Genomic DNA, 103,803 nt, shown 5'->3' with positions numbered 1-103,803 from the left:
CATAAACTCAACGTGACACAGAGAAGAGTGAGAGTGTTCAGAGTGGTAGTTTACGAACGTATAATACCCTAGGCTTGAACACGCACTCCATAACCAAAGAAGATAGAAGCAGCAACTACAGCAACATATCGCTTATCCAACAGAAGACATGCATTGTGGAGCAATAGTCAAACATAAGCTCATAAGTTACAGTCAATTTCCAGACTAAACTCCGTTTAACAGAGCGATGCTGCATGCTTTTTAGTTTTGTAGCGCAGATTACCTGGCTAACTGCAGGAAGCGGTTAGCTGCACAGCTAATGTAGCCATTGCTAGGCTAACGTGGCACCGATTTTAAAACACGGCAAAACGACCAGTTATGCACTTACTTGTTCGGTGTTTGAGGCTGATGCGGCAGGGATGCTTGGCACAGACCCAGGCTTCAGTAACAGTTGATGTGCAAAACCTGCCCGGTACTGTCCCAAGTTGTGGAAACATTAATCAGTAAAATGCTTCCGACAAACATACACCGTCTTAGGTAGACTCGACGGCGTATTATTGAAGTAAATAAAATTAAGCCACTGCGTCTTCAGGGGCTCTCCCGTCGGCAGTAAAAACAGACTCCTTTCTGTGTTGTCACATCCATGTACAGCACAACTTCCATGTTTCGCTCGCTTAGGTGGTGCCATGTTGTGTAGTCTATGGTCTCCTCACAACTGGGCGGGCAATCCATACGGTGGGTGGGAATCCGGGGGGGGCGTGGGGATCATCTCCCTTGCTGACGTCGGCAAGGGAAGAGCTTCTCAACGTGCCGTTTTGACGCGCCATTCTCAAATATTGGGCATAGTTTGGTTTACACATTATGAAATTTCTGGCCACTGGGGTGACTTAAGAAGGTCAGAGGAACCCATTTTAACGTTAAACCTCAAAGTGAAAATTTCATGCCATGGGACCTTTAAAAAAATTAAAACAGAGAAAATGCAGTGAGAATGTACATTCCAACATCTATGTAGGTAACACTAGGCCATATAGCTACATTGTCACAACAACTGTTTCGAGGAATTTTGTACAGATCATAACTACTAAAACTCTAATTTCCGCGCGAGATCACCAAATTTTAGAGAAAGTTCCCGACTGACCATCTCAGATTTTGTTCATTTTTTTATTTTAATGTCCTTGTTACTAATAACTGCTGTGCAAAATTTTAGGCCAACATCTCCACTAGTTTCGGAGATATTAAGCCTTCAAAAAGGGGGCGTGGCCCCATATTTAGCATAAAAACAAGTGTTACAGCTAGCCGCTGTGTCCAGGGATCAGGTCGTCGAGGCCCCTGCCTTCGACTGCCGCCCAATCCACACTGCACCGGCTCCCTACGGCTACCTCTGTGGGTGGTGAACCCACAGAAGGTCGGGCCCACGTCACCGCTTCGGGCTGAGCCCGGCTGGGCCCCATGGGCAAAGGCCCGGCCACCAAGCGCTCGCATACGAGCCCCAACCCCGGGCCTGGCTCCAGGGTGGGGCCCCGGCTGCGCCATACCGGGCGACGTCACAGTCCTTGACTGATTCTCCATAAGGGTTTTGGTGAATGCCTCCCAGGCGTTCCAGGCATGTCCCCCCGGGAGGAGGCCCCGGGGAAGACCCAGGACACGCTGGAGGGACTATGTCTCTCGGCTGGCCTGGGAACGCCTCGGTGTTCTTCCCGAGGAGCCGGCCGAGGTGTCTGGGGAAAGGGAAGTTTGAGCTTCCATGCTCAGACTGCTGCCTCCACGACCCAGCCCCAGATAAGCAGATCGAGACAAGTGTTGCAATCAAACATCCATAGTTTGATGGCTAATAACTTTTGAACTGTTCACACTAAATGGCTCAAATTTGCACACATGATTCTTTGATAGGCGGCACGGTGGTGTAGTGGTTAGCGCTGTCGCCTCACAGCAAGAAGGTCCTGGGTTCGAGCCCCGGGGCCGGCGAGGGCCTTTCTGTGTGGAGTTTGCATGTTCTCCCCGTGTCCGCGTGGATTTCCTCCGGGTGCTCCGGTTTCCCCCACAGTCCAAAGACATGCAGGTTAGGTTAACTGGTGACTCTAAATTGACCGTAGGTGTGAATGTGAGTGTGAATGGTTGTGTGTGTCTGTGTCAGCCCTGTGATGACCTGGCGACTTGTCCAGGGTGTACCCCGCCTTTCGCCCGTAGTCAGCTGGGATAGGCTCCAGCTTGCCTGCGACCCTGTAGAAGGATAAAGCAGCTAGAGATGATGAGATGAGATTCTTTGATATAATAAAGCTCTGTATACAGAAGGAGAGCTTTGTATGTGACATATTTGCAGATTTATGGCGTGCCAAATATGGCTTCCTGGAATGTACATTTGTCCATGGTAGCACTTTTGGCTCTCTGTATCTCCAGTTTTAATGACACCAGATGTCTGATTCTTTTTAATATACTAGACATGTTATAGTATTATCAGGAAAACATGTTATATCTGTGACAAATTATATTTGTCTCATATACAGGCCCCTAAAAATGGAAAAAAGCTTGTCGCGTCTGTAATTTGAATGCTTATAGCAAAAATCTGACAAGGTCTACCAGAAAACAATTTAGATCAGTCAAAAGAGCAAGGTCTAATTGATATATGTACCAAATATGAAGTTGGTGCTGTGAAGAAAACTATTTCATTCAAGCTGTTGAATCTAGAAGGTTTTATGACATGCGAAAATGCCATTCACAAGGTTACATCACATGCTACATCATTATTAATTCAAATTCTCTTGACTATACATATATGTAGTATATTTGTAAATATGACAAATGATTTACAAATCTCACAAAAGTCAATTACACAAATTTAATTCTATGTATGTAGACTTGGTATGTCTATTTGGAGCGTTTGAGTAACTGGTCAATTTCTTTCACCACACCAGATGGAACTACATATTGTCTACCAGTTGATGTGATTGGTGCATCTATGATCTTTATGATGTGTATCAGTGGAACCCAACGGATATCTTCTCTTCTGGGCCAACTGTAAGACTTTGCAGGACCATGAGGGTGCATAAATTGTACTTGCCCACCTGTTCCTCCTCCGATATTGCACAGATATTACCAATCCACCATTGCTGGTCATACAAACATGCAACATATTTTCCTGGGATCATGTCTGACAGGGTGTAACCTTTCACAGCATCATCTACAACCTGGGGATGAGTGCCACTCATGTCCACAATGAAGCTTGGTCCACCAGACACTCTGCTGATCTGCAACTGGCTCTCTGAGATGGGAACAAATGAGTGGTTGTCCCTTGTTCCTGGTATTGTTGAGGACTTTGAAAGTCTCTTCTGAAGAACTTTTCCATTGCTTGTTACTTCCCCCTTTTCAATCCAAATGAAATGGATGTTTTTTATGGTTTTTTCTGCCCACACAGAGATCTCGTGGTGTCAGTATGTGTTGTGAAGTAACTGCCTGTAAGCTGGCTCTAGCTGCAGAACGCTTCACGGTGCTACCTATCCTGTCACAAGGTGATTTTTCCATAGGGAGTAGCAAAAAAGTGCCATTCAGCTGTCATACCCAAGTCGTCCTGGTGATGCAACAGATTTGTACAGTTTGTGGTTGTGTACTGGGCAGCTGATCCATCACTAAAATATACAAGTTTAGAAATTTGGGGACTGAGTTGTTGAATGTATGGAATCGCTGCTTTTAAGAATGTGTGAATGGCAGTATCATGCTTCAGGCAGTCACTTATGACACGTAGATATGAATGTTGTTTCATATGTCCCATCATCTCTGCTCTTCATGTAAACAGCAAATGGATGAAGGGTGCACTGGCTGTTGTTCCAGTGGTACCCCTGCGCTGCATCCTGTACCAAGAAAGAGTAGTTCTCAGCGAAATCCAAAAGTACAATGATGTAGCATGTGATGTAACCTTGTGAATGGCATTTTCGCATGTCTTAAAACCTTCTATATTCAACAGCTTGAATGAAATAGTTTTCTTCACAGCAGGGTCATTCCATGCCAAATCAACAAGAGGTTATGCTCGACCATCTCAGATTTCAATGAAATTTGGAGGGCTCAGAGATACTATTAAAAGAAGTTAATCCCCAAAATTTGAGCTTCCTATCTCCAACGGTTTCAGAGATGCAGGCAAATTCAAATTTTTTATATTTTTTCATATAACTGATATTTGAGGGTTAATAAATGCTTCAGTAAGGCTCAAGTAGGTTAGGAGACATGTTTCTTCCTCAATTTTAAATGAAATTTCAATTAATGCTCAGTATTATTTGTAAATTGATTTTAATCTAAGACTGTGTAACATTAGCAATCAATGACCAGCTATTGTGTACCAGTCAACAGCCAGCCTTATCAATATCAACACAGCACAATAGGTGACCTTTGATACCAGAACAGGTGGCTCATATCTTAGTTTTAGAGTCTGTAAACTGCATACTTGTTCAGATAACATTATATTGCTTGGATGATATTAAATACATTGTAATACAGAGCACTGAGAGAAATTACCAATGTTAACTGAATGTGTTTCTTTGCAAGGATTGGATATTTTGAATAGTTGACTAGGGAATTTAATTGTAGTTGCTTTCAATTTGAGATCAGTATAAATGAGTTTGTTCTTAGACATCTAGAAATGGCTGAACTTCCTCCCTGTTCTATAGGAGTTGGACTAAAGAAAGATTCTGACTGCCATAAACTAACATACAACAGAAATTGTAAGTTAAATACACTCTCTCAGTTTGGAGCAAATACATTATTATGATCCAGAATCATGTTCAAGTCTCCTCCGATTACGATACCAGTGTTTGGAAACTTATTCAGAGTATATTCAGTGTGAGTCTCTCGCACTTCAAGCAACTTATTATTCTCAGATTTTGAGTTTTAGCCAAAATATTCACAATTAAAAAAGTAAACCTTTCAATGCGAATAACCTGGTAAAGAAACTGTCCTGCTGTGTCACAGTCTGTAGAATACTACCAGAGAAAGTATATTTTAGCGTGTCAACCCCAGCAGTGTGTTCAGGTCCATGAGCCAGCCAGAGATCGTTACCCCACTGGGCCCTCCATAATCTTACATCACTGGAAACTGAGTGTGACTTGAATAAAACAAGTCAGTTTTATGCTGTTTTGAGACAAAAAAAATTGCATTATGCTTTGCAATATTTCTTAACTCCCTGGCATTGAGAGTAATATCAGACAAGAACGTATTAGCAACAACAATAATAAAATGAGAACAGAATAGGTTCAGAAGAAAACAGAATACGGGAACCCACTGTCAAGGGCAGCACCATTCAAATTTTTATGAAGTATCTTAGTTAAACATAAATTAACCACAGTTCCTTAAGTTTTCTATTGCAAATCCAACCTGCATCAGGTATTAATCACTCAAAACAATTAACCAAAGTCAGTGACATTGAACTGAGGCTTTGTGTAAGAAGAAAATAAAAAATAAAACCCCCAGCTCAATCAACATAAATTCACCTGAGCAGTTTGTGCTGATCAGACTTATCGGGTGGTGACCCATGCTATGAAAGAAACAAACTCAACAGTATATTAACTATTTAAAGCATCATGGTCAGTGCGACTTATACAGTCATGGTAGATGTTCATCAGGCCTCAGGTAGCTGGAGTCAGTTCAGTCCCGTTGACAAAAGCCCAACCACCAATGAAGTATGCCGTTTCCCTTCTTGGTGTCTCTTGGCCACCAAGGGCCAGAGCTGCCATCGTCTCTCTCTCTGGCAGTCTGGGACAGGTCCTCAGCAAAACAGTTTGTTGTTTTGGAGGAGAGTTGATTTTTTTTTTTTCCTGTTTTCCAGACTGCATCCCGGTAGCTGTGTGAGGTGAACTGGAGGATAATCGCTTGAGGTTTGGAGTCGTCTTTCCATTGGCTGACCGAGCCGATGTACTGTGTTGATCACCTCAGGAAACTTGGCCTGGTACTCGGGTAAGACTGTCTGGCAGATCTGCATCACCTCTTGAAGTACATTTTGATCCATGTGTTTGGCTACTTCATAGAGTCACAGGTTCCCACGCTGTGAGTAACTCTCCAGCTCAGCTATCCATTGCTCCATCAGGTGTAGTTTCTTCTCTACTATGCGGGTTCATTCTTCAACACGTGTCACTTTCCCTTTCACATCACGGATCTCAGCTCAAGCAAAGTCAACTGTTTTCTTTCGTCCTTCAATCTTCATTCTCTTGTCTTTTATCAGCTCCTCTATGTTATTCTCAAGTGTATCAATTCTACAATTAAACACCAGTGAGAGCTTCTGCACAATGTCTGTGCTGTCCATATCAAAGAGTATTGTGACTGACTTTTCTTTGATACCAGAGTTTTGCTCAGTGTCACAGGTGAGGGAGGAAGCTCTGAATCCACAACCACCAGCACAAATTGGTCTACCAAACAGTAGTCGTGTAAGTTGTTCATAAGCAGGTTCTTTCGTGTCTCTATGCTGCATAGCTAACAGTGCTAATGCTATTAGCACAGCCAGTCCACTCAGGTAGGTGCAGGTGTATAAAGGTAACGCTGCCACTGAAGGGAGGTTACTGCTTCAGAATGCTCATAGCACTGTCTTACTAATTGTAGGATGTTAAAGTAGTGTTTCACTTGTTCTCTAACGTCTCAGGTGCGCGGCTCCAGATAAAGCGTGCCCTCACATCGTTATCTTGGTCAGCATCCGCCACCAATTCACTCCCTTGTATTTTTTTTTTTTTTACACAGCATGAATGTGGATTGAGCCTATGATCTTCGGTTTGCGAAACCGACACCTTCCCACTTGGCCACCATGCCTGAGTACAGATAGTGATGGACCGTCGGAAGCCGACACTCCAAAGCGCGTATTGAGTATAAGGGTTGATGAAGCCCCACTTTGAGGCATGTATCGTTTAGAAAAAAAAAAACAATGTGGCCGATGACAGGCGAGGCCTCGGTTTGTTTGGTTCGCATCAGCATTTCATCCTGAGTGTTCATTCCCAGATAAAAGCCAGCAAAACAGCTGACACTTTGTGGGTTGTTTGGTTGGAGAGAATCTCCCCCTCTCTATTTTTTTGATCAAAGTTTTTATATCATTCCAACATTGGGAATCTGTATTATTAAGTAGTAGTGATTGTGTTGTCAAATAATATTCATCTCCTGATTGTAATAGTGGTAATATCCACTCCCCCCCCCCCTTCTTGTCTTTATTCAAAAAATGGAGCTTACACATAAGAGGAAATATTCACCCATGTGGAACATTTTGAAATGGTTCCTCCCAATGAGGTTTGTCACTGTAAATTATTATTATTGTGATTATATCACCATCATGCACAAATATATTCAGATTGCATATTCATGGTTTAAGGTGAAGTGCTTGCTGTGCCAGAAGGAACGAGTGTAGAACAAGAATATATCATCAGTGCTGAGGCATTATAGAGCTTTTCATGAGAATCAGCAGCCTGCCAACAGACCAGACACAAGCGACAGTAAGAATCTTTTTCTGTTTCAGTTGTGTCATCAAAATCAAACTATGTTTAACTTAAATATATCATCTTTGTGTCATAGATTCCAGAAAAACAAATGATGGATGAGGCCTTGGTTAATATGATAATTCCAGACACCCAGCCATTGTCAGTGGTGGAAGATGTGGGTTTGATGGAGCTCATGCACATACTGGAACCCACTGATCTTCTCCCTACTAGGAAGATGTCAGAATGTAGTGACAGTCAGCCTCACCTCTGATATCTGGACATCCATGAATATGGAGACTTACCTTCCAGTAACCTGCCACTTCATTGATGACAATGACAGACTTGGAACAATTTTGCTTGGAGCAGAACATTTTCCAAGTCGTCACACAGCAGAAAATATGGCTCTGGCAAAAGCAAAATTGATGGAGGAGTGGGACATAAAAGAAAAGGTGAAGTGTCTCATCACTGATGCTGCACCAAATATGATAAGCTTGTGCCAAGGCATTGCCTGTGAGACATTCTGTTTGCATCACACACACTTAATTTAATAGTGCAAAAGTCATTTGACCATGTCCCAGCCCTTAAAGGTGGAGTATGAGATTTTTTTCAGGAGTATTTTTTTACCATATTGCTTGAAAAGCTCCTCACACCCATGTTGCAAGCAGTACAATAGAAGGTTTGACCCAAAAACGAAATATTTTAATCCAGTCTACAGTGTAAAAGGAAAAATGCCATCCAATCATATCGAGGTACCACCTCAAAATGATTGGATACTGACACGTCAATCAGACTGAAGCCCGAGCAGCCCGGCCCTTCTGTGTGTGTGTGTGTGTGTGTGTGTGTGTGTGTGTGTGTGTGTGTGTGAGAGAGAGAGAGAGAGCAGTGTCACACAAAAAGCACAGGATTCTCTCAGTGCGCTTCCTCCAAACAACGGGGATTTACACGAAAACGGAAGGAGATATTCACAAAATTCTTTCACAGTGAGTGCCACAAGGCTTCCCTGAACACACTGATGTAATTTTTTTTGTCTGTAGTGTAAAAAATGAGGTCACGAGAGCGAGTTAAAAACGAGTGACTTTTCTGGCAAGTTTTATAATGGAAGTCTATGAGCTGGGCGGCTGTGCTCTCCTCACCTTCAGGCTTCTCATTCAAAAACTGCAAGTCCTATCGTGTAGGTAGACACATTGTGTGAATCAGGACAAGTGTGGCTGCTACTTTTGAGAAAATTGTGTGTGGAGTGAAAATTGGGGCTGAAAACACAGTTTAAATGAGAAAGTTTGAGCTATTTTTCCAAGCTCTCTACACTCTGCTCTAAGGGGGAGGAGGGGTGGAGACGCGGGGGGGAGCATGGTGAGGGCGGGCGTGTTTCTTTTCAAAATATGGCTTGCAGGAACCGTTATTCCAAATTCTCGTACCCCACCTTTAATGACATGCATCCCAAAGCCAGAAAAATCTCTGTTTTTCTGGACAAGTCCTACAGTAAAAGAGAGACTGTGCCAGGTACAGAAGCAAATGGGGAGGCAGACTCTGAATAGAGGTAGATACACGCTGGAACAGCACTTTCCACATGCTGGAACTCCTTTATAATGAGACAGAACCAGTGGGAGCAGCCCTGGCATCTTTAAAGACCAACATCTCCCCAGTTAATGCTCATGAACATGAGGCTGTTGGAGATACTTTACATATTCTGGCTCCAATCCATCAGGCTACTGTAGAACTATCTGAGGAGAAAAGGGTATCTGCTTCAAATACCTGTCTACAATGGAGTCACTTAGTGCGATGACAACGACAACCATGCTCGACCCGAGGTTTAAAGCCACTGGGTTCCTACGCCAAAATAAGATGCATGAAGCAGTAAAGCAACTGAAAGTAGAGTGGGCCAATAGAATTACAATTGCTGAATCTGCTAGATCGAGTGAGCCCTTAATCCAGCAGCCAGCCTCCTCTGAAACAGCTGGGATGCAAACAGCTGTAGTAAGTATAAAATGGTTCTGTTGATTTGTGTTATTATTCTGCTAATGATATTTTAAAATGTAATGTGAAGTATTTTAACCACTCAAGTGTTTACATAAAATTGTCCTTAGTTGTCTTGTAGCATCTGCTGGACCCCACAGTGAATCAGAGCAGAAGAAGCTCAAATGCCACTGCTGATGCAACAATAGAAGGGGAACGTTACTTGGACGAGGCCAACCTTCCAAAAATTGTAGATCCACTTGTATATTGGAGTCCACAAAAACATGTTTACCACTACCAGCTGGCACTTCAGTTTTTATGTTCACCAGTATCCTCAGTACCATGTGAAAGGGTGTTCTCCGAGGCTGGGGAGGGAATTTCTAAGAAATGAACCGCCTCAATCCAAATACAGTAAAACAATTACATTTATTTATTTTAAGAACATGATCAATAAAGGTTCCCCTAAATATGACTATGTATCCTGCATGGAGCACTCACAGTCCATCACACACGCAATAAACACAAACATAAAGAGGGTAATGTTTATGGACACCTTTTTATTGTGCAGATACAATTATTCTGAGCATAAATTCACACAAAAAGTGTGTGAGAGACAGAGAGAGAATAAAAAGCATAGAGACCAAATAAAAGGCACATAAAACACTTATGTAATAAGTTATTTTCAAACAGAACATTGTGTAAAGTCCATGTAAATAATAATGGGCCGTGTCAGAACACTGCTGTGATGTAGATATTGAAACATGCTGTACACGTCTCTGAGCAGTAGGTATCGCTAGTGAACTCGAGTGAGATTTCAAGTCATGAATCTTCATCTGCCACGCCCCTTTATACTCCATACACACTTCAGAGCCTCAGTTAGCCATCACTGATCACTATACTGCAAATCATTAACATTTATTACAGAGAAAATGGCAAATAAACTACTGAATATTAAAGATTTATTATGGACTTAAATTTGTTAGAAATGACCACTAAGTTGTGTGTGGAATTTTTGTTTTGACATTGTGTTTTGTTGTCTCAGGAGCCTAAATATGATTTATGTCTAATCTTGGCTAAGGAGCTGACTATCATACCAGTGGTGTTGGGTTGCTCACGAAGAATTTAACAGGTTTAGTTTGTTAGTGACATACATGTCAACCTTTGGTCAATCAAACCTGTATAACCAACCTCCAAAATCCGTATTTCCCTTATAAAATCCGTATAAGATGCAAATTAAAATAATTTACCTAAAATTTGAATGATAATTAACAATGATGTATCCCAGTTACTTTTTATTCAATATTAATAACAATAAACCTTCAGAATGAATACAAAGCTCCAATGTTTGACAAAAACACAAAGTGTTATCAGCGAAGTTACGAAGGAAATACTTCGTTGTTTGGAGACAGGTTTCACCGAGCGGCTATTATGCGCGAGACTTCATATTAGCCACAAAGTCAGAAAAATCTGTTCGTAATATTACGTTATAATGACCAAATACAATGAAAAGTATTTTTCCAGTCTCACCTGTGAAAGGTAATCCCATGTGATCTCGTTTGGACGGTAAACCTGTTGGTACAGTTAAACGCAGCACATGAATGAGGCATCTTTATTCTCAGCTACTGTCTAGACGCTATACCAGAGACGGTTGAAGAATCTCCACTTTGCCACATCCAATATGGCGGCGAGGATGACGTATGATTCTACGCAGACGGCGGCGTCTATGTTTATATGTCTGTGACTTCACGGTTGGCGGGATTCTCGCAATGCGGTGTGCCGCTACCACAAGATAACGCGGGATTTCATAAGACTCTTTACTGGCTGTCTGTGGTGTACAGTATGTTTGTAAATGTTATGCGCTCTTTTATCATCGTGTGAATTGATTATAGCTCTAAATAAATATTGAAGTTTTTTTAAAGAATCCGTATAACTTTATTTATACGCCCGTATACTATGTTTATTGAATCAAATCCGTATAAAATACGGACATTCCGTATAGGTTGACATAGGGAGGTGAATAATAAGATGAAGTCGAGGTTATCATTTAAATAGTACTGGCTGGCTTTTTCGTGGTATATCAGATGTATTCCATTCAGCTAGCATGATATTGAACGAGTTGAAGATGAGTAGCTGAATGGAATATATCTGACATACCACGAAAAAAGCCAGCCAATATTATTATTATTATACTACATACACATTTGATGGAACAATTATAGATTTTACAAAAAGTTAAGAACCGGTGGGGAACTTACCAATATTGAGTGCTGAGTCTGATCGAATGTAATTCAATATTCTTTCAATCCAATGTATTGTACAAAGTCAAAGTTCTACTGTAACAATAAAAATGGTGCAAGTCCAAAAAGCCTAAACAACAACCCAACTTATATATAAGCAATATACAGCTTGACGGTTCAAGTTCACAGTTACTTTTGGTCGTAGTTAATTGTTACATTGCAGTTGTTCAAAACAAAAGGGCTTTACTGAGTGAAGTCCACGAGTGAAGTCCTCTTGCAAAAGTCTCCGTCACTTTTCCTCACCTCCAAGTAGGACTTTGACAATATTTCCGCTATTGCTCTCTCTCCCAGTTTTTTGATGTCCGTTGGTCTGTTTTTCTTTTGTAAATATGCATAAAAATATATAATGAAGTTTTGGTTGCCTCTCAGGTGTTCAGCATGTCTTTAGTTTCAGTTTATTTATTTAGTGCTTAATCCGAGCACTGAATTAACCCCGTCTTCTCTCTTTCATGGCTGACAAAGAAATGATTGTGCGCATGCACAGCAGGAAAGTTTTGTAATTGGATCTTCACATGAGCTCTGATGTGAGACATCATGTTGTCTTGACAGCGTGCAATATTATAACAATATTACACGCTCATTCTCCATTGGGTAGAGTGGCGTAATACATGGAGGATAAGCGATATGATAATATTGCATGCCATCAATAAACCCACTAGACGGGAATAGAATATATGTTTTTATTCTGTGGAAAAAGTGGCCCATATGTGTAATAATCACGATATCCACTGAACCTGAGACAGATAATTGTTTTAGTATCAATACACAGGTGATTATTCTAAAAAATAAATCATATTAAAAATTATTTCTTTCAATCTTCAAAAGTGTTACGCAAATGTAATAAAGTCACAGCGCAGACTTGTGTCACTTATCTACGCCGACTCACATAAAATACTTTGTTTTGAAATCGATAAATCACAACTCCACCTTACCTTTGAATAGTTTTAGATCAAATTCGGAGCATCTTTAGTGCTTTTAGGAACAGCATTTTCTTTCATTATTTGTAATTCTTCCCCACTTACAGTGATGAAGTGATTGGCCGCCATTTTGCCGAGTCGCTCGAGGTGATTATCGAGAAATAGTCCGAATTTGTCGATAATCAGTGCATGTGATTTTCTATAATCACCTGCGTGTTTATACTAATTTATAGACCGGTTTTAATGTTAATAAATATAGGAGAGTTCGGCGTGACATCAAATGGTCACGTGACATTTCGGTTGGCAAGAAGCTATTTATAAATGGCCGATCGGAGTTATTGGGTCATTAATTAATTATGGTAGTGTCGTGTTATTGGCTGTATATACAGATTTGATAAGAATGATCCCAAGAACTTTTACCGCATACCAAAGAAACCTGAAGCTCGCCGAAAGCTTTGGATCGCAGCAATTAAGCGTGACAAGTGGGAACCTGCTGACAACGATCATGTTTGCTTTCGACACTTTATATCTGGTAAGACACATGATTTTTTTATTATTTTGTTTTGCAGTTTAATATTATATTAGATAAAAATTTCCTCATCAGAAATAATTTGTTGTGCTATGATATTGCTTAGATATCAACCAAAAGCTGATTTGTATGCAGCACACATGAGTACCATTTACGCAAACGCACTTGCAGCAAATGTATGTACTTTTTGCAGTATAAATATTTGACATTAGAAGATTGGTCGAGCTTTTCATGATATGTATTTGAAGATAAATAGCATAGCCTGGATTTAAAACACTGCTTGTGCATTCTAAATGTAGAACTTGCTGAAGTTTAGTACTGTACTGTACATCTTTGGTGTGCGCGTGTGAAGCAACAACATTAACTAATGTTTCAAAGATTATATTGTGCCTATTTAATCTTTGTCTTTTTATTATTAGGCACAAAAAGCAAATATAAATGAGTATTTCAATAAAACAACTGAATAATTAACACTTGTATGCATCAAGAGACTTTCAGGCTTTCATTGATTCTTTTGTGTATATTGAAGGCGTGTCAATCACATACAGTAGATATCACCGAAGGTCAGGCCAGGTGCTTGGATTTGGGTCCCATTTGTCCGTAACTGCGTAAGGATCAGGCAAAACTTTGGTGCCACTGTTGTACAGAAGCTTTGCTGCATATCTCTGCTTAGCATCAGTTGGCAACGAACTTGCATACTGCGATAAACCGCTACGAAAACTAGGTGATGATGCAATTTTGTCAGCCATTGTGAATGGTTCTTGCCAACCAATTTTATGCACATGCGCAATATTACGTCACGCTCTAGTTTGGCGAACTCTCCCATTGAAAACTGTGGGTGGTAAAAGAGAGCAACTGGACTTGCTTGAAGATTCTTGAAGACGTTTCACCTCTCAATCGAAAGGCTTCAGTTCTGTCTGACTGGTAGGGAGCATCAGGTATTTATCCTCTCATGGATGAAAAGCTCATCTAAGGTGTCATTGAGTCATCCTGTTGGTGTGGGTCACAGGGTTTTGCGGTTGTGAACGGCCTCGAGTCTCGTTATGGTGATCAATGGAATGCTGATTCTCTCTGTCCTCCTGTGAGTCACTGAAAACAGCTGGGTTTTGGTGTGCATTCAGTTGTCTGGGAAGTGTGCCAAGGACTGCATTGTAGGTGGCTGATAAATGATGTCTTAGACCCCCACCTCTGTTCGGTGATGGCCGTTCCAGGTTGACAAAAATGGCTTCTTTAACTCCTCGCTCATACTAACGATCCTCTCTGGCTAAAATGCGTACGTTGCAATCCTGAAATGAGTGTCCTTTGTTGTTAAGATGAAGGTAGACAGCAGAGTCCTGGCCTGAGGAACTGGCTCTCCTGTGTTGAGCCAAGCGCCTGTATAGCGGTTGTTTTGTTTCCCCAATATACGAGTCCGTGCATTCCTCACTGCACTGAATGGCATACACTACGCTGTCCTGTTTGTGTCTGGCTATTCTGTCCTTAGGGTGGACCAGTTTCTGCTTCAGGGTGTTACTGGGTCTGAAATGTACCGGAATGCTGCGTTTGTAGAAGATCCTCCTGAGTTTCTCAGATAGACCAGAAATGTAGGGAATGACAATGTTCTTGCGTTTGTTCCTGTTATCCTCCTTGTCCGTTCTGTTCCTTTTTCTGCTCTTGAGGAAAGACCAGTTGCCTCCCATTGCCTTAATCACGCAGTTGCGCGCGCAGCATGGAGGCAAAAGAAGCTTCCGGTTTTGACATGTTTACTTGTGCACTTACCGGACATTGCATTGATTTTTCACGCAAGAGTAAATAAAATGAATCGTACCTTAAATAGTTTAAAGTACTTAAACAGGCTTTCACCTGAGGACACTGCGGCTTATTTAAAGACATTAAGTTGAGGTGAGCAGCTTCAGATCCGCACACAGCTGCTAATGCCAAGTGTTCTAGTGATATTAGCAAGTGGCCAAATATACACACAGCTCACTGACAAACCCAGCGCTTTTACTAAAGAAAGCTTCAGTCTTTGGACGCATATAATTATGTCCTTTATGGACATGTTCAGTCTGTGAAGTGTTCCAGCAGGAGTCAAGGGAATTTAGCATTTTAACAGCCAGGGTCCTGTAATATTCCTCTAATATCACCTACACAGGTTTGGGTCTGTATTAATGCTGTAATAACAGATGGGGTTCGGCGGAATTTCTCTCTCTTACTGAAAGCTGAGGCATCGCTACATTCACAACAACTTCACTGTTACTTATTAGATCTGTATTAAACTACACTGAAAACTTCACCGGATATAAAATACTGCAAACACGGCCATTTTTAATTTGTGTCTCGGTCCAGTTTTCCCGGTTTATTGCACGGAGCCAAAGTCGGTACCGGTTTTGCTGAAAAGGATGCGATCCTGCAGGGATTTGATAGATTACTCAGACTGCTCTAGTTTTACTTCTCGTCTGGTAAAATTAATGATAAACACCAACAGAACAATAACTTCAACAACCCGGATGTAAACAACACTGAATTTGTTTTTTTCACGCGCCTCTTTTAGTGTGCATACGGCACATGAAACCCATCTATATTGTTCCCTGAGATGCTTTTGGAAAGTTGAGTTTTTTTTTTTTTTTTTAATTGGGGTAGGAGAAGAGCCGTGGTTCTTTTTTTTTCTTCATGCTCCCTAGATAAGTGCACTCCGAAGATCAGGTTTGTATGCCCTATGTAGTGCACTTTGTGCTCAGCACAGCGGTTTGGAATTCAGCCACTGACTCGCAGCCTTGACCTGAGAACTGCACAGATTTGATTGGCTGAATCGCATCACGTGAGATGATTTATCAACATATGTAATTGGTTTATGAGTTTCCTGGGCAACTAAACCAGTGCTGTAAAGGCGAGAAAAGCTGCACCAGTTAAAATAAAAACTCTCCGTCAAAATGTAATAATTCTCAATAGCTAATTGATCGGTTATCGATCCGCGGTCCGCCTGTGAGTGACCTTGGCCCGAAAACTATTCACTCATTTTACTCTCATGTTATTTAGGAGTGTTGATAAGAAAGTTCATCTTACAGTGTCGTGGAGAGTCTCAAAACTTAAGATTTATCCATCCCTCGGTGGGAAAATTGACATGTTCCAGCAGCTCACAGATAGAAAAGAGTCAGGAACAGACAGTAACAAAAAGAGTGCAGTCTTCTTCTTTTGGCTGTTCCCGATTAGGGGTCGCCACAGCGGATCTTTCGTCTCCATTGCTCCCTGTCTTCTGCATCCTTCTCTACCACACCTGCCACTTTCATGTCCTCTCTCACCACATCCATGTATCTCCTCTTTGGCCTTCCTAGTTTTCATTTGCCTGGCAGCTCCATCCTCAACATTCTCCTTCCAACATGCTCTGCATCTCTTCTCAGGATGTGCCCATACCATCTCAGTCTCATCTCTCTTAGCTTAATTCCCAAGCTCTCCACATGTGCTGTCCCTCTGATGTTCTCGTTCCTTATCCTGTCCAACCTTGTCACTCCCATTGCAAACCTTAACATCCTCAACTCCGCCACTTCCAACTTTGCCTCCTGTCTCTTCATTAAGGGTACGGTCTCCAATCTATACATCACAGCTGGTCTCATTACCGTCTCATACATCTTACTTTTTACTTTTGCTGGGACTTTCCTATCACAAATGACTCCCGAAATCCTTCTCCAACTGCTCCACCCTGCCTGGACTCTCTTTCTCACCTCACTATCACAGCCCCCATTTTCCTGCACAGTTGACCCCAGGTACTTGAATTCACCAACTTTCTTTACGTCTACTCCTTGCATCTTCACTACACTCTCATCCCCATTCTCATTGATGCACATGCATTCTGTTTTGCTACTGCTCACCTTCATTCCTCTTCGTTCCAGTGCATCCCTCCATCTCTCCAAACCCAACTCAACCTCCTTTCTACTTTCACCACATATCACAATATCATCTGCAAACATCATATTCCATGGTGACTCTTGCCTCACTTCGTCTGTCAAGCTATCCATCACTATGGCAAACAAAAAAGGGCTCAAAGCAGATCCTTGATGGAGTCCCACCTTCACCTTGAACCATTCAGTTGTTCCAACTGCACACCTCACTGCTGTTTCACTGTTCTCATACAACCCCGATTCCAAAAAAGTTGGGACAAAGTACAAATTGTAAATAAAAACGGAATGTAATGATGTGGAAGTTTCAAAATTCCATATTTTATTCAGAATAGAACATAGATGACATATCAAATGTTTAAACTGAGAAAATTTATCATTTAAAGAGAAAAATTAGGTGATTTTAAATTTCATGACAACACATCTCAGGGGGCGGCACGGTGGTGTAGTGGTTAGCGCTGTCGCCTCACAGCAAGAAGGTCCGGGTTCGAGCCCCGTGGCTGGCGAGGGCCTTTCTGTGCGGAGTTTGCATGTTCTCCCCGTGTCCACGTGGGTTTCCTCTGGGTGCTCCGGTTTCCCCCACAGTCCAAAGACATGCAGGTTAGGTTAACTGGTGACTCTAAATTGACCGTAGGTGTGAATGTGAGTGTGAATGGTTGTCTGTGTCTCTGTGTCAGCCCTGTGATGACCTGGCGACTTGTCCAGGGTGTACCCCACCTTTCGCCCGTAGTCAGCTGGGATAGGCTCCAGCTTGCCTGCGACCCTGTAGAACAGGATAAAGCGTCTAGAGATAATGAGATGAGATGAGAACACATCTCAAAAAAGTTGGGACAAGGCCATGTTTACCACTGTGAGACATCCCCTTTTCTCTTTACAACAGTCTGTAAACGTCTGGGGACTGAGGAGACAAGTTGCTCAAGTTTAGGGATAGGAATGTTAACCCATTCTTGTCTAATGTAGGATTCTAGTTGCTCAACTGTCTTAGGTCTTTTTTGTCGTATCTTCCGTTTTATGATGCGCCAAATGTTTTCTATGGGTGAAAGATCTGGACTGCAGGCTTGCCAGTTCAGTACCCGGACCCTTCTTCTACACAGCCATGATGCTGTAATTGATGAAGTATGTGGTTTGGCATTGTCATGTTGGAAAATGCAAGGTCTTCCCTGTAAGAGACGTCATCTGGATGTGAGCACATGTTGCTCTAGAACCTGGATATACCTTTCAGCATTGATGGTGTCTTTCCAGATGTGTAAGCTGCCCATGCCACATGCACTAATGCTACCCCATACCATCAGAGATGCAGGCTTCTGAACTGAGCGCTGATAACAACTTGGGTCGTCCTTCTCCTCTTTAGTCCGAATGACACGGCGTCCCTGATTTCCATAAAGAACTTCAAATTTTGATTCGTCTGACCACAGAACAGTTTTCCACTTTGCCACAGTCCATTTTAAATGAGCCTTGGCCCAGAGAAGTCATCTGCGCTTCTGGATCATGTTTAGATACGGCTTCTTTAAACTATAGAGTTTTAGCTGGCAACGGCGGATGCCACGGTGAATTGTGTTCACAGATAATGTTCTCTGGAAATATTACTGAACCCATTTTGTGATTTCCAATACAGAAGCATGCCTGTAGTATGTGAAGCTAGGGTGTAATTTTGGGTAGGGACGCTAGGGACGTGTCACTACCAATATTCAGCCGCTACTATGTAATCGCGATCAATAAAACCGATGTCCTAACCTGAGCAATGATTATATGGCACACAAAGGGTTAAATGTATGACACTGCTAATAATCCCCCCTCTAACATAGATATACATTCTCTGATTAGCTACCTGTTTCTTGCTAACTTACATGGTTGGCTATCCCAGCTGTCACTCCATCTACTGTAAAAGCAGCACACTTCCCACAGCAGCCGTGACTACCCGCCCATCAACCCCCCGTATCTCACATGTACACACCTGACCTACCCCACGCACCCCCCACTCTCCATCAGCCTACAAATTGAGCTGGACTTTGATGTCCATGCATGCTTGCCCTACGACTCGCATGCTGACTTGAGTATCATGGACGACGGCCCCCCTCCCAAGAAACGAGACATTCGTTCATTCTTCTTCAAAGTCAAGAATGTAAGTGCAGGGTTTCCGTCGAGCTTTAAAAACTCAACAAAATCCTTTTGATGTATGGAAACCCTTCATAAAAGTATTGCTGCGGCTCCTTAGGCAGGTTTAGCAACGTGACAGGACGCATCAGAGCTAGGCTACTGCATAGCTGCAGAGAAAAGGAATGCTGGAGCAATGTAACTTGGTGTTAGATAATATCCTCGATGAATGAATGTTAAATTTATAGACCTAATGGTTTTACAGAATGTAAGTAGTCAGATGTAGGCTACTGCATGGCCATGCAGACGTGCGACTTGCATTTCAGAATCAACAGCTTGACAGCCGCTGAGTCTGCTGCGTTCACCGTTTTACAGAGACATCTTTCTACTACTACTAGGCTAGATACAACAAATCCATGATCCTTTACTGCCACCTACAGACGAATATTGGTAACTGCAGCATGAACATAAAAAGTCACAAGCACATCTGCAGTGAAAATCATAACACACGTTACGAACACAGAAACAGGCAACAAAAAGACATAATATGGAAAATGGAGGGGCAACAAAAAGACAAAAAAATGGGGGGTATACTACAAATGCAATACTAATGTAATCATAATCATGCTATAATAGGCAATCACTAAATTATATATCCAAATATCATTTTAACTAAATTTGAGCTTAATTACAGAATAGAAAATGCCACCAGTAGCACCTATTTATGAGTGTCTCAATAAGGCAGTCAGTGAATTTTGAGACACCCCCCCCCCCATGTCAAACAAGACAGAATTAAAAAAAAAACAATATTTAATGCTAAAAATGCTTCAAGTTTTTAAGTCTTATTTTCATGTATTTCTGTGGAACAGACAGAACGACTGCTTAAACACAAATTAGGAATTGTGTGGTGTAAAAGTAATAAATCATCAGATTCTAGAAGATCATGTGATATTATGCAGCCATGTTTTTGTGGGGAATAAATTATAGTCTGTGTAATAATTTTGTCCTTTTTGGCTAGCCCTTTTTGCTGAGGCTACAACCTTACCATGAAACTCTACAGTCATTCTATCCCTAATCTGTTCATATGTCATGCATCAACATTTTTGTAAGGTGACAGACAGCAGAGAGGCTGGAGGAGATTAAAGACAGTGCAGAGAAGGTAGAGGAAGAGAGGCAGGAAGAGAAAGAGGAGCAGAGGCTGAAGGGGAGGATGGAGGAGGTAGAGGAGGGGAATCCACAGCTGGAGGAGATGGAGAAGCGGAAAGAGAGGTTGAAAATTCACAGGTGAGGTTAATGATGGATATGTCAGTCATGAGATTCAGCCCCACTGTGGCAAATGTTTGTTAGTGTGATGTTGATCTGAATAACAATGCTTCACCCATGTGGCTTTAAAATCAGAGCTTCATGTTTGAGTATCAGTAACCAACACATTTACATTTATGTGTACTTGCATGTTGTAGTTATGTGTTTCAATGTTCTTGATGTATGTTAATTGACAGTATGTTGCACTTTTGCACCCCTTAACATCCTGCATGAGTAAAGCTGAGAACTCTGAAGTTGCCTCCTTGACTTTCATTACATTACATTTAGCTGACGCTTTTATCCAAAGCGACTTAATGTTACTATTTTGGTACTGGGTATTGGTTACAGTCCCTGGAGCAATGTTGAGTTAGGTGCCTTGCTCAAGGGTACTTCAGCCATGGGTGGAGATGTAGGGAGAGGTAAGGGTGGGATTTGAACCTGCAACCCTGGGATCCAAAGACCAACTCCCTAACTATTAGGCCACGGCTGCCCTCGTTAACCTATAAGATCTGCATGACATGAAATTATGATTGCTAATGGAAAAAAAACCACCTTCCGGAAGCTCTGCCTTGGATCGCTTTTGTGTCCCCACCAATGTCAAAATCAAAGTTACTCCCTTGACGTGATGCAGTGCCGTCTAAGGGCCCGAAGATCACGGGCACCCAGTATGGTTTTCCGGCCTTGACCCTTACGCACAGAGATTCTTCCAGATTCTCTGAATCTTTTGATGATATTATGCACTGTAGATGATGATATGTTCAAGCTCTTTGCAATTTTACACTGTCGAACTCCTTTCTGATATTGCTCCACTATTTGTCAGCGCAGAATTAGGGGGATTGGTGATCCTCTTCCCATCTTTACTTCTGAGAGCCACTGCCACTCCAAGATGCTCTTTTTATACCCAGTCATGTTAATGACCTATTGCCAATTGACCTAATGAGTTGCAATTTGGTCCTCCAGCTGTTCCTTTTTTGTACCTTTAACTTTTCCAGCCTCTTATTGCCCCTGTCCCAACTTTTTTGAGATGTGCTGCTGTCATGAAATTTCAAATGAGCCAATATTTGGCATGAAATTTCAAAATGTCTCACTTTCGACATTTGATATGTTGTCTATGTTTTATTGTGAATACAATATCAGTTTTTGAGATTTGTAAATTATTGCATTCTGTTTTTATTTACAATTTGTACTTTGTCCCAACTTTTTTGGAATCGGGGTTGTACATGTTTTGCACCACTCTCATATACTTCTCATTCACGCCACTCTTTCTCATACAATACCATAACTCATCTCTCGGCACTCTATCGTATGCCTTCTCCAGGACTACAAACACACAATGTAGCTTTCTCTGGCCTTCTCTGTACTTCATTAACATTCTTAAAGCAAAAATTGCATCCGACCTGCTCTTCCTTGGCATACACCCATACTGCTGTTCACAGATTGCTACCTCTCTTCTCAATCTCGCCTCCAATACCCTTTCCCATAGCTTCATGGTGTGGCTCATCGATTTTATTCCTTTGTATTTACTGCAGCTCTGTACATCTCCCTTATTTTTGTATATTGGGACTAGCACACTCTTTCTCCATTCATTTGGCATTTTCTCATTCTCTAGGATCTTATTAAACAATCTCGTTAGGAACTCCACAGCCGTCTCACCCAAACATCTCCAAGTCTCAATCGGGATACCATCTGGTCTGACTGCTTTCCCAGTCTTCATTCTTTTCATGGCTGCCCTCACCTCATCCTTACTAACCAACTCTGCTTCCTGATTTGCTGTCTCCAATGAATCTGACCTTTCCTCTCTTGGATTCTCCTCATTTAATAAATCCTCAAAGTACTCTTTCCACCTTCTTAATACACTCTCTTTGTTTGTCAGCACATTTCCATTTGCATCTTTCATCACTCTTACCTGCTGTACATCCCTCGCTTCCCTGTTTCTCTGCCAAGCTAGTCTGTACAGGTCTTTCTCTCCTTCTTTGGTCTCCAGTCTTTCGTACAACTCCTGGTATGCATCTGCTTTCGCCTTCACTACTGCTCTTTTTGCCTTCTGTCTTGTCTCTCTGTATAACCGCCTGCTTTCCTCATCTCTCTGATCATCCCAATTCTTCTTTGCTAGCCTCTTCTCTTTTATCATTTCCTGCACTTCTTTGTTCCACCACCATGTCTCCTTGTCTTCCTTCCTCCTTCCCGATGACCACCCTAGCACCTTCCTTGCTGCCTCTCTTACTAGTACAGCAGTAGTATTCCAATCTTCTGGCAGATTCCATGACCACTCAATGCTTGTCTCGTTTCTTCCCTAAACTCCTTCTGATGTTCAACCCCTTAGTTTTCACCACTCAATCTTTGGCTCCACTATTTCATGCTTCCTCTTTTTCACTTTCAAGCTCATCCTGCACACGACCACTTAACGTTGTCTAGCTACACTCTCCCCTGCCATCACTTTACAGTCTCTAATCTCCTTCAGGTTACCCCTTCTGCAGAGTATGTAGTCCACCTGTGTAGATCTTCCTCCACCCTTAAACGTCACCCTGTGCTGCTCTTTCTTCTCAAAGTATGTATTGACTATTGCCAAATTCATCCTCTTTGAAAAATCAACCACAATTTGCCCTTCTAAATTTCTCTCTCTTACACCATATCTGCCCATCATGTCCTCATCTCCTCTGTTTCCATCGCCAACATGTCTGTTGAAATCTGCTCCTATCAACACGCGCTCCTCCCTCGGTATACTTTCTACAACTTCATCCAGCTTTTCCCAGAAAGACTCTCTCTTCATTCTCACATCTAACCTGTGGGGCGTACGCACACACAACATTGAGTAACACTCCTTGAATCTCCAACTTCATGCCTATCACTCTATCTGACACCCTCTTCACATCAATCACACTGTTGACCAACTCCCCCCTCAAAACAATACCAACACCATTTCTCTTTCCATCAACTCCAGAATAAAACAACTTGCATCCACCTCCAATGTTCTTGGCCTTGCTTCCTTTCCACCTCATCTCCTGCACACACAAAACGTCCAACTTCCTTCTTTCCATCATACCTACTAACTCTCTCGCTCTGCCAGTCAATGTTCCCACGTGCAGTGTTCCTACCCTCAATTCTAAGCTCCTTCCCTTCCATCTTTCATGCTCTTTCCTAACACGCCTCCCCCCTCTCTTTCTCCTTCTCTGTTTTGGGGCAACAGTAGCACACTTTCCACCGGCACCCTGTTGACCAACAGTACCAGAGGTGGTCATTGTTAACCCGGGCCCCGACCGATCCAGTATGGCATTTCTGTTTTTAATCTGCATGTTAGATTTGGCACAGTTTTACGCTGGATGCCCTTCCTGACGCAACCCTCTCCAATTTATCCTGGCTTGGTACCGGCGCCAAGCGTACGCTTATGCATCCCCAGTGGCTGGATTATGTTCTAAGGGGGAACAGTAGAAACATATACAAGGGTGGCTGTAGCAATTACTTTAAGGGGTAAAGAGTTAAAGCAGAAATCTCCAACACACAGCTTGACCATGTGCACGTGTGCTAATGTGGAGATGTGCAGCCAAAACAAACCAAGCCACAATACAGACAGACAGGCAAGAAAGCACTGCAGGACAGACAGACATGATGCAAAAGATGTGGAGCTACAAAAGGGCACAGCTGGCAACAATGCCCAGCAAGAGAAGCAGTGTGTAATCACTGCAGAAAAAAGGGACATTACCCGAGAGTGTGCAGAACAAAAAAGAAACTGTATGAAGTGAGTGTTGCTACTGAGACTGAGGATGATGATGAAGTCACATTACTGGGCTTACTGTCAGCTGAGGCAAAGGCCAGTCCATGTATGACCGACAGAAAGGTGGACAACCACAATGCAGTGTTTAAAATCTACCCTGGAGCGGATGTCACAGCAGTTCCAGAAACACTGTCCATCCAGGGCCAATTCAGCAGGCTGGTGAAGCCTACAAAAATTCTGCAGGGGCCAGGAGGCACGCATCTCAAGGTAAAAGACATGTTCACAGCCACTCTCAGGAAGAACAGTAAAAGCACCACAGAGGACATCTATGTTGTGAAAGGGCTGAGCGTGCCACTGCTAGGCCGAATAGCTGCCACAGCATTGCAGCTGGTCGCTAGAGTGGAGACCATCAGCCTGAGCTCTAAAGAGACTGTAAAAAAGGAGTTTCCAAAGCTTTTTAGTCTGTCTGGCTTTTTAGTCACACTAAAAGGCAAGTGAGTTCTCAAAGAGCAGGATAAAGTTCCTGGGGCAGGTCATTAAGGCATCAGGGGTCAGCGCAGACTCTGATGAGGTGAACACTGTCAGAGCCATGAAGGAGCCAAACAACATCAGCAAGGTGAGATGCTTTCTGGGGATGACAAACCATCTTGGGAAGTTCCTGTTTCACTTGGTGGAGAAAACATGTCCCCTCAGAGACCTACTGAAAAAGTCCAACATGTGGGCCTGGGGGCCACAGCAGCAGCAGGCTTTTGATCACATCAAAGCAGAACTGGCGTCACCTCCAGGGCTGACACTGTATGACCCGAATGCTGAAACACTCGTCTCTGCCGATTCATCCTCATTTGGGTTGGGCACCGTACTTCTCCAGCAGTAGGCAGACACAGGATGGAAACCAGTGGCATATGCTTCGAGAGCCCTCAGCAGCACCGAACAGCAATACGCCCAGATCGAGAAGGAGGTACTCACCTCAACATGGGCCTGTGAGAGGTTTGGTGAGTTCCTTATAGGGAAAAGCTTCCATATTGAGACTGACCACAAACCTCTAGTTCCCCTGCTGGACTCCAAGAGCTTAGATGAACTCCCATCACGCATACAGCATCTGCGCATGAGACTAATGAGGTTCTCCTATACCATCTCACGTGTGGCTGGCAAAAACATCGCAACTGCAGATGTGCTATCCAGAGCTCCTGTCAGCAACATGGCAGACGGTCTGCAAGAGGAAGAACTCATCCTGTATGTTAATTCTGTCATTGCAAGCCTGCCAGCAACAGAAGAGAGACTCAGAGAAATACAGACACATCAGGACAATGACACCATTCTCCAGCAGCTAAAGAAGTTCTGTGTGGAGGGATGGCCAGATAAGTTCTCTATTGAATGAGTGTTCCAGCTCTATCTGCCATTCTCAGGTGAGCTCACAGCCCATAACGGTCTGCTACTCTATGACAGCAGGATAGTAATCCCAGCATGACTCAGAGCAGACGTGCTGTCCAAGCTGCACGAGGGTCACCTGGGAATAACCAAATGCAGGGAGAGACGAAGCACTTGGTGTGGTGACTGGGCCTCAGCAGAGAGCTGACAAAAAATGATCAAGAATTGTGACATGTGCCTGCGAGAGAACAAATCTCAGAGAAACGATGCTACCTACAGAGTTCCCATCAAGGCTGTGGTCCACTGTAGGAGCAGATCTGTTTCAGACAGGAAACAAGCATCATTGTAGACTATTTCTCAAGATACTTTGAAGTGGCCAGACTAACATCCATGACATCAGAAGCAGTGATCAAGTGCTTCAAGTCTATCTTTGCACATCACGGGATACCAGAAGTGTGCTCGGACAACGGGCCACAGTTTGCTTCTGAGCCCTTCAGAAAGCTTGCTCAGGATTGGAGCTTCAGACATATGACATCCAGTCCCCATTTCCCATAGAGCAATGGGGAGGCTGAGCACGCTTTTAAGGACAATTAAAAGTCTTCTCAAGAAATCCAGCGATCCTTACCTCGGCCTTATGGCCTACCGTGCTGCACCTCTGGCGAATGGATATAGTCCCACAGAACTCCTCATGGGGAGGAGAATAAGAACAACTATTCCTGTCATTCCATCCTAGCTCAACCCAAGATGTGCAGACATGTAAACTGAAAACAACAGAACAGAGATACAGACAAAAACAGCAACAAAACTGAGATTGCAGACAGCGAGCACATGACATGCCGCACCTGCGACCTGGAGATCAGGTGTGGGTCAAAGATATGCTCGAAATAGGCACAGTTTTGTCTACAGCAGGCACGCCAAGGTCCTACTTCATTGAGACACCTAGAGGCACCTTGTGTAGAAACAGATACCACCTCTCGCCAACCCCTGGAGGGCCTGAAACACCGACTAACTTACCTGAGACAACACCTGAAAATACTACCCCTGATGCAGTGACTACTCATGTCACACCTGAGGTCCAGCAAGATGGCAGTCAACAGACTCCAGTGTGTGAGCAATGCTTTCCTACCAGAATCAGGGCGTCTCCAGCGTACCTGAAAGACTTTGTTTGTTCATAGATTTAGAATCTGAGTGAGCAATGGGACAGAATAATTCCCACACTCAAGTGGAGGGTTTGGGTCGTCCACCCCATCCCTCGTAGATAGGAGGAGAAGAACAGTTGATTGCTGAAAAGACTCCTTTTAAAGACTATTTCATTATTTTGTTGTTATAATAAGAACCTCCTATAAAGAAACGCTAGATGTGTTTACTGAAGTATACACTGAAACATGTTTCATTGCTTACCAAGCACTTATGCTGAAAGGAGATAAAATGTTTACATCAGCACAGGCTGAAAAGTGTTTTGTTGTTGACTTAGCAATAGTGTTTCACAGCTAAACATTATGGTAAAAGGCAGGGTAAGCCATAAGTGTTCTTATTAATATTGATCCGGTTAATACTTGAGTTAAAACACTGTCATATATGTTACATCTGTAAAGTAAATATTTCTCCATTTACAGTTTTTATACTGTTTACTAAGGTCTACTCATGCATCTTCCCAGGGAAGATCCTGTATTTAGAAAGGGGGATGTAGTATTCGGTAAAATACCTGGGTAGGAACCTTGTGGACTTGTATTGTGTTGCACGGAGGAGCATAATAAAGTATGGAATAAACCGACAAGAGGATGTCAAACGTCCTGTGTCAAGCCTCCAGATATTACTCCAGTGTGAATATAAATAACAGAACAGTGTTTGCTCTCACTTTCACAGCTTTCCATGGAAAAGGGACCTGAATCACCAAAGTCATCACTGCAGTAAAACCTGATGTGGATGAAGGGCTCTGAATTGAGGAGTTTCGCATGAAATGTCTTTGGAAAACGTCTGAAAAAGCTTCTTTCCTCTGACAGTTTTTATCACTCATGTTTTTGTTTTCCATGCAGCCCTACTGTGAAGCAGTCGGTCTCCTCAGTTCCCAAATGTTTACAGAGTGTTATTAAAAGTAGAAGTGATGCTGCACAGTGGTAAACATGCCCCTGTCCCGACTCTTTTGAAACATGTTGCTGACATCAAATTCAAAAGGAGCATATAGTTTTCAAAAAACAATAAAATTTCTCAGTTTCAATATTTGATATGTTGTCTTTGTACCATTTTCAATGAAGTATCAGGTTTCCATGATTTGCAAATTATTGCATTCTGTTTTTATTTACAGTTTACACAGTGTCCCAACTTTTTTGGAAGTGGGGTTGGAGAAAAAAGTTGAAGTATGACATGGACTGCACAAAGGGAACTAATTGCACCACACAGTAGTTCAAAGTAACAGCCTGTGAAACAGGTTCTGCAGTAATCGTACTTGTTGTGAAAGCTGCTGTCATTGTTTCTTTGGCATCTCTCCATGTCACTCTGAACAGCAGCATTCTTTGTGACTCGTTCTGGGAACTGAGTGTTCAGTGGCTGGGGTGTGATCTGATCATATTTCTGATACACCATTTCCAGCTCTGCTTGTTCTGGACTAAAAAGTTGTCTTTATGCAATCCACGTAGCCTAAACACATAATTTTTAACCTCAAGTATTTAATTTGTCCAATGAAATCTGTACAAGAACAGAAAGATTATTACAAGAGTTGGCAACAGGTTCAAATCAAACCATAAATGATACGCTTACACAGATTTACTACTGAACACACATCTGTCTATTGGATAACAAGTTGAATCTTACCATAAGTAAGTGGTACAGGCACTTCTCGAACCACTTCCTCTCCAGGTTTAGATTTGGGAAACTTCACTCTGAAGTACTTTGTCCCCTGTTTAGATAACTTACAATCCTGGTGCACATTTTCAATAAAACGCAGACTTACAAGCACGTGTCTAAAAAGTTGATTATTAAAAGATAATAGAAATGTAATTCTGAGATTTTCATGATGAAAGTGTAGGTATTGTATGTTGAGATACCAATCTCAGTTCTTAATTCAGTAAACTATACATACTGGACCTGCAAAATGTCCCTTACCATGAAAAGCCAATCATCTTTGGGTGCCAGTGATTAAGGGTGGCATGAAAGCTCTCAATGCAGCTTGTCTGTGCATCAGGTGAAAGTTTCTCAATATCACTGAGGAGAGTTGTTTTTGTTAATTTGCTCTTCAGTTTGCCATAAGCAGGTGTTCCTGAGGGAAAAAAGCTCCTCAAATGTGCTCGTGAATAAAAAGGGGTTCCTGGTGTGGACTAAAAACAGCTAAGGAACCCTGTAAATTATGGGAAACTGGTTTTACAAGAAGAAACGAGGGTTAAAATAGAATAAAAACAGAGCAGTTTTAATCCATTTCCTTGGTTGAAGCTCCATGATTACAGTTCTTAAACAGGGGATCAGGGGGATTGTTGTGCTTGCTTGCAACATGTCACATGAAAGCAAGCCACTTTGCTTTGATAAGAACCAGCGCTTTGAACCAGAATTTTTTTCCTATTGGTTCGTTCCGAACAGAAACGGAATTTTAACGTTTCCGGTTTTGGGTTCCACCATTAAATAGACGTTCCCGAACCGGTTAGAACAAAAAAATTTAGTTCCCGGAACGGTTAATTACGTTCCCTGTCAGCTGTTTAACAAATGGCTATAAAATTATGTCTCTGTCTCATCCAGCTTAAGCCAAATGTAGGCTAATTCTATTACAACCTTCATTAAATAAGACAAGAAATAATTCAAAACAATTATTATTTCAAATGTTGGCGATTTGGATTCTCAGTATGTCTTCCCATCTACACAAACAGAAAAAGTGCCAAAAATGAAAGATAATTCGTTTAGTGTGTTACCAAAGGCTAGTCAGGCCCTATAGAGGGCTACCGCATGACGTCACCGCGCCGCGAGATTTTGTTAGGCGCCATATTGGAAGACCAAGTACACATCTATGCAAGTACATACATACATAAAACAAACTACACCTGAAATGTAGCCAGGGCCAGTTCTGCCCTAATCTGGACCCGGGTGCAACATCGTGCAAACCCCCCCCCCAAAAAAAAAACCACCAGTCTAAATCAGGACAACCATCACATAACTATAACTATAAACATTTTCGATCAACTATTTTAACTAAATGGGCTATAATAAATAAGCCTGCAGGCAGCCACGGCGGGCTGCCTCAGAAAAGTAACCATTCAATGACACAACTGAAAGCCTGCAGCCACGGCGGGCTGCCTCAGAAAAGTAACCATTTGTCCTACCTTAACTCGTTTTGCATTTTCTGCCTCCTTTTTTGTATTTTCAACCCTCCGTTTATTTTCTTTCCTTTTCTGAAAACCCGATTTGTGTCCAGACATTTTGTTCTGCTACCAACGAACTAACTCGTCAGGTCTCGTCTCTCGAGCCCGCGATGATTCCCGTGGGAGGGGCAACAATTGATACATTTTTACAAACAGCCAATAGGGAGGTTGCAACGTTCAGGCTCTTCTTTGCTCAGACACTCAGTAATGCACTTACTGAGTAATGCACTTACTCACTTATTATCACGTGGAGACGTGATAGTAGTCCACCTTCCCACTCTCTCCATTCAGTCAGCGAACGTCACACAGGAAGTGAACCCCAGCGGGTCATAAAAACTTGCGCAGGAGAAGAATGACTTTTTTATTTGTAGGCTACGGAAACTTTGAGGAACAAAATAAAAACCGGTATTAACCGGTTAACATTATTTTTAATAAGCGTTTCTGTTCTGGAACATTAAAAATAATAAAGTTTCTGGTTTTGTTTCTGTTCCATGTGAAATAGAAAAAGTTCCCGGTTTTCGTTTTCGTTCCTTGAACCGGTTCAAAGCCCTGATAAGAACACCAAACCCAGGTGCTGTAGATGTTGCACACCAGTACATGTGCCGGCGAATACCCTTCATCCACTCACTAATGTTTTGGCACCTCTTTTCTTTGCTTGTTTGTAGGAGCTTCTTGGTGACTGATCTCGCCACATGCCAGATATCATAAAAATGATTGGTCTCCTTACATTTTTCACTTATCCACTTTTCAAGCCCTCGATGCTGGTCTGATATAAATGTCCTCATGGACACCCCATCATTAGTTAGTGATGCAAAAGACCTTTTTGCTCCTTCCAGTTCTGTCTGTTGACTGCCACCAGTTTCATTTGCCTGTAAAATGTTCAAGAAGGAGCGGCATGGTGGTGTAGTGGTTAGCGCTGTCACCTCACAGCAAGAAGGTCCGGGTTCGAGCCCCGTAGCCGGCGAGGGCCTTTCTGTGCGGAGTTTGCATGTTCTCCCCGTATCCGCGTGGGTTTCCTCCAGGTGCTCCGGTTTCCCCCACAGTCCAAAGACATGAAGCTTAGGTTAACTGGTGACTCTAAATTGACCGTAGGTGTGAATGTGAGTGTGAATGGTTGTCTGTGTCTATGTGTCAGCCCTGTGATGACCTGGCGACTTGTCCAGGGTGTACCCCGCCTTTCACCCGTAGTCAGCTGGGATAGGCTCCAGCTTGCCTGCGACCCTGTGGAACAGGATAAAGCAGCTAGAGATAATGAGAGGAGATGTTCAAGAAGATAAATTATTTGTTGTGGCACATAAATGGAGCATTATAGCACTGATTTGATCCAATTAAAATCATATTATGAAACTGAATATTGCAGTCAGCTGGGATTTGGGTATTTAAAAATGAATATTTTTTTTTTGAGATGGGCTTTTATTACAGGGTCTGTGGTTACAAATAAACCAAAAATAGTGTGTTTTGGTATCTACAGTGGTGCTTGAAAGTTTGTGAACCCTTTAGAATTTTCTATATTTCTGCATAAATATGACCTAAAATATCATCAGATTTTCACACAAATCCTAAAAGTAGATAAAGAGAATCCAGTTAAACAAATGAGACAAAAATATTATACTTGGTCATTTATTTATTGAGGAAAATGATCCAATATTACATGTCTGTGAGTGACAAAAGTATGGGAACCTCTAGGATTAGCAGTAAATTTGAAGGTGAAATTCGAGTCGGGTGTTTTCAATTATTGGATGACAATCAGGTGTGAGTGGGCACCCTGTTTTATTTAAAGAACAGGGATCTATCAAAGTCTGATCTTCACAACCCATGTTTGTGGAAGTGTATCATGGCACAAACAAAGGAGATTTCTGAGGACCTCAGAAAAAGCGTTGTTGATGCTCATCAGGCTGGAAAAGGTTATAAAACCATCTCTAAAGAGTTTGGACTCCACCAATCCACAGTCAGACAGATTGTGTACAAATGGAAGAAATTCAAGACCATTGTTACCCTCCCCAGGAGTGGTCGACCAACAAAGATCACTCCAAGAGCAAGGCATGTCATAGTCGGCGAGGTCACAAAGGACCCCAGGGTAACTCCTAAGCAACTGAAGGCCTCTCTCACATTGGCTAATGTTCATGAGTCCACCATCAGGAGAACACTGAACAACAATGGTGTGCATGGCAGGGTTGCAAGGAGAAAGCCACTGCTCTCCAAAAAGAACATTGCTGCTCATCTGCAGCTTGCTAAAGATCACATGGACAAGCCAGAAGGCTATTGGAAAAATTTTTGTGGATGGATGAGACCAAAATAGAACTTCTTGGTTTAAATGAGAAGCATTATGTTTGGAGAAAGGAAAACACTGCATTCCAGCATAAGAACCTTATCCCATCTGTGAAACATGGTGGTGGTAGTATCATGGTTTGGGCCTGTTTTGCTGCATCTGGGCCAGGACGGCTTGCCATCATTGATGGAACAATGAATTCTGAATTATACCAGTGAATTCTAAAGGAAAATGTCAGGACATCTGTCCATGAACTGAATCTCACGAGAAGGTGGGTCATGCAGCAAGACAACGACCCTAAGCATGCAAGTTGTTCTACCAAAGAATGGTTAAAGAAGAATAAAGTTAATGTTTTGGAATGGCCAAGTTAAAGTCCTGACCTTAATCAAATCGAAATGTTGTGGAAGGACCTGAAGCGAGCAGTTCCCAGAGTTGAAGCTGTTCTGTATGGTGGAATGGGCTAAAATTCCTCCAAGCCGGCGTGCAGGACTGATCAACAGTTACCGGAAACATTTAGTTGTAGTTATTGCTGCATAAGGGGGTCACACCAGATACTGAAAGCAAAGGTTCACATACTTTTGCCACTAACAGATATGTAATATTGGATCATTTTCCTCAATAAATAAATGACTAAGTATAATATTTTTGTCTCATTTGTTTAACTGGGTCCGCTTTATCTACTTTTAGGACTTGTGTGAAAATCTGATGATGTTTTAGGCCATATTTATGCAGAAATATAGAACATTCTAAAGGGTTCACAAACTTTCAAGCACCACTGTACTGGTTGACATTAACTCCACAAGTAGCAGGAAACTCACCTGAACAAGTTCAAAATGTACAGTTTCATTGATGGATGACAATACCTGGTGTAAACACCATATTTTGCCGAGTGTCCCATGGAAATGAAATGGCCATCTCCAGACCATACCACTCTACTCATCCCCTTCACTTTGTCCACAAGACTTTTTCTGTCTGTCCGCCAGTAGTGAAATACAGATGGGAATAGAAGTTGTTTTTGGTGAGCAAAGAATGGACGAGCAGAATACACAGCAAGACCCGTATGTGGAAATATCCACAAAACTTTGCTGATTGATTCTCCAGCCTTCAGCACAGCAAAACTTAGCATGATGTTACCAGCTGGATGTCGCTCCAAAACAAATGGCTGAGATTACCAGACAAAGCTGACAGTGCCGTGTGTACACTGTTGTGTAACGGTGACCATCGTTCCATTCCCTCATCCACACCTTGGGCTTTTCCTCTTTACAATCGAAGCAGAAAAGAGAAAACACCCTAAAAAGCAAACTATAAAGTACATTGAACTTTGGCTCACTGTATTCTGGAATTGTTGGAACAATCCTTAAAAAGAAAAACACTGTATTATTATTATTATTATTATGCCAAAGAGCATGAGAAAAACAATAATTTCTCCAACCAACAAAATTCTTACCTCACATTGTTGTCTCCAGGTTCAGTTTTCCTTCTCTGTCCCATCAGTTTCACTTTATTCATCATCCATGGACTCGGAGTGCGAACACTTGTGCTGGAAAGTGGTGTTTGCCCCAAAGGTGTCAGGGCTTCTCCAAGGGCAGTGGGTGTTGCTTGGGTCTCTGTTGGTGTTGATGTTTAGGGGATATCTCCTGGAAGAGTAGTTGATGGACATGGTTGGGGAGGTGTTGATGTTGTTTCCTTGTCAATGCTACTGCTGGTTTCATCTTCAGGCCATTCTGTCACTGACAATTGAGTAGATTTTTGCTTTTTGTTACCAACCAGACCAGATCCTGTATCTCTCTTGTGCTAAATAAAAGTGCATAGAAATTGTTTTAAATTATATTTCATTGCAAACAAAGTGCTTTGTTCTCACTTGTCTTTCTGGTGAAATTAAGCTACATTTATTTTAATGTTTATGCCATATTACCACTGGCATAACAGCATGAACTACAACATGAAACCCAGCCCTTCATTTTCAGTTTACTTTTAGTGGTACAGATGAAGCTCTTTACGAAACAATACCTAGATTTTTTTTTTTTTTTGCATAATGAATAATAAATGGGCTAGCCTGAATGTTTATTCATTCTTCCAGCTCTATAAGAATAGGTCTTAATAGTCTTACCTGTGAGGAAGATCTGTGAAATGAACAGTAAGAGCAATAAATCATGCGACGCAGATTGTTCACCCACTATTGACATAAAATAAAACATTTTGGTGTATAAACTTATCGTTTTTGGCGTTCACTAATGATTTCGCAGAATGGCCTGTAGTTTATTTTCACCAACCATCAAGGCAGAATACCTTCTTTCATATCAGCTCTCTTTGAAATGTGCTGAGTATAGTGAAGTATATTTGCTCAAAGGTTCACGAAAGGCCAGGAGATGCCCCTGCACAGATTTGACCCATTTTCGTCTCAGATAGGAACTGATGTATCCTTATACCAGGGTAAAAGCTGTGTTCAAACAACTAACATTATTTGGTGCTCCAGTGACACAGTACCAGTTCACCCAATACGCGCATTGCGTAGGGCCCCGCAAACTCATAGGGGCCCAGTGGGAAAAAAAAAAACAAAAAAATGTGATGACGTGACCATCCGTCGCGCTGCTCGGGCATGTCAGATTCCCAGTGCATGTGCATCAACCAAGCAAGATGAAGCGGAGTTATCCCTCGGGGAGTGAAAAAAGGAAAAAGAAACTGCATGAAAATGAACAGCGGGAACAGCAGTCAGGTAACTCTCCTCTCCGGGTGGGAGAGTGGGAGGGACGGGGCTAGTCGGTGTTTGACCTACATAACAGGGCGGTGAGCCCTGGGTGAACCCCGGACGGTCTCCGTGTGCGTCTTGCTGGCTTCTACAATTTAAGTGTTATATCAGTCGTTCTGAGTGTAGTTACAACTGCACTTATACAAAATGGAAGGTAATGGATAAATATTTACTAAGATTGAATTTTGTTTGCTTGGATAGCCCACAGGCAAATATAGATGCAGATATATTAGTGAATAAATAAAACTCGTGAAATATTATGACAAATGGTGCTAAATAGGCTAAATAATAATCTAAATCACCTACATTTTAAGTACAGTATCTGAAGGTAAAACAAGTGCAGCCAGTTTGATGGAGCTGAATTAATAGTAGCTTTATCTATATTTTACAGGTGCTATGCTTAAGTGTCTAACAAGCAGCACAGAGTCCAGCCAGTCAGCCAGTGGAGGGACAGAACCAGATAGGATAGGCACAGATGAGCCACCTTCAACCAGCACAGATGAGTCATATGCAGCTGCCTCAGCCAGTACAAGCAGCAGCACAGGTCCAGTACAGCCACCGTTGTCCAGTACAGATACAGGGGAAGAACAGGCAGCCTCAGCCACTATTCACACAATCACGTGTGCACAGCAAGCATCAGAAGCTAGCTCAGGCCCTAAAGCAACAGTCTCTGCTCCACCAAATGATCCAGCAGACTGGTCCCCAGTCTTAACGGACTGTATGCGGACTGAGTTAGTGTGCAGAGGTCCATTCAAGCCAGGAGTAGATTTTTCTTACCCTAAAGACAAGTCCAGAAGAGGGTTCCATCCAGGATTATTACAGAGGCGGCTGTCAAATGGTGAAAAGATTACCAGGAGCTGGCTTTCACACTCAGTGAAAAACAACGATGTGTATTGTTTTTGCTGTAAGCTCTTTTCCACAAAAAAAAAAACACAAAATAATAGGAGAAGGTGTTAATGACTGGTCAAATACCAACGCCATTCTGAAGCAGCATGAGGGTAGTCCTGAACACACAAGCAATATGATTAAGTGGAGAGAACTTGATCTGCGCTTAAGTCATGGAAAAACACTTGACCACATAGAAATGACAGCTTTGGAGGCTGAAAGAAAGAGATGGCGAGATGTCCTTACACGCCTCATAAGTATCACACAGTCTCTAGCTGAAAGAAACCTAGCATTCAGAGGTTCATCAGATAAGCTCTTCCAACCAGATAATGGAAACTTTCTAAAAGAGGTTGAATTATTAGCTAAATTTGACCGTTTTGGAAAATCACATCAACATAATTAAAGACGGAGAGACACATGCTCATTACCTTAGTAAGGACATACAGAATGAGCTGCTACAGCTTGTGAGTGACAGGATTCTCACAACTATTGTGACTCAAGTGAGAGATTCAAAATACTTCTCCATTATCTTAGACTGTACACCTGACATTAGTCACCAGGAGCAGATGTCCATTATCCTCAGAAGTGTGGCTTTAAAGGGACAGCCAGAGATAAAGGAGCACTTCCTCGGCTTTGTGAATGTTGAGGCTACAACTGGCTTAAGTCTGTCTACAGTCATCTTGGACAAGCTGACTGATCTGAAAATTCCATTTGACAATTGCAGAGGGCAAGCCTATGACAATGGGGCCAATATGAAAGGTAAACACCAAGGAGTACAAGCCAGACTGTTGAGAATGAATCCCAGAGCTGTGTTTGTTCCATGTGGTGCACACACATTAAACCTCGTCATTGCAGATGCTGCCAAATCCTCCAAAGATGCTGTTGGTTTTTTTGGCTATGTACAAAAGCTGTTCACCTTTTTTTCTGCTGGCACACAAAGGTGGAATATCTTGAAACAACATGTGAACATAACAGTGAAGTCATGGACTGACACAAGATGGGAGAGCAGGTTTCAAAGTGTCCATGCAGTCAGGTATCAGGCCTCTGAGATTCGAGAAGCCTTACTGGAAGCCAGACAGAAGATTAATGATCCTGTGGCGAAAGTGGAGGCACAGATACTGTCAAGAACAAATACAGTGAACAAGCTCCTCCAATCTGCTTCAATGCAGCTTGACATAGCTGTGCAGTTAATCTCAAATCCAAAAGCCTCTCTCACTCAATACCGGGACACTGGATTCTCAGATGCCCAGACAACAGCCAGAAGCATTTGTGAGGAAATGAATGTAGAAGCTGTTTTGAAGGACAAGAGGCTGAGAACCAGCAAAAAGCATTTTAGCTACGAAGCACCTGATGAGCCAGTGGCTGATGCACTGCAGAATCTTGAGGTCAGCTTCTTCAACATTGTGGTTGATTCCACAATAGCATCCATTGATGAACAAATTGAAAATCTGCACCAGGTGAAGACTAAATATGGAGTAGTGCTGAACTTCAGCACTGCATGTCAGATGTCCAGTGACTCCTTAAAGGCTCAGTGTATGGAACTTGAGAAAACTCTGACCTTCAACCAAGACTGTGACATCAGTGGAGTTGATCTGGCAAACGAAATCAAGAATTTACCTGACCTACCATCAGCTAATATGACTGCCTTTGAGCTGCTTTCTTTCCTTTGTGAGAAAAATCTGGAGGAACTCTATCCTAACCTTTGGAGAGCCCTGAGAATTGCTGTCACTCTGCCTGTGACAGTTGCCTCAGCTGAGAGGAGCTTCAGCAAGTTAAAAATGATCAAAAACTATCTGAGATCTTCCATGTCCCAGGAACGTCTGAGTGGTTTGGCCATCATGAGCATCAACCATGATGTGGGGAAGCAAATATCATATGATGACATTATTGATGATTTTGCATCCAGAAAGTGCAGAAAGGGACATTTTTAATGGTGAGTAATTTGTTACACATTTAGTTCGATTTGATTTGGTCTGATTTGGTTTGTATTTATTTGGAGTTAGACCAATAGGTGGCGACACTAGTGCAATATGTTTAAAGGGGGGGATGAGTGGAGGCACTGGGTATCAGGTGCGACTATTGAACATTTTGGGGTTCAGTTAAGAGGGCCCCTTAGCAGAATTTTGCCTAGGGCCCCATGGAGGTCTGAACCGGCTCTGCAGGGACACAATATCGACCTCCTCCTTTCTGGCGTTTACTGTCCACCATAGTGAAATGCGATATGTGATGGTAAATTCACAACCAACATGACATTATGGCGGTGTTGTAAAATATGTTTGGCCGCGATACACGAACAGAAAATTTTTTAGGAAACCCATGAAACTTCTTTGCCTCATATAAACGTCAGTTTTTATTGTTGTCATCTCAAACATTGCAATTTTATGATTCAATACTATCTTTATTGAAATACGTCAAACATTTTGCTTCATTTGCAGTTTAAGGGTGCGTTTTCCCTATATAATAATAATAATAATAATAATAATAATAATAATAAGAAGAAGAAGAAGAAGAAGAAGAAGAAGAAAATGATGAAGAAAAGTTTAATTATTATTTTTAAATATTCCAAAAATCTAATTGATGTGTATAACTACATTCAGTCAAGTCAAGTTTATTTGTCTAGTGCTTTTAACAACAGAGATTGTCACAAAGCATCTTTACAGAAAATTAAAGACTTTAAATATGAGCTAATTTTATCCCTAATTTATCCCCTAATTTATTATTTATTAATAATAAGGGTTTGGTGACACGCCTAGTTTTCTGCGACCCAATCCACATCTCAGGTGACCACAAGGTTGAGAACCTGTGATTGAAAATGAAGTACAAAAAAGTGTGCAAAGAGCCAAAACAATGGTGATCAGTCATTGGTCAGTGGGCTCAATGGTGGCCAGTGATTGGTTGTTGAGCAGTGGGAGCTCAGTGGTTAAGACATTTGGACTGCTAATCCAAATGCGAATGATTAGACTACAGTATACTGAAATTTTATATTAATAAATGGTTGCAAACTAAAAAAAATAAACAACAACAACAAAACACTTTAACAAGTTTATTTTGGATTTTTAAAATTATTATTTTTAACTTCTGCCATTCTCATCTCATCTCATAATGAGATGAGAAGATGAGAATGAGAACTTCTGCCATTACTATTTTTTGCCTTGCGCACCCCCTCGAGGCAGTCTGTGCTCCCCCTGGTGTACCTGTACCACACTTTGGGAAACCTGGAAGTAGGAAGAACTTTCTCACTACTTGCCATGGTGACTCATAGTATCCAAGCACCATTGATGATGGCTTTTTATATTCATCATGCATGCACTTGAACATACTCAAGAGTTGACTGAACGAACTCAGATCAGCTGTTCTGGAACCAAAAACATGGAGTTTCCCATCTCAGGGTTCATCAACTCAGAGTTCAGGGTTCGGCTCAGAGTTTGTTAAATATGCTTTCTGAAATAGCCCCAGTTGTATAAATGAGAGGAAAGTTCCTCTGGATAAGGGCGGTGTTGGGAACAGTGGTGCTCAGTGATTGATTGTTGGGGAAAATGGTGCTCAGTGATTGATTGTTCAATACACAACTTGTATAAACAGCAGCTATGATGTAAGCTGTTCACTCAAAGTCAGGAGGCTCTCAGCACCACTGAACACCACTGAACCAATGAACTACACTTCCCAGAATGCTCTGCAACTGAACAACTATAAACCACAACACATGGCTCACTCATGACCACTTTTCACTTTCACAGTGTCCAGACCAGTGAGTGTATATTTGAGTGAACGTCCCAACAGGGGGTCAAAAGTGAAGCCCAAATGTGTCTGAGGTCTGTTCGCTGGTTACAGTACAGTTTTTAACCCCGCCCATTCCCATGTTAGTGAAAGGAGACTGAGCCAAACCTCCATTTTTAGTTCCATCTCCACAAATTATTCTCAGGAATAGTGTCCTGTAGTTTTTCAGTTGACCTTAATATCTTCCCCAACATGATGATAAATGAGTTTTATAGGAATTGTTTTGTGATAAATTAAAGGCTGTGGTTGACTGACGACTTCAGCTTTTGACTTCACCAACGCGCTGTTTTAAGCTGCACTTTAAATCATTCATCATGGACGTGCACGTGGTGTCGGGGTGGATGAAAGGTGGACCAACTGGGTGCTCCTTGAGTTTCAACACATTTTTCCTTTATGTACAAACTGAGATGGGGTCGAAGTGAATGGGTTTTGGGAAGCATCGATAAAATGACTGACATGAGACACATGTAAGCAACCACTCCGGACAGTAACACAGCTTTTTCAACAGGTTTTCTCAGCCACAGTAAAACCTTGTTTGACATTTTTTGTACTTATTTGTACAAGTAAGAAATGAAAAATATTTAAATTTGGACCATTACAATTTTCAACAAAGTTAGTGACCTCAGAGATACAACCTGAATTCTTAGCGTGCTTCTGTAGAAAAAGGGTGTGTTTAATAAAACAGGTTACAGAAATGAAAGCACACCAAACTGAAGTGTGCACAGAGACAAAGAGGCTTTATCTTTTAGCGTCTTCTTATAAACCTTAAAAATGAGTGAGTATTTTGAGTTTTTGACAGAACTGATGTGTAAAATTGTTCACTGAGTGAAAGTTGTTCCTTGTAAATGTAAATGTTATTGATGGCTTGTGAAACAGACTGAAGTAATAATGATAAACTGTCTTTCATTCTGTTTTTGTGTGACTCTCCTGATTCTCTACAGCTTTATGGAATCTCAATCAGATATCTGTGCGTGTGTGTGTGTGTGTGTGTGTGTGTGTGTGTGTGTGTGTGTGTGTGTGTGTGTGTGTGTGTGTGTGTGTGTTAGCTATATACAGTGAATTCTAAGCTCATTTTACTACTTCAGGGTTTATTTCCCTCAGAGTTGTGTACATTTGAGTTATAAAAGCTGTTTTTGAGAAAACTGGTTTCTGGAATTGTAAAGGGCATATAAACTTATGAAAACTCGTAACTGTTTTAATGTAAATGTGAGCAACCTCAAATCAATGGCTTCACTTAACCTTCTTCTTCTTCTTTTGGCTGCTCCCGATTAGGGGTCGCCACAGCGGATCTTTCATCTCCATTGCTCCCTGTCTTCCGCATCCTTCTCTACCACACCTGCCACTTCCATGTCCTCTCTCACCACATCCATGTATCTCCTCTTTGGCCTTCCTCGTTTTTGTTTGCCTGGCAGCTCCATCCTCAACATTCTCCTTCCCACATGCTCTGCATCTCTTCTCAGTATGTGCCCATACCATCTCAGTCTCATCTCTCTTAGCTTAATTCCCAAGCTCTCCACATGTGCTGTCCCTCTGATGTGCTCGTTCCTTATCCTGTCCAACCTTGTCACTCCCATCGCAAACCTTAACATCCTCAACTCCGCCACCTCCAACTTTGCCTCCTGTCTTTTCCTTAAGGGTACGGTCTCCAATCCATACATCACAGCTGGTCTCACTACTGTCTTATACATCTTACCTTTCACTTTTGCTGTGACTTTCCTATCACAAATGACTCCCGAAATCCTTCTCCAACTGCTCCACCCTGCCTGCGCTCTCTTTCTCACCTCACTATCGCAGCCCCCATTTTCCTGCACAGTTGACCCCAGGTACTTGAATTCACAAACTTTCTTTACATCTACTCCTTGCATCTTTACTACACTCTCATCCCCATTCTCATTGATGCACATGTATTCTGTTTTGCTACTGCTCACCTTCATTCCTCTTCATTCCAATGCATACCTCCATCTCTCCAAACCCAACTCAACCTCCTTTCTACTTTCACCACATATCACAATATCATCCGCAAACATCACGTTCCATGGTGACTCTTGCCTCACTTCGTCCGTCAAGCTATCCATCACTATGTCAAACAAAAAAGGACTCAAAGCAGATCCTTGATGGAGTCCCACCTTCACCTTGAACCATTCAGTCGTTCCAACTGCACACCTCACTGCTGTTTCACTGTTCTCATACATGTCTTGTACCACTCTAATATACTTCTCATTCACTCCACTCTTTCTCATACAATACCATAACTCATCTCTCGGCACTCTATCATATGCCTTCTCCAGGTCTACAAACACACAATGTAGCTTTCTATGGCCTTCTCTGTACTTCTCCATTAACATTCTTGAAGCAAAAATTGCATCCGATGTGCTCTTCCTTGGCATAAACCCGTACTGCTGTTCACAGATTGCTACCTCTCTTCTCAATCTCGCCTCCAATACCTTTTCCCATAGCTTCATGGTGTGGCTCATCAATTTTATTCCTCTGTAATTACTGCAGCTCTGTACATCTCCCTTATTCTTGTATATTGGGACTAGCACACTCTTTCTCCATTCATTTTGCATTTTCTCATTCTTGAGGATCTTATTGAACAATCTTGTTCGGAACTCCACAGCCATATCACCCAAACATCTCCAAGCCTCAATCGGGAGACCATCTGGTCCGACTGCTTTCCCAGTCTTCATTCTTTTCATGGCTGCCCTCACTTCATCCTTACTAACCAACTCTGCTTCCTGATTTGCTGTCTCCAACGAATCTGACCTTTTCTCTCTTGGATTCTCCTCATTTCATAAATCCTCAAAGTACTATTTCCACCTTCTTAATACACTCTGTCAGCACATTTCCATTTACATCTTTCATCACTCTTACCCACTGTACATCTCTCGCTTCCCTGTTTCTCTGCCTAGCTAGTCTGTACAGGTCTTTTTCTCCTTCTTTGGTCTCCAGTCTTTCGTACAACTCCTGGTATACATCTGTTTTTGCCTTCGCTACTGCTCTTTTTGCCTTCTGTCTCATCTCTCTGTGTAATCGCCTGCTTTTCTCGTCTCTCTGATCATCCCAATTCTTCTTTGCTAGCCTCTTCTCTTTTATAATTTCCTGCACTTCTTTGTTCCACCACCATGTCTTCTTGTCTTCCTTCCTCCTTCCCGATTTCCACCCTAGCTCCTTCCTTGCTGCCTCTCTTACTAGTACAGCAGTAGTATTCCAATCTTCTGGCAGACTTCCATGACCACTCAATGCTTGTCTCATTTCTTCCCTAAACTGCTTCTGATATTCAACCTCTTTTAGTTTCCACCACTTAATCTTCGGCTCCACTATTTTACGTTTCCTCTTTTTCACTTTCAAGCTCATCCTGCACACAACCACTTGATGTTGTCTAGCTACACTCTCCCCTGCCATCACTTTACAGTCTCTAAACTCCTTCAGGTTACCCCTTCTGCAGAGTATGTAGTCCACCTGTGTAGATCTTCCTCCACTCTTAAACGTCACCCTGTGCTGCTCTTTCTTCTCGAAGTATGTATTGACTATTGCCAAATTCACCCTCTTTGAAAAATCAACCACCATTTGCCCTTCCACATTTCTCTCTCTTACACCATATCTGCCCATCACGTCCTCATCTCCTCGGTTTCCCTCGCCAACATGTCCATTGAAATCTGCTCTTATCAGCACGCGCTCCGCCCTTGGTATACTTTCTACAACTTCATCCATCTTTTCCCAGAAAGACTCTTTCTCTTCGTTCTCACATCCAACCTGTGGGGCGTACGCATACACAACATTGACTAACACTCCTTGAGTCTTCAACTTCATGCCTATCACTCTGACACCCTCTTCACATCAATCACACTGTTGACCAACTCTCCCCTCAAAACAATACCAACACCATTTCTCTTTCCATCGACTCCATAGTAAAACAACTTGCATCCATCTCCAATGTTCTTGGCCTTGCTTCCTTTCCACCTCGTCTCCTGCACACACAAACTGTCCAACTTCCTTCTTTCCAACATACTTACTAACACACCTCCCCCCTCTCTTTCTCCTTCTCCGTTTTGGTGCAACAGTAACATACTTTCCACTGGTACCCTGTTGACCAACAATACCGGAGGCCGTCGTTGTTAACCCGGGCTCTGACCGATCCGGTATGGCATTTCTCTTTTCATTCCGCATGTTAGATTTGGCACAGTTTTACGCCGGATGCCCTTCCTGACGCAACCCTCTCCAATTTATCCGGGTTTGGGACCGGCACCAAGAGTACACTTATGCACCCCCAGTGGCTGGATTAATGGCTTCACTTAACTCGATTTAAAACTTAACTCTCAGTGGAGTCTCTCACACCACAAATGTGAAATAATTAATCACATATAATTATTTTAAATCAGGTTAATGGCTTCATTTAAAATATAAAATATAAAATTATATGTGATTAATTATTTCAGCTTTGTGGTGTGAGAGACTCCACTGAGATCAGCACAAAAAAAGTCATGTCTCATGCCGACCTGCATGGCTCAAAATCTCCTACTGGAACTGCAGGATTTCCTGCACTGTGTTAAAACAAAGCATTAATTCCTGTGGTTTTTTTATGCAGTGGATAAGAAAACATAATCTGTAAATATCTTTAAATATTATAAACATGCATTACCCCACTGTATATGATTAGCTGACATAAAGTGTGTTAATGCGTGAGATTTTCAGTTCTTTGCTCTGTGGCAGTTTTAAAACTTTTCCCTGATACCAGAACACTCGCTGTTACAGTCGTCTACAGACTGAAATATTGCCCTTGTGCTGTTTAGATTATCAGCATAAACATTTTAATTTGTAGTGTTTTAAGATATCATAATTCCTAATAAATGTCCTAATTTAATTTTAAATCGCTGCTCTGTACTCTGTCAGTGTCTGGGGTAAAGTGCACTTGGTGAACATGTGAGCGTGTTGAATGTGGTGTTACAGCAGTCTGGTGTAAAATGGGATTAAGAGGAACTCAGTTTGAGCTTCATGAACACAGGAGGAGGTGAGAGAGCTGGACAAACTAAAGGACTAAAGCTCTGCTGCATCAGTATTTACACAGAGATTAAGTGAGAGTTACAGTCTTTCTGACATCACTATAACCAGGCAGTTGAATGGCATTGTGGGTAATGCAGGATACGATTAATACGATTTCAAATCACCAACATGTACATTCACCGGCCACTTTAATAGGAACTTGTTCTTGATTCTAAGATTCCTGTTCTTGGCTGCAGGACTGGAAACCAGTGTGGTCTTCTGCTGTTGCATGCTGAGATGCTTTTCTGCTCACCATGATTGTAAAGAGTTGCTATGAGTTACTATATTCTTTCTGGCAGCTCGCACCAATCTGTCCATTTTCCTCTGACCTCTCTTATCAACAAGACATTTCCACCCACAGAACTGTCACTTACTTAATGGTTTTTTTTCTCACACCATTCTGTGTAAACTCCAGAGACTGTTGTGTGTGAAAACCCCAGGAGATCAGCAGTTTCTGAAACACTCAAACCAGTCCATCTGGCACCAACACCCATGTCACAGTGAAAGTCACAGAGATCACAATTTTTCCCATTCTGATGTTTGAAGTGAACATAAACTGAAGCTCTTGATTTGTATCTGCATGAGTTTATGCATTGTGCTGCTGTCGAGGGATTGGCTGATTCGAGAAGTGTGTAAAACAGTATGGGTGTTCCTAATAAAGTGGCTGGGGAGTGCAGATGAAAAGATCAACTTTGCATTTCATTCCAAAATAAATCTTGAACTCCACTGAAGCTCAGCTGATAATTATAAAGATTAACATGCAAATCATTCAGGGTGGATTTTTCCTTTAAAACCCGAGTGAGTATTTTAGTATGAATACATTAATAGAGAGATTTGTGCTTGTAGCTTGTTTTGGTGAGTTTCAGTTCAATCCTTGAAACTTATCTTTGCTCACACATCTGCTCTCTGTTTGTCATAAAGCGATCCTGCTCAGTAATTTTCCATCACCCACTGAAGCTCCCCATCACACTCCGACAACTCTGCTTCCTGAGATTACATTTTCCAATCATATCACTCCACCACACTCCTGAATGTGGATATATCCTCATGTTTATCCTTCAATAAACTGAGAAACATCTCTGAGCAGCTGAGTCTGTGTCAGTGACTGTTGCTCCCGGATATCCCTGAGACAGAATCTCCTCGGCAGTAGAGGACTTATATTTCTAGATCACTCACACTTTATCATACATACAGCCTCATACTATAATTTTATATCACACAACTTCGGCCTGGTGCAAGTTGAACCTAAACTAGTTGCTTCAAAGACACCACCTGACCTCTTCTCATGTTTCTTCAGAAAAAAGGTGTCTCTCAAAAGAACAAAAACAAAAGTACACCAACTGAAAGCATGAACTTTGGAACAAAGCGCGTTTACTTTTAGTGTCTTGTGAAAATATTCATCTTAAAATGAGTATTTTGGAGTATTTAGATTTTTTTTGAGAGAAGTGACGTGTTAAATTGCACAAAAACAAGTGTAATGTGTAAAGTGTTATTTATCTTGTGAAACAGACTGAAGCAATAATGAGAACCTTTCTTTCAGGGGTTATTTGTGTGACTCTCCTGATTCTCTCCAGCTTTGTGGAATCTCAATCAGGTATGGAAAAACTCTCTCTCTCTCTCTCTCTCTCTCTCTGTGTGCATTAGTGAACTCTAAGCTTGTGGAATTCAGTAAGTTTAGTGGAGTTTATTGGCGTATAAATTTTGTTTGAGAGAACTGATTTCAGCTCCTCTTGGTGTGTGACTCTCTTTAACTGAACCCTGGGCTGCATCCCAATAATCCGTCCTCTGTCCTTTCCTCACCACTTTTCGTTAACCTTGATGGAAAACATCATGAGCTGAAGGAAAGACGTGAAGGACGGAGGAAAAGACACCCATTATGTTGGTGTATTAACTGAAGAGACTGACAGTTTTAATGAAGAACTTTTACTGAGCACACGAGACTTGCATCAGGTGTTTTCGAAAAAATGGGACAATGCTGTCTCAGGAGGATGTTTAACAAGACAGCGAGGAATCAAGGATCATTAGACACTGATCGAACTTTCTTTTCCTGTCAACCATCATCTGCGTTCGAAACAGAAGGTTGCTGCCTTGTTGCCTCATGGCCGTAATAGACAGGTGTCTCATAAGGCAGGACTTTCAACTAAAGGCATCTCAGGACTTTTGTTTGGAACGACATTTTAGGACAGAATTTACGGTAACGTGTGACATCAGCACGGCATGTAACTAAACCAAATTAGTTAGTTGGCTAACAGATGCCTCACAAATCATATTAAACTCATTTACTTTTCAAAAATCTAAGTGAAAAAAGCCCCAAAACTTTTGTATACAAAATCACTTTTCTGTTAAGTTTGGTCTGCCATCTTTTTTATTTTTTCCACTCCTTGAGAGAGCTGCTGCACAGATTTATAGGTGATGGGGAGCATTGAGGATACATCCATGGAACTATGTATGTAAATATTTTTCCCCAGATAAATTCCGTAGCCTCCCTGTTTTCAAATCATCCCTGTTAGAGCTGTACTTTGAATTACTGACCTCCACCTATAATACGGACTTTTCATGTACTTGGTCTGTGTACCGTGACTGTGGTTGCATGATTTTTCTCTTTTATACCTTCGGGGAAACGCCTTGCATGGGTCGCCCGTTCGCGTTCTCCCCTTTGGGCTGACTTACTTTATTATGTTTATTTCTTTTTATGTTTATTTTGTAACAGTCCAATAAAGTTGGTAAAATTAAATTAAACGTTGCCTTCAACCAGGAGCAGTTTGAAGGCATCTTAGAAGACCGAAAACGAGAGTTCTCGAGATCAGTGTTGAACGGTCCTTGATGCCTCGCTGTCTGAGGAGGGTCTGGCTGCAGACTGGAGCTCCACTCTAGACAGGAAACACATGACCTTCACGTGACCGCCTCACCTTAACCCTAAGTCACATGTCTCATGTCAACAGAACTCCAGCCTGCAGTCAGTGTCTCTTGTTGTTGTCATGTTCGACATCCCTCTGATTGGCTAACAGAACCTGTGTGTGGATGACAATTAAAAGATGTTAGCCAATCAGATAAAAGCTATTTACATATTTAAATCTAAAGGCACAGCCGCAAAATCAGCCCGTCATCATGATTGGGGTTTCATACCATGCTAAAACAGCATGAGAAAAGATCAAAGGCATTTTTTCCCAATGAAAACAACTCACAAATTTTACAAAAGAATTTCAGGGAATAATATAAAATAATTGAAAGGTGTATGCATGTCCCTTTTAAGATAATTTTATAATTCCAGCTACTTTACTGAAAGTTTAGTGCAAATGCATCACAAAAGAAAAAAGTCTTTAATCTGGGAGTCTCCTCTCAACGTTCAGCAAAAAGATCACACTCGATCACACTGATACAGAATTGTTTTGCTCCGGTCTTCATGTTGCTGTTTTCATGATGACATTCAGATGCTTGTGTACATCTGAAACAAATATCCCCAAACTATATACATGTAGGATTTATTTAGCTTGTGTGCCCGATCACATCCATAAAGTTGGGTAAGATACCTGACCAAGCTAACTGACCTAACAACAGCTAACTGTCTGAAGCGAGGGAGTTTATTATTTCCCCAATATTATGGTTAATTCAGATAATGTAGCCGAGAAAATTATGATTGTCAAACAATGTGTTTTATCTAAATTTAGCATCATTTTCATTCCAAAAGGAGAAATCTATGACAATATCTAATACTGAATTTAACATTTTATTTAATTTTTTTATTTTGAATGGTTTATTTACTGTTTGCGGACTCGCAGTCAACTCCAACAGCTCTGTCTTTCAATATAAGCTGTATAACAAAGCCCATCTGATCCGACCCCAAGTTGCTAAAATTGTCTTCAGTGAAATGCACTGAGCACAACACGAATATGTGGCTGAAATTTTCAGGGACTAACCCCAAAAATAAAATGCATCCACATTTTTTGTATATTAAATTCCTTTGGAAAGCTATTGAGACTCCAGTTTTATTTTGTGCATCCTGGAATGGTACTTGCACTTTCTTCCCACATCTCATCTTCTTTCCAATGAACCATTCAGTGAAGAACTAGACGGCTCCTCCCCATCTTCTTGGTTCATATATAGTGTAAAGTTTTTAAAATTAAAATTTTTAAATTAATTCAGACAGTTTTATTCTTACTGTCTTGACCCTGTATCTATTGCATCTATTCATTAAAACCCCATTATGCTCTTGGGCGCCCCCTACAGTTCTATGGTGTAATTCACTTTTATGCCCCTGATGTTTTGAGCTGGGCAGCACGGTGGTGTAGTGGTTAGCGCTGTCGCCTCACAGCAAGAAGGTCTGGGTTCGAGCCCCGTGGCCGGCGAGGGCCTTTCTGTGCAGAGTTGGCATGTTCTCCCCGTGTCTGCATGGGTTTCCTCCAGGTGCTCCGGTTTCCCCCACAGTCCAAAGACATGCAGGTTAGGCTAACTGGTGACTCTGAATTGACCGTAGGTGTGAATGTGAGTGTGAATGGTTGTCTGTGTCTATGTGTCAGCCCTGGGATGACCTGGCGACTTGTCCAGGGTGTACCCCGCCTTTCGCCCGTAGTCAGCTGGGATAGGCTCCAGTTTGCCTGCGACCCTGTAGAAGGATAAAGCGGCTAGAGATAATGAGATGAGATGAGATGAGTTTTATTCTTACTGTCTTGACCCTGTATCTATTGCATCTATTCATTAAAACCCCATTATGCTCTTGGGCGCCCCCTACAGTTCCATGGTGTAATTCACTTTTATGCCCCTGATGTTTTGAGCTGGGCAGCACGGTGGTGTAGTGGTTAGCGCTGTCGCCTCACAGCAAGAAGGTCTGGGTTCGAGCCCCGTGGCCGGCGAGTGCCTTTCTGTGCGGAGTTTGCATGTTCTCCCCGTGTCTGCATGGGTTTCCTCCGGGTGCTCCGGTTTCCCCCACAATCCAAAGACATGCAGGTTAGGTTAACTGGTGGCTCTAAATTGACCGTAGGTGTGAATGTGAGTGTGAATGGTTGTCTTTGTCTATGTGTCAGCCCTGTGATGACCTGGAGACTTGTCCAGGGCGTACCCCGCCTTTTGCCCATAGTCAGCTGGGATAGGCTCCAGCTTGCCTGCGACCCTGTAGAACAGGATAAAGCGGCTAGAGATAATGAGATGAATGAGATGTTTTGAGCTCCCCTCATGGACAGCTGTGCTCATGCATCTGTTTACAAACTAAAGGATATGAAAACAGCAGAAGCCAAAGAAACACATCGACTGACAAGATGGAGTAACATTACAGAATTTTACACAAATATTACTGCATAGTTTTATTTATTGTGACATCAGATATGAATAATAATGTAACAAAAAGAATAACAAAGTTCTAGTTTTGCTGAAATACTCTGTATTTTCAGGCCATATACATTGTTTGCTAACTAGGTGAATGTGGAGTTTGTGTGTAATCGACATGACATAGACCCATATTGTACGTAATCTACGCTGGGCACTGTAATTTATTACAAGCTGAGACAGGCTTTCAAAGTTGCAAACACTCAAGGCGTGAGATTGACAAAGACTGACCCAGTGTTCTGGAGTGAGATGGATTTATTTATTTCTATACTGGCCTGAGACAGGACTGAGGTTAGATGACTTTTGTCATTGAAAAACTACAAATCAGTGTCAGACAGGGGTAACACTGATAAGGTTACAGCCTACATCACCATCTTTCATAAATATTATTAACAGGGATGGAGACTCTGCTGTTGATTGTCAGTATTTTCCCCGTTAGCCGTGAGACATCATTACTTATGTCTTGAAGTAAACATACATGATCAGACCTTTTTTTTTTTGCTGAAATACATGTATTTCAACTCAGAACAGCAGCATGCTAAGCTATCATAACCAGAATTAGTGAAGACCAAATGAGGCTTGATGAAGCAATGAGACTTTCCAGCCCACTGATTCACCAAAAGATTCATAACTCAAGACTTCATTCAACCCAGTGCTCATTGGTGACACCTACTGCTAAACTTTATGAATAGCAGCCAAATCAAGTGACGGCCATGAGCCCTTGGTTAGAAGAAGAACAACTTTATTCATCACATGCTTGTGAAATTCCTCTCCACATTTAACCCATCTGAAGCAGTGAACACACACATATACTCAGAGCAGTGGGCAGCCATGCTAATAGTGCCCACGGAGCAGTTGGGAGTTAGGTACCTCACCCCAAGGCTGTCCCATATGTCTTTGAGGGAAACTGGAGCACCTGGAGGAAACCCACACAGACACAGGGAAAACATGCAAACTCCACACAGAAAGGCCCCTGCCGGCCACTGGGCTTGAACCCAGAAGCTTCTTGCTGTGAGGTGACTGTGCTAACCACTACACCACTGTGCCACCCATATACTCTGGTGCAAAAATTAATGACCAGAGCTGTTCCTTGACTGTTTACATCTGGTTACATTGTTTGCACTTTCGCACATTACTGCCCTTCTGCTGCTATGTCTGATGATTTGCCTTATTTTTGTATTACACTACCTATTTTGCACTATGGCGGCACGGTGGTGTCGTGGTTAGCGCTGTCGCCTCACAGCAAGAAGGTCCAGGTTCGAGCCCCGTGGCCGGCGAGGGCCTTTCTGTGCGGAGTTTGCATGTTCTCCCCGTACCCACGTGGGTTTCCTCCGGGTGCTCCGGTTTCCCCCACAGTCCAAAGACATGCAGGTTAGGTTAACTGGTGACTCTAAATTGACCGTAGGTGTGAATGTGAGTGTGAATGGTTGTCTGTGTCTATGTGTCAGCCCTGTGATGACCTGGCGACTTGTCCAGGGTGTACCCCTCCTTTCGCCCGTAGTCAGCTGGGATAGGCTCCAGCTCGCCTGTGACCCTGTAGAACAGGATAAAGCGGCTACAGATAATGAGATGAGATTTTGCACTACACTTACCTTTATTTTGTACTATACTGGGTGTTTTTTTTGTTGTTGTTGTTGTTGCTTTCTTTGCTTTTATTTTTGCACAATATTGCCTTTATTTTGTATTACTTCTTTTGCCTATTTATTTATTTGTAATTGGCATTCATGGTGGACAGCAAACTAAGAATTTCATTGTGCAAGAGGACGTCCTTACTGTGCAGATGACAATAAACACTTTGAACTTGAACACACACACACACACACACACACACACACACACACAGAGGAAGGAGGGAAATTTTTATTGACTTTTTTTGAAGATAAATTTTGATAATACTACAGTATTACTAGTTTATTACGGTGGCTTGTGTCTTGACTTCTGGAAAGCCTTGCCTTCTCATGAACAGCTCAGTGATGCTGAAGCATTGATGAAGTATTATTGCTGTACACAAGCTCTTTCTGGAACAGCAAACACTTCACCTGAACGACATGAAAATTCCATAAAAGTGCATGATGTGTTATGATGATTATTTTAAACAGACAAAATGACAAACATAAAATACTACTGAACACATTACAAACCTGACTGGTTATAACAATTTGAAAATATTCCCATATCAGGGAAGATTTCCTGTTCCTTTCAGACTCAATTTCAGAAAGAAATTGAAGAAGAAGAAGAAGAAGAAGAAGAAGAAGAAAGGAAAATAAAAGGATAAAAGAAAAGAAAGGATACATTAGAGATAAATAATAAATCTACTACTAGAATAACTACCACTACTAACTATTATTTTATGCTTCTACTATATTATCTTACCATCAAATATATAGTTTTATTCAAAAGTTTCACAACCACAAGGCATCAATACTCCGCTCTGCTACACTGACTTCATCACAAACTAAACCACCATCTAACAAACCACAAAGTACCAGCTGTTTCAAGCGCTGTTATCCCAGAACCGACACTCAAAGTGACACGTTGACGTGTACCACACAAACCGAGGCCTCATTTGTCATCGGTCACATGGTTTTCTGTAAAACAATACAAGCCTTGAAACGAGGTTTCATGTGACACGCCCCTTCCTGCTCAACACATGCCATGAAACCTTGGTGTGAAATTTCCCGACACTAACTAGAACCATGCTAACACACACACACACACACACACACACACACACACACACACACACACAGAGAGATATATCTAATGCTGTAGGATGCTCCCAGACAAAGAACAGTTAGTCAACTAAATTAACCTGATAAATCTTGGATGCCCTGACACAAAATAATGCAAACTTGGGTCACCAACAAAGCTAGACCGCAACCAACACAAGAGCACTTATTAACTGTACCGATGGCTGAGTGCTATCTCACAAGTTTGCTCACATCACCTCAAGATGTAGCTAGCTGCTAAACCTCTGTGGAAAGGGACTGACTTGGCTCATGATCAAAAGCTAGTGAGTCGACAACTTTGACTTGACAACAGAAAGAAACCCAGCTTGGTGTCTGTCTTGAAGCCTTTTATCTCTCTTTGTTCTCAGTAATGAGGAAACTCCATTCAAAGATTTACTCCTGTCTGGCTCGGTCACTCTCTCTTTTTCTGGTTTCCTCCAACAGCATCATCTTTGGTCTTTTCACCTCGACTGCCATGATGTCTGCACTGAGAATATTGTTAAAGCTTATTCTTACAAGAATCTGTTCAGCCATTTTATTTTGAGTTACATAGCGCTATAATAGGCGAACCAGGCGTGGACTCAGAATGGAAGAGAAGCCATTCTCCATATTACATGTCAATGTTCCATCAAAAATGATTTTGAAAGATATTTTGAGGTATTATTCCTACCTAATGTTGGATTAAGACAAGAAACAAAAAATGACCTTGCTTCCACAAAGTACAATTAAAGAAGCTCTGTCTTGTTACACACAGAACAATATACACTAGTGCATCTCAAAACATTTGAATCTTGTGAAAAAGTTTTTTTTTGTAATTTAATACAAAAAGGTAAACTTTCATATCTTCTATATTTATTACATGTAAACTGAACTATTTCAAGCCTATTTTTTGTTTTAATTTTGATGATTATGGCTTATAGCTCATGAAAATTAGAAATCCAGTATCTCAAATTATTAGAATATTTCCTAAGATCAATCAAAAAAGGATTTATAATACAGAAATGTCCAACTTCTGAAAAGTTTGATCATTTATTCACTCAATACTTGGTTGTGGCTCCTTTACCACAAATTACTGCATCAGTGTGGCATGGCATGGAGGCGATCAGTCTGTGGCACTGCTGAGGTGTTACTGAAGCCCAGGTTGCTTTGATAGCAGCCTTCAGCTCATCTGTATTTTTGGGTCGGGTGTTTCTCATCTTCCTCTTGACAATACCCCATAGATTCTCTATCAGGTTCAGGTCAGGCAAGTTGGCTGGCCAACCAAGCACAGTAATGTCATGGTCAGCAAACCACTGGGTAGTAGTTTTGGCACTGTGGGCAGGTGCTAAGTCCTGCTGGAAAAGGAAACCTGCATCTCCATAAAGCTTGTCAGCAGATGGAAGCATGAAGTGCTCTAAAATCTCCTGGTAGATGGCTGTGTTGATTTTGGACTTGATAAAACACAGTGGACCAACACTAGCAGATGGCATGGCACCCCAAATCATCACAGACTGTGGACACTTCACACTGGACTTCAAACACCTTGGATTCTGTGCCTCTCCACTCTTCCTCCAGACTCTAGGACCTTGCTTTCCAAATGAAATGCAAAATTTACCTTCATCTGAAAAGTGGACTTTGGACCACTGAGCAACAGTCCAGTTCTTTCTCTCATTAGCCCAGGTAAGACGCTTCTGACATTGTCTCTGGCTCAGGAGTGGCTCGATATCAGGAATGTTACAGTTGTAGCCCCTTTCTTGAAGACATCTATGTGTGGTGACTCTTGATGCACTGACACCAGTCTCAGTCCACGCCTTGTGAAGCTCTCCCAAGTTCCTGAATCGACTTTTGTTGACAATCCTCTCAAGGCTGCGGTCATCCCTGTTGCTTGTGCACCTTTTCCAGCCAGCCTTTTCAGCAATGATCTTCTGTGGCTCACCCTCCTTGTGGAGGGTGCCAATGATTGTTTTCTGGACAACTGTCAAGTCAGCAGTCTTCCCCATGATTGTGGTTGTGAACTAGACCAAGAGATGCATGGTACTGTTTTACTGAAACTTGAAATGAAGTATTCGAATAATTTGAGATACTGGATTTCTCATTTTCATGAGCTTTGAGCCATAATCATCAAAATTAAAACAAAAAAGGCTTGAAATATTCCACTTTACATGTAATGAATATAGAATATTCATTACATAATTTAATTCAAAATGTTTACCCTTTTTAATTAAATTATGAATTTAAAAAATTAACTTTTTCCACAATGTTCCAATTTTTTGAGATGCCCTAGTGTGTGGATGCATATGCCTCATGGTTAGAGAAGCAGCACTGAGACCAAAAGTTTGCCGGTTCAATTTCCTGGATCAGCAGGAATGGCTGAAGTGCCCTTGAGCAAGGCCCCTAACCCATAACTGCTCCCAAGGCTGCTCTGGGTATGTTGTACATCGCTCTGGATAAGAGTGTCTGCTCAATGCCATTTTTTGGGGTTTTTTTTTTGTGTGTATGTATGTGTGTGTGAGTGAGAGAGAGAGAGGCGGCACGGTGGTGCAGTGGAAGGTTGTGGGTTTGAGCCCAGTGGCCGATAGGGTCCTTTTTGTGTGGAGTTTGCATGTTCTCCCCATGTCTGTGTGGGTTTGCTCCAGGTGCTCTGGTTTCCTCCCACAGTCCAAAGACATGCAGTTAGGTTAACTGGCTCAAAATTGCCTGTGTGTGTGAATGGTTGTTCCCCAAGTCCAGAAATTGGAGGGTTGTGTTAGGAAGGACATCTGGTGTAAAACTGTGCTCCAATTAATCTGACATGTGGATCAATAGGGTCCACATGGACCCCGACTTGGCAATTGTGCTGGACAAGGAGGAAGAAGAAGATATGAGAGAGAGTGAAGATATGAAGTTTATCTTCGAGTGCTGAATATATTTCACAAGTAAGCACAGCAAACAAATGAAATATTTTTCAACACAAGAAGATAAACTTCATATCATCACATCACCATGTAATATTCTTTTTATTATATACAGTTAGGTCCGGGCGGCACGGTGGTGTAGTGGTTAGCGCTGTCGTCTCACAGCAAGAAGGTCCGGGTTCGAGCCCTGTGGCCGGCGAGGGCCTTTCTGTGTGGAGTTTGCATGTTCTCCCCGTGTCCGCGTGGGTTTCCTCCGGGTGCTCCGGTTTCCCCCACAGTCCAAAGACATGCAGGTTAGGTTAACTGGTGACTCTAAATTGACCGTAGGTGTGAATGTGAGTGTGAATGGTTGTCTGTGTCTATGTGTTAGCTCTGTGATGACCTGGCGACTTGTCCAGGGTGTACCCCGCCTCTTGCCCGTAGTCAGCTGGGATAGGCTCCAGCTTGCCTGCGACCCTGTAGAAGGATAAAGCGGCTAGAGATAATGAGATGAGATGAGATAAATAATTGTAAATAAAATGTTCATTTCTAATACTTGGTTGAAAACCCTTTGTTGGCAATGACTGCCTGAAGTCTTGAACCCATGGACATCACCAGACGCTGTGTTTCCTCCTTTTTAATGCTCTGCTAGGCCTTTACTGCAGTGGCTTTCAGTTGCTGTTTGTTTGTGGGCCTTTCTGTCTGAAGTTTAGTCTTTAACAAGTGAAATGCATGCTCAATTGGGTTGAGATCAGGTGACTGACTTGGCCATTCAAGAATATTCCACTTCTTTGCTTTAATAAACTCCTGGGTTGCTTTGGCTTTATGTTTTGGGTCATTGTCCATCTGTATTATGAAACACCGACCAATCAGTTTGGCTGCATTTGGCTGGATTTGAGCACACAAATACTCTCTGAATGCCTCAGAATTCATCCGGCTGCTTCTGTCCTGTCTCACATCATCATTAAACACTAGTGACCCAGTGCCACTGGCAGCCATGCATGCCCAAGCTATCATGCTGCCTCCGCCATGTTTTACAGATGATGTGGTATGCTTTGGATCATGAGCTGTACCACACCTTTGCCATACTTTTTTCTTCACTTGGTTGGCTGTTGTGAAGGGGTTTCTCTTCACCATGGAAATTATTCTGCGATCATCCACCACTGTTGTCTTCTGTGGGCATCCAGGTCTTTTTGCATTTATGAGTTCACCAGTGAACTCAGGATGTACCAAACTGTAGATTTTGCCACTTCTAATATTGTAGCAATTTCTCGGATGGGTTTTTCTGTTTTCGCAGCTTAGGGATGGCTTGTTTCACCTGCATGGAGAGCTCCTTTGACTGCATGTTTTCTTCACAGCAAAATCTTCCAAATGCAAGCACCGCACCTCAAATCAACTCCAGGCCTTTTATCTGCTTAATTGAGAATGACATAACGAAGGAATTGCCCACACGTGCCCACGAAATAGCCTTTGAGTCAATTGTCCAATTACTTTTGGTCTCTTTAAAAACAGGGTGGCACATGTTAAGGAGTTGAAACTCCTAAACCCTTCATCCAATTTTAATGTGGATACCCTCAAATGAAAGCTGAAAGTCTGGACTTTGTCCATGTCCATTATATAACTATAACTTGAATATGTTTCAGTAAACAGGTAAAAAAAAGAAAATTTGTGTCAGTGTCCAAATATATATGGACCTAACTGTAGACACATCCACAAAAAAAAGCAACTTAAAAGTATTTTAATTTTTAACTGGTTTGCCATTTTGACAATGTGCGTCAACTCAGGAGGAAAACACTGGAAGTGACATCATCAGAGTGAAGATATTGGAAAATATGTCACTCAGGTCCAGGATGTGTTTCAGATGAAAAATATGAGTTTTTCCAACATGAGAAGAAAATCCATCCATCCATTATCTGCAACCGCTTATCCTGTGCAGGGTCGTGAGGAAGCTGGAACCTATCCCAGCTGACTATGGGCGAGAGGTGGGGTACACCCTGGACAAGTCACCATATCATCACAAGGCTAACACAGAGACACAACCATTCACACTCACACCTACGGTCAATTTAGAGTCACCAGTTAACCTAACCTGCATGTCTTTGGACTGTGGGGGAAACTGGAGCACCCAGAGGAAACCCACACAGACACGGGGATAACATGCAAACTCCACACAGAAAGGCCCTCGCCGGCCACGAGGCTCGCACCCAGAACCTTCTTGTGTGAGGCGACAGTGCTAACCACTACACCACTGTGCTCCCAAGAAGAAAATCTTCATATCTTCAAACCAAGGTGTAATTTTCTTCTTATTATATGGACACATTCCGAAATAAAAACTACCCAAGTGAATCAAAACAATTCATCGATATCCTCAGGATATGGAAAATATGTTACTCAGGTCTCGAATGTAGTTCATATGAAAAATACAAGTGGCATATTTCCCAGTAAATCACTCGTGTCTAATTAATTAAATTAGAGAGAGAGAGAGAGAGATTTGTAACACAGGTTCCAATTTCCCTTATGAAACCAGGATGAATAAATATAAACTAGCATTATATTATAATTAATTAAAACTATACAATAATACATTATTATAAATATAACACATTGTGAACTATATCCATAATTTGATTTAATTCATTGTAATTACTGGTATTGAAATTGTATACTGTCTCTTTAATAAGCCGGAGAAAGAAAGGCAAACGAGATGCAGTTTTTTTTCTTTATATTTTTATTAGGAGGCAAGGCACATCAAAACAGGAATCAATGTCAAATCAACATTAAGTACCACACCATCCCTGCACAACAATCTACAAAATTCACCTACCAATACCACAGAAATACTGTGCATCTCGATGAATTAAGAGAAAGGCATACAGTCTACCTCCTAGGATTTTTTTTCATACAAACAAGAACAAGACATTACACAATTCAAAGAAAATAAAAATAAATAAATAACGAAGTTCTATTATGTAATAATTAAATATTAAAGCTGCACCGTACAAATAAAACCAAAAGGCAAAAAAACCCCACCCCTAAAATAAATAAATAAATAAAAAGGGAGAGAGAGGGTCCGTCAGTTAGGGGGCAGAGACTGGAGAGAGTGGAAGAATGTAAGAAAGGGAAGCCACTTGTTATAAAATTTAGCAGAGTTACCGTTCACTGAATATCTGATCTTTTCCAACTTTTGAAAAGACATGACGTCATTGAGCCACTGACTACTCGAGGGAGCTTTAGTCGACTTCCAGTGGAGAAGGTGGCGTCTTGCCAGTAAGGAAGTAAAAGCTAAAATATCTAATTGATGAGAGGTAAACCGGTTATGGTCCTCTGGGAGCCCGAATATGGCAACATGGGGGGAGACTTTTATGGTCACTGAAAGTATTTTAGACATGGTATCAAAATAATTCAACCAGAAGCAAGAGAGTAGCGGACAAGAGTAGAACATATGGGTTAAATTGCAGGATGAGGCATGACATTTGTCGCATTTGTCGGCAATACTGGGATAGATTTGAGACAATCGAGCTTTGGAAAAATGGACTCTAAACAGTACTTTAAACTGTGTAAGTGTGAGACGAGCACAGGATGAGCTTGTGTGAATTTTCTTAAGAGCAGTGTCCCACCAGTCATCCTCCAAGTTTAGATCCAGTTCATCTTCCCAGGTAGCCTGGGAAATCCCATGCTGCTTTGCACAATCGTGCCGATCTGAAAAGACAGCATGGAAACTATGGTCTAAAGCAGGGGTGTCCAAACTGATCCATAAAGGGCCATGTGGCTGCAGGTTTTCATTCCAGCCATGCAGCAGCACACCTGACTTGGCTCATTCAATCAACTGAACTGTCTTCACACAGTCAAATACTTGCAGCCACACCCACCCTTGATAAAAGGGTGGGTGTGTCAGTTGATTGAATAAGCCAAATCAGGTGTGCTGCTGCATGGCTGGAATGAAAACCTGCAGCCACACAGCCCTTTATGGATCAGTTTGGACACCCCTGGTCTAAAGGCTCGCCTGAGTTAGGGAGCCAATCAGAGAGTGGGGAGGGGTGGAAAGACGGTGACGCGTACTACCCGACAAACGGAAGCTTGTAGTTTATTTGGGACTGTTTATGGATCACATTTAACATGGCGGCAAGCGATACGAACCAAACTAACCAAACCAGCTTCTCTCATATTTGTCTTGCACAAACGGCAGTAATCGTTCGGTGCCATTGTTTTCCTATTTTTGTTTTGCCTTCTCTTTCTCTTTCCTTCTCTTCTTCGTCGCTCTAACTACGTCACCGGGTACAACTGCCATGATTGGCCATGGGCTACGTATACGCCAAATGATAGACATTCGCAACGTCCAATAAACGGCCGTTGACAATCGTAAACCACACCTCCCCTACGAGAAATTCAATAGGCGGATTCCAGACCATATTTCACTTGTGATATGGTCTGGTGTTAACCAGACTACTTCCCAGGCAGTCCTAACTTTAGTAACTGGTGAGCAATCAAAAGAAAGAAGTTCGTTATAAACTTTAGAAATAAATGATTTTTGAAGTGGATCGCGGTTTAAAAACACCTCCCAGTGTAGAGTTGTTCGGTGAGGAAGGAAAAACTGGAAACAAAGCTTTAGCTCAGTGTCTAATTTGAAAGTATCGAAAGAGATGAGAAGGTGGGAGATGAAATTCTCTTGAGAGATCTATAAAGCTGCGAAAAATACCATCCTTGTAAAGGTCTTTAAAACATTTCAGGCCTTTATTATGCCATGCGAGAAAGGCTGAATCTGTAAGCGGAGGTTGAAATAAATTATTCTTCAGTAAAGGAGCTAATGTAGATGCTGACTTAAATTTGAAGTGCTTCCTAAACTGATACCAAATTTTAAGTGTGGAGTAAACCACTTGATTATTTGTAAAGCCAGAGAGGTTAGATGGAATAGAAGAGGTAAGTAAAGCAGGTAAGGAGGATGAAACACATGACTGTGCCTCCAAGTTGCACCATGGCAGATTCGTAGATTTGAACCAAAATTAAATTATATGAATATGTGCTGCCCAATAATACAGTTGGAAATTCGGAAGTGTCAATCCACCATTGAATTTACATCTCTGAAGTATGGATTTACGGATCCTGGGAGCCTTTCCACACCATAAGAAATCAGAAATAGTTTGATCAATTGTTTTAAAAAACTGCTTTGGCAGGAAAAGTGGGAGACAATGGAACAAAAATAGAAATTTGGGCAAGATGTTCATTTTAACTGCGTGAATTCTTCCAATTAACGAGAGAGGCAAGCTTCTCCATCTTTGGAAGTTAGATTTAATTTTAGACATTAAAGGTAAAAAAAAAATTAGCAGAAAAAAAATGACTTTAACGTTCTAGTAACGCTGATCCCAAGATACCTAAAGCCAGACAGGTTCATCTTAAAATGGACATCTGACTGTGTAAGCTGTGGTGCTGAAGCATTAATAGGATAGCATTCACTTTTAGAGATGTTCACTTTATAGCCTGAGAATGATCCAAATCTCTGGAAAGCAGATAAAATTGTGGGAATGGAAAGGACAGGATCTGAGACATACAACAATAAATCATCAGCATAAAGTGACAAATTCTATGCCCAATTGTGAGATCCCTCTAAAAGTTGAGGAGGACCTCAGAAAGATTGACAAGGGCTCTATAGCTAGTGTGAACAATAGAGGAGATGGGGGACACCCCTGTCTGGTACCACGGGTTAGAGTGAAAAAACTGGATTGGATACCATTAGTGGAGATGCTTGCTTGTGGAGATGTATAAAGGAGACGTATCCATGAAATGAACCCATTTCCCAGTCCAAATTTCTTTAGTACAGTAAATAAATAGTCCCATTCAACCCTGTCGAATGCTTTTTCTGCATCAACCGAGATTACTACTTCGGGTGGTGTTGTGGTAGTTTTAGAGTAAATAATATTTAGGAGTGTGCGGACATTAAAAAATAACTGCCGCCCCTTAACAAATCCAGTTTGCTCATGTGAGACAATAGTTGGTACAATGTTTTCCAGGTGACAGGCCAAAGCTTTAGCAAGGATCTTAGCATCTACATTTATCAATGAGAGAGGTCTGTATGAGCTGCAGAGATTTGGATCCCTATCGTTTTTTAAGAGGAGACTTATGGAGGCTTGCCTTAAAGTGGGAGGGAGAGTGCCATGTTCCAGTGATTCTTTATAAACAGCATGCAGTAAAGGGAACAGTTTTTCCTGAAATCTCTTAAAAAATTCAACTGGGAATCCATCAGGGCCAGGAGCTTTGTTATTTTGCATGCTACTCACAGCGAGAGTGATTTATTCTACCGTTAATGGTGAGTCAAGTTTTTTAGCAGCATCTAAGCTTAACACAGGAAAACTGAGGCTATCTAGGAATGAATTCACTTCAGTGGTGTCAGGTGGAGATTCAGATGTATATAAAGAGGAGTAAAATGAGTGAAAAACAGAATTAATGGTAGTGGGATCCTTATGCAATGAGCCAGATGAATCTTTTATCTGAGGGATCATACGTGAGGCTGCCTGGCGACGTAGTTGATGAGCCAGGAGCCGACTTGCCTTGTCGCCATGTTCATAATATGTGGAGCGTGATCGTAAGAGAAGTCGCTCTACATCACTAGTGGTGATGAGATCAAATTCAGTCTGTAAATCAACACGTTGTTTAAGTAAACTGGGAGAGGGGCAAGTAGAGAGATGTTGGTCCAATTTGGTGATATTGATAGAGAGTTCTTGCAATTTGGTTTTACGGGACTTAAGTGGGCAGAGTAGGAAATAATTTGTCCCCGCAAGTATGCTTTTAATGATTCCCACAGTAGTGAACAAGAAACAGGTTCCACATCATTTTGATTTATAGAGATATAATCATCAATTTTAGTTGCAATAAATTCGGTGAACTTATCATCTGAAAGAAGTAATGTATTGAACCTCCAAGGTGTTGAGTAGCGGGGTTGTGAAGAGAACTGAACATCTAAAGAAAGAGGAGCATGGTCAGAAATAACAATTGGGTGGTAATTGACAGACAGTACTTTGGGAATTAGTTTAGCATCAATAAAATAATAATCAATCCGAGAGAAAGACTGATGCATCTGAGAAAAAAAAGAATATTCCTTGGTACAAGGGTTATAAAATCTCCAAGGATCAATGCAACTGTTCTTGGACATAAAATATGAAAGTGACCTCGACATTAAAGAAGGGGTCAGAGTTCGTGGGTTAGAGCGGTCTAGGTTGGGATCAATTACACAGTTCATGTCCCCTCCAATTATAAGAAGGCTGTTGTTCAATGAGGGAAGACATTCAAAAAGTTTATTCATAAAGTGTGGATCATCAAAATTGGGGGCATATATGTTAACTAATAAAACGGGAGTATGAAATAGCGTGCCTGTAACAATTAAGTATCTACCGTTTTTGTCTGATATCACCTTAGAAGCTGAAAACTGAATTGACTTACCAATTAAAATAGCAACCCCCCTGGCTTTAGAGTTGAAATTAGAGTGAAACACCTTGGAAACCCAGGAACATTCAAGTCTGAACTGATCTTTGACACGCATGTGGGTTTCCTGCAGAAACACTAGGTCAGCTTTAAGACGTTTCAAATGAGCAAATATCCTTGATCTCTTAATTGGACTCCCCATGCCTTTAATATTCCAGCTCAAAAATCTCACAGAGGACCCAATATGTGGAATATCAGAAGTACTAGCATTGGTGGACATATGTTAAGTTCCTAGAGATAGAAATAGAGTGAATGCGGACCCCCAAGGAAGGAAGGAAAAGAGGGGGAAAAACACAAAAAAACACAAAAAAAACAAAAGCAAAAAAACCCACCACACTTACAGATTGAACCCCCCACCCCACCCCATTGCACTTACAACGACCCCATCCCCAAACGATGGAGAACCCAGTGCTAACTCCACAAGGAGTCAGATCCCCAAAACAAAAACTTACGGCTTTAAGCATGACTATCGAGCTTCGGATTGAGCTCCTGCAGGCCTAGCAACATTTGACAGAACGGTACAACCAATCAAGTCCAAGTTGAAGTGAAAACTGAAAACCACAGTGTGCGTATATGAGAATAGTAAAGAAAAGAGGAAACAAATGAAATAAAGTAATAACTGTCAATACAGGGTTCTTGCAGGATTCAGTAAGTTAAATTTTAGACCTTTTTTAGACTTTTTAAGACCATTATGAAAATTTTTTTAGATCAACATGAAGCATTACAACCTGCCCTACCCCCGCCCTTCCCAAAAAAAGACAATCGAGTTCAATTCTCAAAACAAAGTCATTTGTATTGGTAAACTGACTATCAGGGATACAAACTGATTGTGTGCTTATTTATGTCATATGGCAACATTAGTACAACATTAGTACATTATGTCACATAGCAACAAAAGTACAAGACAATAGAGTGATAAAGGGCATTTGTGCAGTAAATGCAGTCTGTAAGGGTTTGGTTTTTTCCCCTAACTGCAACAGGACTCATTTAAACTTTTGGTTAGTGGTGTTCTGGTAATAAAACAGCGTTATTATATAATGCACTGTTGTCAGATGATGACTTTCTTGATTGCTCATGTGAACCCCATGCTGCAAACCACAGCATCGCAGACCTCCACTTGCTGTAGCAACCATTTCAACCACATTAACAGTAAAAATGCATACACATCTTTTAAAACTAATAGTTAAAACATATGTAGTAGCCCCGTAGCACACTTGCTTCCAGTTAAACAGCAAACTCACGCAAGGCGGCAGCGATTTACCAATGAAATCAAGTCATACCTTGCGAGAGGTATACAAGGGAGACAGCAGGTTTTTAAGCAGTAGCGGAGCAAACAGGGGCCATTTGAGACAGAGGTGTAAAATCATTGCAAAATATGAATGCAAAATTAATAAATACTAAATAATAAAGCCAGGAAAGACACACCATTGGGGAGAGAATAATATATTTAAAAAAAAAGAGCACTGTTAGAAAGCTGAATACGCTGACTGGACTCATGCGCTCCATGTTGTCATGGTAACGTTGACGACATGTAATGTGCACGAAGATTGTCTACAGTGCAGGGGCTTCAAAGTTTGGGAGAATAGCAGGGTACAAATAATTTACAGCAGGGTGCAAAATGGTAAAATGTCTGCCAGCGGCATACATAATGCACGCAAAGCGTGCAGGGATATATATATATATATATATATATATATATATATATATAAATAAAAGAGAGAGAGAGAGAGAGAGAGAGAGATGCAAGTACGAATTTTTCATGGGGCGGGATGGTTTGGAACAGGTAATCTAAAATTGGAATAACATTTACCCGGGACGGGTATTTGAGGCGGGTCGTCTAGCTTAAGCTTGATTAGCGTTGTTACGCACGCCAGTGTTTCCCACAGAAATTTTGGAGACTATGGGGGCAGCCCATCGGGGGGTCGTTTAAAATTGAGTGATATGTTAAATATTAAGTTATTACTGAAAAACTATTGATTAAAAAAAACAAAGACACTGAGAAATGGTTCTATAAACAACTTTACCAATATAAAAGATTACCAGGACTACAAAAATGCAGAAAAATAGGCTTTACTTATCCAAATGCACCTGTTGGTTCAAAAGTTAAAGTGCAGAGAACCTCACAGCACAACATGAAGTTACCTTAAAATATAATATAAATGCCTCAGCTTTCATGTAAGAAAAAAAACCTATTAATACTAGTACTGTGTGCAGGCAGTCTCTCCTGAAGACTAAATTAAACAATAATTATAAACTAATAAAATAAATGGCTCAGGCTTCATAGAAGAAAAAAACAATTTGAACAGAATCTCACAGTATGATGCTGAAGCTGCCTAAACAATGGAAAATAAAATACCATTTTGGCAAAAACGTTGGCATCCATTAATTTCCTGTATTAAGTAAAAAAAATATATGTTGCCAGATACCGCTGACGTTTTACAGCCCAAAATATGTTCAAAACCCGCCAAAATGCACTTAAAACCACCCAATTGGGTGGGAAACCGCCCAATCTGGCAACACAGCTAATGGCTGCACTCATGTCGAGGATGTAAACAAAGTTGATGCGGCAACGGACATGCATGACATAGTGGATGTAATTTACGTTCACAACTTTTTTTGCCGTCAGAAATATTTAATATTAAATTTTGTGACTCGACTGACAACAGCCGGCGGCATAACAAGCCACAGACGGCGATTTGCCGCCGGTGACCGGCTGCTTTTGAGACCGCTGACAGTGTGAAAGCTCTCCGCGCTAATGTGAGCGGCTATTTAACCCACCGTTCCAGCCCAACACAGCTCCTTTTAGCGATAGTGTGCTTCAGTCTATTGCTCGCAGAACGTTCTCGCTTTTCATACCTACAGCGGTGCTTGAAAGTTTGTGAACCCTTTAGAATTTTCTATATTTCTGCATAAATATGACCTAAAACAACAGATTTTCACATAAGTCCTAAAAGTAGATAAAGAGAACCCAGTTAAACAAATGAGACAAAAATATTATACTTGGTTATTTATTTGAGGAAAATGATCCAATATTACATATCTGTGAGTGGCAAAAGTATGTGAACCTCTTTACTCACTATTATTCGACGCGCTATCCACACTCTTCATCGCACTGCCAACACAACCGCTAACCTTCTCTGACTGCCACAGACTGCATAAACTCGGCGGGAACTTTATTAGAAGGTAGAACTACGGTAGGCGGAGTGGACAAACTGGAGCGTTGCATACTTGCCGCGATCATCGGTGATTGAAGTTTTTTAGCAGGCAGACAACAACGCAACCGGCACATTTTTTATTAATGTTTTGCAGGCACTTCTAGGAACGGACTGAGCGGATGTAAGAATTTTAGACTTGGATAAATTAAATTTTAGACCTGGGATGAAAATGTGTGTGTTTTTTAGACATTTTAAGGCCTAAAATTTAACTTTCTGAATTTTAGACTTTTTTAGACCCCGCGGGAACCCTGCAATATTAACTGACACTGCTTCCTCAAGGTTGTGTATCATTTCTCGGTTCTCTCACTATTGAGCGACCTGATGAATGCGCTGGCCTCTTCTGGTGATTTAAACTCCTTCTCTGCACCGTTATGAGCGACCCGGAGGCGCGCCGGGTACAGCAAACCAAAGCGAATCCCCGGTATTTCGCGGAGTCGGCGTTGGACCTCATTAACGGAGGCTCGGGCACGGTGGAGTGTGGTCGGGGAAGACAGAAAAACTCATGTCTCCAATCTTGATCCGTTGCTGAGCCCTGGCTCGGCGCAGTATGTCCACACAGTCTGTATAGTAGTGCAGACGAGCGATTATGGGGCGCGGGCGCTCTCCGGGCTTCGGTTTCGGCTGGAGAGTACGATGAGCGCGGTCCACGAGAGGCTCCTTCTCAAGCTTAAAAGCCTCCTTGAGCAGAGAGGAAACAGCTGTAGCAGTAAAAGAGGTGGAAAAATCTTCGGGAATGCCCACTAGCCGTATGTTATTGCGCCGTGATCTCGCCTCCAAATCCTCGCATTTATTGTCCAATCTCGTCAGTTCAGTTGTCAGATGCTCCACTTTAGCCTGTAAGGTAGTAATGTCGCCGGCGCAGGAGAACAGCGATGTCTCCATTTCACCTACGGTAGTCTTCAGAGTGCACACATCAGACTGGATGTTTGTAATACTACTAGATAATTCAGACTTCACTGCCTGTAGCTCAGCCTTGATATTTGACAAGTTTTCGGTCAAGGCAGCCTGAAGCTCAGCTTTAAAAATAGCCGACATCTCAACACGGAGTAACGAGAGCAGCTCGGCCTTAAAATCGTGGAAAGCAGCGCCGCCTGCGGCTTCGGCCAAGCCAGAAGGGGAGTCACTACGAGGCGGGGATGCAACGTGCGAAGCAGGCAGCGGTGGTTGTACAGATACTTTAGGCTTTGGAGGCATTTTGATCGGCAAAAAGACGGCGTTAAATTCAAATTATGATGGTGGAGAACACACACACCGAAAAAAGATACAAAAGGTGTACCTAAAATAGTTTTTTTTAAAGGTTGCTGCAGGAGCTCGGAGAAACGCGTCCTACTCCATTAGTCGCTACACCGGAAGTCCGTTTTTTTTCTTTCAATTGAATGAAGCAGCTAAAAACAGGAGATGCAAGAAAGTTCTTCGGCGCTCGAATCGTGTTTTAAAATTTTAAAATTTATAATACTTGGATGAATATAAGACAAACCTTTGAATTAAAAACAGATTATTAAACAAACTTAAGCTAGACTGGTTAAACCGATATCTTGCCAATTATCCTCACTTTCATGTGCAAACCTTCCGAACTTGCCGTGGAAAAGTTGTTGAACGGATTTGGTCAGTTCATGTCATTTCATTTTCTTGTTTTCTGTTCATTTGGAGTATTGTATACGAGAATGAACCAGTGTTCCAGCAGCTGTAGGCCTAATGGTGAACAGTTAGGTAATGAAACCCGATCAGCCTTATCAGTTTGTAATGTATCTGAATTTGACAGTTTTATGTTGCGAATTAATGTTTATGTATAACCTGTTGCATAAACAGGTCAGGTTTTTTGTTGGGTTGGTTGCATGGTATTTTCATACCACTGTGCAGAATCTAAGATGGCGAGCCGACCATGAGGATCGACCACGTGGTCTTCTAAGGGAACAACTGCCCAGGATCTCAGCGCGAGAGGCCACGTAGAGGGTTGCGCGCGCAGCTTGGCAGCGGAAGTATGGCAGAGTTAAACAGCCTGTCAAGCTATGCAAGGGGATTATCAACAAAAGACCGTGAAAGTTACCTTAAGTTAACTTTGGCAAATGGTGTTAGACTCCCGGATCCGTGTTCTATCAATGAGTGGGTTGACGATGTTAGAAAGTGGCCAAATATTCAGTGGCCGGATATATATACATATTTAATAGACCCTTTTTCAGCGTCACGTGATCAAACAGTTGCGCACGCAGCCTGGCAACGGAAGCAGTAAGCTTCCCAATTGATCTGGGACAGACTAGCCTACTTATCAATCATTTAAATGTGGATATATACTGTTCTCAGCATCAACATGTCTGGTTGTTGCGTATACGGTTGTATGAATCGCTATTCCACCGGCGGACTAAAGTTTTATAGGATTCCTAAAGGATTGCACCCATTTCAGAGCAACAGACAGCGGCTGCAGGCGATTAAACATGTGGACTGGAATGAGGACATTATCAAAAAATGCAAAACAGCAGACGTAGACACCAAAACAATGTAGCACCGACTTAACGAGGTGGAGCAGCAAAGCTAGATCTAACGTGACGTTACCGGTTGACAGGTTTGGCTAATGCAACAGAGGAAAACAAACAAAACAAAAAACGACTGAGAAGAGCAACTCTAATCCTACCTGTCCATCTTTCCACCTGGGTTCTGGCTTTGTTTTGTGTATGTGAACACAGATGGCACAAAATCAGGACTACTGGAGTCCAATGACATCTCGCCTGTAAAACACAAACACATTTGTTTTGCCTAGCAAGCTAATGGGCAAATCTAATAAAACTTTAGCTGCATAGCAAGCTAGCAGCTAGTGCTACTAGCCAAAGCTAACAGCAGTTTATCCAACAACTTAAGCTGCTTTTGATTATTATTCTACACCATGCAGGTAATCACTAGTTTAGATTAACTTTTTTTTCTCTCTCTTTTTTTTTATTAAATTCAAACATAAAGAGAATTATTTTATATTACAACATAAAATCACACCTCCTCTGAAAATATAATCTGAAAAGAAAACTTATCAAATACATATATACAATATATGTAAAATGGAAAAAAAGAGGTGTTTATGAAAGGTTAACTTCTGCTATGAATGTGTACAGTATATTTGCATGGGGATTGTTTATATATTTCAGACATTTTTGTAACAAGGACAGTTCATTCTTAAGAGCAGGCCATGAAGGGGGGGATTTAGCATATCGACATTTGTGTATGTAATATTTTGTAAAAATAATGAGATTATTCACCAAAAACTCAGTTTTCTTATCTTTAAGGATTACTCCCATTTGAATATTTTGAAAGGACCAGGAGTCAATATTTCTGGAGCTGGATGATATTAAATCATGGAGAGATTTCCACAGACTTTGGACAATTTCACATTTGTAAAACAGGTGCTCTGTCATTTCCATATCTGTTTTACAAATATAACAGTTTGCTACATCAAATTTAAATCTTTTTATAAATTCATTTGAGGGATAAATGTTATTTATAGTTTTAAAATGAACTTCTTTACATTTTGGGGAAATTGGGAATTTTAAGTATCTTGTTCGAATAGATAATATATCAGAATTGTTATAATCTTTCAGAATGAGTGAGCTTTTTGTTATACTTGGATATAAAGTGTACTGCCTTAAATTTATTGTTACATTTTTCGTTGACTAAATCCAGATCATCTATCTTTACTTTGTGTAAATTTGGAGTTGGTATGTTCCAAATATTATTCTTAATGAAATGGATAAAAGCTCTTGGGATATTCTGTGTGACTTTCCTATAGGTCTCACTGGAGCAACTCATACTATATTTAACATGAAAATCATTTAGCTCAAGTATGTTTCCATTTCCATCCAAAATATGCATAACAGACCAAATTTGTTTTGCCATCCAGTCTTCCATAAACATAGACCTCCTCTGACTCAATATCACCCTATTATTCCACAATGGCACATTATGGGGGCTGAAATTATGTTTGAACATCATTTTCCAATATAACAGAGCCTGTTGGTGAAATTGAGAAAGTTTATGGGCAGTTTGGATATTTCAAAATCACATACTAATAGAAACTCAATACCTCCAACTTTGTTGAAAATAAGAGAAGGCAATGTGAACCATATCTCATCATCATTTCTTAAGAAGGAACGGACCCATTTGATCTTTAACATTCCATTCATCATTTCAAAGTCAATTGCTTTTATGCCACCATCCTCATAGTCCTTTATCAAATCTCCATTTCTAATGTAGTGATGTTTATTTTTCCATATGAAATTAAAATGTGTTCTATTCATTTCTTTTACAATCCTTGGTGGGATAGCTAGGGAGTATGCTGGATAGATTAATTTAGATAATGATTCAACCTTGGTTAATATTGTTCTACCAAACAGTGTTAAATCCCTTTGCAGCCAATTATTTAAAGTTTTTTTTGCATTTATCAAAAGTATTTTGAATATTCTTTTTTCACTAACGTCTGCACATTTAGTTATCCAAATTCCTAGATATTTGATCTCATTTTTGATAGGTATATCATACAATAAAGAATCAGAACAACTACGGATGCTCATGAGTTCACATTTTTCCAGATTCAGGTGCAAACCGGAAGCTTGAGAGAAAAACCTTATTGTTTCTAAGGCCAAAGGAATTTGTTCTTTATTTTTTAGAAAAATTGTTGTATCATCAGCAAGCTGACTTATAATTAATTTGTGGTTGTTTATGTCTAATCTTTTAATATCTGAGTTTATAACAGTTATGGCTAGTAATTCTGTAGCTACAATAAATAAAAGAGGTGAAATACTGCAGCCCTGCCTGATGCCTCTGTCTACCCTAAATCTGGAGCATGTACCTTCTGAGAGGGAAACGCAACTATTAATATCAGCGTATAACATAGCAATCATATCAAGAAATGCATTACCAAATCCAAAACGTTTAAAGGTGTTAATAATGAAGGCATGTTCAATTGAGTCAAATGCTTTGTGGAAGTCCAGGAACAACATAAAACCATCGTCCTTAATTAGGTGATTATAATCAATGAGATCCAGAACCAAACGAATATTGTTATGGATCATCCTTCCTTTAAGAAAATCCTGATTGTATTGGGCTAATTATTTTAGAGATACCTGTTTTTAATCTTGTTGCCAAGACTTTTGTAAAAATGTTGTAGTCCGTATTTAAAAGTGTTATAGGTCTTAGGTTGCTTAAAATTTTCTTATCTTTTCCAGGTTTTGGAATCAATTTTATTACCCCCTGTTTCATTGTTTCCATGAGTTCTTTTTGACTTATACACTCAATTAAAGCTTGGAACAATAGGAGTTTAATATCTTCCCAAAAATGTTTATAGAAATTTGTTGTTATTCCATCTGGCCCTGGTGAGCGGTCAGATGCCATATTTTTAATAGCATAATCAAATTCATCCACAGTTAAGTCTTTGTCACATATTTCTTTAAAGTCATCATCAATTACCGGAATCAAATTATTAATTTTGTCAAAGAAGGATGTAACCTTCTGTTCTGAATATGAGGATTTATAAAGGTTACTATAGAAATGAAAGACTTCCTTTGAAATACACTTAGGATCTGTGCATTCCTCTCCATTGATTATTAGACTACAAACTGAGTTATATTCTTGTCTGCGTTTTTCTAAATTACAAAAGTAGGCTGTATTTTTTTCTCCGCCTTCTATCCATCTGGCTCTGGACCTCACATAGGCACCCTTGGCTTTATTCACATATATCACATCCAATTGGGACTGCAGGTTATTAATTCTTACTTTCTCTTCCTCAGTCCAATCCAACTTGCTATAAAGCTTCATAAATTCTTTAGCCACAATTGTTTCTTCTTCTTTCCTTTGTTTATTTAGTTTTTTACCAAGTGCAATTGATAATTTTCTAATGCAAAATTTTAGATATTCCCATTTGGATATCGGTGTGCTAATAGAGTCGTTGTTTTTGATGTCCGCAATTAGTGTTTTAATTGAGTCACAGTACTCCACGTTTCTCAGCAGCTGGGCATTAAATTTCCAATAATCTTTAAATTTGTTGTATTGAACTCTGTTTTTTAGTCTTAAATTAATAGTACAATGGTCACTCAAAGGACAATTAGAGATTGTTGTCTCTGTAACATATTGTGAAATTGAATTTGAGACCAACCAGTAATCAATACGAGATCTAATTTGACCATTGGGTTTGTGCCAGGTAAATTGTTTGACATCTTTGTTTAAGGTTCTCCAGATATCTATTAATTTGTTATCGTTAGTGAAACTTTCCATGATAGGGTTTCTATGTTCCCTTGAGAGTTTTGAAGGCCATCTATCCATCCACTCATCAGGCGTTACATTGAAATCACCCCCAACTATCAAATGATCAGTGGGAAATTTTGTATTAAGTTCCCTTATAACTGTTGATATTTGATGCAACAAATTCCTATTTTTTGATCATTGTTATACCCATTTCGAGCCCCGGGGCCGGCGAGGGCCTTTCTGTGTGGAGTTTGCATGTTCTCCCCGTGTCCGCGTGGGTTTCCTCCGGGTGCTCCGGTTTCCCCCACAGTCCAAAGACATGCAGGTTAGGTTAACTGGTGACTCTAAATTGACCATAGGTGTGAATGAGTGTGTGAATGGTTGTCTGTGTCTATGTGTCAGCCCTGTGATGACCTGGCGACTTGTCCAGGGTGTACCCCACCTTTCGCCTGTAGTCAGCTGAGATAGGCTCCAGCTTGCCTGCGACCCTGTAGAAGGATAAAGCGGCTAGAGATAATGAGATGAGATGAATGTTATACCCATAAATGTTAATCAAGATGATAAGAATGTTATCAATATTCAAAACACATGCAATCCAATGTCCATCTTTATCCACCTTGTTACACAAAATCTTACCAGGACATCTGTTAAAACAAATGGCAACTCCAGCCGAGCGGTTTGTACCATGACTTAAGAAGATTTTATCTCCCCATTGTTGTGACCAAAACTTAACATCAGACTCATCAGAATGAGTTTCCTGGAGAAAGATGCAATTTGCTTGTTGCCCCTTGCAGAACAAAAAAAAACAGCTTTGCGTTTTACAGAGTCTTTGAGTCCCCTTGTATTAAAAGAAAAAAAAAGAAATGTCAGTTTTCAACTGGAACACAGAACACATGAACAAGGTTTATGAAAAGGTTTAGGGAGGTGGAGTGAAAAGCTTTGAGGTAAAAGTTCCATTACCGGAATGTTCCACTGTGTATCTATTTCACATTTAGATGTCAACCCATACCTGGAGTCTCAATCATAATGCGCTTGCCTTCTATGAAACCAAATGGGCCCCTGAAACCTGCAGCCTTGCCTTCCTTCCTGGCCTGGTCGATTTTTGGCCACATTGCCTGTCTGGATCTCCAGTCCTCTTGGGTCAGGTCTTCAGCAAAGCGGATCCCTTCTTCTTTACACACATGGGAAGCCCTTGTTCTCCTCCAGATGTCATCTCTCACTGTACATCTCACAAACAGAATGATGATTTGTCGATGCCTGCTCTCCATCACTCGTCCCACTCTGTGGACAACGTCGACCTCTTCGTCCATCTTCATCTTCAGGTCTGGTGCAATTCTGCCCAGAAGCTCCACCACCTCTGCTCTGATGTTTTCATTCACCTTCTCCTTTTTTCCTTGAATGCGAAGGCACCATCGCCTTTTGTATCTTTCTTGATTCAACAGCCGATCCTTAATGTCATAATTTTCCTTTGTGAGTGATTCAATCTGTTTCTCCAGGTGTTTTATTTTTGTTTTACACTCTTTCAGCTCCTCTGAATTGAGCTGCACTGATTTGGCGATAGCAGCCAGCATGGTGCTGTGTTCTTGCATCTGCTCTCTAACTTCGGCCATGCGGTCATCAACACGTTTTCCAAGAGTGTCGATAGCTTTCAGTATGGTGTCAGTAGACGTATCAGAGTCATTCTCCTGAGTCGTACCTTTTGCTTTCTTCTCCATGTGTGATTTTTCTGGAGTATCTGCAGGGGTTGTCGACACTCTGTCCCGTTTGTTGCTGCTAGCATTAGCTGTCTCCATCGGCGTTGAATAGTCATGCTCACTATTCATACGGGTTGTAAATGGGAGGCTTTTAGCCACTGAAGGTTTTGTACTGTTGTTTTTTTTCATGTTTGGATTGAGTTTTTCTTTTTTACTGTTCAGGAAAGTGGATTATATAACTACAAAAACTAATACATCGGGACTTTATTTAGGAGCTCAGACGGAAACACCTGCTCAGTTTGCCATCTTTTTCTCCCCGCTCAAATCCCACGAAACCTAATCCCACGATAACTACTTCCGTAATTTGTCCAGACCAACCACAAACTTGTACGTCATCCTTCAAACGGTCCAGCCAATCACATAGTGTGACGTTACCAGCAGGCGCCGGAGCCTGAGCCGATCTATTGACCCTTCCCACTCACGTGACCTTCATAAACGTGACCGCCATTTTGGACATGAAGAAATAATGGTTTATGGCACAGACCCTTTCGGTCCTCGCTCATCTAGCTGCTACAATGACTGCTTAGACTGCAACAATAATACCTAACACATATTTAAGTATCCGTCGTAAAGACGTGAAACTCGTCGAGTGACGAGTGTGTTCATTGATAAGCTAACACAATCTAAAAGTAGACATACCATCACACTGCCCTGGCGCTGTGTACAGTTTACCTTCTATGGTTTGTGCACTCACTATTTGCCATTACTTTCTCCAACCCAGTGTTTGAACTATGCCGATATTTTCGGGGGGGTCCCTTTTCTTCCCTTGGGGGGGGGGGGGGGGGGGGGTGCTTGCACTTGTCTCAGAGTGCGGATCTCCAAACACATGAGAAGCCTATCTTACGCATATATCACGCGGACTCCACACCTCCACACACGCATCGCATCTGAAGTCATAACTCATCAGGGGAAATCGTGTCCGCATTGGCATGTTCAAAAAACAACCTCGCGTCAACAATGATACCACACGCAAGAAAAAAAAAAACAGTCAGGCTACTCAACACATCTGATCCACAGCAGCACCAAAGCATCACTGGAAATCATGTCAACAACCAATCTTCCATTTCAACACGCGTCAACAAACAAATGGCACCACAAACATGAACGAATCGGTCAGGCTACCGATTCCAAACCCACAGCAGACGAATAATTAAATGCATCTTACCTTAAAGCAGAATCGACCACAAAGGAAGTCTGTTGGCACTGTTGGCACACTTCCTTTCTACTACAGTAGTTTGTGTTCCCGACCTGGCAGCAGCAGTCGTTGTCATATCGGTTTATTTTATCTTTGATGTAAACACAACACTTCGGATATGCGAATGCTTCCCGTTACACACGATTGCTATGTCAATAAACATCATTTTGCCAATATTTTAGAGACCATCCATCTTCTCCATCGGTCAGCATCTGTCAGGATCCGATAAAATATAAATATTGCCTTGTGTGTTGATGGTTACTACATCCAGGTGCACCACAATATAATGGCATGATGGAAGTCTTGCTGAAAGTAAAACCTTTCTTTGATGGCTATATTCCTTTTGATGCTTCGCCGTCGTTCCTCGTTGTTGGCTGTGGTAGACTACTGGTAGTTCATGTCCAAAATGGCAGCCGCATTTGTCGTGACGTCACGTGGGATGGGTCAATAGATCTGATTCCTACACTGAATCTATGTTGTTGCGAGCAGGTCTCAAGAAGACTTTAGCCCCCAAAATGTCCGCAAAAAGAAGAAAGGTAGATGCCGAATGTAGGGCTTTCAACAAAACATGGACTGCTAAGTATTTATTTACTGAAGTCAGAGATAAAGCCGTGTGTTTAGTTTGCGGAGAGCAGATCCAAAAAACACCAAATGAGGTGATTAGACTACAAATGTGGGCATCATTATTATAATCTGATGTATCTTGCTTGATATTTGGAGTAGAAAGACAATATTGTGATGTCTTTATTGTGTTTTGGGGTGAATGTGACTGAAAAAAAATGGTACAAACGTTCACATTTTGTTAACCATTGTTTTGGGAAATTTGATTGAATAAATGACATTTTTTGTAAGGCAACCTCGTTTTTTTCCATACTCTTACCAGTCTTAGCAGCTTGTAAAAACAATGTTATTTACTGCTTTATATAAAGAAATACAATTAAGATTATGCAGAATTTAGTTCAGCCTTTTGGTCCGGCCCTCCACAAAATTTTCTGTTTCTCATGTGGCCCCATGGAAAAAATAATTGCCCACCCCTGGTCTATAGCCTGGACATTCATTTTGTCATTTTTTCTCTGCGGTCTGCCCTGCATGCTATCTGGACATTTCAAGGCTGATAAGCAGGAACTGTTTATGGTGATTTGTGAATTGCAGTGGACAAATTTAATAACAATTGTATTTCATTTTCTCAGGTGAATTGTGAATGTGGAAAGATAAAGTTTCCTTTTCTTTTTTTTTAATGATTAACTGGAATATATTCTGGTAAAAAGTGAATCATTAAGACAAAAGTACGGGGGGGATTAAACTAAAATAGGCCTAAAATTAGAAAAATAGAACTTAAATCCTAAAAGAGGATAAAATAACCTTTAGTTTGATTACTAACAACTGAAACCTGAATACTTGAACAAAACCTATAGGGAAAAGGGGGAATATAAAACAAGAATATCAAATATTTGATAAGTTTTATTTTATTTTTGATGTTATCTGCAATTGATGTTTGCATTTCATGGCATAATCACATATCTTGGTGTACCGATTTCATACAATTTTCTCGATAAAAGTATGCCGGCAGTTAAAACTTATCTCACGGTCTGTGGTCTCTTTATTACATACTTAATTACTGCTCTTATCGAACCTACACACTGGTCCTGAGCACATTGCATATCGCAAGTGCTACAGACTGATATACTGTTGTTTTTGGGTTTTTTTAACACAGAGGGATTCCAGATGGTTGGTCCAGAAGCTTCTCTTGTTGCTGTAGCTGGTGAAGATCTGGTTCTGCCCTGTTTTCTCAAACCCAGCACCAGCGCTGTGGACATGACAGTGGAATGGATGAGAGTAGAGGAAGTGGCTTCATTAGTGCATCTCTATAAGGATCATAAAGACAGAAATGAAGATCAGGCTCAGCCCTACAGAGGAAGAACATCACTATTTAAAGAGGAGCTACAGAAAGGCAACGCTTCACTCAAACTCTCACCTCTCCGAGTCTCTGATGAAGGAGAATATAAGTGTCTCATTGAGGACAAATCCTGGTATGATGACATCATTGTTCACATCATTGTCGAGGGTAAGATCCATTTCTGCACTGAAGCTTTATGCAGTGAAATGTGTTTTTGCTGTTCGAACTCACCTGATTTAACTCAGGAAGGGCTGTTAATTAGCTGAAGGGGAAACACTAAAACATGCAGGACGGGTCCAAACCTGAACATGCAAAGAATTTGTTGTCAGTTTATAACGATCCTACAGTGCACATTTACCACAGTGGCCCTGAAGGGCAAATCACAACAACAAATAAAGAATCAAAACAACAAATCAAAAAACACATTGAGAAATCGGTAATCACAACGGCAAATAACAAAACACAACAGCAAAATCAAAAATACAACAACATTAACTTCTCCCAGAAATTGTAGGGACGTGTTATTGATAAGGATCGTCACTGATTGTCTGAACACACTATCTGTCTTTTTAACTGGAGGGAAATGCGTCACACACGTCATTTGGTCCCAGGCCTCGCAAACAGTAAAGCAACCAGGCCACAGGAAGAAGGAATATTGACAGAGAATACACTGAGGTACATCTCAATATCAAAGAGTAGCCTATGACGACTTTCTCAATATTCCTGTTTCCTCAGCTGGGGGAGAAAGTACATCCTCTGCTCTGCTTTCTTAGTGATGACAGTATTGTTCCTTTCCCTCTTCAAGTCCTTGCAGATGGTCGTGCTGGACACGCTGCTCTCTATTTATTCTCTCTTGATGTGTCGAAATCATCACTCCAGCACTGTGTTGCATCTTCTCTGTTTTTAAGATGAAGAAATCAGTTCCATCACAAAAATTTGACAATTTTCATTTAATTATCTCATGATCAGTTTGGCCGTTTGAAACCTTTCCTAAAAATACATGCTTTGTGTCTGACTACAGCTGTTTTATCAACTTCTGACTCATTAGAACTTTTCTTGAACTCTCATGAATTTGAGCACAATCAGGAATTAAGAATCGTAATCACTTCTTTTAAAGAAATGAACCAAAATGTAATCTCTCTCAGAATTCTTTTGACTGATTTCATACTCAGAGGTTTTATTAGGCCCAGATTGTGACCCAGATTGTGGAAGGTGCATCTATAGAACAGGAAAAGCAGTGAATTGCGTGAAGCTCTGAGCACTCAAAGACTGATCATTTAAGTCCATGAAAATGTCCAGATGCTTGAGCCTCCTGTAAAATCTTAAATGTTCAATTTACATGTCAGGAAGCTCCTTCACTGTCTAAACAGGCAGCACCTCATCAGGATGTGCAAGTTTGTTTAAATGAGTGAGTGTGGTACTGTCTAAACAGAGAGTAATTCTCTATCAGCAGGTTAAAAGTCAACAACAACCAGTTTAATTGATATAGCACCTTTCACCCATCTAAGGATGCTTTACAGAGTAATGACACGACAGAAAGAGAAACAAATCAACCAAAAGAAAACATAGATAAGAGACACAGGAAAGGAAAACACAAAATGACAATTTACATGAGCATAAAGATAACAGATTTGTTCAAAGCATTGAAAAAGATAGAACAGTTAGTGCTCGGGAGAGGAGGAACAGCAGAGAGAGAAGATTTGGGAAGAGATGTACAATCCCAAAGACACTGAGGGAGAGAATTCCGCAGCTTGGGGGCTGCAACCCTAAATGCCCTGGAACCCATGGTGGATAATTTAAATGAGGGGACAGACAACAGACCAGAAGATGAAGACCTGAGACTGTGAAGAGGAGAGTCGGGTTGAAATAATTCCATAAGATATTGAGGAGCATGGCCAGGGAGTATTTAAATGTAAACAGAAGAATTTTGTACTGAATGTGAGATAGAAGAGCCAGTGGAGCTTCTGGAGGATGGGGTGATGTGGGCCAAGTGTTTAGTATATGTGTGTGTGTATTCTGGCTGCAGAGTTTTAAATACAGGTAGTCGTCGACTTACGACTGCGTTTGGTTATGACTGACCAGTCGTAAACCGATCTGGTCGTAAGTCGGCCTATGTTAAATGAACATAAGTATATTCATATCATCTGTAGCCGCTTTATCCTGTTCTACAGGGTCGCAGGCAAGCTGGAGCCTATCCCAGCTGACTACGGGCGAAAGGCGGGGTACACCCTGGATGAGTCGCCAGGTCATCACAGGGCTGACACATAGACACAGACAACCATGCACACTCACATTCACACCTACGCTCAATTTAGAGTCACCAGTTAACCTAACCTGCATGTCTTTGGACTGTGGGGGAAACCGGAGCACCCGGAGGAAACCCACGTGGACACGGGGAGAACATGCAAACTCCACACAGAAAGGCCCTCGCCGGCCACGGGGCTCGAACCCGGACCTTCTTGCTGTGAGGTGACAGCGCTAACCACTACACCACCATGCTGCCGTGATGTGTAATGATATTGTAATCATCTTAAAGTCTTGTTTTATCAACATTTTCTATTTCATTACCGTGGCTCATTATTTGGTTTAAGTCAAACACTGCATACTACACTGCGTACAGTACAATTCGTTTAATATGTGCAAAACAAAAAAATATGAAATGCAGGTGTGAAAAATAGAAAACATTTTAGTTTGAAACATACCAAAATACAAATGTAAAACATAGCAAAATACAAAACTTAGTGACTGCTGACATCACTGGTGCTTGGCTGTGGGTCATCTATGTCATCATCAGCTGTTGCAGCGCTCGGGCTGGCGGGCGGATTTGCTCGTTTCATAAACCAGGAGCTGGGGCGGAAACTGTCGTACGCGGTGAGAAGCTGGATGCTGGGCGCTGCCGGGAGCTGGGGCGGAAACTGTCGTACGTTCAGCTACCTCAGCTGGGAAACACTTGCCAGTCATAACCAGACGGTCATAAAGTTGATCGGTCGTAAGTTGCATAGGTCGTAAGTCGCATAGGTCGTAAGTCGACGACTACCTGTATATTGAAGCCGAGCAATGGATTTAGCTGGAAGACCAATGAACAGAGCATTACCACAACTACATTACTGTGCATTAAAAGCACGGATGAGTGTTTCAGCATCCTTGGTGCCAAGTGCAGGACAGAGACGTGCAATGTTGTGAAGGTGGAAAAAAGGCCATTTTAGACAGGGACTTTATATATTTTTCAAAAGAGAGGGCATAATCAAAGATAACACCAAGGTTATGTACAGTGGGGTGAAGGTTTAATGACAGTGCTATCAATGACCAGATTAAGACTACTGTTGAAGAAGGTTACTGATTTGGAACCAATCAAAAGATAATCAGTTTTACCAGTATTAAGTTTTAAAAGCTTTAGATCAGGGGTGGCACGGTGGTGTAGTGGTTAGCGCTGTCGCCTCACAGCAAGAAGGTCCTGGGTTCGAGCCCCGGGGCCGGCGAGGGCCTTTCTGTGTGGAGTTTGCATGTTCTCCCCGTGTCCGTGTGGGTTTCCTCCAGGTGCTCCGGTTTCCCCCACAGTCCAAAGACATGCAGGTTAGGTTAACTGGTGACTCTAAATTGACCGTAGGTGTGAATGTGAGTGTGAATGGTTGTCTGTGTCTATGTGTCAGCCCTGTGATGACCTGGCGACTTGTCCAGGGTGTACCCCACCTTTCGCCCGTAGTCAGCTGGGATAGGCTCCAGCTTGCCTGCGACCCTGTAGAAGGATAAAGCGGCGAGAGATAATGAGATGAGATGAGCTTTAGGTCATGGATGCGTTCAGAAAGGGAGGGGGCAGGGCAGATGTAGAAGGCCTACAGCTGATGTAAATCTGCATAGCAATGAAAATTCAAACCATGACAGCGGATAATTAACCAGGATTTTACCAACAAGCATTTTAACCAGGAAAAGGCAGAACCAGAAATACCAAAAGCAAAGAGATAAGAGAGAAGCAATTCATGACGAACAATGCCAAAGCACAGCTAAGGTCCAAAAGAAGGAGTATATTAAGTTGACAGCAGCCAAAGTTTACCAAAATCCCATCCCAGTTTACCAAAACACTTTATGCCCATGAACCCGCCAGATCTGCTCCTAATAAATACCTATTAACAAAACACTTGACTAAACAAATGTTTTTAGCATAGACTTCAAAACAGAGACTGTGTCTGGGTCCTGAACACTCATTGGAAGGCTTTTCCATAAATGTGGGGATTTTGTATAAAGAGGCTCTTCCCCCTGCTGAAGCCTTCATGATTTGAGGCAGCAACAAACATCCTGCACCTTTTGATCGAAGTAGTTATGGCAGAACATAAAAGACCAGAAGTAGCTCAGGTACTGTGGTGCACGACTGTTTAGTTCTTTGTAGGTCAAGAGTAGTATTTGATAATCACTGAGAAATTTGATTGTGAGACAATGCAGTGTGGATAAGACAGGGGTGATTTGGTCATGTCTTGTAAAGACTCTCACTGCTGCATTCTGTACTAACTGGACCTTGTTTATGCACCTACTGGAACATCCAGACAGTAAGGCTTTACTATAATCCAATCTAAAGGTAACAAAAGCATGAACTAGTGTTTCTGCATCATGTAGGGACATTGTATTTATTATCTTAGCAATATTTCTGAGATGAACGAAGGCTATCCTTGGAATATTATCTACATGAGCTTCAAATGAGAGTCTGGAGTCAATAATCACAACAAGGTCTTTTACTGCTGCACATGATGAAACAGAAAGGCCATCCAGAGTTATGATGTAATCAGAAAGCGTACTTCTAGCTGCATGTGGTTCTAGAACAACGACTTCTATCTTGTCAGATTTAAGTACGGGGAAGTTAATAAGCATCCAGTGTCTGATGTCCTTTACATATTCCTCAACCTCATTAAGCTGTGGTCTCCATGGTTTTCCCCAAAGCGTTTTAGCATATCGGGCCTGATACGCTTGCTCTGCCTACCGATAACGCTTAGTCGCTTTAGTTAAAATCTGATACGCTTAGATTTATACCGATACGTTAAAATTTCCTACCCACAAGTAACTCAATACATAGGAGAGCAAATAACAGATCCATTTACATACTGATTGATATTTGTGTTAAACAAGCGGTCTTTTTTCCCAATGTTTGTGTTGATTCTGTCAAAGTATGTCCGCGTGGTATGATGTAAACAAACTGTAATCTGTTGGCTACGTCAAGATCACGTGTTCAAACCGTCCAATAAAAATATCAAAAGAAAACGTCAGACATCCCGGAAGTTTCCAATTCATTATAAGCGATCTCATTGGCTGCCGATGTTTTTCCCCACCAGACGGACAAAGCCGACTGACTTTAATAAGCTAGGAGAAGACTCGCTGGACAATTTGATCCACATCAGCATGGATGACAGCGAGATGGACTATGAGAGGGTCGCCCAACATTAGGCCAAGCAAAAGCCAAAGAGAATTAATCTGCTTTAAAGGAGTAGAAAACTTAATTCATTAGTTTGGGTTTGCAGAAAGATTATGTACTTATAAACACTCTCATGAAGTGAAGTTGTCCAAATGTGTCAAATATAGCATCATTTCAAATAATCATCATAAGCATTTTTGGCAGTGTGAGGTCACTGGGATCCATTTAACCAAAGAAGGCTCTGGATTATTCTTTTGTTAAAGGCTCACAGTGACATCACACTGCCAAATATGCTGATCATTATTATTTGAAATTATGCTACATTTGACACTTATAAACACAATCTCTTCATGAATGTTTTTATAAATACATAATCTTTCTGCAAACTTAAATATATGAATTAAGTTTTATTTTCCTTTAAATTTGTTTTAATCTTAATCTAGTCCATTTAATAAAGTGCCAAAATTTAAACTTTATAAGATGCAGTTGCCTTACTTTTCTTTTCAGTGTATCTTAGTTACAGTATACATATATTACGGTAATTGCATCAGAAATATTCTAAATCATTAGTTATAGTAATACAGCAACTTATTTTAAGGTGGCATTTCTTAGGTTCAGATCCCTTTGTGATCAACAGGAGGTCATGATGATCGATTCTCTTCATTGGATTGCATAAGATGGAGCAAACCGCTGTTCATATTTGCATGCACATTTTTGTTACGATACTACTTGATCATAGATAATTAAGTGCAAGGGATCCCCGTAGATTTTCAAATCTATCGTATACCTAAGTAATCTATAACAAAACAGTTTAACTTGCATGTTGAACTTTAAGGTGAAATTTCAAATGTGTATACATTTAATACTATTTAGGTCAGTAATCACTGAAACACTGGTAAAATCTATCCTATAATCATGGATCTAAAACCTGTCAGAGACCCTGAAAATGCACCTGAGAGCATCTATTTAAAAAATATATATATTTTCCGGGGGGCATGCCCCCAAACCCCCCTAGTTTCATTTCGCGCCGTTGGCGCTCAATTGTCTGTGTATTATCATGCCAGAATTTAGGGCTTTAATTTTTTCTGGGGAAAAAAACACTGGGTCTCTCATCTGGCTTTGGTTAAACTTGGTATTAGTTTCCCATGTGTAGTTTCCTGTGTGTCATCAGCATAACAGTGGAAACTAATACCATGTTTATGAATAATTTCATAATAAAAGTCTGGGCCTAAAACAGAACCTTGTGGAAGATCACATTTTACCTTAGTATGTGTAGAGAAGTTTCCATTTACATCTACAAACTGATAACAATCAGTCAAATAGGACCTGAGCCAGGAGAGGGCCATTTCCTGAACAACATTTTCTAGTTACCACTTTAACTAGTGTCTCATTACTTAGACCTCATAATGAGGTCTAAATCCTGACTGATACGTTTCATGAATTTTATTCCTGTGAGCATAACTGCTGTGTCACAGCCTTTTCTAGGATCTTGGAGATAACTGAGAGGTTTGATATAGTTGAAGAGCAGACAGGGGTTGAGTCAGGATTTTAAATCAGGGGTTTGATAACTGCTAGTTGAAAGGATTTAAGTACATAGCCAGTGCTGAAGGAAGAACAGATTATTTTTAGAAGAGGTTTGACTGCTCCTGGTATTATCGGTTTGAAAAACATGTAGGTATGGGATCTGGTACGCAAGTTGGTGATTTTGATGAGGAAATTCGTGAAATTAGTAAAGCTTTATATTTAGTGTCACATTTCATTAGTGTCACACTCTTTGACCGTGTTAAGAACAGTCTTTAAACTGAAAATGAGCATAAAATAATCACCTCTATGGGGGTTAACAGTTGAACATGATTTCAATATATTTAAAGCAATACTTTGTTGATTGCCTGTAGCTCAGGGAAGCCACCCAGTGATCATGATGGAGAGTTATGATCACTCAGGAGGGATTAATCTAGTGTGCGAGTCCAGAGGCTGGAAACCTGAACCTGAGGTTGTGTGGCTGGACAGAGGAGGAGCCGCTCTGCCTGCTGAAGATACACAGAGACACAGAGACACTGAGGGCTTCAGTGTGAAAAGCCGCACCACTGTTTATGATTATAGCGACTCCAACAGATATTATTGCAGACTTCTACAAGAACATCACATGATGGAAACAGAGGTCATCATTAATCGTAAGTGTCTATGATTAAAAGCTCTTATATTTATATTGTAAGATTCTACTGTCATCATCACAGATGAGGTGATTAAAGATGAAGCATGAGCATGATGAACACACGATTTTTGCATTATTTTTATTCCTGTATATCTATTGGATATTTTGTTACAATTCTGTCAGTAAGTGTGTGTTTAGTAGTTATCAAATTCTTCACAAATTCTTGCACGGTTTCTTAAAAATATCTCTATTCTTGCTCTCATTTTAGGTAAAGTCTTTGATGCTTGGAGGTGGGTTGTCGGTGTTTCAGTTTCAGCATGTCTTATTGCTGTTGGATCGATAGTAACTGCAGTTATCTGTTACAAGAAAGGTAATATTTCAATCATTTTCCATTGTAATGTCTCCAGCTTCAATCAGTTTATCCCAGAGCTTTAGTCCACAGATTCCCAGCCCTGGTCCTGGAGAAGCCCCTGTCCTTCACATTTCAGTGTTTTTCCTGCTCTAACACACTCACTTTAACTCAGGAAGGGCTGTTAATGAGCTGATCGTCTGGATCAGGTGTGTTAGAGCACAGAGAACACTAATATGTGTCGGACAGTGGGTTCTCCAGGACCAGGGTAAAGAACCTGTGCTTTAGTCAGCAGTCCACAGGAGTCCAGTTGGCCGTGCTCTCTGTGAAGAGGATGATTTAATTCAGTCCTGTCTCAAACTCTCACCTCTATTTCTTTATCTATTCACTTCAATTACCACAAACCCTTTCTGCAAAAGTGAAAAGTAAAAGGACAAGGAGGTTTACAGCACATTTCACTTGAAAAAGTTATGTAGTTATACCTTAAAGTTTGAAGTTAAAACAAAAGCTCTTAATTTAAAATGTCATCAGTGTTGTTTAACTGAACTTTGGTGAATTTAAAAAAAAAACCTTGGCACTTCTAAGGTAAATTCAAACTCTCTGATGACCAGATCTGTTTTGATAAGACCAAGGTAGCAGAGAAATTCAATAACTTCTTTTCAACCACTGCATCATCTCTGCAACTGCAGTTACCATCCGGATGTGGAAAATATGGCCCTAATCATGTGTATAAGTGCTATGAACAGGTGCGTCTCTCTGGCTCTCAGTTCTCATTTGAACCAATCTCTGAGGAATTCATCCAAAAGACTCTCCTCAATCTAAATCCAAATAACTGGACTGGATCAGATTCCCACACATCTTTTAAAAGATGGAGCTGAGTTCATAACCTCTCCACTCACTCATCTTCTAAATCTGTCCCTTTCTACTGGTAAGATCCCTTCTGACATTAAGTCTGCTAAAATTTCCCCGATCTGTAAGAAACATAGCAAAACTGAAGCTGGCAACTATCGTTCGGTCTCAATCCTCAGTATTGTAAGTAAGGTTTTGGAAAAAGCTGTATCTGTACAACTTATTAATTATCTCACAGATCACAGGCTCAACAAGTTGTCTCTGCACCTTGGCAAGACAGAATCCATACAGTACTTTTTGGCTCCAAACATAGACTTAATAGTAACGAATCTCTGGACATCACATGTAATGGTCAAAAAATTACCAGTAAATCCTGTGTTAAATACTCAGGCGTTGATTTAGACCAGTCTCTTAGTGGTAACCGTATAGCTGATAATATACGTAAGGCCAATACCAAACTCAAGTTTCTATATAGGCAGGCCAGGAACCCCGATAAGGGGTGTGTGTGTGTGTGTGTGTGTGTGTGTGTGTGTGTGTGTGTGTGTGTGTGTGTGTGTCAAATATACTCTGTGTGTGTGTGTGTGTGTGTGTGTGTGTGTGTGTGTCCAACCAAAAGTGGCTGCAGTGATTTAAAAAAAAATATACAGGGGTCACCAAACACACACTGTTTGTCCATGAGCTAATATACGAGTGTACTAGTGAACTTCAGCTTACATTCAGCAAAATCCCCAGTGTTGAATTAACACCCAGAGTGTTTATATATGTCCAACTGGTCACAAATTAACTCTGAAAGTGATAATTCAACACTGGGGAGCAGTAGGAGCTGGAAGAACTGTAAGTCGAGAGCATGTTGCTGTGTCTGTCAGCACTGCATGCTACTGCTGCTGATCCTCCACATCGCCGAGCCACTGCCACAGTGGGCAGCTCTGAAGTTTCTCAGCACAGCAGTCACAGTGTTGCTGCCCAGTGCTTCTGTGGCTGACTGCATTATAGACGCAGCACTGCAGACTTATTAAAGAGCTGCAGACAGAGAAATCCAGAAAACAGGATTTAAAGAGAATATGATTTTCAAAAACCATAAACTGACGGATAAACACAAAACAGTACACTCTTAAAACGAATGTGTTGGAAATCAAGACATCTTTTGTGCAAGTTTAATTTCAACAAGAGTTGTGTTATATTTCAGAAATGTTTAACACCAAAATTGCACAAATAACAAATAATGTGTTAAAATGAACAAAAGTTCTGTTGTCCCAATCTGGACATAGAGATGTGTTAAAAAACAACGCAAGTTGTGTTATTTTCAACACGTGTTTTAAGAGTGTAGAACAGATGATTTATCAGTAAATCCACAACTGAATTCACAGAGAATTTCAGCAAGGCTTCAGGTCACTCACGGTATATGATATTATTTACTCTGGAATTAATTGACGAATGTTTGTTTCTTTGTTTGTTAAAATAATGGACCTGTTTTCTCCTCAGAGCTTCAGAAGCAGAAGCAAAAAGCAGGTAAGAATGAGCTTTTTGTCCTTTTAAAATCACACTGATTAATTAATTGAAGGAAACTTAAAGGTGTTGACTTCAAAGTCATCTGAAATTTTCAGGGTTTTTTTTAATCGTGCATGGCATTTTCCTGTGTCTTGCGAGAACAAGATCACGTGGATGAGATGTGATCATTCTGATGCGCTAAGGCGCTGTTTACACATACCCAGGTATTTTTAAAAACGCATATTTTCTAAACTCCGTTTTCCAAAATAACTTCGTGCACACAGCTGCGTTTTTTTTTTTTTAAATTACGTTTATATTGATCCGCATAAATACGCTGTCAAGAGCTGTTAAACTACGCGAGTGTGTGTGTGTGTGTGTGTGTGTGAGTGAGTGAGTGAGAGAGTGTGTGTGTGGGGGGGGGGAGAGAGAGAGTGTGTGTGTGTGTGTGTGTGTGGGAGAGAGAGAGAGAGAGAGAGAGAGTGAGTGAGTGTGTGTGTGTGTGAGAGGTGTGTGTGTGTGTGTGAGAGAAGTGTGTGTGAGAGGTGTGTGTGTGTGAGCAGGGGCGCCGCTAGAAATCTTGGGCCCTATGAAAGATTACAATGTAGGCCCCCCCCCCCGGTAAAATTTTCAAGCTCAAGCAACTGAATTTGAAGTCTGTTTTTGGCTGGCACTTCTACTTTACTATGCATGTGATCAGCTACCTATCAAGTTTAGGTGATACAATTATTTGGCATATGAACATTTTAAATGCAGAACTGTCAGAATTAGACTGAATAGACTGTTGCCTTAAAATGAAAATTCCATGATATATATGGAAGATATATATATTTTCCTTTTATGAGCAACTATTATTAGGCCACTCAGTAGCCTATGGAGTTCATTCAATCCAAATGTTTGTGTTGAGAGAAATTGCATGCATCGCTGTATCAGTATGGATTTATAACATTCTGTATGCACATTATGGATACTCCAGAGCCCTCCAGCAAACATCATCAATAATCAGGATTACAAAATGTATTCCTTTGTTTCCTCCATTTATTGACTTATTGTATGTGATCAAATGTACGCCTTGATGAATAACTACACTAGTTTTTTGATACAATTACAGAGTGCACTGCAAGAAATCCACTAAGTGTTTTTGGTTTCTTTTAGGCATCACACATTTATTAGAAAACACAGCAAATGTTCAAATATTCAAGTTAAATACTTAGCAACAGTATCAATAAATCCACGCATGAACAATAGCAATGATCTCTATGACCACAGCTAATGTGCAAAATATTAAAGTTAAATACTTAATATCAACAAATCCACACATGAACAATGGCAAAACACCTAGAGTTAATTATACAATAAAGATACCTATGAAAAAAGGTGATTTTTTTTTCACACAGTGTGATATCCGGACTTCATAATTTATCACACCTGCTCCTGCTTAGCAACTTCTAGAATGCACACCTCTGTTGCACACGTAGAAAAACTGCCAGCTGCTCTAAGCTGCGCTAATAGCGGCGCTGCGCACACACGGAGCTACACATTTCACGCGTCCCGCGCCCAGAATCAGACTGTACCATTAGTAAAAAGGGTGGAGGGGTGAAATGACTATCATAAATAATTCAAGAAAAATTTTATAGCAAATCATAACCATGTATAATTTGCATATTTTAACAGATGAAATGAAATATTTTATTTCAAAAACTTACACAAGGCAATACTATTAAAATAATATTAATATCCCTCACAGGGCCCCCTGTCAGTGCCAGGCCCTTAGAATCGTCCTAACTTCCCCCCCCTAGCGGCGCCCCTGTGTGTGTGTGAGAGAGAGAGAGAGCGTGTGTGTGCGCGCGCGCGTGTGGGAGAGAGAGAGAGAGAGTGTGGGGGGGGGAGAGAGAGAGAGTGTGTGGGGGAGAGAGAGAGAGTGGGGGGGGAGAAAGAGAGAGTGGGGGGGGGAGAGAGAGTGGGGGGGAGAGAGAGAGTGGGGGGGAGAGAGTGTGGGGGGGAGAGAGTGTGGGGGGGGAGAGAGTGGGGGGGGGAGAGAGATTGTGGGGGGGGAGAGAGAGTGGGGGGGGGAGAGAGAGAGTGTGTGGGGGGAGAGAGAGAGTGGGGGGGGAGAGAGAGAGTGTGGGGGGGGAGAGAGAGAGTGTGTGGGGGAGAGAGAGAGAGTGAGTGTGTGTGTGCGTGTGGGAGAGAGAGAGAGAGTGAGTGTGTGGGAGAGAGAGAGGTGTGTGTGTGTGAGACGCTGGCGGTGGTATGGTCGGGCTCTTTTGGTCACCAGAAGCTCCGCAATTGCTGCCCTCCGAGCCCTAATGCGTCTCTGCTGGTCAATGAGCTTTATTCTCAAAAGCAAACAGGCGAATATAGCGCTTAATAACAGAAATGCTGCTACTCTGAGTGTTTCCATGCTTGTCATATGTACAATGGTCGCTCTTTTGTGGCGCGAAGATTGCCTAAAACTCCGTTTTGGTCTCTTTACACACAAACGCAAAACGGAGTTTTCAAAAAATCTCCACTTTTGCCGGGGTTTTTAGAAAGAATCGTTTTCAGAGGAAAAAACTCCGTTTGTGTATAAACGAAAGGCACAAATGAAGGCAAAGGTCTGCGTTTTTAAAAATACCCGGGTATGTGTAAACGGCGCCTAAGAGTCACTTTTCTCCATTTTGGAACTGTTTTCCTACTTCTTGAGGTAAACAGTACGGCCCCACGGAAACAGACGAATGTGAGGAGCTGTTTAATTAGCATAACTATGGAACTTCGTCACACCAAGATCACACAGAAAACACTGAGGCTACATCCACATAATGGCAATGAGATTTAAAAAAAATATTGCGTCCACATGGGCAACGGATCAGTAAAATATCAGGTACATATGGCAACGCAACGCTTGCTGAAAACGATGCAATACACATGCCACACCTCTACGTGCGCTGTAAGACGGTCCCATCGGAGACACCAGAACAATAGAAGAAGTACGGCGCATGCGCATAAACCCCTTCTTCTACCCGGCGTCATAGACATATAAACACAGACGCCGCATTGAGCCTGGTGGCCCGTTGCTGGGATACGTCAGAGTGTCCGCCATATTGGATGTGGCAAATCTTCCCCGTAAACCAATGCAAGTAAATGGACTGAACTTCATAAAGCCCCTTTCTATAATAATGTTTACCTCGATGCCTTTTATTCACCCATTAAGACACACACGTATATATTTGGGAAACAAACAGGCATCAAAACAACATATATAACTTTTAATGTGATGGTTATAAATAGTGTGCGAAATACCCGTCAATATTCCGTGGGAGGTGTGACCTAAATTTCCTCAACATGCAGCAGGCCTATACCGGAATCAAGCTATCGGAAACTTTTTTTTTTTTAATTCCGCTGCTACTATCGTAGGCTACTAATGATATCTACACATCAAGGCATGTTTTGGAGCTCAGCAGGGATCGTGTAGAATAATGTGCTGTGCTTACGCTGCTGAAGCCGTGCCGTGCCCGCATCACTTTCATTAAATGCCGTGCAGATAGGCTATAAAATGTCTCCAAAAACAATTTTTGCAATATACAGTGCTATATGGAAAAAATTCAATTAAACCATATTACAATGGGATTGCTCCATGTGATTGCTTCACAGTCTGACATGCTTCCAATCTCTTCTATTTTTGAGTGTGCCATCACCATCTGACAGCTGGTGGTGAAATTGGTTGGGTTTCCTCTGAGTTGGAAAATTATCCATCCATTGAGTTCCCCAACATCTCAAACACCCTGGTGCTGCAGACATCATTCTACACAGAAAAACAGATGAAAACCTGGAAGAGCATGGAGGAGAGCAACTTTTTATATGTTGTTGGGTTAAGGATCTGGGGATCAGGACACTACAGTATAAATCCTGTATCATTTATGCCCGGGTAAGGAGGAATTTTGTGGCTTTTTGTACCCATCTTTGCGATGGTTGCTAGGACGCTACAAGTTTTAGTATGGGGTGTAAATAAACCACAGCCACTTGATTCTCAATTCTCCCTGCTCTTCTCTTCCAGCAAACAATACATTTTTTTTTTATTAAAACAGAGAAAGTGCAATGAGAATAAATAAATGCTGCATATTGTCAAGATTGTGAGGACATCCTGATAAATAAAGTGAAGACATACAGTGGTGCTTGAAAGTTTGTGAACCCTTTAGAATTTTCTATATTTCTGCATAAATATGACCTAAAACATCATCAGATTGTCACACAAGTCCTAAAAGTAGGTAAAGAGAACCCAGTTAAACAAATAAGACAAAAATATTATACTTGGTCATTTATTTATTGAGGAAAATGATCCAATATTACATATCTGTGAGTGGCAAAAGTATGTGAACCTCTAGGATTAATAGTTAATTTGAAGGTGAAATTACAGTCAGGTGATTTCAATCGATGGGATGACAATCAGGTGTGAGTGGGCACCCTGTTTTATTTAAAGAACAGGGATCTATCAAAGTCTGATCTTCACAACACATGTTTGTGGAAGTGTATAATAGTACGAACAAAGGAGATTTCTGAGGACCTCAGAAACAGCATTGTTGATGCTCATCAGGCTGGAAAAGGTTACAAAAAAATCTCTAAAGAGTTTGGACTCCACCCATCCACAGTCAGCCAGATTGTGTACAAATGCAGGAAATTTAAGAACATTGTTACCCTCCCCAGGAGTTGTCAACCAACAAAGATCACTCCAAGAGCAAGGCATGTAATAGTCGGCGAGGTCACAAAGGACCCCAGGGTAACTTCTAAGCAACTGAAGGCCTCTCTCACGTTGGTTAATATTAATGTTCATGAGTCCGCCATCAGGAGAACTCTGAACAACAATGGTGTGCATGGCAGGCTTGCAAGGAGAAAGCCACTGCTCTCCAAAAAGAACATTGCTGCTCATCTGCAGTTTGCAAAATATCACGTGGACAAGCCAGACAGCTATTGGAAAAATGTTTTGTGAAGGATGAGACCAAAATAGGACATTTTGGTTGAAATGAGAAGCCTCATGTTTGGAGAAAGGAAAACACTGCATTCCAGCATAAGAACCTTATCTCATCTGTGAAACATGGTGGTGGTAGTATCATGGTTTGGGCCTGTTTTGTTGCATCTGGGCCAGGACGGCTTGCCATCATTGATGGAACAATGAATTCTGAATTATACCAGTGAATTCTAAAGGAAAATGTCAGGACATCTGTCCATGAACTGAATCTCAAGAGAAGGTGGGTCATGCAGCAAGACAACGACCCTAAGCACACAAGTCGTTCTACCAAAGAATGATTAAACAAGAATACAGTTAATGTTTTGGAATGGCCAAGTCAAAGTCCTGACCTTAATCCAATGGAAATGTTGTGGAAGGACCTGAAGCGAGCAGTTCATGTGAGGAAACCCACCAACATCCCAGATTTGAAGCTGTTCTGTATTGAGGAATGGGCTAAAATTCCTCCAAGCCGGTGTGCAGGACTGATCAACAGTTACCGGAAACGTTTAGTTGCAGTTATTGCTGCACAAGGGGGTCACACCAGATACTGAAAGCAAAGGTTCACATACTTTTGCCACTCACAGATATGTAATATTGAATCATTTTCCTCAATAAATAAATTACCAAGTATAATATTTTTGTCTCATTTGTTTAACTGGGTTCTCTTTATCTACTTTTAGGACTTGTGTGAAAATCTGATGATGTTTTAGGTCATTTTTATGCAGAAATATAGAAAATTCTAAAGGGTTCACAAACTTTCAAGCACCACTGTATGTATTAGTTTAAAATATGGAGACCACGATCAAACAGTAACCAAAAACACACCTGAGGACTGAAGCATCTCCTCAACTTCAGAACACCAAGAAATAACAGAAAATGGTGAGAAGAGTCATTTGCGAATCCAAGCAAAATAAATCAGAGGAATTTACCAACCTTTCCCAAAGTGATCACTGCAAACTGGAGTGTTCTTCGACTCTGTTCCCATCGATTGCAATGAAACATTAAAGAGCCGCCTCTCTCATCGTCTTTTGATAAAATCCTTTGCTCTTTCACCCTTTATCACTTCACGGGGAACCCAGAAGAAATTTATCAGTTGCATGGTTTGTTCGATTTGAGCAGCCCAAAACAATGCAAGTGTCGGGCATTTTAACGACTAGCAAGGTGCCCCAGTGATAGTACCGCTTTGTAAACAGTGAGCTTCGCTGACCACCACTTCATGTCTTGCATATCTAATGAGGCGGATGTGATGTCAGATGCAAGCAACCTATAGATCCGTGAAACAAAAGAGGAATTTCTCTTTTCTCTGTTACTGTTTTCCTCATTTCTTTCTCTGTAAAACCAAAACATTAGGTGTATAACTCCATACTCGCTACCATGGAGTCGAGCCCACTCATTCTAAGGCTAAGATCGCTAAGCGCTAGCTAGAATAATTTAGTTATCTGTCCAGAAAAATGATGTCATCTAATCTTGCTCTATCTTGCAGTTGCACTCACTAGGCAGAATTTCCTTTTCTTTTCCGCTGGCTTTTAGCTGGAGGGAGAGTCGAGTCCGCCATGTTTGCCCACACTGACTTGTTTTGGTTAAAAGTAGGTCAGACACACCCCACAGTGGTCATGTGATATTGTTGCTCACTTGTGTTGGCAGTCTCTGGAATCGTAAAATGCGGGACAATTTTTATCTCGGCAAAACATTTACATACCGGATACACGGCGTGTGCAGCAGCAAAACATCTCCAAACTCCAACAGCAGCAGAAATAAAACATTTTAGCCAGAATTCAACTTTGTAGTCAGAACCTTGAACAGACCACATTATCCTGATCAAATATAATCACAAAGGTAACTGGGAGGTTGTTACACTGTTTGGGCCTCTGACTTAGAGACACAGTTTAACATGGTGAAGGTTCATGAGAAGGTGCAGATCAGAGCAGAGGGCAGAAATTACAGCTCCTTCTCATGATTAATGAAATGAATGCTACCAGATTATGGGCAGCTCAGGTCATGTATCCAGATTTGGACAACAGGAAGTAAACAGGAAGGAGGTTTATGGAGTGAAATCAGTGTTAGCAGAACCCGATATTATACTACATTTTATTACGACCTGAATTCTTGAAACCAGAATTTTTGAAACCTTGAATTTCGTAACCTAAATTTTCAGTGTCAGAATTTCAGATGGTTTAATTTAGGACAAATATATTCAAATATCTTAAGATTCTCACACTCAGTTTTCAATCATCACGTTTACACATTTCTTTTCAAGCATTACAAATTCAGGTTGAGTTTCTACTGACTCTGATTTCACTCCATCGAGGGTTCTGTAAGAAGAGCAGAGACACAAACACATCACTCACAATACATTAAATGACTTGTTTTCTACCGGAGTCATAACTGACCTGTAACATCATGTTCCACTGTGTGAAGTGTGCTTCATCATTTAACAAATATAGAACATCAGAGGATACTTACATTTCATAACCGCAATCTGATGTGTTGTTCATTTACTTTATCATTATATTACACTGCTTCATCGATTTATACTGAATTTATACAGAATACTCAAAACTATTTTCTCTGTTTCAGCCTCAGAGCTTCAAAAGGAGAAGCAAAATGCAGGTGAGAATAAACTGTCTGTGTGTGTGTGTGTGTGTGTGTGTGTGGGGCCGGAAAGGAATTTCAGTAAATACACAAATTACTGATATGAATGATCATTTTAACATAGAACATTAGCTCTGCTGTACACTACATGGCCAAAAGTATGTGGACACCCCTCCTAATTCAGCTGTTTCAGCCGCACTCATTACTAACAGGTGAATAAACTCAAGCCCATAGGTGTACAATCTCCACAGACAAACACTGGCAGTAGAATGGGTTGGACTAAAGAGCTCAGTGACTTTAAACACGGCTCTGTCAGAGGATGCCGCTTTTACCACAAGCCAGTTTGTGAAATTTCTGCTCTGCTAGATTTGCCTCAGTCAGCTGGAAAGATATGTTCACACTCACGAGCAACAAAGCAACAGGCAGCCATTCATGTTCTCTATACACACGTGAGACAGAGCTGCGATTTCAGCGACAGTGACAATGCAACAAGCAACATGCGAGTTTACATTTTCTCAACTTTATACAAATTAGGTATGCAGTGGTAAATCCAAACAACTGGCTCAAACGATTCCTCAGACTAATCGTTTGGGACACGTAGTACAATATTTTTTTTCTTTCCTGCCTCATTTTATTTCCGACCTGCAATTAGTTCCTATGTACTGCTTAACTAAACTAAAATGGGGGGGGACCTCTTCACAGTGGATTCAGTTTAACCTGTCCTTTAGGATTTCTCATTAAACCTGTATCGAGACATTACAAACAAAACTAGCTGGTACAGTTAGCTTCTGTTGCTAGTGTGTGTGTGTATATAAATATATATATATATATATATATATATATATATATATATATCATCTCATTATCTCTAGCCGCTTTATCCTTCTACAGGGTCGCAGGCAAGCTGGAGCCTATCCCAGCTGACTACGGGTGAAAGGCGGGGTACACCCTGGACAAGTCGCCAGGTCATCACAGGGCTGACACATAGACACAGACAACCATTCACACTCACATTCACACCTACGGTCAATTTAGAGTCACCAGTTAACCTAACCTGCATGTCTTTGGACTGTGGGGGAAACCGGAGCACCCGGAGGAAACCCACGTGGACACGGGGAGAACATGCAAACTCCACACAGAAAGGCCCTCGCCGGCCCCGGGGCTCGAACCCAGGACCTTCTTGCTGTGAGGCGACAGCGCTAACCACTACAGCACCGTGCCGCCCCTATATATATATATGAGTGATTCCACGCTTATGGGTACTGAAATGGGGACATGAACTTATTCACCTAAAACCATTTCTTTTTTTACCATCAGGTCACAAAACATTTAATCTTTAATGAAATGTTAAAAGATAACTTTAATTTTCTGAGATGTCATAAAAACATATTTATATGCCAAGGTCAAGCCTATGAGTTCCAAAATGATGTCTGTTACATTACTTCTGTTACAATTGTCCATCTCGCGTCTGTTACAAATTAATTACAATCTAGCTATATACCATGTTAATCTTATTGAAAGAATGTGTATGTTTATTCTACTACACATGTTTATTAATTATATTTGCTAAAACATCACCTTCCTATGTTTCAAAAAGTAATTCTACATTGTTAAAATTGAGAATATATATGTCCACAACACTTCTGTTACGTTCTGACTTTGGCATATAAATATGTTTTTATTACATCTCAGAAAATTAAAGTTATCTTTTAACATATCATTCATTAAAGATTACATGTTTTGTGACCTGATGGTAAAAAAAAGAAATGGTTTTAGGTGAATTTTTAAAAATAAGTTCATGTCCCCATTTCAGTACCCATAAGCGTGGAATCACTCATATATATATATATATTTATTTATTTCATACGGACAGATGGACATTGTACAGTCAAAAGCCATCAAAAATCAGGTCGATGCATTCCCATATTCTCTTAAGTATGGAGCTCTGTTCCGCTAATACAAAAATGCATGTTATACAGCATACAACAAACACACAATTCGCACAATTCTCACTTTTTTCCACTTTGATAAAATGTTACAATTAAAAGTATATTTTCAATACAAGTAAATCATATCTTGGAGTAAATTGTGTGCTGGAGGCGACATTTTGTTCAGGACTCCTCATTGGAGCTGAATGGACGGTACACACCCACCGGCGACAACAGTAGTGCTTGCTCCATCCCCACAAGAGACAAAATACAAGTGACATGAGTGACTTGTGACATCAGGGGCCATAGGGCTAGTGTTATTACTGTGAATCGTCAAGGAGCAACAACAGTTCAAGCACGAAGTGACAGTCCACACAAACTCCCAGAGCAGGGCTGCTGAGTGCTGAAGCCCGTAGTGCAGAAAAACCCTCTGCTGCATCACTCACTACAGAGATCCAAACTGCCTCTGGAAGCAACATCAGCACAAGAAATGTGCATCAGGAGCTTCATGAAATAGGTTTCCATGGCCAACAGCTGCACACATGCTTCAGATCACTATGCGCAATGCCAACCTCATATTAACACCCATGGTTTTGGTATGGGACGTCCAACAAGCTCAGATACAGGAGGTGTGATGGTCAGGGGTCCACATACTTTTGTTCATATAGTGTATATAATATTATACATATGAACCCATTCATGTGTTCAACACCACATTTTTACTCTCTATAAAATGTATAATCATGAAGTAGAAATCTCAAGTTCAGTCAAGTGAAATCTGGTTTTATTCAACACGTACAATGAACACCATGGGAAATAATAAAGGCTAAAGTCCTTTCCCGCACCATATGGCGCATAGGGCGGCGCCGATCTCTGTTTCTGTAGCCCTCGGCCTCTTGCCTGTTACATAGCTAGGGTTACAGTGGGGGGCTAGTCCTCTGGTAACCGCGAGAGTTTGGGGAAATAATAACAGTGTATTAAACAAGACAAGTATGTCTTGTCTCGAATTTGAACTTTTGGTTTGTAGTGTAAATATTATTCACATGGTGCACTACACACAATTTTGTTATTGAATCTAATTGTATTTGTTGAAAATAATTGCTGCCAGCTGAAACATATTAATGACCTCAGTAATTATCCGATCAAAGGCTCTTAAGCATTTACTAATTTAAATCCAAACTGTGACTTTTTTTTGTCCTGGTAGTGTATTTGATGATTTTCTATCATATTGTGCAGCAGTAAGGCACTGTGTGATATTAAATGTGGTAGTGATTGTGCTGAACTCGCACTAACACTGACTCAGTAGTGTTTTATCAACCCCTTCCCCTCAGTACCCAGGACTTATAGAGACACAATTTAACATGGTGAAGGTTCATGAGAAGGTGCAGATCGGGGCAGAGGGCAGAAATTACAGCTGCTTCTCATGTTTAATGAAATGAATGCTACCAGATTATGGGCAGCTCAGGTCATTTATCCAGATTTGGACAACAGGAAGTAAACAGGAAGCAAACAGGAAGGAGGTTTATGGAGTGAAATCAGAGTCAGCAGAACCCGATATTCTACTACATTTTATTACGACCTGAATTCTTGAAACCAGAATTTCTGAAACCTTGAATTTCGTAACCTAAATTTTCAGTGTCAGAATTTCAGATGGTTTAATTTAGGACAAATATATTCAAATATCTTAAGATTCACACTCTCAGTTTTCAATCATCACATTTACACATTTCTTTTCAAGCATTACAAATTCAGGTTGAGTTTCTACTGACTCTGATTTCACTCCATCAAGGGTTCTGTAAGAAGAGCAGAGACACAAACACGTCACTCACAATACATTAAATGACTTTGTAACAGTCCATGTAGGTGGGTGGAGCACAGAAGGACGGCAGGACAGAACGGAGTTCCAAAAACTCTTTTTATTTGCACTTTTCAGTCGCAAAACCACACTCTCCCAGCCACACGCATACACACACACACACACACACACACACACACACACACACACACACACACACACACACACACGTCATCTGGTTGGGGAGAGAGAGCCCCCTCTGCTCTCGCTCTCTCTCCTTAAATAGGGCGCGGTCACTGGGAAGACACACAAACACATTAATTAACAACAGGTGTAGTGATTCTGCCACTTAACTTCCCCGACTCCGCCCTCCTGTCACAGACCGATGCTAGACCACACCCCCGCTGCCACATACCCCCACCGCCTGACTCAGGCCGGGCAGCTGTCCGGCCCGCAGCCGACCCCCCCCTTGACGGGAGAGGAAGTCCGCCACGACCATCTGCGCCCCCGGCCTGTGGATCACCTTGAAGTTAAAGGGTTGGAGTGCCAGATACCAACGGGCAGGGGTGCCGCCAGAAATTTTGGGCCCCATGAAAGATTAGAATTTTGGGCCCCCCAACTTTGCCCACCCTCGTCACAATTGCACTATTGTCATTATTTGACTTTTGATAGCCCATGGACCTTGAGTTTGTGACTTTGTTATTACATTTTATGTATTAACCTACCAGGGACTAGATGAAAACTGGTCAGTGACTAATTTTGGTGCATTTACAATCACAAATGAAAATTCAAGATTTTGCCACATGCCTTCTTGTGCTAGGACAATTGGTAGTGAAATGTGTGATGTGACTGCTCTATCCCTCTTTTATGTGTGCTGCGCTTTCTCCAGCTCCTCAATTTGAAACCAATGGTTTAGAACGTGTGAACATTCCACACACATAACCATGTCAAACACTTGACTGGTGTCCGTTATTAGCAACACTTTAATCTAGCAAACTGTATATGGTGCTCGCTCATTAAAAACTTCAATCCTAAAGCATTTATGGGTTGTATTGCTGCTTACCTCCTTCTCCAAAGGGGGGTTCAGTGGTTTGGTAGGGCGGAGGTCCCCCTGAGGCTGAATCTGTGCATATTTAGGGCACCCCATTAGTTATGAAACTGGTTATTAGCACTAGTTATTAGCACCAGCATAACGTAATATTTCATCTTGTTTATCATACAAGTCAGTTCAGTTATTAAAATGGAAAAAATGTCACTGTACAAACTGTAAAAGTGTTCTCTTGATAGGCTAATCCAACCACGTTCATGCTGTTCATTTACCATTCGCTAATATTTTGAACACACATGAGCGATAGCTACCTTTCTTTGGGAAAAACGGAGTGACCAGTTGCCTACCTCTCCAGTCCCTCTCAGCTTTCAGCTGCCTTTCTTTACGTTTTTGACAGCCACTCTTCATATTTAGCGATCATAGACTGTACGCACTCCACTGCTGGCTGGCTGGCTGCTGCACCGCGACACAGCAGCAAGTAGCGTTGCACTGATCAGCACACAGATTTAACGCATCACGCTTCTACCAGAACTGGACTGTACCATTTCGCAAAAGGGGGAGGGTTAAATGACAATATGTTGAAGAACTCAAGAAATAGACAACCTTGTTCAATTAGCTCATTTTACCAGATGGAATATTGCATTGTTATTTCAAAAGTCTTATTAAAATCATTAAAAGCATATTATCAGCCCCTTAAAGGGCCCCATGGCAGTGCTGGGCCCCTAGAATTGTTCTAACCTTTCCCCCCCTGGCGGCACCCATGCCAACGGGTGATCCGCGCATTGGCATCCTTCATGCGGTGGAGCCACTGGAGGGGCGCGTGGTCCGAACAGAGGGTGGAAGGGCATCCCAGCAGGTAGTACCGGAGGGCAAGGACCGCCCACTTGATCGCCAGGCACTCCTTCTCGATGGTACTGTAGCGCCCCTCACGCACCGACAGCTTGCGACTAATGTACAAGACGGGGCGATCCTCCCCCTCCACCTGCTGGGACAAAACGGCCCCCAGCCCTCTGTCCGACGCAGCCGTCTGCAACATAAAGGGGAGAGAAAAGTCAGGGGAGTGTAAAAGTGGCCCCCCACACAGTGTAGCCTTAACCTTAGAAAAAGCCCGCTGGCATTGCTCCGTCCACTGGACCGGATGTGGTGCCCCCTTTTTAGTCAGATCAGTCAGCGGGCTGGTGACGTCCGAATAATTGGGTATAAACCTACGATAATAGCCAGCCAGCCCCAGGAACTGTCTCACCCCCTTTTTGGTCTTGGGCCTCGGGCAGGCCGCAATCGCTGCAGTCTTGTTAATTTGGGGACGCACCTGCCCGTTGCCCAAGTGGAAGCCCAGATACCGTACTTCCACCCGCCCAATCGCACACTTCTTCGGGTTGGCCGTGAGACCCGCCCGCCTCAGCGACCTAAGGAAGGCCCTCAGGTGTTGTAGGTGCCGCGGCCAGTCATTACTATAAATAATGATATCGTCTAAGTACGCGGCCGCATAGGTGGCGTGGGGGCGGAGGACCCTGTCCATCAGCCGCTGAAACGTAGCGGGCGCCCCAAACAGCCCAAAAGGAAGTGTGACAAATTGGTGTAAGCAGAACGGTGTGGAAAAGGCCGTTTTTTCCCGGGATAATGGAGTCAAGGGGATCTGCCAATAACCCTTTGTTAAATCCAGTGTCGAGTAAAAACAAGCCGTGCCTAGCCGATCGAGCAACTCATCAATACGAGGCATTGGGTACGCATCGAATTTAGACACCGCGTTGACTTTTCTATAGTCCACACAGAACCGGACCGACCCGTCGGCCTTGGGTACCAAGACCACCGGGCTGCTCCAGTCACTGTGGGACTCCTCGATGATGCCCATTTCGAGCATGGCCTCGAGTTCTTCCCGAACCACCTTTTTCTTGTGTTCGGGTAACCTGTAAGGGCGGCTACGCACTACCACCCCCGGGGGCATCTCAATGTCGTGCTCTATGAGGTTAGTGCGGCCGGGCAGGGGCGAGAACACGTCCGAAAACTCGGTCTGCAACTGGGCAACCTCCGTGAGTTGGGTCGGGGAGAGGTGGTCTCCACAGGGGACCGGAGAGGGACGTGATGCTAATGTTCCTTTTTGAACCTCCGGCCCCAGCTCTGCCTTCTCCGGAACCACTGACACCAACACCACGGGGACCTCTTCGTTCCAGAGTTTGAGTAGGTTGAGGTGGTAAATCTGTAGCGCCCCACCCCTGTCCGTTCGCTTCACCTCATAGTCGACGTCCCCGACTCGCTGTGTGACCTCAAAGGGTCCTTGCCACTTGGCGACTAATTTGGAGCTGGATGTGGGCAACAGTACGAGTACTTTCTCTCCCGGTGCAAACTCTCTAAGGCGCGTACCCTTGTCGTACAGGCGGGTTTGCCGTTCTTGGGCCTGCCGCAAATTCTCCTGCGTTAGGTGTGTGAGTGTGTGGAGTTTTGCGCGCAGGTCAATAACGTATTGAATTTCATTTTTGCTTGGTGAAGGTCCCTCCTCCCAATTTTCTCGCAGCACGTCTAAAATGCCGCGCGGCTTACGCCCATATAATAATTCAAACGGGCAGAATCCCGTGGAGGCTTGGGGGACCTCTCGCACTGCAAAGAGCAAGGGTTCGAGCCATTTATCCCAGTTACGCGCGTCCTCACAAATTTTTTAATTATGTTTTTAAGGGTGCAATTAAACCGTTCCACTAAACCGTCCATTTGTGGGTGATACACGCTGGTGCGGATCGGCTTAAAACCTAATAACCCATACAGTTCGTTCAGTGTTCGTGACATGAACGAGGTGCCTTGATCAGTCAGAATCTCTTTCGGGATTCCAGCTCGGGAGATGACGCGGAAGAGCGCCTCCGCAATACTGCATGCTGAGATATTGCGCAGAGGCACTGCTTCCGGGTATCGTGTTGCATAGTCCACCAGAACTCATGTAAAGCGGTACCCTCGTGCTGACCGATCTGATGGCCCGACGAGATCCATCCCAATTCTTTCAAATGGGGTCTCAATTAATGGAAGAGGGCGCAAAGGCGCTTTTGGAATGGCCGCTGGATTTACTAACTGGCATTCGCGGCATGCCGTGCACCACCTACGGACATCGCCGCGAATCCCCAGCCAATAGAATCGGGCCATTATTCGGGCTAGTGTTTTATCCTGCCCTAAGTGTCCAGCCATGGGATTAAAGTGAGCCGCCTGGAATACCAATTCCCGGCGGCTCTTCGGAATTAAAAGCTGCGTGACACGCTCTTTAGTTTGAGTGTCCTGCGTCACTCGGTCTAACCTATCCTTCATAATTGCGAATTAGGGAAAGGACGGGGTGGCGTTCGGCTGGAGCGTTTGACCATCGATTACTCTCACTTGGTCAAAAGCATGTCACAGAGTCTCGTCTCGCGATTGTTCTAATGGGAAATCCACGAGGGATTCCCCAATAGAGAGAGGAGGAACCGGCGGTTCCTCACTCTGACGCGGAGATGATGTAGACGGCTCTGCGACAGCTGCTCCCGCCAAAGCAGCACCGGGACCTCCCCCTGTTAAATGGCAGGACCCACTCTTTATTAGGCGCGTCATTAAACCCCGAAATCCCGGCCAATCAGTCCCCAAAATTAGAGAGTGGGTAAGGCGGGGATTAACTGCCGCCTTCACTATAAATTTTTCCCCTCTGAAAATAATGTGGACTGACACCAAAGGGTAGCGGTGAACATCCCCGTGCACACACAACACCTTCACCCCTTGTGCTCCCCCCAATGCCTCGTTTTGAACCAGGCTTTGGCGAATTGAGGTCTGATTACAACCAGAATCCACCAACGCCTGATATGTAGCCCCTTGGATACTCACCCGTATGCGATATGCTCCGGCCCGATCGAGGGCGGCCTCTGCCGCGTCGGGGATCCGAACCACCGCGCCCACTTCCATTGCCGTGCACTGCTGTTGAAGGTGGCCCGGCTCCCCGCAGCGCCAGCAAACCGGCCCGGGCTTTCCCTCTGCACCGGTGATCTGGGGCTCACTCACCTGAGGTGGGGGAGAGACAGACATAGACATAGAAGGGAGAAAT

General features: G+C 41.7%; 1 protein-coding gene and 1 long non-coding RNA gene across 2 annotated transcripts; both read left to right on the top strand.

Moving 5' to 3' along the window:
• Nucleotides 1-2,895: 2,895 nt before the first annotated feature.
• Nucleotides 2,896-8,750, top strand: LOC132865818 (uncharacterized). The gene is made up of 6 exons (XR_009650519.1): nucleotides 2,896-3,277; nucleotides 3,392-3,485; nucleotides 5,789-5,916; nucleotides 7,166-7,227; nucleotides 7,310-7,430; nucleotides 7,510-8,750. It is a non-coding gene; the product is annotated as an uncharacterized LOC132865818 (long non-coding RNA).
• A 31,420-nt stretch (nucleotides 8,751-40,170) lies between these two features.
• LOC132885397 (butyrophilin subfamily 1 member A1-like) lies at nucleotides 40,171-95,009 on the top strand. The gene is made up of 8 exons (XM_060920050.1): nucleotides 40,171-40,257; nucleotides 46,063-46,116; nucleotides 76,993-77,343; nucleotides 84,469-84,747; nucleotides 84,997-85,098; nucleotides 87,409-87,435; nucleotides 91,078-91,318; nucleotides 94,973-95,009. Exons 1-8 carry the CDS (start codon nucleotides 40,254-40,256, stop codon nucleotides 95,007-95,009), a joined length of 1,095 nt encoding a protein of 364 aa, XP_060776033.1. The 5' UTR covers nucleotides 40,171-40,253.
• Nucleotides 95,010-103,803: the final 8,794 nt, after the last annotated feature.

Source organism: Neoarius graeffei, chromosome 1 (assembly GCF_027579695.1).
Source record: "Neoarius graeffei isolate fNeoGra1 chromosome 1, fNeoGra1.pri, whole genome shotgun sequence".
NCBI lineage: Eukaryota > Metazoa > Chordata > Actinopteri > Siluriformes > Ariidae > Neoarius > Neoarius graeffei.
The sequence above is the reverse complement of the archived record's forward strand: the minus strand, read 5'-3'. Positions and strand labels throughout refer to the sequence as shown.

What these genes read in the sequence shown, in the direction of transcription:
- LOC132885397 (XM_060920050.1), top strand. An exon ending in TGTTCACATCATTGTCGAGG is followed by an intron (nt 77,344 to 84,468) that starts GTAAGATCCATT and finishes GATTGCCTGTAG; the next exon opens with CTCAGGGAAGCCACCCAGTG. An exon ending in AGTTATCTGTTACAAGAAAG is followed by an intron (nt 85,099 to 87,408) that starts GTAATATTTCAA and finishes TTTTCTCCTCAG; the next exon opens with AGCTTCAGAAGCAGAAGCAA.